At 41.9% G+C, this 121,896-nt stretch overlaps 3 protein-coding genes and 1 long non-coding RNA gene across 8 annotated transcripts; 3 read left to right on the top strand and 1 right to left on the bottom strand.

The window, feature by feature from the left end:
• Positions 1–508: 508 nt before the first annotated feature.
• Positions 509–7,080, top strand: alg1 (ALG1 chitobiosyldiphosphodolichol beta-mannosyltransferase). 2 transcript variants are annotated; one of them, XM_062453619.1, is made up of 13 exons: positions 509–829; positions 938–1,015; positions 1,113–1,216; positions 1,548–1,696; positions 1,787–1,876; positions 2,114–2,224; positions 2,895–3,016; positions 3,168–3,206; positions 3,376–3,435; positions 5,635–5,745; positions 6,004–6,118; positions 6,630–6,705; positions 6,932–7,080. In XM_062453619.1, the coding sequence occupies exons 1-13, from the start codon at positions 544–546 to the stop codon at positions 7,064–7,066; spliced, it is 1,476 nt and encodes a 491-aa protein (XP_062309603.1). In that variant the 5' UTR covers positions 509–543; the 3' UTR covers positions 7,067–7,080. The 2 variants fall into 2 exon arrangements, with proteins under 2 accessions (XP_062309603.1, XP_062309612.1); XM_062453628.1 differs by having other exon boundaries at positions 518–829; positions 938–1,006.
• A 257-nt stretch (positions 7,081–7,337) lies between these two features.
• On the bottom strand, positions 7,338–11,350 carry eef2kmt (eukaryotic elongation factor 2 lysine methyltransferase). Of its 2 annotated transcripts, XM_062453809.1 has the most exons (8): positions 11,144–11,349; positions 10,997–11,059; positions 10,826–10,906; positions 10,477–10,578; positions 10,248–10,381; positions 9,889–10,133; positions 9,455–9,604; positions 7,338–7,560 (listed from the first exon to the last, which is right to left on the bottom strand). In XM_062453809.1, the coding sequence occupies exons 1-8, from the start codon at positions 11,276–11,278 to the stop codon at positions 7,460–7,462; spliced, it is 1,011 nt and encodes a 336-aa protein (XP_062309793.1). In that variant the 5' UTR covers positions 11,279–11,349; the 3' UTR covers positions 7,338–7,459. The 2 variants fall into 2 exon arrangements, with proteins under 2 accessions (XP_062309793.1, XP_062309801.1); XM_062453817.1 differs by lacking the exon at positions 10,997–11,059 and having other exon boundaries at positions 11,144–11,350.
• Positions 11,351–11,675: 325 nt separating this feature from the next.
• Positions 11,676–67,685, top strand: pigq (phosphatidylinositol glycan anchor biosynthesis, class Q). Of its 3 annotated transcripts, XM_062453549.1 has the most exons (15): positions 11,676–11,834; positions 12,061–12,215; positions 12,740–12,978; positions 29,092–29,278; positions 31,232–31,407; positions 31,878–32,074; positions 51,724–51,855; positions 52,153–52,273; positions 53,174–53,300; positions 53,990–54,143; positions 55,665–55,776; positions 64,934–65,014; positions 65,688–65,802; positions 66,029–66,090; positions 66,416–67,685. In XM_062453549.1, exons 3-15 carry the CDS (start codon positions 12,826–12,828, stop codon positions 66,566–66,568), a joined length of 1,770 nt encoding a protein of 589 aa, XP_062309533.1. In that variant the 5' UTR covers positions 11,676–11,834; positions 12,061–12,215; positions 12,740–12,825; the 3' UTR covers positions 66,569–67,685. The 3 variants fall into 3 exon arrangements, with proteins under 3 accessions (XP_062309533.1, XP_062309542.1, XP_062309550.1); XM_062453558.1 differs by lacking the exon at positions 12,061–12,215 and having other exon boundaries at positions 11,698–11,834; XM_062453566.1 differs by lacking the exon at positions 11,676–11,834 and having other exon boundaries at positions 11,999–12,215; positions 31,232–31,275.
• A 24,463-nt stretch (positions 67,686–92,148) lies between these two features.
• Positions 92,149–93,164, top strand: LOC134037957 (uncharacterized). Its single transcript, XR_009932616.1, has 4 exons — positions 92,149–92,209; positions 92,293–92,490; positions 92,592–92,633; positions 93,035–93,164. It is a non-coding gene; the product is annotated as an uncharacterized LOC134037957 (long non-coding RNA).
• The last annotated feature ends 28,732 nt before the right edge of the window (positions 93,165–121,896 follow it).

Genomic DNA, 121,896 nt, shown 5'->3' with positions numbered 1-121,896 from the left:
GGCTATAAAAACACACTAGGAACAATGACGACATCGGCAACCATGCACCATGCATTATTAGTTTAATGTAATCTTTAAATTCAGGCTCGTCACATTAGTAACTTTGTTCTGAACAGAACTGGGTGTGCAGACACATACGAAAAGTTTCTCCTCCATCTTGAAATTGTGAAACCTAGAAATGTTTATCATGACCAAAGGTTGCTACGTTACAAGAAACAAGAAAACAATCCGATTGGCCAACGCTAGCGTTTTCACGCTCCTCATTTACATAAAGTTGAGAAAATCCAACTTGCAACGCTCCGCTCCGCTCCGCTCGCCTTCCCACAATGCCCTACGCGAGCGTCAACGCTTGGTTTCATTGAAAATGAATTGGAAGCCGACGCCACGCGCCGCCCGCTCCGCTGCAGTGTGAACGCACTGTTAGGAGCAATTTTAAGGAGAATGCGGAAAAAGTTGTGCAGAACCCTGAGCAGGTGAGTTTAACGAGCGGTCCCTTTAATTACGAAAATCCCTCCCTGTTTTGCCACGTCACGAAGAACAATAATGGCGGATTCATCCATGCCTTTACTAACAGGTTCATGGATAGTTGCAGGATTGGTGACAGGATATTATTTTATTAGATCGAGTGCAATATGGTTACTACTCTTGGTTAGTGTAACTGTGGTACTCATATTCTGGCTGATACAAACGTTACGGAAGGGCAATGGACTCTCGGAACGGCGCGTATGTGTTTTGGTATTGGGAGATATTGGACGCAGCCCTCGCATGCAATATCATGCTATTTCACTCAGTAAACACGGCTACAGTGTTACTTTTGTTGGATTCCTTGGTAAACCCATAATCTATATTTAATGCACTTGATTACAGTAAATTGTAATATAGATATTTACTAGCAGACGGTCTTGGTTTCAAAATAAGATCCATACATCCTTTTCAGGTACCAAGCCACACCAGGACATTCTTAGAGATGACAACATTCAAATTATCGCCATTGACGACGTGAAAGGTCTCAAAGGTATTTTAAATAAACATTAGGCCTACCTATAGGTACATTGGGTTGTGCTTGTCAGTTTAATGTTTATCTCTCTGGTCGTCTTTCCGTCTTTGGTCAGTCGGTCCGAGGATCCTGACATATGCTACCAAAGTGATTAGGCAGTCTCTGCAACTGCTGTTTGTTCTTATGAAGATGGATGTCCAGTCTTATGTTCTTATGCAGGTATGGATAAACACAATTCTGTGTCTGTTTGAATATGTTTGTGTGTGTGTCAGGGGCGTAGCCAGAATAATATTTTTGGGTAGGCCTAGAAAAATATTGATATACATCTTTTAAGTTTTTTTTTACTTATTTACTTTGCAATGTGCACCCGGTGCATAATGTTTCGGAGATATTTTCGTTTTTGGGTAGGCCATAGAACAAACTAGGTAGGCCTGTGCCTACCCAGGCCTACCCGTGGCTACGCCCCTGGTGTGTGTTAGAGAAAGAGAGAACATGCTGCCGACATTCAAGCATTGTTTTTCATTCCCCTAATTTCCATGTGTGGAATCAGAACCCCCCCGGCCTACCCGGCATAGCAGTGACCAGTCTAGTGTGCAGTTTGCGCAGCACAAAGTTCATCATCGACTGGCACAACTATGGCTACACCATCATGGCCATCACCCATGGCCAGGAGCACCCAATTGTCAGGGTGGCAAAGTGGTCAGTCAAATCAAATGTACCATGTCATAGCGAGACATAACTAATAGTTTCTTTGTTTGATTTGAACCTCCGCTGCTCTCTTTGCCTCAGGTATGAGCGGTTCTTTGGACGCTTCGCCTGTCACAACCTGTGTGTTACCAATGCTATGAAGAAGGACCTGGAGAAGAACTGGGGCATCAAGTAATGTCTCATTAAGTGCCTTCTATCAGTAGTAGAATCTGGAACTTTGAGTTGATAAGTAGCCCCATTGCAGTATTGTATGTCAGTGTGTAGATCTTGCTATTTTAAACAAATTCTTCACACAGTGAATTCCACCAGATTCACATTTCAGTTTCTAAGAAATTTAGAGTGAGACGGTAAAACAGAAAGAATGCTACAGCACATCACTGCATTGTCATCATCCTCTCTAATATGCAGGGCAACTACGTTGTATGACAAGCCTCCTTTAATATTCAAAGAGACGCCAGTGAAGCTCCAGCATGAGCTGTTTATGAGACTGGCCAAGATGTACCCTCAGTTCCAGTCAGGGTGAGTGGGCTCTCCCATTCAAACTGTAGAACAAAGCATTATCTCTAAGACAAAAAATGTGCCTAGTCATTTTGGCAAAAACGTGTCCTCAAGGATGGAAGAAACCTTGTGAAGAAAAATAATCTGGATTATAATTAAATTGAACATCACCATTTGTAGACTTGCTAGGTCGTTTATACTTTCTAATGAACCTGACTCAGGATTTTGTTACATGGCAATGAATAACAGTTTTGTCTATCTCTTCAGGAAAAGTGTGACTGTTCAGTTGAGTTCTGGGTTTATAAGTATTAAACAATCTGCAGATTGGAGAGTTTAACAAACACCTCGATGTAAAAATGACCAGTTTAGACACACAGCGATACTAGTCTCTCTGAGGCTTGAAACTCAGAAGACAGTGTTTATAGTGAATAGAGAAAAACAACGATAACACATTTTATTATAGGCAGGCGGATACTACATCCTACACCTGTGACTGTCATCAGGACACTATAGGTTAATGTAGGAACACATATGCATGAATGGATAAGAAAATATGAAAGGATGATAAGGCAACAGCTGATCTACTGATTGTGATGAACATATGCACATAGGAATTCTCATATATTCCACAAGGGTCAGTGATGGCACTTTTGGATGTGATGTCACTCACTGGATGTGTGTCTCCTGGAAGGGATGGGAACGTCTGGTGTGAGACGGAGAGGACGGCTTACACAGGTCACAACCCCACAGATGGCACCGTGACCCGGACCCCGGGGCGACCGGTCCTGCTACTTAGCAGTACCAGCTGGACTGGTCAGTACACCCATAGATAGGTAGAACCTACAAAGCCTGTCGAGAGACTGCAGTCTTATGACACGGACACTCAGTAGCCTTTGCTTTTCTTCTTTTTTTTTTACCACCTTTTAGTTCTGTTCAAATATCTGAAATGTGTCTGTTTTTACAGAGGATGAAGATTTCTCCATTCTTTTGAAGGCACTTGAAGGTAAGGCACAGATATTTTGCACTTTATTGTTGTACCTTTAATTTGATTATATTAAGACCATTTTACCAACTCTCCATTGAGTTTGTACTTCCTGTTGACCTAAACAGTTGAAATATGGACAATGGATCATGCTGACCTTAAACTTCTATACCTTCTCTCGGCATTATAGAATATGAAGGATTTATAAAAAGAGGAGAGTCTCTGCCAACTTTGGTCTGTGTCATTACAGGTAACTGGATCCAAAATACTCTCACCACTTAGCAAAACAGCACTGCAATTGCTAACGACCTAGCAGAAGTGTACAGACTGTTACATATATGAATAACATCTAAGTTACATCAGTTAATAAACCTCCTATTGTGAAACTCTAGTATACAACTCAACATAGAACAAATTCAGTGTTGAATGTCATAGTTCCTATAGAACAAATGTTACACAAGTCTACACTTCAAATAGACTGAATCGAGTACAGTTAGGTCCATAAATATTTGGACATTGACACAATTTTCATCATTTTGGCTCTGTATACCACCACAATGGATTTGAAATGAAACAATCAAGATGTGCTTTAAGTGCAGACTTTCAGCTTTAATTTCAGGGTATTTACATCCAAATCAGGTGAACGGTGTAGGAATTACAATACATTTTATATGTGCCCCCCCCCCTTTTTAAGGGACCAAAAGTAATTGGACAATTGGCTGCTCAGCTGTTCCATGGCCAGGTGTATGTTATTCCCTCATGGTAGTTCGTTATTTCATTGACAAGGAGCAGATAAAAGGTCTAGAGTTCATTTCAAGTATGGTATTTGTGTTTGGAATCTGTTGCTGTCAACTCTCAATATGAAGTCCAAAGAGCTGTCACCATCAGTGAAGCAAGCCATCGTTAGGCTGAAAAATCAAAACAAACCTATCAGAGAGATAGCAAAAACATTAGGTGTGGCTCAATCAACTGTTTGGTACATTCTTAAAAAGAAAGAACGCACTGGTGAGCTCAGCAACACCAAAAGACCCGGAAGACCACGGAAAACAACTGTGGTGGATGACAGAAGAATTCTTTCCCTGGTGAAGAAAAACCCCTTCACAACAGTTGGCCAGATCAAGAACACTCTCCAGGAGGTAGGCGTATCTGTGTCAAAGTCAAAAATTAAGAGAAGACTTCACCAGAGTAAATACAGAGGGTTCACCACAAGATGTAAACCATTGGTGAGTCTCAAAAACAGGAAGACCAGATTAGAGTTTGCCAAAAAACATCTAAAAGAGCCTGTACAGTTCTGGAACAACATCCTATGGACAGATGAGACCAAGATCAACTTGTACCAGAATGATGGTAAGAGAAGAGTATGGAGAAGGGAAGGAACTGCTCATGATCCAAAGCATACCACCTCATCAGTGAAGCATGGTGGAGGTAGTGTTATGGCGTGGGCATGTATGGCTGCCAATGGAACTGGTTCCCTTGTATTTATCGATGATGTGACTGCTGACAAAAGCAGTAGGATGAATTCTGAAGTGTTTCTGGCAATATTATCTGCTCAGATTCAGCCAAATGCTTCAGAACTCATAGGACGGCGCTTCACAGTGCAGATGGACAATGACCCGAAGCATACTGCGAAAGCAACCAAAGAGTTTTTTAACCCTCGTGCTGCCATGACCCAAAGGTTCATAACGAACCATCGTTGTGTTTACCCAATTTTACCCAATATAAAAACAAATACAAATAATTTTCTTTTAACCATTCCAATGTGGGGGGTCTGAGACAGCCCGACAGTTAAAAGAAAATGCTTCACTTTGTTTTTGTATGAGGTAAATTTGTCGCAATACGACGGTGGGTCACAATGACTGATGGGTCAGAATGACCCGAAGATAACACAAGGGTTAAGGCAAAGAAGTGGAATGTTCTGCAATGGCCAAGTCAATCACCTGACCTAAATCCAATTGAGCATGCATTTCACTTGCTAAAGACAAAACTGAAGGGAAAATGCCCCAAGAACAAGCAGGAACTGAAGACAGTTGCAGTAGAGGCCTGGCAGAGCATCACCAGGGACGAAACCCAGCGTCTGGTGATGTCTATGGGTTCCAGACTTCAGGCTGTCATTGACTGCAAAGGATTTGCAACCAAGTATTAAAAGTGACAATTAGATTTATGATTATGTTAGTTTGTCCAATTATTTTTGGTCCCTTAAAAAGGGGGGGGCCACATATAAAATGTGTTGTAATTCCTACACCGTTCACCTGATTTGGATGTAAATACCCTGAAATTAAAGCTGAAAGTCTGCACTTAAAGCACATCTTGATTGTTTCATTTCAAATCCATTGTGGTGGTATACAGAGCCAAAATGATAAATTGTGTCAATGTCCAAATATTTATGGACCTAACTGTATATAACCTGACACTTACAGTATTAAATATGGTTCCAATCCTCTGGTTCCAGGTAAGGGTCCCCAGAAGGACCATTACAGGAAGCTGATAGACACACTGCACTTTGAACATGTGAAGATCTGCACCCCTTGGCTTGATGCAGAGGACTACCCGGTCTTGCTGGGTACGTATGTTGACCTTTTCCCGGAAAGTTTCTGGATTGAGTGCTATGTAATTCAGTAAGTGTTGTTCATCCATTTAAGTGCAGTTGTGTGCGTCAATGCCAAGGTTCCCACCCTAATGACATCATGAAATCCCTTTCTTAAAACGATTCAAAATGACATGTATTCTAGAAAATTCCCTGACCCATGGGAACCCTGCAGTGTGTATTACCTCCTCCCCATAGTTACGTAGCGGTGATGGGGTCTACCTCTCTCCTCAGGCTCCGCTGACCTAGGTGTGTGTCTCCATAAGTCCTCCAGCGGTCTGGATTTGCCCATGAAGGTGGTGGACATGTTTGGCTGCTGCCTGCCTGTCTGTGCCATCCACTTCAGATGGTAAGTCGCTAATAGTAAGAGGAACTCGCTCAAACGTAAGCCTCGTATTCGGAGTCAGGTGGCTGAACGGTTAGGGAAGCGGGCTAGTAATCTGAAGGTTGCCAGTTCGATTCCCGGCCGTGCAAAATGACGTTGTGTCCTTGGGCAAGGCACTTCACCCTACTTGCCTCGGCGGGAATGTCCTTGTACTTACTGTAAGTCGCTCTGGATAAGAGCGTCTGCTAAATGACTAAATGTATTCCCACATCATAAAGTGTTCAATATTGTGATACCCTATTATCCAATTAGTTGGGTGTTCCCTGTGTATGCTTGCAGGCCCTTTGTGTAGTTTCCTAATAGTGAATGGAATTCACTGAATTAATGGAAATTGGCAAATTTAGCATCCCAAATACCACATAGTATTCCAAGACCCCTGTTGTTAGTGAGACTACATACACACCAGAAAATTAAATTGTAATATAATTCATGTGTGTAATAGCAGTGCCAATCTTTTATCATCTCCAACCTTTAGTTTACACGAGCTGGTAAAGCATGAAGAGAATGGCCTGATCTTCAAAAATTCCTGGGAACTGGCTCAACAGCTCAAGGTAAGATATTCAAATAAGCTACATTGAATACTGTCATAGAACTAACTGAGGGTAGAACAGTGAACAGTACTTACAGCTCACTGCTCTAAACCTCACTATAGGCACTAGAAAATGTCCTGTAAAGTTCACCAACATAAACCTGTGTCCTTGTCCTTTCCTGTAACCTCATCAATACAATGTGTGTCCTTGTTTTTTCTTGTAAACCTCATCTACATGTCCTTGTCAGTCTCTGCTGTCAGACTTCCCCGGTACCGAGAGCAGGCTGGGCTTTTTCAGGAAGAACTTGCGGGCCAGCGGAGGGACTCGTTGGGATGAAAATTGGGACAAGAATGTCCTCCCCTTGCTCAAAGCACCCTGGTAGCACTGTGGACTGTTTGATCAATGGTGGAGTGATTTTAGAAGGACCAAAAGTGGTTGAGCAAGCACATGTCTAGATGTTTCGGTTGTAGGTGTCAGATGGGTTAGTGGTTGGAAATATACAACCCTTGACTTCCCAGAGTGACCAAAACAAATGTTCAGGATTACTTAACAAGATGGAACTTTTGTAAACCTGGCATTTTTTTGGTATCAAATACATGTTATAAGATGACTTTTTGTCATGGTATCAGCTTTCAAATGAAACCACACAAGCATCTAGTTTTGGTTTTTGTATTGCTTGCTAACCACTCCAACATATCTCCTGAAAATGACTTTTTACAATGTACACTTCATGTAAATAAAACTTATCATACAGTTTTAAAAGGCAGTAGATTTGTCATGTGTACAGTTTAATCAATTCAATGGTGGAGAGTCTGTTGTATTGAAAAACAGGGGTCACAGGTCCTGTGATGACCTCATGTTGGATTCCAGCAGATTCTACATGGAGAAAAAGAAAGTTCGGCAGTTAACTGGACTAGTGCATAGTGCTTGTGATGCAGTTGGTGATGTTGGTGAGACACATTCCTGAGGACTGTTCCATGACGAGAGACAGATTTGTCAGTCTGACTCATTTCCAGTTGATTCGGTTCCATAAAGCCAGTTCCATTAGTTCAAGCTCAGTCACTGTGGCAACTTATGCTGCAAAACGAACCTGGGGTCTCATTTATAAAGCTTGCGTACGCACAAAACGGGGCTGAAAATGTGCGTACGCCACTTTCCACGCATAGGTTGTGATTTATAAAAAACAAACTTGACGGGAGAATGTGCGGTCCTCCACGCAAACTCTGACCCTACCGTAGGCCTACGCACATTTTGGAAACAGTTGGAATTGGCGACGCAGATGACCGTACTGTAGTCAGACTGCAGAAGGTAAATGTGGGAAGAACGATTACTCGTAATATTTATATATTTTGTTTTCCTCACACACTTTTCTCACTCGATTTCATCATTATCATGATGATTTAATCCAGCAGTATTATTTTAGCTTGTACTGAGCGATAATTGTTCCATAAACACCTTGTACAATCAACTCAAATTTTAAATCAAAATTCAGCGCTGTCTCACCATCATATTGTCCACTACCGGAGTGCAGGAGGGGGAAATGCCCGACTGCATGGAATGCAGATAACATCACATATCCTACCTTTAAATAACTGCAGAATACAGTGTATAACTAAAGATATTTATTTAATACTGTGCATATATCATCATATGTCAAAAACTGGAAATACAGTCGTTAAGCTCCCGTGCAATCGCTACACTCCACGTCATCAGTCCAGACTTTAATAGATTACCGTTCATAACAAAACACTTTTGTTTTCAAATTGTATCTCGACTCGCGGTATCACTGGCACAGTTGACGCCACTCGCACAGTTTTTGTAATTGGTGATCTACCGGCCACCACATTTTCGGAGTTTTCGGGCTCCACCAATAGGCTAACAGTGTCTGTGAAGTTGTCATGCGCTATGATTCACCGTAAAGAACAATCGCATGCCAGGGTCATGATGAGATACTAGATTAGCATTCATGAGGTGCTTTGCATTGACTATTTATGGTTAAAAATGGGCGTGTTCAGGGCGGGGTACAATGCTGATTCACGTACGCACACTTGTGGGTAATCTGTGATTTATAAAGGGAACATTGCGTACAGGTGTGCGTAGGCACGGTTTTATAAATCTGAATTTTTGTGTGCGTACGCCATTTTAGGCTTTTGGGCGTACGTACACTTTTTTAGTTTTATAAATGAGACCCCTGGGGTCCCAACCCCCTGGGGTTGTGGCCCTCCTCCCCAAGGGGTTCGGGAACAGTTTGATTTTCCAGATACGGCAGCTAGCTCTGTTACAGTAGTGGTGAAGGAATTGGCTAAGGCGAACGCTAGCGATTGGTTATGGCAGATCAGAGTGGCTCTGGGCAGATCCAATAGTTTTAAACTTCAACAGAGTACCCGCCTACAAGGAAGTCAACGCTTGTCAATGGAGCGAGGCCAGACTCTCTGTACAAATGAAATGTACGAGAGTCTGGTTAGGACCAGGCTAGCACCGCACGTCTTTGGGTCCTGAAACGTACACCTGCAAAATTACAACTTTGCACAGTTCTCGAGATAATCGTCAGACACTCGCTGCCCTAAAACCCCTCTATAAAACCACAGACACACAGAGATTCCTTGCATTATTGTATTGATGCACTATTGGGGACAGAACTATAATCTGTTTATTATCAATGCAATGTGTATGTTAATCTGATGTTTTTTTTTTCTAAAACTTATAAATTCAGCTAGGTCAGCATAGGGTCAGTTGAAAAAACGAAATAAATGAGAACATAACAGCTTACCAAGTTTATGCTTGAAGCACTTGTATGTGTCTGGGTTTCTGATGGTTGAGGAGATGATGACCTCTGGAGGGCTAACAGGGGACATGCACCTCAAGACCTGGGTAAGGAGCTTCACCAGGCAAGAAATTATATCAGGGTCGTAAACCACATCTGTTCCACAGTGTGTGGTAGATATAGAAAGAAACAGAATTGGGTTGTACGTTTTTGGGTTGTAAATTAAAAAAAAAAATATATATAATATGAAACTGTACAGTAGGTATGGCCTATCACAAGGCAATTTTTATAATGTACTACAGAATAATGCTATGATTGCCAGATTAGGCCACAATCTTTAATTGTATGACGTATGCCATTTTGTTTACAGGATAATACTTTGAGTAAAATCGTCACAAGTTCTCAACCCACATTAAATCCTATTAGTTTGTATTAATTACCTGTAGCAATGACAGTGTTGGCACCTATCTCCCTCAGCTGCTCCATTGTCACTGCCGCCCAGTCCAATTCTTCCACAGAAACTCTGGGAGGATTTTTCTTAGACAGTCCATTTAGCTGAACATTTTCCTGCAGTTTCTGCAGTACACTGCTGTGACAGTCACTGAACACATATTTGGAGGGCCTACAGGAGCGACACACTGCAATTCCTGTCAACCCCACTCCACTGCCAAGTTCAAGGATAGTCCTAGACAGAGGGAATTAACGGATAACAAACGCATAGGCCATGAATACACATATTTCTGCCTCCATGTGAACACAAGGAACATGTTCATTCACACAGAGGCACGCACACCATTACCTGCCCATAAAGATGTGGGGGTTGTCCAGTGCCCACTCTGCCAGGAAGAGGGCAGCCTCCCATGTGACCAGCCCAGTGGTGCCTTCTGAGATCACTGCCACACTCTCTGACAGGCTCAGAGCATCACCACATGGCTGGTAAGATAAAGATAAGTGAATCTTTCTGGCTTGTATTCCCATGATGGAGGTTAATTTCTTTGAATGACTGTAAGGTCTGAGGTTAATTGTACCAGTAAATAGCTTTTGAAGCACTCAGGTCTCTCCTCAGCACCAAGGACTTCACCCAAGGCGTCGTAGAGCTCATCCAAACGTTCTGACTCGGTAGCTTCATGCTTTAGAACAGAGGAAGGTGGTTTAGTATGGTATACATCTACAGTAGAGCAATTTAAAACACAATTATTCACTAATGGGATTCCTTTAGAAAATGCAGATCAAATCAGATCCCCAGGTCACATTTTAAAACTGATTATGTACGCCATATAACTATGTCCAATAATGTACCAATAACACTGAACATGATGGAACACGACTTGAATATACTTGACAGTTATGACAGGTTTGAACATTTTGGATACCTACCCTTTTGATGAGTTCGATAAGGAATAGTCTTCTGTATTTGACTGATGGTGGGTGTTTGGTACACAGCGAATGAAGGCATGTCTATGAGACAGATATTTATGACAGGAGTCCTGTGTAAGAAGTCGAATGCTTCAGAAATTATGAATAAATAGGCATTTAGGCGTAGGCTACCTGCTTTAAAATATCTGAAATCAACTCGGATGATTTGTCCTTCTCAAGTTCGGTTTGAAGGAGCTGTTGATGAAAAATAATAATTATTTATGAATTAGCCTACATTGGAAGTGGAATTCCGCAACAAAGTGATTTCGTGTTACTCACATTCCAAGGGAAAGTAGGAAAACGGCTCATGGCAAAAAACGATAATTTAAAGGCTTGTAATAGATCTGTCCTGTTCCGTGCAGAAACTATACAGTCATTTTCAAAGTAATCTTTTGAAGGGTGCATATCATTCATTTCAAATAAAGTAAGATAAAGAGAAATAGTAGGCCTAAAGCGTTTCACGTAAAAATGGTCAGACCTTATGCGACGGCTATTCTTTTTTACTTCCGTATTACCGATTTAGTGTGTGTATGCCGAGGCTGATGGTCAATGTAGTTCCGAAAGAAAAATCCATATCGACAATTAAAAATTCACTGTCTAAGTTATAAGCAACCACATTTATGTAATCTTATGTGTCGATCTCCCACAACTGTCAGCCAAAAGTAATTGAACAATTAACCATTCAAAACATAGGCTATGCTTTGAAATAGCCGACATTTGTTCATTTTTTATTTGATATTACGTTGTTATCGTTATTAATATTCGGATAAGTAGGCCTATCTTCGGCCTAGTCTCCAATATCAGGTGAATATAGCTATACCCTACAAATCCCGGGTAGGCCTAGGCCTATCAATTGGCCGCTCATTTCTTGCTGTGTCATTGCGTGAAGAAGATAACCCAAATGACCGTTGGTTTAAGTTCATTCAGTTGAAAAACTCCTACAGCAACAATACAGTGTTAAACGTTTTAGGTGAGTGTTTAATTATATTCCATGGCTATTATTTAAAACCTGTATTCACATTGTCTACGTTGGTAGGCTATGTAGCCTAATTTAGATTATAAACAGGTGTGTGGAAAAGTTAGCTTTTTTGACTGGGTCGAAGCACGTTTCCGCTACACTCTACACACCAGCTCGTGAAACACTGTGATTATAGTTTAATTCTCCTTTACGTGTGTATTTACCCGGATGTTTTTAGGCGACGGACTGATAAAGCTCTAACAACAAAGATGGCAGCTTTCTAAAGCTTGCACTAACTGGAAAAGTGGACCGTATTACCATATGGCCAGGATGATCCTTCACTGTTGAATTGTTTCGATGTGTAATCAATGCTGTGTGAAAGTACAAGCAACGGTAATATATTAAGGCTATTCTTTTTTTTAATCGAATGATCATTTAATTCAGCGTGTTCTGCGTATTTGCCAGACTAGTATCTGCGGTGGACCTCAGAGTAAACTATCGGCAAATTAGCTTGCTCTAGCTCTAACTGTTCGTATGTGCTTTTGATATTACATCAAAATAACAGATTAGTCTACGACAAGGCTGTTTTTAATACGTGTTAAAGTTGGTAATGTCGCTAGCGTGCACATTGTGGTAACCCCCAGTCTAATCAATGACAGTTATGCCTCAGGCTTGGTTGCCTTAGAAACTTGTACAAGGCTCAATATTTGAAGGACAAAAGAGGGCAGTGTACTGTAGTAGTCGATACAAATGTAAACGAAAAACTTTCCTGGACTAAAATGCATTTAAAATATCCACCATTTCATTTTTCTGTCCAACAACCTCTCTTATGCAAGAAATAGTGTCTGATTCACACTTGTTTTACACAAATCTGTACCATTTACCAAAAAACATCTCCATTCTCTATCCCACCGCAGAAATCTGACCTCCAAGCCATTCCCTCGAGGAGAGTCCAGTCCCTCAGGGAGTATTGGTCTTTAGCTGACTACACTGACCTGTGGCCATGGTGCTGAAAATATTCTTCCCTCAGTGCTGTAACCGGGCAGACAGTGGGCTGCTGGTGGGGCAATGGATCCCGGGCCACAATTCAGCTGTGGTCCTAGCAGTCATCCACTACCCCTTCATCCCCTGGCAGGTGAAGCAGTACATCAACGAGGTCAGTAGATCCAAGTGTAACCGAGTTACTCTGTAACTCTCTCCTCAGTATAGATACCCTCCACCCATGCCAGTGAAGCTAGCTTTTCTGTGGCATAGCTGACTAAAGTGGTGTTAATGAAAGATGATTGTTGTGTACATGAGTCTGGAGTACCCCGAGTTCAAACCCTGGTGTGGGTAGGGATGGGTATCGAGAACCGGTTCCCAGTAAATCGATTCCTTGGAATCGTCAGCCAAATTCTTTAACGATTCTGTAAACGATTCTCTGTGCCGTTGCGCATGTGCAAACTATATAGTTTTACTATTACTATTATAGTTTATTCATACTGCAGCAAACATGGCATCTAGGCAGAAGCGTTCTAAAGTTTGGTTGTATTTCACACGACAAAATGACAACAACGCCACTTGTAACGCGTGTAAAAAGTATCTTTCGTCAAAGGGAGGAAATACTACAAATATGAAGAAGCATTTGACCACACAGCATGGAATGAAGTTACTGGAACGTCATGTGTTTGATGCATGCAGCAGCGCAGCTAATGTTTGCGCTTCATCTCTAACTATCTAAGGTAGAGCTAAACTGCTCAAAAGTGATCACAACCACTTGTTACTGTGTGAAGCAATTTGCCTTTATTGTGTGTAGTCGATCAAGTTATCTTCTGTCCCGTCGTTTGAAGCATACATTTTAGCTCTGGCATTCGTCTCCCATTAGTATTGATCACTTCACGTTATCAGGGGGTGTGGAAGTGATCAGCAAACGTTCGCCTGTCCCATTATTAAACTGAGCATATCGATTCTTAATCCATTATTAAACTGAGCATTTTAATTGTTTAACCTTTTAATGGTCCTGTTAAATGTGCCTGAAAACGCCTAAACAACATACCCAAAGTACATTGAAAGCTGTTGTTGAACCATTTTGAGTACATGCATGTAAATGGTCTCTTTTGAAAGGTGACACTGAAGTTATTTCCCCTGTTGTTAGGACCCCTGTAAGTCCTACTGGTGTTGAGTAATAGAAGCTTGAACACAAGGAAACTGAAAGTTTCTATCTCCGACTAGATTTAGTTTCGAAAACAGAGGCCTGAAGAGGCCTAGAGGTGGTAGGTATTAGCTCATTTCAGAGCCAGTCAAAGACAGTTTGAGAAATTTGTTTAGTGTGTGTGTGTGTGTGTGTGTGTGTGTGGTGCAGGACGCACAGACCTAGTTGGCTGTAGAGGGGAGAATCGATAAAGAATCGAATAGATATCGAATCGATAAGCAGGAATTGATAAGGAATCAGAATTTTTTAAATCGTATCAATACTCATCCCTAGGTGTGGGTAAGTGATTAAGAAAGTGTTTTGTCCGTCTCTTCATTAACGGAGTTACTAAGTTAATTAGAGTTCTGGATTTTTATAAGTATTATCAATCTGCAGATTGGGAGAGAACCAGACCTGTGACAATAAATTACAAAACCAGGCTTAGGTTTCAATCAGGTCCTCCTTCAAAGGAAGGCTGGAGGACAATATTTTATAGGGCACAATAATGTAAACATAGGTAGTGACAGTCAGGCAGTAATGGTGTTACAAGAGTCACAGAGAAAGAGTTTCACAGCTCCCAAACCATGACCACTCTCAGGGCAGAGAGATATCATGGGTGGAGCTCTCCTCTCTGCCTGCAAGCCCCTATACTTAGTTTTCACTTGATGTCATGTTCCAAGGGGCACGCGCCCTTGGAGGGCAAAAAAGACTTCCGCTGACCACCAACCAGGAAGCAAGTCATACATTTACTTTGAGTCTGTTGCTTTTGTGTTGCCAAAATGCCAGATAGTTGTTGTGCTATCGGATGCACTAATCGAACAGGAGACGAGCCTGGGCTGTGTTACTATACACGCATGAATTATCTTACAATTAAATTTTCTGGTGTGTATGTAGTCTCACTAACAACAGGGGTCTTGGAATACTATGTGGTATTTGGGATGCTAAATTTTGACAATTTCCATTAATTCAGTGAATTCCATTCACTATTAGGAAACTACACAAAGGGCCTGCAAGCATACACAGGGAACACCCAACTAATTGGATAATAGGGTATCACAATATTCAACACTTTATGATGTGGGAATACATTTACATTTAGTCATTTAGCCGTCCGATAAAGAAAACCCAGAGAGGAGTTTGATCCAAGATGGCGCCGATGATGGCTGGCTCGGTTGCTAGGTGCGCTCTGTATTGTCTTGTTTTGTCTGTTAATTCAGTGTTCTGCCAAGATTTCCGGGGTTCTCTAACACGAGAAGTACTTCTAAACATCAGGACTACAACTCCTGTGGATTTGCTTCCCACTTTTCTGCTTCCAGCGGCAGATTTAGTGGGAATTATAGCCAGTGCCGCGCTAGGCTTTGCTCATGCAGTGAAACGCCGAAGAAGGGGAACGCGAGCGGGAGCGCTAGTTCGGCTTCGCAGACGTGGAATCAGAACAGTGCTTCCAAGTTTTTTCCTCTCCAACGTACGTTCACTGTGCAATAAAATGGACGAACTTCAGCTACTGATGGTGAAAAACAGAGACTTTCTTTCATCTTCGGTTTTGTGCTTGACGGAGACATGGCTGTGCGATTTGATCCCGGACACTGCATTACATCTGGCAGGCTTTCAACTCGTGAGAGCTGACCGGGACACGCACTCTCCGGCAAAACCAAAGGCGGTGGTATTTGTTTCTACATCAACAGTGGCTGGTGTGTAGATGTGACAGTGATTCTGCAACATTGTTCTCCGGATCTGGAATCATTTTTTTATTAACTGTAAACCTTTTTACTCGCCACGAGAATTTGCGTCACTCATTTTGGTCAGAGTTTACATGGCACCGGGTCCACAGGTTAAAGAGGCCCAACGCATGCTCGCCGACCAGATTCTGAGTGTGAAGCGAGCAAACCCGGATTCCCTTGTTATCGTACTCTGCGACTTTAACAAAGGTAATCTCAGCCACAAACCTCCCTAAATACAGACAATTCATCAAATGCCCAACCAGAGAAGAGAACACTGGATCACTGCTACACTACAGTCAGTAGAGCCTACCACGCCGTCCCTCGTGCAGCACTGGGTCACTCTGACCATACCATGGTCCACCTGATTCCTGCATACAGGCAGAAATTAAAGCTCTGTAAACCTGTTGTGAGGACATCAAAACAGTGGACCAGTGAGGCTATGGAGGATCTGCGGGCGTGCTTGGACTGTACTGACTGGGATATGTTCACGACTGCTACCAATAGTCTGGATGAACTCAGAGGCTGTGACATCATACATCAGCTTCTGTGAGGACTGCTGTATTCCAACACGCACCAGGGTGAACTTCAACAACGACAAGCCCTGGTTCTCAGCAGAGCTCAGAAGGTTGAGGTCAGAGAAGGAGGAAGCATTTCGGAGTGGGGATAGAGACAGATTCAAGGAGTCGAAGAACAGGTTTAGCAAGGCGGTGAGAGAGGCTAAACAACTGTACTCAGAGAGACTGAAGCGTCAGTTCTCTGCTAACGACTCTGCTTCTGTCTGGAGAGGGCTCAGGCAGATTACCATCTACAAGCCCAGAGCCCCCCACTCCACTAACGACTCCCGCCTGGCCAACGACCTGAATGAGTTCTACTGTAGATTTGAAAGACAATTGGACTGTCCTGAACTACCCCTTCCCACCCACGAGGCCTCCTCCCTCACCCCATCTACAGTGACAACTCTCTCCATTCAGGAGGGTGAAGTTAACAGACTTTTCAAGAGGCAGAACCCCTGCAAAGCAGCTGGGCCGGACTCTGTCTCTCCTGCCACCCTCAAGCACCTCCCTGGAGACATGCCATGTGCCAGCCTGTCTCAAGTCCTCCACCATCATCCCTGTGCCCAAAAAGCCAAGGCCAACAGGAGTGGAGTCCTTCCGCTTCCTGGGCACCATCTTCTCCCAGGACCTCAAGTGGGAACTGAACATCAGCTCCCTCACCAAAAAAGCACAACAGAGGATGTACTTCCTACGGCAGCTGAAGAAATTCAACCTGCCAAAGACAATGATGGTGCACTTCTACACAGCCATCATTGAGTCCATCCTCACCTCTTCCATCACCATCTGGTACGCTGCTGCCACTGCCAAGGACAAGAGCGGACTGCAGCGTATCATCCGCACTGCTGAGAAGGTGATCGGCTGCAATCTGCCTACCCTCGAGGACCCTGAGGCGTGCGAGGAAGATCGTGGCCGACCCCTCCCACCCTGGTCACTCCCTGTTCCAGCTACTCCCCTCTGGCAGAAGGCTGCGGTCCATCAGGACCAAAACCTCACGCCATAAGAACAGTTTCTTTCCATCTGCTACTGGCCTCTTCAACAAGGCCAAGGACTCCCATTGACATTCATTCACTTATATAACTATTACAAGTCCATCTAATGGAAATTCAGTATGCATAAGCCACTTTCTCAGTATCCGATTGCACTATGTTGACCATTCACACTGCTCATTCTATTCTTATTTTTATATATATTTTATTTAAATTGTTGTATTCTTAGATTGTTTAGTTCTTAGAAATAGTTAAACTTTTGTACTTTTACTTAATTTAAGATCTGTATATGTTTAGTGTTTTGCACCTCCCTGCCACAGTAAATTCCGTGTTTGTATAACATACATGGCGAATAAACCTGATTCTGATTCTGAGGCGATTGTGGATTTGTGCCATTAAACATAACGTTACCTCTGTCTCCGGGGAGGGCAAACAATGGCAGCCGTCCAAATATACACGTATTTGCAGCGAACACTTCATCAAAGGTAAGCTCAAGTAAAGTTAAACACAAGTATATACAGGTCTATTAATTATCATATTTTTAGCCCTAAAACACATCTTTATGTAATCGGTTTGACATAGTTTGTTGTGTATCGAGGCAACCAACTGCAGGGGTAGTTTTTATTATTATTAGGATTCCTCCGTCAGGAGGAACCCTATTGTAATTGTTGGTATTATTGGTGGCCAAGCCGTGAAGCGGCGAGGCACCTATTGTATTTGTTAGTATTATTATTAGGGGCCAAGCAGCGAAGCTGCGAACACATTTGTTCAGAGCCCCACGAAAGCGAGACAAAGTCCAACTCTCGCCCCATAGAGACCCATGCAAATCTGGTGACAAAATCGTCAGAGAAAGCAAAAAGAACAAGATTTTGAAACTGCCGGTAGAGTCGTATTTCTGACCGCACAGACATATAAAGGACATCTCGGGTTTCGGCAGAGTCTTGGGTCTCGGAAAATATCCTTATTTTTTGGATTGGACGTATATGCGTCTAGGTTAACTTGTTTGAGGTGTGAATTTTAGCTACATTTCTGTTATTCTCTGCCCTCAGCGCGTTAGCAATCATAGCTGCACCATCACCGTGGCAACGACAGACACGCACCACTCAGTCTCTCACACAGGCGATTGGTATTAGCTGATTAGTGGAGTCACATGACAGAGTTTGATAGTATTTCAACCTAATACAATTTACAAGAGGTGACTGCAGGTGCTGCTAATATCTCTTTTACCACCATTGCTAATGGAACTCTTTTATTCTACTACGCCACTGAGTGTGTTTACTTGACCATGAGAAGCCTGATTACTAGCAATTGTCGGTTTATGCCAATAATACGATTACTCCGTTTACATGTGTAATTAGTTATGCGATTACTCAATAAACGCGTCTACATGATTCTTTTTATTAATCGTATGCTCCACGGATAACTTGCACCATCATCCTTCTGCAACAAAGTGTGGCCGTGTCTTCCTGTATCGGCCCTACTGCTGTATGTTTCATTCAATCAACACATTGAATCCTACTAAGAAAGCTGAGTAAACGCACTCAATGATAGGCTACAGCTATTACTACCCCAACTATAATTTCAGATGTTAAAACGATAATATTCTTGTTATGACTAGCTAGCCTACTTCTTCTTCTGTTTAACAGTTCAGCTTTCAGCTTCTCCCGCATTGTAGGCTATTTAAGCTCTTAGCTTTGTTAGATGATGCAGTTCAGCTTCCACACTCTTTTGTGTGAATCACACATTTTTAAAATTAATTTCAGCTGTCAGCTTGCGGATATTTTCTCATTTCTGTATTTTCACTTTCAGGAGATGTGTGCTATGACTTTTTTAATTTCTCAATTTTATACTTTTTAATACATTAAGGTTTTTGTGCAAATGATTCTGCATTTTAAAAGTAATGGTAAATCCTTTCAAATCATTAAAAAAGCTTCCTCCTCTTTCAAACTTAACTATTTCAGCATACTTTCAGCTAGAGACACCATTCAACCTTTTAAATGTTCACAAGACATTCAGCAACGGACCCCCCTGTGCAACCGACGCAAGCAAGCACACCCTACAATTTCCCCAGAAATTGTACCCTCTCTAGTTAGGATTCTTCCGTAAGGAGGAAACCTATTGTTATTGTTAGTTTTATTAGGATTCCTCTGTAAGGAGGAAACCTATTGTTATTGTTAGTTTTATTAGGATTCCTCCGTAACTTTAGGATTAACTTTCCTACTTTCGGAAACGGTAGTCTACTATTTCACTGAAGCATTAGCATGACATTAGCCTCTGTTGCCCAGGCAACACATACTACAGTGGTCTATGATGCATCTGTTTTCAATCGTTAAAATAAACATTCTTCACAAATACATTTTCGTTGTAGGATTTATTATGACATTACATTACAAGTAAACGATTTGTTGGTGAAATTATCATTACCTGTGGTTTCAAACCAGTGTTGCTCACTGCAACGCTGTAGCCTACGCGAGACACACTACAAAACATCTACAGAGCTGTTTAGGAAGTCAAACGGTGACAGAACATGTTCGGCACTCCCCTTACTTAAATCAAAAGTCTTTCAATAGATGAAACTATCTGACTACTAACCTGAACTTCATTGCCACAGCCTAAACTTGGTCAATCTGTTCATGAAAATAGTTAATAGCAGAAAAAAAAATGCTTTTAAATCTATGTAATCTTTATAAATAATAAGTATGCATTTTTATATAAAATATACAGAAATATCAGTTGTAAAAATGTCATTCAAAAACAGACCCCTGTGCAACCGACGCAAGCAAGCACACCCTACAATTTCCCCAGAAATTGTACCCTCTCAAGTTATTGGGTGTGCTCAAGCCTTCGGCGAGAGCACAACCTTTGTTCTCTCACATATATATTATTATTATTATTATTATTTTTATTTCTTTTTGCCCCCCTAAAACTCAGTCAATATTTGGCCTACATAGACAACGTAGGTGTCAAAAGTTTTTTCTTGGTAGCGATTGAGTTGCTTGTATTGGAATTTACGTTCCGTTGCATGGTTTAGGCTGAAGTTAAGTTTTTGTGGCGAAAAGTGAAGCTAACGGTGGCTAATTTGCTAGCCACAGTCACTGACGTTACTAACGTCACTACGTCACTAACGTCACGAAAACACGCGTGACTACCTTTGGCAGAACATTCGTTTCGCATCTGTTAACTTGGGGGATAGCTAGGCTAACTATAGCTTTACTGCAAGGCAGCTGCAGGAACGCCACAAGCAAAGAGGCCAGGGTGATAACTATTTACTCATTTTACTTTGTGATATGACACACAATTGTGATGTGTAATGTACAATATTAGCTGATATTATTAAGGAAGTAAGCCCACATCTACTTTCGGAAACGGTAGTCTACTATTTCATTATTTCATCATATTAGCATCATGACATTAGCCTCTGTTGCCCGGGCAACACATACTACAGTGGTCTATGATGTATCTGTTTTCAATCGTTAAAAATAAACATTCCTCACATATACATTTTCGTTGTAGGATTTATTATGACATTAGATTACAAGTAAACGATTTGTGGGTGAAATTATTACCTGTGGTTTCAATCCAGTGTATCACTGCAACGCTGCAACGCTGTAGCCTACGCGAGACACACGACAAAAACATCTAACATACAGTACACAGCTGTTTAGGAAGTCAAACGGCGACAGAAAATGTTCGGCACTCCCCTTACTTAAATCAAAAGTCTATCTAACTACTAACCTGAACTTCATTGCCACAGCCTAAACTTTGTCAATCTGTTCATGAAAATAATTAATTTCAGCCTAAACCGTACAACGGAACGTTTAATCGAATTCAACCAATGCAATCGCTACCGAGACGAACACAGCAGTAGTCTAGTACTGTACCGTAGTAGTAGAATTTACCGGGGCAGCTTCTCCACACAGGGCTATATCGCAATTTGCGTTGTTACCTTACAATGATCGCTACCAGTGAGCTTTTTATGAATGAGCGATTTTCCACTAAATAAATGTCAAGCTTATTTACGTTTTGGGGGGCATATTTTCAGTTAGCAGATGGTACTGTTTGAATCGCGATTCCATCTTCTACTGCCGGGTAACGTCGTAGAATAATCTTCAAAGGGGGTTCTTTATTAATGAATGAATGCAATGAGTAGGCTAAATGCATGAAAATATCACGAGAAGGGAAAAACTTAAAAGGACGTTTAAGTCATAGAGATTAGGTCAATTTGTACACCGGTCTGCCAAATTTATTCGTTTTGATTCAACGATGAGCCTGCCTATAAATAATAATTATGCATTTTTATATAAAATACAGAAATATCAGTTGTAAAAATGTCATTAAAAAACTGACCCCTGTCCAACCGACGCAAGCAAGCACACCCTACAATTTCCCCAGAAATTGTACCCTCTCTAGTTATTATTCTAGTTCCATGGGAGTCAATGGCAGCCCCTAGAACCCTTCGATAACTTTTTGTGAAATTTGCCACACTCATTAAGGACAGTTCCTTCTATACCTACACCAAGTTTCATGTATCCCATTAGACCACTCTAGCGCCACTAATGGGTCAAAGTTGGACTTGTGTTTACACACGCGACTTTTGAACCGTATGACTGATTTTCAAAAATTAGATACCATTGGATTCCCTGGATCAAGACGAGTTCAACATGACGTCAATTTCCGGTTATATAGATTTTCTGCCATTTCCGGTTTTATCAAAAACCTTTTGAAAGCCTACTCCTCATATAATTTCATTCCAATCTTCCCCAGAATTGGCACACATCATCGTCAGAGCAACCCTCACTCAGGCATTATTTATATATTTGATTTTCAAAACCGTTTGTCCGGTACATCAAAATTGGCAACAAAGCAATCAAACAGGAATTTGGGTCAAATCTCAGCAAATCTTTGAGATATCAACACCAAAGTTGGTATATCGGTGGAAGGCACTACAACATGTTACCATGTGCAAAGGCAACTTCATACCTCCAAAAATGATTGATATAAAGCAAATCAAATTTATCGCTGACGCTAAAATAATGCTTTACACATCCGCCGGCCAAAAACTGATACTCTGATTCAATCACAAGTTCATATGAAGACTCTTGAGAATGTTGAGTACACAAATCTGAGAAAAAGTTGACTGTAACATAAAAAGTCGATTTGTGGTGAATATTTGAAACATGCATGCTTGGCTAATTGCTAACGAAATTTCCAATGAAATGTCTCCCCTGCTCCTCAGCGAACGCGCTCCACATTCTCACACACTCAGCCTTTCCCTTGACACACGCGCAAGCTTGGCGAGACGCATACACAACATTTCAGGAGAGTGTGGGCTGACCAAGCCCCCACTCATTCCTTGGCTTGAAGTGAAGGCCCTTGTGGATCTTGATGGTAATGCATTTTAGAAAAAGTTCTCAAAATCCTGAAACATTGATAGTATAGGCCAGGAGTAACTACCACACCACAAATGACGCACCATTATCCATAGGTGGCGCTACGGCCACGCCCCAATTTTCCATTTACAAAGTGATGCCATTTGCATCCCATTTGTCCCAAAATTCTGAAATTCATTAGATATGCCTTATTTCTCATGAGGAACAAAAAAGCCCCAAGAACCTATAACAGCCGCCATATTGGATTTTGTTTTGTACAATAAAGATTTAGGAAACACGTTTTTTCGCTACTTCTCCTACAATTTTTGTCCAATCTTTCCCAGAATTGGCAGGTATCATTGTCAGAGCAACCCTCACTGAATTCTTCAACAGATTTTTGAATTTCAAAACTGTTTGTCCGGTACAGCCAATCAAAATCGTCAACAAAGCAACCACACAGGAAGTTGGATCAAATCTCAGCAAATCTTTGAAATATCAACACCAAACTTGGTGTGTCATGTGGAAACACTACATGTTCCCATGTGAGAAGGCAAATTAATATCTTCAGAAATGATTGAAATAAAGGAAATCTAATTTATTTCTAATGCTAAAATAATGCTTTACACATCCATTAGTCAAAAACTGATACTCTGATTCAATCACAAGTTCATATGAAGACTCTTGAGAATGAAAATATGAATGCTTGGCTAATTGCTAGGGAAATTTCCAATGAAATGTCTCCCCTGCTCCTCAGCACGCACGCGCTCCACATTCTCACACACTCAGCCTTTCCCTGACACGCGCAAGCTTGGCGAGACACACGCACAACATTTCGGGAGAGAGTGGGCTGACCAAGCCCCCACCCATTGCTTGGTCTTTAGCAAAGGCCCATGTGGATCTTGATGGTATTGCATTTGCCGATTTTGTGTGCAATGGTAAAAAGTTCTCAAAATCCTGAAACATTGATAGTATAGGCCAAGAGTAACTACCACACCACAAATGGCCCAATATCACCCATAGGTGACGCTACAGGCCACGCCCTGATACACAAAGATACAAGGTTTTCTGGAATGGGTAGGCTCACCCAAGCCCCTTCCCTTCACTCCTTGGCTTGAAATAAAAGCCTTTGTGGATCTTGATGGTATTGCATTTCAGATTTGGTATCCCATTGGTAAGTCTACAGCATGGATATTTCTATACAGTGACAATTTATGAAGAATATACATTTTTCAATGGTTCGCAGGAGGAATGTTAGGAGGAATCCGCCATTGCTGCTTGCAGCTATATTTATTATTAGTGTGTTTGCTGCAAGCAAAAACACTATTGTTATTCTGCATACTTATTATTATAATTTATTTATTTTCCTCCCACTTTTTCCCGTCGCCTTCTCCTTTCACACCGTTTAAGCTAGAAACACCGTTCAAACTTCATTTGATAAAGTCTGAACTGCTCTAGTGTGCTATTACTTTTCTCATTGATAACTTTTAAAGTTTTTAAGGTATTAAAGTTTAAATTGCTAAAAAAAAATGAATGGGTTTCAATGGTTCAGAATGTTCAAGTCAAATTCAATTGTGACGTCATGCACTGACAGAACTGTTTCTCACCGCGTCAATTTGACACTGTTTAACACTTTGCTTTCTGAATATGCATTGTTTTTCAAATAATATACCTGAACTGTTTATACAATTTTGAAAACAAGAAGTAGGGCTTTCTAATGATATAAATATTTGATGATTATGTTAGGCAAATCATCCTTTATCAAGACGATTTCACAGGGCCATTCTGACAAAAATCTTCTCCGTCTGCATTACTTTTTTAGAAAAACTTATTCGTAACCACTTTCAATACAAGATAGAGGATAAGTTGGAGCGTACGAAATGTGCGTACCTTTGTCGTGAATTCAGAACAGCAGACAGATTTAATATAGACTATTTTGTTTAAAAGTTATGACCACTGAAGTGATGAGTGCGATAACGCTATTCTAATCTAGCGCGATGGCTCTCCATAACTAAAAACGGTTCTACTTTTTTCCACAATCGACCAAATTGGCCAAACCAGGTATGTACATTGAACTTAGTGTACATAATCTAGCTAGATTATTTTTCTTTAAGAAAGTTTCACAGAAATCTGCAAAAATCGAGGCTCAACACTGTCAAAGCCGACTGTCACGGACAGCCACACCGGGGTCACGAAAGGTTTACTGCAGCTGGCGTTACTACGAACAAAAGCGTTGTAACTGAAGTTTTTACTTTTAGTTGACGATATTGAACACATACGTTAAGAAACTTGTCTTTACTCTAAATATATTCTCCGTTTTCAATTTGAAGCAGTAAATCTAACACAGTAGGAATTCTCCCACGACATCCGCTCGCACCGCTTTGACAAAAATGTTTTCTCAGTCCACCATACATTAGACAAGCTAATTTTAGAGCACTTTCAATACAAGATACAGGCCATGTTAGAGTTGATATATATATATATACATAATTGTGTGGGCAATGTAGAACAGCTTTGAAATATGATCGTTTGTTTTAAAGTTATGGCCATTCTAGTGACGAGTGCTTACAACGCTGTCATCATAACGTTAGCTGCCATAGAACGGCGAAACAAGGTCACATAGCTAGCTACGTCTATCGTTCGTTACCTACAAACAAATGCTTCGTAACAGTATTTACTTTTTATCAGCGATATTGACAACAGAGGTTAAGGAACTTGTCTTTAATCAAAATATCGTCTCCGTTTTCAATTTGAAGCAGTAGATCTAGCTTACTGTAGGAAATCTCCCATTGAATCCTGATACTGAAACCTAGATTCTAGGTTAGAAATGTTGACAATGACCAATGGTTGCTATGTTACAAGGAACCAATCTGATTGGCCAACGCTCTTCACTGTTCCACTGTTCAAACTTTTTTCTGTTTCTACATCTTTCAATTATTAATACTTTTCAGAATGGGTTTAATTCGCCAAGAAAAATCACACAGACAAGGAATTTACTGTGGCAGGAAGGTGCACACATTAAACATATAAGAATCTTAAATAAGAAGTGTACAAGTCTAACTAATATTAAGGGGCTAAAAATGTAAAAGGGTTAGAATGAAATAAAATATAAAAAGGCTCTAACATAACGCTTTAACATTTATGAAATTAAATAAGATACCCTTTTCCATCACTCTTTTCTCCTTTTTCAACCGTGAGAAAATATTGCAATGCATAACAATGACAGATATACTTTTAACACTGTCTCACCATTTTGGTTTCAAAGCAACACTTTTTTTCACCTTCATACTGCTGACATACGTTTGTCTGCTATGATATTGATAACTGTTATGCAATATACTCTTCATCACTATATTTGCTCATTTTTCTTCAAACTTTTTTCTAACGTCACGAAAACACGCGTGACTACCTGTAGCAGAACATTCGTTTCGCATCTGTTAACTTGGGGGATAGCTAGGTTAACTATAGATTTACTGCAAGGCAGCTGCAGAAACGCCACAAGAAAGAGGCCAGGGTGATAACTATTTACTCATTTTACATTGTGATGTGAAACACGATTGTGAAATGTAATGTACAATATTAGCTGATATTATTAAGGAAGTAGGCCCACATCTACTTTCGGAAACGGTAGTCTACTATTTCACTGAAGTATTAGCATCATGACAGATTAGCCTCTGTTGCCCGTGCAATACATACTACAGTGGTCTATGATGCATCTGTTTTCAATTGTTAAAATAAACACTCCTCACAAATAGATTTTCGTTGTTGGATTTATTATGACATTACATTACAAGTAAACGATTTGTTGGTGAAATTATCATTACCTGTGGTTTCAAACCAGTGTTGCTCACTGCAACGCTCTAGGCTACGCGAGACACACTACAAAAACATCTGCTGTTTAGGAAGTCAAACGTCGACAGAACATGTTCGGCACTCCCCTTACTTAAATCAAGTCTTTCAATAGGTGAAACTATCTGACTACTAACCTGAACTTCATTGCCACAGCCTAAACTTTGTCAATCTGTTCATGAAAATAATTCATTTCAGCCTAAACCATACAACGGAACGTTAAATCCAATTCAACCAACGCAATCGCTACCAAGACGAACACAGCAGTAGTCTAGTGTACTGTAGTAGTACAATTTACCGGGGCAGCTTCTCCACACAGGCCTATATCGCATTTTGCGTTGTTACTGACAATGATCGCTACCAGTGAGCTTTTTATGAATGAGCGATTTTCCACTAAATAAATTTCAAGCTTATTTACGTTTTGGGGGACATATTTTCAGTTAGCAGATGGTATTGTTTGAATCGCGATTCCATCTTCTACTGCCGGTAACGTCGTAGAATAATCTTCAAAGAGGGTTCTTTATTAATGAATGAATGCAATATGAGTAGGCTAAATGCCTGAAAATATCACGAGAAGGGAAAAACTTAAAAGGACGTTTAAGTCATAGAGATTAGGTCAATTTTTACACCGTTCTGCCAAATGTATTTGTTTTGATTCTGCTATGAGGCTGCCTCTTGCAGGGGAAATGAGAAGACATCTATTTCATTCTACACTTCACTCGTATTTTGAGTTGTAAATGAGCAGCAAAAAAAATATGCTTTTAAATCTATGTTATCTTTATAAATAATAAGTATGCATTTTTATATAAAATATACAGAAATATCAGTTGTAAAAATGTCATTAAAAAACGGACCCCTGTGCAACCGACGCAAACAAGCACACCCTACAATTTCCCCAGAAATTGTACCCTCTCTAGTTGGGTGTGCTTTGCCTTCGGCAAGGGCACAACCTTTGTTCTCTCACATATATATTATTTATTTATTGTTTATTTTTGCCCCCCTAAGGATCAGTCAATATTTGCACTACATAGACGACGCCTGTGTCAAAATGTTTGTCTTGGTCTCGATTGTGTTGCTTGTATTTTTATTTACGTTCCGTTGCACGGTTTAGGTTACAATGTTTTTGTGGCAAAAAAGTGCCTTTAGTCGACGAAGGGTACTCAGTGCTAGCTACATCACCACGTTAGCAACGACGCATGGATTGATGTGCTGTTGCACAGCGAGTATTGTATTGTGCCGTGGTGTACTACTACCAAAGAACTTATATTGACTCTTTGCTACTACTAGCAGCATCATACATGTACATTTAAGCAAATCAAGACTTGCATGTACAGTAAGTAATGTCACATTAAAGAATGTATGTAAAGTTTAAACTCAAGCTTGTGTGGTGCGTCGCTGGCTTCAGTGCCACAGCCTAAACTTTATGTCAAAACAAACATTCTCATTTCCGGTGCTTAAAAACAATCCCCTCACTCAGTGAAGTTTGGCTAGCCACCGCAACAACTTGCTCGTAGCAAACTTCTTTTGAATTAGCCATTTCTCCCTAAATAGATGTAAAGCTTTTTTACGTTTTTGGGGGCATATTTTCAGTTAGCAGATGGTACTGTTTGAATCGTGATTCCATCTAAAATACTGCCGGTGACAACGTTGTTACAGTAGCTTGTTTCAAAGGGGGTTCGCTTGTTTCAAAGGGGGTTCTTGAGTAGGCTAAATGCTTGAAAATATCACTAGATGGGAAAAAACTTAAGGGGACGGACCCAGGGGACGGACCCACCTGCAACCGACGCAAGCGAGCACACCCTACCATTTCCACAGAAATTGTACCCTCTAGTTAGCTTATTTTATAGCGGCTGAATCTGGAATGTCCAGCAGCTACATTGAGTCAGATCGGGAAAATGTTTGTACATTTATGTTTGTCTAGTTGTCAATATCCCTTCTTACGTATGTATTTCTTTCATATTATCTCTTAAAACAGTGAGGCAAAACATCACACAAAAGGGTTTGATGAAAAACATTGTGACATTTCTAGAAAAAAAAAAGTTTCAAATTTCGATTAGTCGATTTTCAGAAGTGTTTGGTCGAGTCTTGGTGGACCAAAGAAAATCTTAGTCGGGGACAGCCCTAGTGCGCAGTAACTGGGGGAGGAGGGGGCAGCGTTTTGGGGCCAGCAGGCGGGCCCGGACCATAGTCAGGTTAATATATTCCACTCGCTTTCTTAGAGACGCAACATAAACCATAGCAGCCTATGCTGGGTTATTGATAACTGCTTATAAATAAACAAATTGAACTATCCTGCCGAATAATAAATTACAAAAACAGAATAAACTGTCTTTATACATTTTAACTTTAGATAAAAAAATCTGCAACATAAAAGGCCAAAGTCAAAATATTGTTTCACATTTTTCTCTGCATTTAGGTAGGAGATAAAGGACCATGGGCAATAAGTCCACAGCAAAACAAATAAAAATAAAAATTGGCTCTTTTGATCGGCCTTTATAGTGAGTACCGATCTGAGTATTTAAAATGGTTATCGGCCGAAAATGATCGGCGACCAAACGATCGGACCACCCTTACTTAAAACTATGAATTGTTTACCCTGGTCCACCTTCTCTCCCGGCTCCAGATACAGGGCCAGAGCCACGTGGAGCTGGCGGTGTTGGGTTCCTGGAGCATGCCAAAGGAGGGCCAGGAGGGCATGGAGAGCTTCCTCAGGGACCTGAGCACCATCTTCCCCCAGCAACACTGGCTCCAGCTCAGCCGGCAGATAGGCGAGATAGGTTTCAGGTGTCAGGTGCTCCACCGAGACCAGAGTAAGTCTGACGATCCTTTTAAAATGTGTGAACTTCAATGTGAGTGAATTGTAAAGCCCAGTTTAATCGGATACCCTCTCCAACAGCTTTATGGTGATAGTGAAGCCAAAGCCATTGTTGCAAAGTATTGTAGAGGATACTAGACAGTAATTATTTTAAAGATTAGGGGCTGTATTCATAGAACATTGTATCTTACCAATAAGAGTTCTCTTAAATAGCAGTAAAAGTTCTGAGCTAAACCTTTCCTTCTTAAACATATAAAAAAAGGCTGCTGAGACCAACTTTTGCTAAGGCTAAGAGAGAAATCTTAAGCTAAGAGAAAGGGCGGGATTGATCTTGTTGCTATGGATGATGTCAACAAGTTTTCTAACTATGCCCACAGTGAATGGCTTAAAGGGGATGGGGTTCTGTCTGTGATTTTGTCATAGAAATATTGTAGAACAAGGTATCACGTTGCCATATTCAAATACAGATTTTCAATTGTAGGTCAGTGTCCTACAACAAGTGTCACCAATTAAACAAGTATATATACTTACATAATGATACACACATCATATAACATACCGTATTTTCCGGACTATAATGGAATCGGGCTAGTAATCCGAAGGTTGCCAATTCGATTCCCGGTCATGCCAACTGACGTTGTGTCCTTGGGCAAGGCACTTCACCCTACTTGCCTAGGGGGAATGTCCTTGTACTTACTGTAAGTCGCTCTGGATAAGAGCGTCTGCTAAATGACTAAATGTATAAGTCACACCTTTTTTTCATAGTTTGGCTGGTCCTGCACCTGACTTATAGTCAGGTGCAACTTATATATCAAAATATATATAACTTAACATGTTTTTAAATGTTAATTCCTACTGACTGACACAAACCAACAAGTTCAACGGATTCAGTGATGTGGAATGAGATCGTGAGCTTGGTGAACTAGCTTACCGGTAACTTGCTTGTTGGACTCGCTAGCTTGTTATGTTAATTTAGCCTATTCAGCCTCCCAGGTATGTTCTTTATGCTATTGTGTAGCTAAATAACTTGCCTTTCCAGATTAAATGTCTGTTCTTGGTCGTGGATTTTGTGAAATACATTTCTAAATAAATGCGACATATATATATGTTTTTTTCCTCTTCGTGACGCATTTTTTGACTGATGCGACTTATAGTTGGTACATGTACATGCTACTAATTGTCAGCATCTTGTAAACAAATATATGCATAAAGGCAGCCGTGTGAATTGTTGATGTGGGGTCTGGAGAGGGCATTTGTTGTTGGATGCATTGTTCTACTGATGGATGGTTATACCTAGTTCGTCTGAACTGCATAGCTGTATTTTCCCTGTGGCTAAGTAGTGTAGAGTTTTCAAAACCTTAATCTCTGATGGTTTGGGGTTGTTTCTATAAGTGATTGCATTCCTGATAACTACTACAATCATAATACCCTTGCGATTAAGGCAATACCTTTTTAAAAGCTCATTATCAGAAATGTTGAACTAAAATGTTCCAAGGTGGATCAGCAGCAACATACATTGTAGGACTGTTTGTGATTTCGTCTTAGTGACTTAAGAGTCCTATTGACTACCCCTACATTTTCACAGATGTAGGAGCTAGTTTTTGCGCTAAAACGCATGTTGAAATACTCTAAGAGCAAAATATTGTGAGTCCTAAAACAAGGACTGCCACACCCATTATTTTAAAGAGATTCTCCTTCAGATGTTTTGTGAATACGGCCCCAGGAAGACCTGCAGAAGTTTGATTGATTTGACCAGGCGTCCCTATGATGCATATCCTAGGATGGAATTAAATCTTACTCATTGTGAATGTTGCAGAGTTCTTTAGTCTCCAAATACAATATTAAAATCATCATAGCCCCTTTATACATGCCAAATATCAGTTTCAATATATCCATTCTTGAGAAAGTGTTTCACTACAATTACCTGTGATCTATCTCCCTACAACAGATGGTGAGGAGCATATGGAACTGACAGAGGAGGGTGATGGTGAGGTAGGGGACGGAGACAAGGGCAGGGTTATCTTTGTCCACTATGAGCAGAGGAAGGTCATGCTGTCCCAGCTGCATCCTGTAGAGAATGGCCATTGTGACCCAAAGGCCAACCGCACCTCAGAACTCCGCCTGGTAACAAACTAAAGAACATCTTCAGGCCATTTGATCTGTTCCAGGCCCCCTCTACTTAAAAAATACAATACTTACTAGTTAGGGTTAGCAACCTTTTTAGTTATTTGTATAGTTTTTCATAAATCTTTATTTTATTAATTATTATTGTATTTATTTTGGTTCTGAATTACAGTATGCCATGTGATTATACACATCTAGTCTAGTAAAATATATTTAGATTCTAGCCCAACCAAATATGAGTGCTCCATATGGCTGTTTATGGCTCTGCCTCAATCTTAATGTTGAAGATTGTAAATGATTCTGACTATTTTATTGCAAATAGATGTATGTGGTGCTGTCTGGCTTTATAATAGATACATGAGAAAAATAAAGACGATAAAGAATATCAGTGCTGTGTCTCGTCATGAGGATCATGCGAGTAAGGACCTGAAGCCTGGTTCTGTCCAACCCCCGCCCCCCTCCTGTGGCAGGTGTTCCAGACGGTGGCCCAGGGGGAGCTGCTGTTCTCCCAGGACAAATACGACGACGGGCCACTAAAGCTGACCCACTGGCAGTCGGAGGGCCGCGAAGCCAGCATCATTGTGGAGCTGATGAAACAAGCGTCAGTGCCCCTCTGTGTGCTTCTCACCAAGCTGCTGGTCTTCTGGGCCTGGCTCTGCAGCCTGAGGTGAGGCACACATACACAAATACGCACACAGGCATGCAGATAGAATAGAATAGAAAAGCCTTTATTGTCCTTGTATTTGCATACAACGAAATTTGGAGTGCTTCTCCTGTTGGTGCAACGAGGGACAACATAAAACACAACAACAACATATAACAAAACAATATTACAACTATCTAAAAATGGTATGAATAGCTTAAAATATATATATATGAGTTCAACAAGTGCGGTGGTCTAGAATAAAGTACTTCCCTGAGGAACAATAAATACATCAACAGTACTTCCCTGAGGTTCTTCACAATAAATATATAAACAGTTATGTTCATACACGTGTAAGGTGACAGAGATGGTATGTGTGACTTGTAGTCAATAAAGTGATTAGTGTTTAGTGCATGTCTATATTTAGTGTTCTGATGGCCGTCGGGGAAAACAATGTTCTTAAGACGAGTGGTCCTTGCTCTAAAGGATCTGTACCGTCTGCCTGAGGGCAGGAGAGTAAACGGGTGTTGGCCTGGGTGAGAGGAGTCTTTCAAGATGTTATTGGCCCTGCTAAGGTAGCAGGAGCGGGCAATGGAATCCAGGGAGGGCAGTGAGACGGCAGTGATTTTTTGGGCTGTGTCGATGACCCTTTGGAGGGCTCTCTTGTCTGCTGCAGTGCAACCGGAGTACCATGCCGATATGCAGTAGGTTAGTATACTTTCGATAGTGGTCAGGGTTTTTCCTGGGTCAAAATGGGTCTTCGGTGCTCCAAAAAGAAAAAATTCCCAGGTGTTTTGCATTCTCCCCCCCCCCCCCCTGTAATAGTCTAATAGCTAATGTAATATTGCACATATTTTCGTCCTATTTCCCCTAAAGCAATAAAGTTAGGCTACTTAAAGACACCTTACACTCAAAGTATGCTCTAAATGGCATAAATGCTGCCAATTAATAATTGACGTAAAAACTTATTGTAAATGGTCAGTAGCCTAGCCTATCGATTAAGGTAGGCCACTCTGAAGCATGTACACTGCCTGCTTCATTTGATCTTGATAGGCTAAGCATTCTGTAGCAAATAATAACAATAAACCCACTTTTTATTAATTAAAACTACTTCAGCATAATAATGCACCTAAAATACAAACCTGAGCAAGGGCAGCTATCGAATCAACAGACAATTTAGTTAGCAGGGGAAGAATACAAACAACGAAAATCACCAGTTAACTTGATTTAAATTTGCAAGAACTATAGACTTATACAATAATAGGCTTAAATGAACTGACAACATAAGTTATACGACTTACAGTTCTCAAGGACGCACACACCTTTTTAGTAATTCAGCTTAATGTCACAGTGGAAAGAATGAGAACAGTCCAACCTTTAGTAGAAGTACATTTATTTTGTGAAAACCAAAATCTGGCATTAAGAAATAATTATTTTTAATGAAACCATGTGTGCCACAATTATTGGCACCCCTAAACATTCTTATGAACAAACTGCTGAATAATTTTTCCATTTATATTAGACTTTTTAAAGTTGATCAGAGTGTTTAGGAACTTACAAACAATAATCTATGAATTTCTGTTTCACATGTAAAAATAGATGAGGTGACAATGTGGACATTCATACATCTACAGTGAGGAAAATAAGTATTTGAACACCCTGCTATTTTGCAAGTTCTCCCACTTAGAAATCATGGAGGGGTCTGAAATTGTCATCGTAGGTGCATGTCCACTGTGAGAGACATAATCTAAAAAAAAAATCCAGAAATCACAATGTATGATTTTTTTTAACTATTTATTTGTATGATACAGCTGCAAATAAGTATTTGTATAACACCTGAGAAAGTCAATGTTAATATTTGGTACAGTAGCCTTTGTTTGCAATTACAGAGGTCAAACGTTTCCTGTAGTTTTTTACCAGGTTTGCACACACTGCAGGAGGGATTTTGGCCTACTCCTCCACACAGATCTTCTCTAGATCAGTCAGGTTTCCGGCCTGTCGCTGAGAAACACGGAGTTTGAGCTCCCTCCAAAGATTCTCTATTGGGTTTAGGTCTGGAGACTGGCTAGGCCACGCCAGAACCTTGATATGCTTCTTACGGAGCCACTCCTTGGTTATCCTGGCTGTGTGCTTCGGGTCATTGTCATGTTGGAAGACCCAGCCTCGACCCATCTTTAATGCTCTAACTGAGGGAAGGAGGTTATTCCCCAAAATCTCGCAATACATGGCCCCGGTCATCCTCTCCTTAATACAGTGCAGTTGCCCTGTCCCATGTGCAGAAAAACACCCCCAAAGCATGATGCTACCACCCCCATGCTTCACAGTAGGGATGGTGTTCTTAGGATGGTACTCATCATTCTTCTTCCTCCAAACACGTTTAGTGGAATTATGACCCCAAAGTTCTATTTTGGTCTCATCTGACCACATGACTTTCTCCCATGACTCCTCTGGATCATCCAAATGGTCATTGGCAAACTTAAGACGTGCCTGGACATGTGCTGGTTTAAGCAGGGGAACCTTCCGTGCCATGCATGATTTCAAACCATGACGTCTCAGTGTATTACCAACAGTAACCTTGGAAACTGTGGTCCCAGCTCTTTTCAGGTCATTGACCAGCTCCTCCCGTGTAGTTCTGGGCTGATTTCTCACCTTCCTTAGGATCATTGAAACCCCACGAGGTGAGATCTTGCATGGAGCCCCAGTCCGAGGGAGATTGACAGTCATGTTTAGCTTCTTCCATTTTCTACTGATTGCTCCAACAGTGGACCTTTTCTCACCAAGCTGCTTGGCAATTTCCCCGTAGCCCTTTCCAGCCTTGTGGAGGTGTACAATTTTGTCTCTAGTGTCTTTGGACAGCTCTTTGGTCTTGGCCATGTTAGTAGTTGGATTCTTACTGATTGTATGGGGTGGACAGGTGGCTTTATGCAGCTAAAGACCTCAAACAGGTGCATCTAATTTTGGATAATAAATGTAGTGGAGGTGGACATTTTAAAGGCAGACTAACAGGTCTTTGAGGGTCACAATTCTAGCTGATAGACAGGTGTTCAAATACTTATTTGCAGCTGTATCATACAAATAAATTGTGAAAAAATCATACATTGTGATTTCTGGATTTTTTGGGGGGATTATGTCTCTCACAGTGGACATGCACCTACGATGACAATTTCAGACCCCTCCATGATTTCAAAGTGGAAGAACTTGCAAAATAGCAGGGTGTTCAAATACTTATTTTCCTCACTGTACATGGGAAAGATAGTGGGGGAAATAAGTTGCGTATATTTTCTTTATATATAATATATACATTTCCAATGAGGTTATTCACATGAGATTTTCACCAGACTTTGGTATTAACTCAAATCCACACATATAAAGAAATCCAAACATTAGTTTGTCCATAAAGTCCATAAATGAAGTTATCTGTAATTCTGTATTGAACAAGCTAACTGAAATGTATTTAATACTTAGCGGAGAACCCTTTGTTTGTAATGACAGCTTCAGGACACTTCCTGTATGAAGAATTTAAATCGGCCGCAGTGTTAAGGTGTGATTTTGGCCTATTCTTCTGAATATATTGTCTTAAAATCTTAAATCTTCTGTTGGGCCCTTTTGTGAACCTTGATCTTTAGCTCATTTCCACAAATGTTCAATTGGATTCAAGTCAGGTGATTGCCTGGGCCATTCTTGCTGTATACTTTGGATTGTTGTTCTGCTGGAAGGTCCACCCACATCTCATCTTCATCATCCTGGTGGATGGAAGCAGATTCTTCTGAAGAAGCTCCCGCTAAAGGGTGCCGTTTTTTTATTTTTATTTCACCTTTATTTAGCCAGGTAAGCTAGTTCATCGTTCCTTCAACTATATATAGTCTGCCAGTACCATGCAATGAAAAACAGCCCCACACCATGACGCTTCCACCTCCAAACTTCACTGTTGGTATAGCGTCACTGTGTCCAATCCCGACCGTTTTTTAGCTAACATTCTGATTAAATGCCACTTCAAATATTATCGTATCACGTTTTCAGCTGATTTACTGACTTCACGTTAAGCTTTAACTTCTTACCTTTCGAGCTAAATATTGTTAAAAAAAATTAGTTAGCTTTACTAGAGCCGGTAAAATGACGCTGGCGCCGGTAAATTAGCCGTGCGCTACCCTTGTCCAAACCCAACCGCACTTCTAAACACTGGCTGCTGCTATTTTCCGGTGATATTAACTTGATCCAGGGTCACCAAACTGACCATCAATGCTGTCAACATATCCGGGGACATAGTTATGTCCTCCACAATAAGATATCACGCTTCTACATTTCCAAACTATGCGATAAAATCTCAATTTGACTGTATACCACCACCTGCTGGATGTTTTGTTGAACTCTTCTCAAAGTTTGCTAGCCCCCATCCCTTCCTCCCCTCGACTACAGATCATGTCACACATGATCGTGTATTTTCATTGGCTAGACAAAGTAGTGTTAAGCTAGCGTTGAAATACACTCATATGCTAACCCATAGTAGCAGTACGATGACAATACAGACACACTTGTCAGAGTAATGATCGTCGCCCGAGTGGTCTTTCGGCCAAAGTAACTTTCCTATATTATTTAGACATGTAAACGTCCATATATGTTCATGAAATTTTACACGTAGATTGTTTGATATGCCTAAAATAATACTACTTACACTTTGCTGGCGATGGCAAAAGAAAATGCTGGCAAAAAGACCGGAAACTGAGTGTCCAAACCCCGTTCGGGTTTGGACAATAGTAGTTTACAGCGGTCGGGATTGGACACAGTGACGTTAGTGTTTTTAGGGTGATGTGCAGTGCCATATCTTCTCCAAACATGGTGTGTAGTATGACTAAAAAGTGCAATTTTGCTCTCGTCTGACCAGACTACACTCCCAGTATTTCATAGGCTTGCCCAAATGAGTTGTAGCAAACTTTAAACAAGCTTCGACATGCCTCTTCTTTAGTAATGGAGTCTTGCGGGGTGAGCGTGCATAGAGACTAGGGGTGTCACGATACCAAAAATTCAGTATTCGGTGCCAATACCAGTAAAATAACACGATTCTCGATGCCGATTTCGATACCACGTTAAAGTTTTTTCTAAGATTCCATGTACTTTAACTTCTTTATTAACCCGTACAGGAGTAGCGTCGCACATATGTGATCGTTCGAATGCGGGTCTCACATATGCGATTTCAAACATTCCAACTGAATATTTTTAAACTATGCGACAAACGCTTTAGTATGGCTTCAAAATGTACTCATGAGAAGGCTAACAAGTAACACTAGCATGGTAGTAGCATTGCTACGAGTATTATGCTAGCTAATTTAGCCCGGAAGCTAACGAAAGCTAGCTAGCTACCGTTTCGGATAAATAACTTGCGCTGTGTGGACCGTCGGAAATATTTCGAACTCACACGTCTAAAATACTTGAAAAATATGATGGCACCTGCTGCCTCCAAGGTGTTTCTGGAACTCTTTCCAAGTGGTCTTTGGCTACGCTTTTGACTTATTCTGACTCCATGGTCAGAAATCTTGCGAGGAGCTCCTGTGCGTGGCCGGTTGATGACGGAGTGATGTCTCTTCCACTTGCGGATAATGGCCCCAATGGGGCTTACTGGAAAATTCAGAAGTACTGAAATATGTCTGCATCTGATTCCATCAATATGTTTCGCGACAATAAGAGCTCTTTGCTTTTACCCATCATAAGATGTTTCTTGTGTGACACCATGGTAACAAAGCCTTTTTACAGGCCATAAATTTACTAACATACTACTTATGGATTTCAGCTGGTTTCTTGCCTTACCATGCCTTGGGAGAACTGTTTTTTAGCGTGGTTAATACCAAAGTCTGGTAAAAATGTGAAAAGTCGAATTGTATTTTTTAAGCAATACTTATTTTGCCCACTGTAAGAGAACACACAAATCAAATGAGGAAAAAGTGTACGTGGACCAAACTATGAATCATTCAGACTTCACCACCTGCAAAACACAGTATATTTTCAACACATTTTTCAAATGCTAACGCGCTGTTTCCAAAACTGTTAAAAACACATTAAAAACTGAATGATGGCAAATTGAGATATGGGCCCCAATTATGGCTAAATGCAGGAGAGAGGGAGAACTAGAATCCTCACAGTACCATAAGCATGAGTGATTACACTATACATGTTGTTGTTTTTTGTAATTAACCTATTGCTTAGTCCTACCCCTCTTAGTTACTGTTGCTACGTCGGACAAGCGTTCACTGACATCATATTGAAAGTAGTGGCAGAAATACACATTTGAATAGCCACAGCAGGTAATAGACCTGTTTATTTTTTGTTATATCCACAAGCAGCAGGCAGACGGTTTTACTGTATGCCAATGAGTGGTATGTTCATGGGGTAAAATTATCCAAAAATAAAAATATAAGAATTGAGGCCAATGTCTAGCTACCGCTCGCAATGGAAAAATGAGAAACATCACAAGCTCAGCATCGATGTTGCTGATGACAATATCATCAAAGACCAGTGTTGATTGCACTGCAGGGTAAATCATTATTCTGCTACATTACAACATGAAATCCCCAAAGAGAGTGATGCGACGTGATAAGCAGCTGTCCAGATGCCAGCCTTGAACTAGCCAACAGAGTATTTAACTAGCTTGCAATAATTGACTTGGTTGAACTAGGATAGGATCACATAATATATATTGTCATATATATATAGACATCTTTGAGGAAAAAGTTCAATCCATCTACCAAGCTGGCATATGGCATATACCGTTACAATGGATGAAACTACATCCATTGATAGACAAATAAATTAATTACTGTAGCTAATAGTAGTAGGCTAACACACGTATACATGTAAAAATGCATAATTTATTTACAAATCAGGAATTAACTTATCTTTGAGGAAACATAAATGTCCTTGGTAATAGTCTGGACGTTCAGTTGGACCACAGAGCCTTGTCCATCGCTTACATTGATCTAGTTTTGTTTTTGGCTTTGGAAAAGAACAAAAACGACTCCTCCCTCCAATCTTTTAGGGTACCTGGTGCCTGTATTACAGGTACCTCATGCACAGTGTTTCTCCATCCTGTATTACAAATTGTTTTACTTTTATAAAGATTTTAATTTAGTATCTCCTGCAACTTTTACAATGCGTTTCAATGCGCCTGACGAAATTGCTTGTCCGAGGTCTCTGAATCAGAATCAGAATTTGGTTTATTCGCCATGTATGTTATACAAACACAGAATTTACTGTGGCAGGGAGGTGCAAACACTAAAAATATACGAATCTTAAATTAAGTAAAGGTACAGAAGTTTAACTATTCCTAAGAACTAAACAATCTAAGAATAAAACAATTTAAATATAAAATAAAATATATATAAAAATAAGAATAAGAATGAGCAGCATGAGTGGTCAACAGTGCAATCAGATACTTAGTTAAATAATGAATGAATGTCAATGGGAGTCCTTGGCCTTGTTTAAGAGGCCAGTAGCAGATGGAAAGAAACTGTTCTTATGGCGTGAGGTTTTGTTCCTGATGGACCGCAGCCTTCTGCCGAAGGGGAGTAGCTGGAACAGGGAGTGGCCAGGGTGGGAGGGGTCGGCCACAATCTTCCTCGCTCGCCTCAAGGTCCTCGACGTGTGAAGGTCCTCGAGGGTATGCATATTGCAGCCGATCACCTTCTCAGCAGTGCGGATGATACGCTGCAGTCTGCTCTTGTCCTTGGCAGTGGCAGCAGCATACCAGATGGCTGTGTAGAAGTGCACCAATTTTTTCAGCTGCTCTAGGAAGTACATCCTCTGTTGTGCTTTCTTGGTGAGGGAGCTGATGTTCAGTTCCCACTTGAGGTCCTGGGAGAGGATGGTGCCCAGGAAGCGGAAGGACTCCACACTGTTGACTGGGGAGTCGCACAGGGTGATGGGGGTGAATGGGGCTGTATACATCCTGAAGTCCACAACCATCTCCACTGTCTTAAGAGCATTGAGCTCCAAGTTGTTCTGGCTGCACCAGGTCACCAGGTTGTCAGCTTCCCACCTATAATCAGACTCGTCCCCGTCAGAGATGAGCCCAATGAGGGTGGTGTCGTCCGCAAATTTTGACAGACGGATGACTGGAGGTGCAACTGTTGGTGTACAGGGAGAAGAGCAGAGGGGAAAGGACGCAGCCCTGAGGAGATCCGGTGCTGATGGACCGGGAGTCAGAGACTTGTGTTCCCAGCTTAACGCACTGCTTCCTGTCAGACAGGAAGTCTGTGATCCACCTGCAGGTGGAGTCGGGCACGTTCGTTGGGAAAGCTTGTCCTGGAGCAGGACGGGGATGATGGTGTTGAAGGCAGAGCTGAAATCCACAAACAGGATCCTGGCGTAGGATGCTGGGGAGTCCAGGTGCTGTAGGGTGAAGTGGAGGGCCATGTTATCCACCGTCCAGCGTCATCCACCGACCTGTTGGCTCTGTAGGCAAACTGCAGTGGGTCCAGGAAAGGGTCGTTATGGATTTGAGGTGTGCCAGCACAAGGCGCTCAAAAGACTTCATTACCACAGAGGTCAGGGCGACGGGTCTGTAATCATTGAGTCCTGTTGGCCTTGGCTTTTTGGACACAGGGATGATGGTGGAGGACTTGAGACAGGCTGGCACATGGCATGTCTCTAGGGAGGTGTTAAAGATGTTGGTAAACACCGGAGACAGCTGGTCAGCGCAGTGCTTGAGGGTGGCAGGAGAGATAGAGTCCGGCCCAGCTGCTTTGCGGGAGTTCTGCCTCTTGAAAAGTCTGTTAACTTCACCCTCCTGAATGGAGAGAGTCGTCACTGGGGAGGGGGGAGGAATACAGCAGTCCTCACAGAAGCTGATGTATGATGTCACAGCCTCTGTGAGTTCATCCAGACTATTGGTAGCAGTCGTGAACATATCCCAGTCAGTACAGTCCAAGCACGCCCGCAGATCCTCCATAGCCTCACTGGTCTACTGTTTTGATGTCCTCACAACAGGTTTACAGAGCTTTAATTTCTGCCTGTATGCAGGAATCAGATGGACCATGGCATGGTCAGAGTGACCCAGTGCTGCACGAGGGACGGCGTGGTAGGCTCTACTGTCTGTAGTGTAGCAGTGATCCAGAGATCAGACTTGGCTCGCCCACTGGCAGTGTACTGTAGTACTGTCTTCTATGCCACCATTTGGCTAAACTTTATTATGTCAAAAGAAATGTTCTAATTTCCAGCGCTTTCAAACAATCCGTGAAGTGTGGCTAGCAACAGCAGCTAGCTTGCCTCTAGCAAACTTCTTTTGAATTAGCCATGTCCCCCTAAATTAATTTCAAACTTATTTACGTTTTGGGGGGCATATTTTCAGTTAGCAGACGGTACTGTTTGAATCGCAATTCCATCTGAAATACTGCCAGTGACAACGTTGTTACAGTAGCTTGTTTCAAAGGGTGTTCGCTTGTTTCAAAGGGTGTTCTTAATGAATTATGCAATATGAGTAGGCTAAATGCTTAAAAATATCACTAGAAGGGAAAATTGACCTACCTGCAACCGACGCAAGCAAGCACACCCTACAATTTTCCCAGAAATTGTACCCTCTCTAGTTAGTGTTGTTTTTGGCGGCTTGTTTTAATTTTAGTTTTAGTCTAGTCTTTGTGTCAAGCTGTCATTTTAGTTTTTATTCGTTTTAGTCACGTTCATACTCTTTTTAGTCTAGTCAAGTTTCAGTTGACTAAAAGTCTGAGCATTTGTCTTATTTTAGTCAGACTTATCCATGACTATTTTCATCTAGTTTTAGTCAACAAAAACTGATGACATTTAGTCTAGTTTAAGTCAATGAAAATTGTATTTTAGTCTCTTTTTAATCAAAACAGTAGTCTAAGCAGTAGTCTCGGGAGGCATGTTAATGCCAAAACCATTTGTTAAATTGTATGTCTTAGAATAAGGTATACAAAGTCATGTTATTGATGCCAAATTCAGTTCAGTGTGATTTCTATGTGAATGACAAAACTAGCTACAATATTTGGCAAACAAGGGGATGCTTAGTACACATGCAGTCAGTCAGGTAGAAACTAAGAACCCACTTTACACTCTCTCATACAAACAAAAACACACACACACAGTACACACACTAGTCACACATGTTAACCCCCTTTACACTCTGTCACAAACAAATATACACACACACGCTAGTCACACACGTTTGTCTCAGTCGTTTCCAGCTCCAGTTTAACGTTTAAAGCTAACGACATTCGTCTTATATATTTTCCCAATTATTTTTATGAGGTTCTGCCATTGGTACAATACGTGTTGGTCACAGAATACATTATGATTGTAGGTGCCTTTTTACATAGAAAACTCCCCCATTTTTGGGCCTACTCTGGCCTTGAAGACCAGCTGCTAGGTTCTGGGCATGGGGCCATAACTATGCCTGCTGATAGCTGGGCCTTGTAGTTTTTTATGAAAGAAGCATATACACTTCTCTCGCACTCAGACCTTAATTATCCAGATCTTTACATTTTGGGCTTAATATCTTCTACGTTTAAGTGGCAATAAAAAAATCAGTCAACAGCTTTGCATCTGGTTTTCAGTAATATAGCATGTGCTGAAAAGGTGATTAAAAGGTTCATTTTCAATCATATAAATCCATAATCATTACCCATCTTAATAATTACACCAGTGTGATGTTTTTTCCACAACACATACTTATTTAAATTATACAGAAATATTAGTTGTCAAATGTAAGTAACCCCCCCCCCCCAAAAAAACAAAACAAACAAACATATGTTTAGACTGCTACACATGCCATTTATTGTTGGAAAGCTGCGAGTCTTGTGAGATTCTATTTATGTAAACCATTTCAAGATCGAGTCGCAACAGCAGGCACAATCAACGTCTTTGTCCAACCACGAACGTGTCAACAATGTGAAAGTAAACCGAGACTACTCACCTAACAAGTCTCAGAGTTGTCCAGTTATGCAAAACATCCCAACAAAAATGGTCTGGTTACATTCCCAAAGGTCCAAACTATCTAACCACGTGAAGTATTTCGTCGAAAACCATGTATTACTACATCCATAAGTAGCCATGAACTCTTGTTGCATCATTCTGACTTTGCAGACTGAAGAGACCAGTCACTTACGTACAATTGGTCATAACTCCGGTTCGTTTTTGAATATCTACGATATCTTGTTGTCAAAATGGCCACTGCACTCTGACCTTTCGATTGACACCTCATTTGACCCAATAGGAGCTGCCCTGTTCATAGCCTTCTAAAGCCAACCAGGTGGCTCCCAAAATCTGTTCCAACTCTTTCTTTGGTACAAAATTGAAATTGCCTTTAGCTAGCTCACAACTAAGCTTGTTAGCCGTATAGCCCATGAAAGTCTGCAGACGCCAATAGGCAATATTAGGGGTAACTTTGGAAGCTTCAAAGTAAAAGTCCAGGTACAAAAATGGCTCACAGAAGCAGGGCTTTTTCTGAGTAAATACCATGAGTCAGATAAAGCAGTCTAATGTGTTTATGCTTCAGTTGCTGTGTTTCAGCAATACTAATGGGGGATTTATTTATGATATATGATAGTTCTAAGTACCACCTTTCATTAGAGACAACAATTATGAAAAGTAATACCTTTTTATCCTAAGTATTTGACCTTGGTTACCAAGGGTCCTTTTGGTCTCTACAAGGCCCTTTTAGAAAACGCCTGGATGTACTCTTAAAAAAACATGTCAAATATGAATATAATGTATTGTATTAGACTTTTGACCTAAATTAGGTAAGGCTTCATGCTATGGTCCAATTGTGTCTTCCAGCTAATATTTTTAATTTTTTTTACATTTCAGTCATTTAGCAGACGCTCTTACAGTAAGTACAGGGACATTTCCCCGAGGCAAGTAGGGCGAAGTGCCTTGCCCAAGGACACAACGTCATTTGGCACGGCCGGGAATCGAACTGGCAACCTTCTGATTACTAGCCCGCTTCCCTAACCGCTTAGCCACCTGACTCCCTCTCGAATATCTCCCACCTATAGGCCTCTTCAGGCATCTGTTTACAAAAAGAAATCTAGGCGGAAATGAAATCTTTCAATTTCATTGTGTTCAAGCTTCTATTACAGGGTTTTTCCTGCATAGAGAAAATGTTGGCGCGCGCCAAAACTGTTTTCCCGAGCGCCAATGACAAATCCCGAGCGCCAAAGGCAAAAAAAAAGTCTGTGTTCATCACGCGTGCAATGCATGTCAGCGAATATGTTCTCAATAGTATGTTTCAAGTAGGCCGAACCCTCGTTCTGTTTTGATCAATAGTAATCGAGTTGATAAGCGTGTCTTCTTGTCTGATCAATACGCAACTGTGAGGTGCGCGAATGAGTAGAGTTGATCAAATTTATTGAAGAACATGGAAATATAATGAACAGGACTGGATATGTTATTGGGTGAGTATTAAAGATGGATAGCAAAATGTACAATTGGAACAATGGAAAGGTGAAAAGAGCAGGAAGAGGGGGAAAGAATCAGGCTTTGCCTGGTAACTAGAAGAGTCTAGCGATAACACCAACGATAGTTAGCTTTACTTGTAGTCTAATCAAACACAACAATATGAATCACTTCATACCGATGTCACTCGTAAAAATTATAGCTAGTCGCATTTACTTTTGTTGATGTGTTGATTTGTGGGTCAAAGCTGTCTCAGTTTAAATTCTAATCCCTAGGAGTCCGTATAGTTCAATAAAAGGTCCTTTCGTAAAAGTATTTATTTTAATCTAGTGAGACAGATTTTTGTTATCTCAGTCAAGTTGCAATTAGTGGTTTGCGGTTTGGGTACTTATTTTGGAGAACTTGTTTGGTAGCGTTGCAATCACTAGCCAAATAAATTCTTAGGAGAAGCTTGTCGAGATCCTTTTGAATGCCTATTCGTTATCACTCTGGGTATCCTTGGATCCTTAAAGATCCTGTAAAGTCAATTCCATGATTTGCTTGTCAGTACATTACATACGTGTGAAATGAGTTCCTGAAAGCATGTGCAAAGCGCTAAAACTTTGTCCCACCGAAATGTGTAGTTGGACTGTACAACAGTTTCTCTTCCGTTTTCAGATCAGGTTTTAATGGGCGGGGCCAAAAAGTTACCCATCTACATTTCGACCCATCTACGTCAGATCACTGACTGCTGTACTGTTATTGTAGCCAACATCAGCTAGCTACCTAGCTAGCTTCAGGATGTCTCCCTCCACCCGCAACTGCATCTTCCCTGGATGCAAAAACTTCAGCTGCGCTGCAACACTATTTAATTTCCCTATTGATGAGGAAAGGAAAAATAGGTGGATTGATTTTGTGAAGAGCCACGCTGATGGAAAGCTTCGGATAAACTCCAACAGCCGCCTCTGCAGTGTATAAGAGAGTCTGCTAAATGACTAAATGCAGTGACCATTTCACGGCGGATAGTTTTAACATGGACCAGAGACAGACGGGGTTCGCGGACACACGGCTTCTCTTGCAGCGCGGAGTCGTACCGAGCATCGCCCTCCCGGCGTTCCTCCTCCGGTCGCACCTGGACAATCCACCGCCGCCAGCAGTTCATCACTCTGTTCTGTGTGCTTGTTATAATTATACTAGATAACTTTTCCAGAGGTATCTCTGCTTTGAGTTAGTGCAAACCGCTAAATTGATATTAGGATACTCGGTGTAGAATGATAGTATTTTGGTGAAATGGTAGCTAATGTGTTTAGAAGTAGCCTAGTTGGAGAGCTCACTGTCTGCTGTCTCTGGTGTCCATTTTTACTGTTACAGCTCAGGGGAACATTTAATTTATATGCATCTTTATGTTTCACTCATTGAACAAATAAATTCTAATTCTATACGGTTTTGTTCGGCTTGACGTCGCGTCCATTATCTGAGTCGGAGGTAGCCTACTTGAGAGAGCTGGCGCCTTCCAGCAAGGGGGCGGAGCTTCAGCTCCTTCAGGCAACACGCCCCCCCAGTCTCAAGCAGAGAAGACTGATGATTTTTTCACGATTTCAAAGCCTAATTTAACATACTTGTCGGTGTTATTTTTTCATTTAAATTTGGATGGGTAGTTCATAACACATTATTCTGTGGTGTGGCAAACTTAAAACAAGTTTTCAGGTCCACTTTACAGGATCTTTAAGTCTTGAGAAGTCTTAAATTCCATAATGTCAAAATAAGGCCTTGATTAGAATGAAAATTCCTTAAATTCAAGTTTAAAAGTTCTTAAAAATGCAACTGAGCTGATACCGTAACAAATATTATTTCATTTTCACTTGTTTCTTTTTGAAATCGTGTTACAAAAATATGTTCCTCTGTTTATAAAAAAAAAAAAAAAAAAAAAAAAAGCGGAACCAACAACAGTTAGATGATTGTGGGGGGTCGTTAGGTGCGCAAAACAAATATTAGTATGGCCAATCCCAATGTCTACCCCTCAGACGCGTTCTCGCTAAGTCTGTAAGGGCTTAGGGCGGATCCACTGTCATATCGTCAAGTGTGTGAGGGCTCTTTCGCAGACATTTATAGCCTTTTATACACCCTTTTTCCAAGTCGGCATTTTTTACTTTGCCTAAGGGAATTGCCCACAATTCACAGAGTTGTAACGTGAAATATGAGGGTTACCAGGGGAAGCCCAGAAGCGAGAGAAAAATCCTGGCAAACCTGCCTCATAAGACAAGAAAGAAGAAGAATGCTAAACAAACAAGAATGGAAGGAGCAACCAATCCTGACAAACATAGAAATAAAAGTTAACTTTAAGCACAAAGCTCATTGATGGTTAATATAGCCAGAACTGTGTGTAGTTTGTCCTTTGATGATACATTCCAAATATGCTTTCATCAGATTTGATCCAACAACATTACGATTTTGCGGATATTGCAGAAAAGTGCTGTCCTTCTCCAATTTATAGCATTTTGAGCCCTTAAAGCCTCTTGCACTCAATAATTTACGAGGTGACGTCAAGTTAAGGGCTTAGGGTTTAGGGGGGACATTGGGATTGGGCCCTACATGGAGAAACGTTTTTGAAAATTTAATGAAAACTGGTGACATAGGCCTAACCCTAGTTTTGCACCGTGGTTATATCAAGTTAGTGGCAGTGTGTACAAGTTCAGGTGTACATTTATAAGAACATTATACAACTGAACAAAAGTGATCAAAGCTTTCAGTGCAGTCACTGCCTAATGTTTAGTCAGTTGCTCAAAGACTTAAGTTGCAATATATTTTTTATATAACAATAAACAATGTTCCATAAGGAAGGTCATTGGTGGTATTGTGTGCTCTTTACAAAATTGTTCAAATGAAACTAGTCTTAAATTTCATTCGGCGTGGTACTAAAAAGGTCTTAAATCCAACTGTCCTAAACCTGCAGATACCCTGATCACTGGACTTGCGGTATCAATGGACTCAACGAGTGATTGTTCTTGTTGGTTTTTTTATAGTCCAAGAGGGAGTGTCTTTGAGTAGGTGAGAGTTTGTTGGTCAGTTCCTCGGCTTGGGTGTTGTCCAAGCTGATTCACAGAGAGGTGTGAGTGGAATGTAACTTTAGGATTGTGGCCTTAAAATGTTCATACCTGTATATACTTCATAATGTATCTACACAACATTGGTTGTGGTTTTGTTAGTAGATTACAATACATTGGATACCAATACTTATCGTAACTTGAAAGGAAGTTAAATTAAAACATCAAGTTAAATAAACACAATTTTAAAGGGAAAAGCACACATTATCACACATCAATTCCTATCATCCTTGTAGGGCCCATGAACAGTGTGGTCCTTGAGAAATGTTTGTACATCCATAAAAGTCAGTTCTTGTTAAATCCATTTGTCCTGAGTTTACTCTGGGCTAGAGGGGACAGGCTGACGTTAGTTTGCCATTTGGCTCCCCTTCTCCCCCAGAGGGTATCAACCCTTTGAAGCTCTCTAATCTGTTTGTGTCTCTAATTATTATACATTTTAAAGGGGTGTTAGGATAATTTCTTTATCAAGTAATGCACAGAGTCGTTGGATTCAAAGAAAGTACAATGATTTAATGCTTGCCAGCAAGGAGACAAAGTCTGATCGCAATACAAAGTTTGTCTGGTTCACAAGTCGTCATGTAAGACATTTAAACATATTGGTAAGAAGTCCCCTCCCCTGAATATCAGCTGTCAATGTAATCGATCCCAGAGGTAGAGTGCATGTGGAAACTTAGAGTTCCCTAATGACTAGCTGACTAGCCTTCACTAGTCATCCTAGATCAAGAATGCTAGCAACGCCACCAGTGTAATTTTACATCAATAATTTTACAGCACGAGATATAAAACTTGAACAACAAATCGAATTGGTTACCTGCAGAATGGGTCACCAAATATATAATTAATTAGCATCGGCATGAATGTGGTCCGCTTAGACAAAATACACTCCGTTCCAACGCAAATGTGCTTCAAGGTCAAACGAAAATAGCAAATCAAATAAAAGTTAACTACAATTCTAAATATCACAAGAATGCGATTTACATGATGGCTTATATACAATACAACAACCAGACATTTAATTGACATGTGTAATACAAAAATATAGTATAAAAGTATACCACGGTTGAAACGGTATAGCCAAATCTCTCCCGGTAGACACATTTGTACCGTCGCATGGTATATACCGTCATACCGCCCAGCCATAGTTACGTTACGAGAAACAAGGAACACTGCGATTGGCCATCGCTAGCGAAAATCGCTCCTCATTTGCATAAAGTTGAGAAAATCTCAACTCGATCGCGTTGCGTCGCTACCCACAATGCACCACGCAAGCGAGTCGCCTGGCTCCATTGAAAATGAATGGAAAACATGTTGTTGCTCGCATCGCGTCGCTGCAGTGTAAACGCACCGTTAGAGCTTGAGTTTGTGATGAGCATACGGTCGGAACAGCACCTCTTTTCAGCAACAGCGGCTGAGCAAATCCTTCTTTAAATTGTCCATTGTGTTTAAATCCTTCTTTTAAACCTCCAAACTTTCTTTGTAATTCCCGTGGAAGTACACAGAGCAGCGCGCAGCTAAAGCTCTAGACAAGGTAAACTCGGTTTTGCAGTCAATGACTCCTTCAAGCCTTCAAGAACGATCGGTTACACTATTGGGAATCCATTTATCATAACAGCCCCTGCCCATGCCGTCGTCTCCTTTTATTAGACCTACCTTATTATATTCTTAAATAGTTTAGCCTACCATTTGCAAAATAGTTGCAAACTATAAAAGTCATATAATATGATTTGTTTCGATCATGTGTAAATATGCTAAATGCATTTATTAGTTATGTTAATCGGCATTTTACGATTAGAATTATTGTTCCCGCTATGTCATGACATGAGAAATGCACTTACCACACACACACGCCCATATGAAGCTAATGCACTTCATAGAATACACTTCCATTTTTGTCACCAATTTGCACATAATTATAGACTTTAAATAAACTTTACATATTTTCTAGACATCTTATTTAGGCTATATAGGCTAACCTTTGTCTGTATGAGACTTGTGCAAGGGAACCCTTGTAATATCTGCTGATATTATTAAGGCCTTGAAAGGCAGGAGGAAAAATTTCCAAATGCACAATTAAACCAAAACATGAGCAAAATAGCCTTAAATTCCCCAGTGTGATTTTGAGGTATTTTGTTGGTATGTCCTTAATAGTTATTAAGGACATAAACATAGACGTTAAGGAAAGAACCTGCCATTGTTGCCTACTTTGTCAATTCTCTATTGTAAGTTTGTAAGTTTCCAACTTTTGTGACTGCCATTGTTACTAATAGAGCCCGACCGATAAAGGATTTTTAAGGCCAATAGCGATACAAATATTTGGTGATTTAAAAATCTGATATTCCGATATAAATAAAAAATTGGGGCGTCAGGTGGCTGAGCGGTGAGGGAATCGGGCTAATAATCCGAAGGTTGCCAGTTCGATTCCCGGCCGTGCCAGCTGACGTTGTGTCCTTGGGCAAGGCACTTCACCCTACTTGCCTCGGGGAGAATGTCCCTGTACTTACTGTAAGTCGCTCTGGATAAGAGCGTCTGCTAAATGACTAAATGTAAATGTAAAAAATAAATAATGAAATATAGCTGCAAGCAGCGATGCGAGTTCCTCCGCAAAATGGCAAAATATTATAAAAATGTACATTGTAGAAGGTCAAGAGTTGGACAACAAGAGCAAAACTACTTCATGTTTGGCCAACAACAATAGGCTGGATGGGGATTTGAATTTGAGCATTAGGTTACAAGTCAGTCTCTCTATCCTCTCTGCTACACACCAACTGTTGAGATTTTAAGAATAGAAAGGGCAGAGTATTAGCTTTGGTCAGCTTTGGGACAAAGGTTAAGAAACCGTTGACATTTCAATGTAAAATTGCATGAAATTGCGCATGGTACTTCAGAATGATGTCATCTTGAAGCCAATAAGGTTTGAAAAACCATAAGTCAAAATTATATTTGATTTATTGACACAAAGATATTGAGGCAATGTGTACATTTACATAAATACACCCCTTTCAGCCATTTTGTATTGCATTTCTTATTCCATGTCACCCTATATAAAGACATGTATTCTACACATATATTACAAATAACAAGTCGATTGGATCTATGGTTTATGAGGAGAAGGGTTTTGAAGGTTGTACCAATTTGGGACAGTACAGCAAAATCTATTATGACAGACCTTATGGGTCCTTGAGGCTTATTTGTTCCCCATGAGAAATAAGGCATGTACACCAATTTTCAGGCATTTTGGAATAATGGGCGCTGGGGAAATCACATAGACTTTGGGCGTGGCTTATAGCGCCACCTATGGGCGTGCGTGGGCCACTAGCCGTCTGGGAATAGTGAGTGACCTGTTGTATCATTGGGCCAAATTTTAAAAAATCGGGTCGAGGACTTTTTGAGCTATTGAGCCATTTAGCAGAGAAGAGGAAAACTAATAATAATAGGAATACTAACAAAAACAATAGGTTCCCTCCTACCGGAGGAACCCTAATAATAGGAATACTAACAAAAACAATAGGTTCCCTCCTACCGGAGGAACCCTAATAAGAATACTAACAAAAACAATAGGTTTCCTCCAACCAGAGGAACCCTAATAATAAGAATACTAACAAAAACAATAGAAACCAGAATCCAGAAACATGTAACAAAACACACATTTTTTTTTTTTTTTTGTTATTTCCGTAACACTCTGCCCGACTCAGGCTGGATCAGTTGGTTGTAGGGTTTGTGGCGTTATAAACATGTGTTGCCAACAGGGAAGTTGTAGAGTGCCCTCTGGTGGACAAACTATGCAACGCCAACACACATAACATGATTGAAGGGTCTTTCACCCGTTTTTTATATTCATTTATCGGCCATTATGATCCTTGATTTTGTACAGCGTTTGTTTGTTTGTTTGTATTGTGAAGGCATAATAAAAAATACTAATTATAATTATTAAAAAAAATATCGGCCATTATAAATGCCGATATTGATAGTTTGGAAAATGCCTAAAATCGGCCAATGATATCGTCCCGCCGATAAATCGTCCGGGCTCTACTGTATAACCAAAGTTATATAAATACACACATTGTTTTCAAAATTCACATACACAAACAACTCTCTAACGTGTCACAGGAAAAAAAGATACAAGCGATGAGTGTGCATGCTTTTTCCTACCTCATGGAAACACGTTGTCTCTAAACCAACATGTTTCTGCAGGCTCCTGAACACGCGTCCGGTGAGCTTTGTCTCCAGTAAGCTGTCCACCTGCGTCCAGCTGAGCTACAGGACCGAGCACTTGCAGATGCTCAGCTCCACAAAGAGAGCCGACACGCACGCACACTTCATGAGGTGTGTGTGTGTGTGTGTAGAGGGCCAGGGAATGGAGAATGTGTTATCATACATTGCATGTTACTGTAGCAGGTGTAAACAAACTGAACCTGGATTGCTCTTGTATGTATTCCCACTGTGTCTAACACACTCTCATACACCCTCACATTCCCTATAGGTCCCTCTCTTGTTCTGTGTCTCTCCAACTCACCTGCATGGACACACTCGCTTTCTCACACTGACAAACACACACTTACTATATTCATATTCATATCCACTCTCTCACACACACACTTCTAACTCACTCCCCTTCTCTAGGAAAGCCAACACGTTTGTGTCGTTCCTGGTGGACGTCGCCCTGGGCATGCTGCTCGTGTCCTGGCTCTACAGAGAAAACCGAATCGGCCAACTGGCCAACGCGCTGGTGCCAGCTGCAGATGTGAGTATAGTTGAGTATATCTCAAACTGTCCAATAAAGCATAAAACACCAATATTATATGTTTAAAAAAAACTGCATAAAAAACATTCTCTTTGTATTTATAACTTTCTTCAATACTCTCCAACCCTATTTTTGAGAGCTATGTACCATCCTGTAGGTTTACTCTCTAGCCCTAGTTGTAACTACCCTTTTTTCAACCACTTTTTTAATTGAGGGGTGTTCAATGTAAAGGTTGGATCAGAAAACCTACCGGACGAAGGTTATCTCTCCAGTGACATGAAGGACAGCCCTGTTGTAACGCATGACGTCTACCTCATCAAGCAAAATACGTAGTCCAGACGTTATAACACTATGTAAACATAATTTGAAGACACTGCACATGTCTGACACATCTTGTTAATGTAAAACCGCTGGATGTAACTAATTGGATGTAAGATATTATGTAAACTCTCTGACAATAAGGGATCCCTTTGAGTAAACTTAGTTGGTCTTAAAAAGAAAAATACAACAGTATTCAGGCTATACTGTATGTATCAAAGATGATAAAACAACTGCTGTTATGCTGAAATTCGAACTTGGAACCTCCCCGGTTTACCTTGAATGTTGTGTACATTTGTGATCTGTCATGTCGTGCTGTACTCACCAGTTCTAAAGTCCTGATTTGCTATGAACATAATTGTGCATCACAGAACCACACACAGGTGTTGAGCAACACCTGTGTGTTTTCTTTAAAGCGTTTCTTGTCTGTTACGTGTGTGAATGTGTGTTCTGCGCTTCTTTTGTCATTTAAATACCGTCCGATGGCCTTTTATTATAGCCTCTTGTACTAGCCATATTGGTGTTTAAAAATAGCTTTGTGAAGGACAGTGACTGACGTGATGTTCCGCCCCCACGCTCTAGCACGTAGCTGAAGAACTGGAACAGCTGCTGCAGTGGCTGATGGGAGCGCCGGCTGGCCTGAAGATGAACCGGGCTCTGGACCAGGTTTTGGGGCGTTTCTTCCTCTACCACATCCACCTGTGGATCAGTGAGTAGGATTGACACACACACTATGCACAAACACACACCCTTTTGCCATACAGTATCTACCTTGGATTAAAGGCCGAATTATACTTCTCCGAACTCCGTTACGGACAGACGGACGGACTGGTTGAATTTATAGTACTCCGAAGGCTGTGGGTGCTGAAAACAATTCACTGCCAGAAGAGTAGGTGGCGCAACGGTTTTTTGTAAGTCGTCGTCGAGTGTTTATTTACCTAGGTTATCGAGAAGTCGGAGCAAATGTACAAATTAGCCGTTTCATCAATAAAATACGCACATTTTCAGCAACTACACTGCCCATTTCTCGTCACATTTTAATTCAGATGCTGATTTACATCTACTGTTTAGCTGAAATATGAATTGTAAAAACTTACAGCAATGGCGCCCCCGCCCCTGACGCAAGCGGTTCTTAATACGGACCAATCACAGCCAAGGGGTATCCGTAAAATGACGGACGGATAGTCAGGAAAATCAGGAGGTGCACGTAGAGCATGGCGTTCCCTGTGTCCGTCTCCGTAAAAACGGAGAAGTATAAATCGGCCTTAATGAGGAGGACACACTTGTGTACGCACACACAGACAGACACGCACACAGATTACAGACTTCTTCTAGTGGCAAATGCACACACACATGATGTTTCCTTTTTGTACTTTTTATACTACACACACACCCTAGGCTACATCCACCTGATGTCTCCGTTCATTGAGATGATTCTGTGGTACGTGGGCCTGTTTGCCTGCCTGGGCCTGACCTTCGCCATCTCCCTGCTGTCTGACATGGTGGCGCTGCTCACCTTCCATATCTACTGCTTTTACGTCTACGGGGCAAGGTGAGAGGGGGGGGGGGTTGTGTCCTCAATGTGCTACCAAGTTTAATCCACTTTCTTCCTGTCTTCCTCTCACTTTATTTAGTTTCCCTGTCTCTTTATCCCACTCCCAATTCCCGTTGTGCCTGTTGCTAAAGGCAATTTGGTGTCCTACCTGTAGATGACAGTAAATAATGGAAAATACAGCAGTGTTTTTTATGAACCTATTTTCAAACAAATTTGTGTACTGTACAGATAATAGACTCCTCAGTCTCGTACTCAGACAGTTTGGGATCCAATTCGCCACACAGCATCCAATGTAATTTGGATGCAATTTTTGGATGAACATTTGTGGATGCATCATAAAAAATATTGATGGTCCATTATAATGTTATTGTAAAGGGCCTACTTGCTATATTCTAAAAGTACAAAAAGAAGAGTTTTTTTTTTTTCTTCCCCTTCACTGAATGGATGAGATATCCTAAGTTCCCCATACTGTGATAACCCATTGGCCTTATTATCATAGTGTATTGGGGGGAAAAAACTTTGTCTTCAACCAATTTGCCAAGTTAAGAACAGCACTGGAACTCAGCAAAGTTTGATGCAAAATGTGTATTGAGCTTCAAGGTGACACAAGCTCCAACAAACGCGTGTGCAAGTTCCCGGGATCAGACAAATTATTCTCCGGACATTTCACTTATATATTTTCTCCCTTATTTCATGATAGTCTGCCATTGGTACAATACTTGTTGGTCACAGATGCATTATGCATTCTTACTCAGCTGGTCCCTCGTCATAGGGGACTCAGATTACAGGAGCTTTTTTTGCATAGAAAACTAACCATTTTTAGGCCTGCTCTGACCTTGAAGGCCAGCTGCACTAGGTTTCTGGGCATAGGGCCATTCATATGCCTCATGAGATATAGCTGGGCTTTCTTGTTTTCTCTATGAAAGAAGCATATACACATAGTCATCTCTCGCACTCAGCCCCTAATAATCCAGATCTTCACATTTTGGGCTCAATATCTTCTACGTTTTAGTGGCAATAATAATCAGTCAACAGCTTTGCATCTGGTTTCAGTAATATAGCAGATGCTAAAAAAGGTGATTAAGAGTTTCATTTAAAATCATTTAAATCCATAATCATTACCAATCTTCATAATTACAACAGTGTGATGTTTTTCCCACAACAGTAGCAGCCATATGACTGTTATTGCGAGCCCCCGCACCCCCCTCCTCCTCCGCACATACACACACCACCATACTTATTCTTCGGAAATACGACTTCACTCGGTTAGTGATTAATACACAAATGCTCCAGAAAGAGCCTGCCCTGTTTCAGTCAGGGTTCAGGTAATTATGAATGTATTGGTCAAAAGATAGCTATCCTCCCTCACACTTTCAGCAGAACTAATAACCCTATATGAAGGTGTTTGTGTACCTGTGAGAGACTACTCTATGAAGGTGAGTATCTCTGTGTCAAGTCGTACTGGATGATGGTGTGTATCTGTGAGGTTGTAATGAATGATGTGTATCTCTGTGTCAGGTTGTACTGTATGAAGGTCTACGGCTTGTCTTCTCTCTGGAGACTGTTCAGAGGCAAGAAGTGGAACGTGCTCCGACAGAGAGTCGACTCCTGCTGCTACGACCTGGACCAGGTACGATACATAGCTCTCACAAACACTCACGCATACTTATGTGCCTATGGGGCGGTATCCGTGCCAGCGCAACTGCACATAGTGCATTCACCGCGTACCTGCTACGGGTGAAGTATGTGTACTTTGGTGAGTTTTAGCAAAAGCCATATGAACACTACACCTTAAGGCCGATTTATACTTCTCTGTTTTTTCGGAGACGGACACAGGGAACGTCCTCTCCGACGAGGAACTCCCTCCCCGTGCCCTCTCCGACCCCCTCGGAGAGCTCTACGTGCGCCTCCTGATTTTCCTGACTGTCCGTCCGTCCGTCATTTTACTGATGCCCCTTGGCTGTGATTGGTCCATATTAAGAACCGCTTGCGTCAGGGGCGGGGTTGCCGTGACCAACAAGACAAACAGAATCCTTTGACCGCCATTGCTGTAAGTTTACAACTCATATTTCAGATAAACAGTACATGTAAATCAGCATCTGAATTAAAATGTGACGAGAAATGGGAAGTGTAGTTGCTGAAAATGTGCTTATTTTATTGATGAAACGGCTAATTTGTAAATTTGCTCTGACTTTTCGATAACCTAGCTAGCATCGCAGTGCAGCGCCACCTACTCTTCTGGCAGTGAATTGTTTTCAGCACCCACAGCCTTCGGAGTACTATAAATTCAACCAATCCGTCCGAGTCCGTCTGTCCGTAACGGAGTCGGAGAAGTATAATTCGGCCTTTACAGTTTGATAGATAACTAGGCGTGCATATAGGCAGCCGTAATTAGTGCTGTGCATAGCGACATGCCAGCGCAGCACAGCAACCCCACCAAACACCTGCACGCCTAGACGCATTACCTCTTTAAGCTACATCAAGGGATCGCTGGTCCGAAATTTATTTCATGCCATGTTCCCAATCGCTACAATGAACAGCCTTAAAGGGATCATTTACTGATTTTATAGGCTATTTTACACTCTTCCTTAAGGTCTCCGAATAGGGTATGTAACATTGGTTGGGCTGAAAATGGCCCGGGTGCTGTTCTATGTGCCCTAATGCACCCTGTGAAATAGGGTTCCTATAAATAAGGTTTCCTCCCTTTTATGGTATGCTCATGAATATATAGATGAGCTGCGCGCTGATTGGTTGTTTACAACGAGTGAAGCTGCGGAGCAAAGACGCAACACTGCCAACAGCACTCACTGAAACATCGAAGGTGGAGACTTGAAATAAAAACATACAAATAAATCTATTGTCTACACAACACTGTTTTCAACAGATTGACTAGATATCATTTGAAATGATGACGTTAGTTGTTTCCACTTCTGTTGTTGAAGTGTGGTGGCTAGCTTTTTAGCCGAACAGGTGCGAAAGGATGAACGCAGGGAGTCTGTCCAAGTTTTCAGATGCAATGGCAAGTTTATTGATCAAGTCAGAAAGGCAACATACGTTAGGTCTCTCCGAGCACAAGATAGAGAGCCCACTTAACAATTGAATACAGACAGCATTTATAGTGCACAGAACGCCCCTGATCTACATGGCAGTTTAGCCTGCCATGGTGTGATTATCTTCTAAACCCCTAAAATGTCAGTTTGCCCTGCCCTCTGTTCTTCGTACAAGGTCTGCTCTCGTGGGTGCCTCTCGTTATCTCTTGTGAGCGTTTTAGTAAATATGTGATGTTCTCTCATTTTCACTGAGGCAAAATGTCAAGACAACCCTATATCATGGTGTTTTCCACTCAGCTTAACCTGAGGTGTCTTATATCCAGTTTTCGGCCTACGACATAACCCCCCTTTGAGAAGGTCTTCTCCCTCTCACTCTAAACAAGAGAACTGGATGTATAGTCGAGAGAAATTCCCCGAGCACCACCCAAAACGTTTAAACATTAAAAGAAACAAACAGAAAAATAATAAACAGGAATTTCAACAGTCTCGACTTATAGTAAGACACATCATTCGTTATGTAATTCAATGCTAACTTGGTTAGCTACAACTTATAGTATGCTAGTGTATTCAACTGAGCCTAGTGGTCCAAATTTGTGTAATGTGACAAGATATCCATTTGCTGGTACCTCGGTTCAGTGCTACTTGCCCTTGTGGTTAAGGTTATGTGGTTTCAAGCTATAATAAAATGATACCCGTATAACTGCTTCTTTAATCCTTATTTCTCCCACAGACCAATACACAGTCTAATATTCCTTAATGCCATTATGAGGCTAGTACATGAAATCCAGTATCTTAAACTTCTTCGCTAAAACCAGTTCCAAAAAGTGACCGACCCTCCATTACCCTCACAAGGTCCAAATAACCTTGTGTATGAGCACAGAGGATTCCGTCCATTGTTCACAACCTTCCAACAGTTGTAGTCCAAGATTCTGGATTAAAACTCCCCCAGGCCCCAGGCCCTTTTTGGAGGAGAAACCATGAATCAAAACATATAATTAATGCTTTGAAAGGGCAATCCTTCCAAATTTTACAACAATCTGTTTGTCCCAAAAAACAAATCTCTTAAAAATTTTAACAAAATAAATCAAAAATGCTGCCTCGCACGTGGGGATATTCTGTTTTATCATGTTCTCAGGTACGGTCAGCCACCGGTTGGTTTTCTCCTCGCACTCTTCCCAACCTAGGTGTGTAGAAGTGACATACAACTCCTCGGTCCTGGCCTTGGAGCATACATAAGTCTGACAACCCGTTAGCCTGTGCTGTGAACTCAGTCCACAGATACCTTTGAAGTGGGCTGGAGCAACTTTTATTTTTGACTGCAGGCCTTGCCTGAGCCAGTACTTGGGCTACACATTTTACATTATAGTCATTGCTGTACATGCCTTCTCCTAAAAAAACATCTCTAGAGTTTAGCCCTACCTTACCCCCCCCCCCCCCCCCCTTCACTGAGCAACTTGCTCAGTGAAAGGTTTTGCGGTGCTAGTGTGGGATCTGCGCCTTGTCCTCGCTCGGCCTCCTGAAGTTTGGAGGCTGCTCGCGTAGTGACGCTGTCAGGTTGTTTGGCGGGTTTGGACCTGGTTCGGGAACCTCGGTTTCCAGCCTCCCTTGGGATCCTGACCCTGGCACGTCCCTTGGATCTGGTTCACTTTCTCCCTCCTGGAATTGGATATACGCCAGGAACAGGATAGCTTTGGTGACCAGGAACACGCCAATTCGTTAGATGATCTTGGTGCATTAGTTTGCAGTCTGTCATCATAGTGGAGGTGAGTTTATAGAAACCGGGACAGGGAGATAGGTACGCAGCAATAGTAACTTAGCCCTCCAATTTGGAGTTTTCAGTTTAGTGATAGCTTTTGTGAAACTTCATCAGGAACAATGTGGTGGGTGTTGCATATACATCACCCATCCCTGCTTTGTTCTGCCAACCGCCAGTCGGTTCTCCATGCCATGACAGTAGTAGCTGGGAGTTTGTTAGCTCAGAGCCAACAGAACATTGTTATTGTCATAAACAAACCCCTGGTTCTATCACCTTAACCACGAGGCATATTTGTTAACAATTACTTTGGTTTCACATTTCGAATGTCAAAATTGCTGTGCATCCTTCTCTCCCCCGTGTCTCCCTGCGTTTCACTCACCCCCCTTCTTCCCAGTTGGAACGCAACCAGGGAAGGGATTGTTTGTTGTCCCGGCGGTTGAGTTTCATTTTCTGATCCCTTTCTTGGGAGCAGGTTTGAGTGACTTTTCGCCGTTGTCCAGGGTGGCTTGGTAAGACTTTCAAGCCCTGGATATGGTCCTTGGTCTTAAGCAACGACCACGCCCAGTCCTAGGACTGAGATTTAAACAACGTTATTTGTGTGCTTTGCTTTAGTACAGCACAGTCCTGTACTTTCACAGGGAGATCAGAGTCAATAGGCGTTATCAAGTCTGATCCGGGATTTTTAACAGTGATTCCAGATGAAACCACATGGTTGACCCTTGACAATGTACTGTTAGTCACAGTCGCTTGTGGCCCTGTGCACAGTTTCTAGGCGGAGTGTTCCACTTTCTCCGGTAGATTTTAAGAAGGACCCGGTCACCAGGCTGGATAGTGACTGGCTTGGGAGGTTTCTCCTCTCTCTCCTTCTCCTTCTCCCTCTCCCTTGGGATACGCCCTGGATAGATCCTGGACACCATGAACTCCTACACAACATCTTCAACAAGAGCTTCGGCATTGTTTAAAGATTAGACTTCCAATTTTATGAATCTTATTACTTTATCATTCATAATGTTTCTTTAGTGTGGCTGTTTATTTATCTACCAAATACTGTTTAAAGTTATCGATTTCAAGTTGCCTCCTACTCCTGGAGACCATAGTTCGAATTTTTGTTTGTCTTCCGTTACTCATTAACTCCCCCCTTCACATAGTAATGTGATCTATGCGATTCCTGCAAAGACAGAAGATAACATGTTTAATAGTGGCAAAACTCAATCCTTTATATTTTCTTCACATTTATCTAATATTTTCACCTCTTTCTCTTTTTGGGTCTGCTTTTAAGCAGAGTTGGGGACATTAATTAAACCTTGTTAAATGTTTTTTATCTTCTTGGCTCCCGTTCCACCACAGAAAATCCTTCAAACCTCTGGATTCCTGAAACAAGATCTGTCTACTGACAGTTAGTTCAGCATTCCAATGGCTACGTTTCTAATTGGTTCTCAATCTTAACCTGCTCAAATATCTTGAGCTTCACAATCATGGGGATAACCCCATGCGGCAGAAAAAATTGCGTTAGCTGGATTTTTACAGTGGTGGATACAGGTGTTTCCCTTTAGAGCATAACTAATCAAAATGTTAGTTGTTATGCAAATTTTTCCATCTTTCAACAAAACCGGCCTCTGGTTGTGTATGTGTTCCTACCTGGGGCCTCCATTCGGAGGGCAGTCACGTTATGTCTAAGGTGCATCGTAACTACACCTTGATAGCAGGATAGCAACATTAACTCTGCCCGTGGCTGGGCCCACAAATAGTGTGCTGCTGTCCACAGCCTCTTTTCACTGGGGCTCCCTCTGGGCCTCCATTTGTCGGTGGGCAGTCATGTTTGTAGTGTCCTGGTTTCCCACATCTCCAGCAAACCCTTTCCTTCTCGACTTTTTGCTGGGTTGGGTTTCCTTGGTATCCCCTGGCTCCCTTCACCAAAGTCCTTCTGGGTAGGGCAGAGCTGGAACTCATTTGGCCACCATTGGGTGCTGTGGCTGGGAGAGTCTGGTCAGTGTGTCTGGTTGGGCTCGCTCTGCCTCCTTTCCTCGTTGCCATGGGAGGCAGCTTTGGAACAGTGGGCTCGGATGATCTAGACTTGATACAAGTATATGATTAACCATCCGAGCAAAAAAAACCCTTTCTCCGTTTCTCAGCTATAATGAGATATGAATCGGGTTAAAACCTCAAGACTATACCCCTAGTTAAATAATGTGTTAGTTTATTGCTATATGTGTGTGGCAGAGGTCTTGTTGGACGGGAAAACCTTTTTGCAAATGCAATTTTTGACACACATATTTTATTTGTTTAATAAACCTCCTCAATGAACAACTCGGGTGTCTAGTTTGTTTGAACACTTCCTCGTGCTTGTGCCAGGCTCCCTTGCCCCTCCGTCTGTAATTTCAGAGAGAACAGATGTAAGACAACTTACATTTAATCATTCCTTAAAAAATTCTACATTTACATATTCCGTTTTATGGGACAATTAATAAACAGTTTATTCTATAAGTTCTGAACATCGTTAATTTTATTATATTTGATTCCATTCCTTCAATCCCTGCACGTACCTTCATAACGACTTTCCTTGACCTTTCAACATCACTCCTTTTCTTCAATCTAAAGTTTACAGCCTCTTTTTCCCTTTCTACAAACTTGTTCCCATACACGTACCTTCATTTAAAACTTGCTTTCATCCTTTCTTCAATCATCCGTTATTTTTATCAATTTTAACAGTTCATAAATATTGTTTATTTTTATCTGACTCCATTCCCCAAACATTGTGATGCTGTTAGTTTTAGCAAATATTAACATAACTGGTTATGTATTTATTTTTAGGTTCTTTCAGCTCCTGCAAGAATACATCATAGACTATTAAAAAGTATTATTTCTTTAGCCTTTTCCTGTCTGGTGCTGTCGGATACCGTTTCACAAATTCTATTTCACAATGTTTAATACAATTTAATTTTAATCATTCTAATTAGATTTAACCCCGTGATTATTTATTGAAGCTCTTTTCTGTGTTTGCTCGACGCGTCTTAAAAGATACCGGTTAATGACTTCCTGTATTTTAACTTTTTAGACTAAGAATGTAGATTATAGGCCTAATTTCTCTGCTTTTACCTTGTTTGTTTTAAGTACACAAAACTTCCAGAAATGAACTAGTTCGATTATCCTCATACATGATTACTTCTTAAATTACAATTCTTCTAGACTTGTAGGGTTGTTTGTTTATTTTCCGCAAAAATTGTAAATGCTATTGTTATGGTTTTTCCCTAATCCTATTCCGTCGAATTCAAACAACAAGTCTATAATTTAGCTGTATTTTAGATTTGGCAAAATTAGCCTAAATACGCACGCATTTTTTATGAATAACATTCCAATTCTATGCGGTTTTCTGTTACCTCGTTTTTTATTCTTGCTCTACTCGGTAACAAAGTTTATTTGAAATAATCCTCCCTACGTCTATTTCAACTAAGATTTGCGTCTTAGGGACAAAATGTGCGTCCATCATAATCCCCCACGTCACAACGCTGCTTTGACAAGATACACGTCTCCGCGATAGTAGAAAGCTTAGCACATATACATTTATTCATCATTCATTCGGGATATTGACGTACATGGGGTTTTGACAAGACAAATTCTGCTTGATGCAACATGGCTTACGTCTTTGCATCTGAAAACATGTAACACTGCGCCTTCTGTTCATTTAGCCATATCTACATTTTATAAGTAATTCTCTTACCTTATCAAAGATGTAGGTTTTTGGATCACGTTTGGGGGTCGCCAATTTGTGGTGGCTAGCTTTTTAGCCGAACAGGTGCGAAAGGACGAACGCAGGGAGTCTGTCCAAGTTTTCAGATGCAATGGCAAGTTTATTGATCAAGTCAGAAAGGCAACATACGTTAGGTCTCTCCGAGCACAAGATAGAGCCCACTTAACAATTGAATACAGACAGCATTTATAGTGCACAGAACGCCCCTGATCTACATGGCAGTTTAGCCTGCCATGGTGTGATTATCTTCTAAACCCCTAAAATGTCAGTTTGCCCTGCCCTCTGTTCTTCGTACAAGGTCTGAGCTCTTGTGGGTGCCTCTCGTTATCTCTTGTGAGCGTTTTAGTAAATATGTGATGTTCTCTCAGTTTCACTGAGAGGCAAAATGTCAAGACAACCCTATATCGTGGTGTTTTCCACTCAGCTTAACCTGAGGTGTCTTATATCCAGTTTTCGGCCTACGACAGAAGCAAATGGGATCGACTTAGGTGGGTAACGTTAGCACTACAGCTTAGCAAACAAACTATCGTGATTCAACTCAGCTTCAGTTAGCTCTAGCTATCTTGCTGAAAAATATATCTGGACAAACATGCATCTTGAATTGTAGATTTACATGACAACACAGGTTATTTATTTGAATGAAACAGTCAGGAACATGAAATAACGTTAGCCCCATTGCCAATAAACTAAATCATCACACATTCTACCGATGCTAGATACAGGCAGGATACGTTAGCATTGCTAATATTCGCTCTGGATAAGAGCGTCTGCTAAATGACTAAATGTAATAACTGTTAGCGACACTATGCTTTACATTGTCCCATGTTATCACAAATGTCCTCGGTGAAATGGTTCGAGCAAATGTGTAATTCAGTGTCAAACTGCACAGGGATCTTCTCATAGACAAACATCACAGCCCGTCGAGTGTTTGGTTCCTTAGGAAGACTCTGAAAAGTGTCAGCATTCCCTGTAAAGCCTGGAACACTGCATTTACCACCGTAGTCCATTTTCAATATCTTTGAAAAACGTTCTTCTTTGTAATTCTGTGGAGGTGCGCACAGCAAATTTTTGGGCGTGACAAAGGTACAGATCAGAGCCAAAAAAGGTTGTGCTACATTTGTGACGTCACAAATGTAGCTTTTTTGAAACCGATCTTTTTACAGTTGCAGTTTCAAATTGTTAGATTTAGATAGGAAAGAGGTGTCAATGGACTTTGACACCTGTTCTACTTTTTTATAAAGTAATCAAATTAATATTGAGCAGAATTAAGTTCAGCCTATTGGTTCAGCACGCCACAACGGCCCCAATTTCTCATGTGGCTCTTCGGGAAAATTAACTGCCCACCCCTGGTCTATAGGGACTGTGAGTTCGAGTCTCAGCTGAGGTGGCTTTTGCTAAACTGCATTTCGTTGTCTCAGTACTTGAATGACAATAACGTTTAATCTAATATGATTCTTAGTAGTGCCCAATTATAATTATATTGTTGATAGCAGATTCACTGGCATAGCTATGTTGCCGAACATAATAGCAGTAGACCCGAATTAAAGATGTTAATACCCATGTAAAGAAAGAATGCATTAGTTATCTTTCTTGGGATCAGTGATCCCTTGATGCAGCCTAAAGAGCTAACAGTCTAGGCGTGCTGGCGTTTGAAGGCGTTGATGTGCTGCGCTGACACATTCGCTACAAACTGTGCACAGCTCTAACAACGCCTGTACGCACGCCTAGTTATCTATTAAACTGTAAGGTGTAGTGTTCATGTGACATAGGTGGCGCGTATTTGTACGTATGTCTGGGGTAGTGTTCATTAGATGCACGTGCTGTGCACACGTCTTCGCAATACGCGTGCACATAGCCAGCGTGACGTGTGCATCACGCCTGTGTGTCCATTGGGAGTCTATTTAAATTCCTGGCGTGCGTTCAGATCACGTTCAGAGTTATGATCGTGAGATCGTAAGTAGGCGCTAGTAAGGCGCTTTCAATATAATTCAGTGGCAGTGTCACAGACGCCCCTCACACACACAACCACATATTAAGCACTCACACTGACCTGAATGAATAATAACACACACCTTCACACACACTCACATACACCACAAAATAATGCACATGCAATGCAAACCTCATACACACACTCCTGGGCCAGGTACCGGACCCTCATCATACACACATCCTGTGCTTACACTTGCTACCTGTTTTCAATCTCTCGTCCGTACGTCATCCTGTGTTTCAGCTGTTCATTGGGACACTACTCTTCACCATCCTGCTGTTCCTCCTACCCACCACCGCTCTCTACTACCTGGTCTTCACTCTGGTGAGTCTCAGCCCACATCCCAACCCGTAACTAGTAACCCCCCCCCCCCCCGGTTACTCATCCATTAAGTACATTTACCATCTAGACTTCCCACAGCCATGCATACAATATATCATGCTAATCTCTCTAATGCGATGGCTGGAACAGCTTCTCTTTTACTTTGGAGAGGCATCTGATGTCAGATGGTAGATTTGATGAGGCTACTCACAGCTGGCTTTCCTTGAGTCCCCACAAATAAGGCACACTGGCTTGTTACTTCAACAAAAATTATAAATTTGAAATGTTGAAATTTGTCCATTTCCCTTGGAAAGCACAAAATCCACCATCTGCATTTCTTTTTTAACAGTCGCCATAATGCTACGTGTTTGTTGCGATCACACTGACCGTGACCTAAACACCTGATTCTCCTGTTTTATATTAATTCCTTTTATCGTAGCAAAAACTGTATTGCTGTCCAGATTAATTAATTAATTGCCTCGCGGGCCAGATCAAGCTGTCTTGGGGGCCCACATACAGCCCGGAGGCCGGACATACCCCACCCCTGGTCTAGCCTAAGGCCTTACCGCACCACAGGGACCCTGGTTTGATTCCTGCATGCTCTTCCCTCTCTCAATTCCTCTCTCGATTCCTGCTCTCCCCGCTAACATGAACTCTACCCAACGCTGTCTCTCAGCTCCGCCTGGTGGTGGTGCTGTTCCAGGGCATTCTCCACCTCAGTGTGGAGTTCATCAACTCATTCCCTCTCTTCGCCATTGGCCTGAAGGTAGCCAGGCCCTACCATTTAGCAGGTGAGGGAGCGAGGATGGGTGGATGGATGAGAGTGATGGGACGGGTGGATGCATGGGAGTAGACCAATAGATGAAGAAATAAGAAAGATTTTATGGAACAGCAGAATTAAATGAGGAAGGAACACCTAGCAATATGTTTGGATGAAAATATAATGTTGGTGAAAGATACACACTTATCTGTGTGTGTGCGCGCAAGTGTGACCGACTCTGACACTATATCTTGCAGCGGGGGTAAAGTTCCGGGTGCTCTGTGAGGAACCAGGCACACCACTTCATCTGATGATGGAGGTACGACTTCTCTCTTTTTATTCCTCTAATCCCCCCTCTTTTCCTCTGTCTCTTTCTCACACACACACACAAAGACACACTGTGAACCACAGTATCCACAGTTTTTCTTTGGATGTCCCTACTCTTACATACTTGACATGCTCTCTCCGTTTTTCTCTCGTTTCTCTATCTCTTATCTTTTTCTGTTGCTTTTTTTTTCTTCCTTTATCTTACTCTCTCTGTGTCTCTCTCACTCCTTGTCCTGCTCTCCTTATTTCCCTTTTTCTTTATCTGTCACTTTCTAATCCCCGCCCATTCCATCTCTCTCTCCAACCTCCCCATTTAGATAAACCCTATCAGCTGCAGCACTGTGGTGCAGACCTACCGGATGCCCACCTACAGCTGTTACCCCAAAGACTCCTGGGGAGCACTGGTTAAGAAACTCTTTCTAGGGGAGCTCGTCTACCCGTGGAGACACAAGGGAACCAAGATTGACTGAAGAACACTAGTGAGGAGATGAATACGATGCAGAGGGGAGAGGGTGAGGAAGTAGATGTGGGAGATAAATGGACTAGACAAGTAATACTCAGGTTAGTTGAAGACTCATGAGCAGGAGAGAGGGAGTGTAGGAGCGCCATATAGAGCAGAGGGAGGTGTGTGGGTGGGGGGGGGGAGTGCGTGGACAGGGTTTCGTTTTACAAATGAACAAACGTGTGTCGATGTTACAGAAAAGGGGGACGATGATCCCTGACTAACAATCAGGTATTTGAAGCATTCACTGCACAGATGAAGTAGTCTTATTTAACCCTAGATTTCTTTTTCTTACATTTCATAATTAGACAAAACCAGTTTAATGTTATTCCATTCCGAATGTGTAGAGAAAGGGTTTAATGTTAGACTTTGTCAACAAAAGTTTATTGAATAAATATGTGTGTTCATTTTTTTGCGTTTTCCTATGCATTTGACAGTTGTCATGACTTCCTGTTGTGTTCATCAGTAGGAATCAACCTTCCAATTGTTCCATGTGAAATGCATAGAAAGATGACTATAAAATGCATAGAAGATGATCCTCGTTCCATCTCTCCTAACTTTCTAGGGGTAAGCCCTCCTGGACCATTCCCTAGGTGTTCTATATATAATACTTTCACCAACACTCCAATTGGCAGCTAGCGCTATCCCTAGGAGAACTTTATGGTTGTGATTCACCTCTGTGTTATAAACCCATAGATCATGGTACTTGGCATGGGCAGGGCAGATTGTACAGGTTTGTCCAATCAGGTGGCTGCTCACTTTGTCCTGGCCTCAGTGTGTGTCAAGTTGCCCTGGAATCCAATCATAATAATAGCTAACCTTAAGTGATAGTACACTTGTATGCTATGTATTTCCATTTTTACATCTAATTTGTCCTTTCCATTAACATTTAGTTTTCTCCTGTGCCAAAGTGTGTTTACTTATCTTATTTTTAAAACAGATTTTCAATCATTTCGACTTGAAACAGAGACATTATTAATTTTTTGTTGGCATTGTTGTTTGATTTCACTTGATATTGTATTGTTGAATATCAGTCTTATCAGTGTTTGTGTTCCACTACCATTTGAATAAACTATGGATTATTTACAAAACTACGTTGTTTTTCCTTATGTCTTTATATAATCTGACAACATGGATCATAAAGGCTACTGTGCCGTTAGTGTTCCATCCATCCATCCATCATCTTCCGCTTGTCCGGGGGTCGGGTCGCGGGAGCAGCAACCTAAGCAGGGAGGCCCAGACTTTCCGCTTGTCCGGCCACTTCCACCAGCTCTTCCTGGGGGACCCCGAGGCGTTCCCAGGCCAGCCGAGAGACATAGTCCCTCCAGCGTGTCCTGGGTCTTCCCCGGGGCCTCTTCCCAGTGGGACGTGCCCAGAACACCTCACCAGGGAGGCGTCCAGGAGGCATCCTTATCAGATGCCCGAGCCACCTCAACTGGCCCCTCTCGACGCGGAGGAGCAGCGGTTCTACTCTGAGCCCCTCCCGGATCACCGAGCTTCTCACCCTATCTCTAAGGGAGAGCCCGGACACCCTGCGGAGAAAACTCATTTCGGCCGCTTGTATTCGCGATCTCGTTCTTTCGGTCACTACCCACAGTTCGTGACCATAGGTGAGGGTAGGAACGTAGATCGACTGGTAAATAGAGAGCTTCGCCTTTCGACTCAGCTCCTTCTTCACCACAACGGACCGATGCAGAGCCCGCATCACTGCGGACGCCGCACCGATCCGCCTGTCGATCTCGCGCTCCATCCTTCCCTCACTCGTGAACAAGACCCCGAGATACTTGAACTTCTCCGCTTGGGACAAGATCTCCTCCCCGACCCGGAGATTGCACTCCACCTTTTTCCGGTCGATAACCATGGCCTCAGATTTGGAGGTGCTGATTCCCATCCCAGCCGCTTCGCATTCGGTTGCGAACCGCTCCAGTGAGAGCTGGAGGTCACGGCCCAATGAAGCCAACAGGACCACATCATCCGCAAAAAGCAGCGACCCGATCCTGAGGTCCCCAAACCGGACCCCCTCAACGCCCTGGCTGCGCCTAGAAATTCTGTCCATATAAGTTATGAACAGAATCGGTGACAAAGGGCAGCCCTGGCGGAGTCCAACCCTCACCGGGAACAAGTTCGACTTACTACCGACAATGCGGACCAAACTCTGGCACCGGTCGTACAGGGACCGAACAGCCCCGATCAGGGAGTCCGGTACCCCGTACTCCCGGAGCACCCCCCACATGAGCCCCCGAGGGACACGGTCGAACGCCTTTTCCAAATCCACAAAACATGTGTAGATTGGTTGGGCGAACTCCCATGCACCCTCCAGAACCCTGCCGAGGGTATAGAGCTGGTCCACAGTTCCACGGCCAGGACGAAAACCACATTGCTCCTCCTGAATCCAAGGTTCGACAATCCGACGGACCCTCCTCTCCAGCACCCCTGAATAGACTTTCCCAGGGAGGCTGAGGAGTGTGATCCCCCTAAAGTTGGAGCACACCCTCCGGTCCCCCTTTTTAAAGAGGGGAACCACCACCCCGGTCTGCCAGTCCAGAGGCACTGTCCCTGATGTCCACGCGATGTTGCAGAGTCGTGCCAACCAAGACAGCCCTACAACATCCAGAGCCTTAAGGAACTCCGGGCGGACCTCATCCACCCCAGGGGCCTTGCCACCGCGGAGCTTTTCAACCACCTCGGCGACCTCAGCCCCAGAGATAGAAGGGCCCCCCCCAATGTCCCCAGACTCTGCCTCCACGTCGGAACGCGTGTTGGTGGGATTAAGGAGGTCTTCAAAGTATTCCTTCCACCGATCCAGGACGTCCCCCATCGAGGTCAGCAGCGCACCATCCCCACCATATACAGCGTTGACAGTGCACTGCTTCCCCCTCCTGAGTCGCCGGATGGTGGTCCAGAACCTTTTCGAAGACGTTCGGAAGTCATTCTCCATGGCCTCGCCGAACTCCTCCCACGCCCGGGTTTTTGCCTCCGCGACCGCCAAAGCCGCATTCCGCTTGGCCTGCCGGTACACATCAGCTGCCTCTGGAGTCCTACCAGCCAACAAAGTCCGATAGGCCTCCTTCTTCAGCTTGACGGCTTCCCTCACCTCCGGCGTCCACCACCGAGTCCGAGGGTTACCGCCGCGACATGCACCGACCGCCTTGCGTCCGCAGCTCCGGTCAGCCGCCTGAACAATGGAGGCCCGGAACATGGCCCATTCGGACTCAATGTCCCCGGCCTCCCCCGAGACATGGTCGAAGCTCTCCCGGAGGTGGGAGTTGAAGCTCCTTCTGACAGGGGATTCTGCCAGCCGTTCCCAGCAGACCCTCACATTACGTTTGGGCCTGCCAGGCCTGACCGGCGTCTTCCCCCACCATCGTAGCCAACTCACCACCAGGTGGTGATCAGTTGACAGCTCCGCCCCTCTCCTCACCCGAGTGTCCAAGACATTCGGCCTCAGATCCGACGACACGACTACAAAGTCTATCATCGAACTGAGACCTCGGGTGTCCTGGTGCCAAGTGCACATATGGACACCCTTATGCTTGAACATGGTGTTCGTTATGGACAAGCCGTGTCTAGCACAGAAGTCCAACAACAAAACACCGCTCGGGTTCAGATTGGGGGGGCCGTTCCTCCCAATCACGCCCCTCCAGGTCTCACTGTCATTGCCCACATGAGCATTGAAGTCCCCCAGGAGGACGAGGGAATCTCCGGGAGGAGCGCTTTCCAGCACCCCTCCCAGAGACTCCAAAAAGGGTGGGTACTCTGCACTGCCATTTGGTGCATAAGCACAAACAACAGTGAGGACCCGTCCCCCCACCCGAAGGCGGAGGGAGGCTACCCTCTCGTCCACCGGGGTGAACCCCAACGTACAGGCGCCGAACCGAGGGGAAACAAGTATTCCCACCCCAGCTCGACGCCTCTCACCGAGGGCAACTCCAGAGTGGAAGAGAGTCCAGCCCCTCTCAAGGAGACTGGTTCCGGAGCCGATGCTGTGCGTCGAGGCGAGGCCGACTATATCTAGCCGGAACTTCTCTACCTCGCGCACCAGCTCCGGCTCCTTTCCCGCCAGCGAGGTGACGTTCCACGTCCCTAGAGCTAGCTTCTGCAGCCGAGGATCGGACCGCCAAGGCCCCCGCCTTCGGCCGCCGCCCGTCTCGCACTGCACCCGACCCCCATGACCCCTCCTGCGGATGGTGAGCCCACTGGAAGGGGGTCCCACGTTGTCTCTTCGGGCTGTGCCCGACCGGGCCCCATGGGAAAAGGCCCGGCCACCAGGCGCTCGCCATCGAGCCCCACCCCCGGGCCTGGCTCCAGGGGGGGGCCCCGGTGACCCGCTTCCTGGCAGGGGCAACTGAGAACCATTGTTATTTTTCTTCATGGTAGTTTTTGAGCCACGCTTTGTCTGATCCTTCGCCTGGAACCTGTTTGCCTTGGGTGACCCTACCAGGGGCATAAAGCCCCCGACAACATAGCTTCCAGGATCATTAGGACACGCAAACCCCTCCACCGCGGTAAGGTGGTGACTCAGGGAGGGTTTAGTGTTGGTATATGATATTATTATCAGTTTGCTTTTGCATTGTAAGTATCATTAACTATTGGTATACTAATATCAGTCTTTCACTATCTCATGCTCTCATGTATGTATATATTTCAGTACTCAAACCCAAAAAATACAGGGCTATGTCAAAGTACTTACAGTAGTCTAGAGTTTTCAGTAGTAGTAGAATTGTGAAGCTGAGGTATGGTTATGGTAAGAGCTGGTGAGCAAAACTGGATGATTGATGATATGGAGCAACACACTAAGACACTCATGCCCAGGTATCAATGAATAAGCCAGCAGGGATTTAGCAGTATGGCTCTAAAATAGCTTATAGACTGCCTTTATTATATATTACAAACCATCGGTTTGGGGTGGTGCAAGGACTGGGGTCTATTTCCACCTGATCCTGTTTGCTCAGCTTTTTGAAGAAGTCTGCTATCTTACCCTTTCTTTTAATGTTTGAAGTGAACCCTAAGCAAAAAATAACATGTAGGCCTACACATCCAATTACCCACATTTGAGTCCAATCTCAATCTTAACCCTTGTGTTATCTTCGGGTCATTCCGACCCATCAGTCATTGTGACCCACCGTCGTATTGCGACAAATTTACCTCATACAAAAACAAAGTGAAGCATTTTCTTTTAACTGATGGGCTGTCTCAGACCCCCCACATTGCAAAGGTTAAAAGAAAATTATTTTTATTTGTTTTTGTATTGGGTAAAATTGGGTAAACACAACGATGGTTCGTTATGAACCTTTGGGTCATGTGACCCGAAGGCAGCACAAGGGTTAAGCATATCCCCATTATTATCTTCAATCAACTACCAGCCTTTAAGTTACTAGATCATGGCTTGCCTGACTCTGAAATACGTATTTCAAACAGGCATTATACACAGGGGCGGTGCGTCCCATTGGCCAAGTCGGGCAGTTCGGCCACCACAACATGCTCTGGGTCACTTTCAGTTACCCGGCTACGCGAAGCGTAACAATCGCAATCACGATAAATGGTATCACGACGGCGGTTATCAACTCTCTAACTCAACCCAGATCTTTCCAATCTAGAGACGTGCGCGTTCACATAAAGGGGCGGTGTTTGCACCGTATGTCCAATCGCAAACATGGACAAAACGAGCCGCATATTTCACGCAGGAGGAGCCGACAATAATCTTCCAAACTTTGTCTACTCCTCCTGCGTGAAATATTGTAATACTAACATATCAGGAATACAGACATATAATACAGACAAAAATCAACAAAGTCGCTGCTGCCAAGCTGGCATAAAATAGCAGACGCTGTAAATGCGTAAGCTACATGATTTATTGATATCTTGTGCTCCAGGCACAAGATGTGACCATAATTACACGTGTGCATTCCATAACGTTAAACTTGTGTTGCTGTATTATTTTAGTTGCAACCCTGGCAGTGGCAAACGATCGTGGGAGCAAATAAAAAATAAATATAAAACCATAATTCAAAACGGTAAGTAGCAGTAGGCAATACTTGCACATATTTTAAGGCCAACAAGTACAAGGCTGAATTGCCTGAGTCAGTCCCTTTTGTAGGATATTGGTATAGCTACAAAGGGCCTATAGAACAATGAAATTGCTTGCAGCCAACAGGAAGAAAAATAAGGCAAAGAAAACTGGGGGGGGGGGCTTCTCCACAGGACTTCACTCCTGCTGAGGAGCTGGCCCTCTCCAGCTATCAGGGTCGCACCATGATGGAAGCAGTGGAAGGGGGCATTTCTTCAGACCCTGGTGGCAGCAGCTCGGAAACCCAAGCATATGTATGTTTCAAGTATGTGACTATCTATGTGGTCTATGTGACCATGTTCATTCAACAATTATTTATGAATATTGTAGGAGTGAAATGTATTACTGTTCTCTGCAGTGACAGGAAATACAGTGGTGAAACTAATAGTCATACGCCAGTATGTATGCCATATGTGGTTGCTGAATATTGATCAAATATGCCATTTACTTTCTCAAGTGGAGGTCCTAGATGATCAGGAAACTGTGTCTGCCTGCTCAGAGAGCATTTTGGGGGTACACTTTTGAGTTTTATTTACCACTTGCAACACAGAGAGTGTGTGAACGTGTGGCTGTGATTGAAGTGTCTGTAATGACTTGCTAATGGTGGTGGTCTGAACATGAGACACAAGTCCTTACAATGCTCATTTCAAATATGACTCAATTGATTAAATTGCGGTGTTAAAGGAACGTCTTCCTCCCCCTGAGCCTATAGGCCTCCACTTCAAGGCCAAGACAGACACAAATTATAAGCAATGAACCTTGAAACACAGTAGTCAAATGGACACCTTCAACTTTCTCCAAGTGTGCCTTGCAAAGGGACAATGTTTTTTGTTTCAGGTTGGAGCAGACAATGTGAGGGCCCTGTATAAAAGAACCCTGGAGCTCGATATAGAGCAGGGGTTCTTAACCTTTTTGACCTTGAGGCCCAATTTTTATAGTACAAAGTGGCCCGGGGCCCATTAAATATTAACTATGTATAGGTTTAATTGACTTCACTCTTGGTTTGATTTGTATTCAATAATAAACCAAATCCACTTACTGTTTAACAAGCAAAAACCTTGTCAAATAAAATTACATGATAAAATGGGATCATCACAAAGACTTTTATTAAACGTTTATGTAAACCTGCTGTATCCATACTGTATCAAGACACCGAACAGGCTGATAATTCATGGACCAAATCAAGCTGTGACAAGAAAAACATTTCAAGGATCAAGTCAGGCTTTTTAATAATAATAAAAAGACCAATAGTAGGATTTTACTTTAAATTAATAAAAAATAAATTATATATAAATCGTTCAATCAATAAAAACGGGGTGATAAAATAAATGCATTGTGACATCCGTGGACTCGTCTAATTGCAAAGAAAAAAAAGGGCTACTTTTTATTCTTTCTGTAAGTTGATGCTGTATGTCTGAGGCCATGTCCGCGATACGGTGACTCACAGTGTCGTTTGAGAGTTGGACCGAGGTGAAGTTAGTTTCATATTCAACATTCGACATTCGTCTCACATTCAGAAGACGCTACTTTGCAGCGTCGAGTTAGGGACCGGGTGAAAATTACCCATACAATTTTGAAAAATGATGACTTTTATAATGATTTTATGACTATAAAACCTCAAACAAACAGCAGAGTATTCCAACAATGTCTGGTATACTTCCACAGCCTTTACTTTTTCAATAAAACTTTTTAAAAAAATGATAGAAAATCGCTAATCTCTGAAAATAGCATGAAATCCTTGCTAATCTCAATATCTTTTTCAAACTTGTGTCAAAAAATCTCAAATATACACCAGATTATACTAATAATGTCTGGCCTACTTCCACACCCTTTGCTTTTTCAATAAAACGTTTTTTTAAATGATAGAAAATCGCTAATTTCTGAAAATAGCATGAAATCCTTGCTAATCTCAATATCTTTTTCAAACTTGTGTCAAAAAATCTCAAATATACACCAGAGTATTCTAATAATGTCTGGCCTACTTCCACACCCTTTACTTTTTCAATAATGTTTTTAAAAGAATGATAGAAAATCGCTAATCTCTGAAAATAGCATGAAATCCACGCTAATCTCAATATCTTTTTCAAATTTGTGTCAAAAAATCACAAATATACACCAGAGTATTCTAATAATGTCTGGCCTACTTCCACACCCTTTACTTTTTCAATAATGTTTTTAAAAGAATGATAGAAAATCGCTAATCTCTGAAAATAGCATGAAATCTTCACTAATCTCAATATCTTTTTCAAATTTGTTTAAAAAAATCTCAAATATACACCAGATTATTCTAATAATGTCTGGCCTACTTCCACACCCTTTACTTTGTCAATAAAAACTTTTTTTTAAATGATAGAAAATCGCTAATTTCAGAAAATAGCATGAAATCCTTGCTAATCTCAATATCTTTTTCAAACTTGTGTCAAAAAATCTCAAATATACACCAGATTATTCTAATAATGTCTGGACTACTTCCACACCCTTTACTTTTTCAATAAAACATTAAAAAAAATGATAGAAAATCGCTAATCTCTGAAAATAGCATGAAATCCACGCTAAACATCATAACTCTAATATTTATTACTGTGGTATTAGTCATTTATTAAAACAAAGACATTATTTTTAGTGCAGGACATTTTCAGGCACTCCGTCTGTTTCAGGCCAGGCATTTCCAGTCTGTTTCTGTTCTGGCGGCGTTGAACTCTCTGTGGGTCATGTCCAAGCACTCTGCATGATACCACCTCATGCATTCAGAGCATGCAATCTATTAATGTCAAGTAGAAGAGTATTAATGAGAGTAGCAATTGTTGTTCATTCAGATGTCAAAGGATTATTCCAAACACTATTCACTGAATAAAAACTGTGTTTAAGATATAGCAAAACTGTTCATTACTATGGGATTAACATCATCCAATTTCAAAAGACTAGTTATACTTTCTCATTACAAGCTATGCAATTTGTAATACTGTAGTCTGACCTTCATGCCAGAGGGAGATATGTTGCCATTATCACTGTATGTTTAGCCTGGTCTTTATTGTTTTTAAAGTATGTAGAGACTCTCCAATCATCTGGTTGCTTTGTAGTTACACATTTCTAGACTAAACTGATAGTCATGCAGTTCCAGTGGAGACATACATTTAGTCATTTCGCAGACGCTCTTATCCAGAGTGACTTACAGTAAGTACAGGGACATTCTCCCCAAGGCCAGTAGGGTGAAGTGCCTTGCCCAAGGACACAACGTCATTTCGCACGGCCAGAATCGAACCAGCAACATTCTGATTACTCTATTACTCTGATTCCCTAACCGCTCAGCCACTTGACTCCCTTGACAATTTCTTCCACACTCTTCTTTCATTGGCTCCCTTGCATAGACCTGGTGCGCGCGTGTGTGTGTTTGCGTCATCAACCCTAGTTAAATCTCTGGTTCTGGTGTCGTAAAAACTCAACCATATAGGTGTCAAGCAAATGGTCACCAGAGTTTGCGTCTCCATCTAGCCCTTGTCAAACAGTATCTCTTTAAAACAAACAAACCCCCCCATAGTCCTCAGCCCCAAGATAAGGGTCTTGTGTGTGTACCCAGAGTTCAGATTTGGGGGTAGGCCTCTCTTTGCACACAAGGAATGCTGAACACAGTATCATTTTATACAGAATAAAAAAGTTACATCTTCAATTTTTCTGACAGGCAGACACTCCATGTGATGGGGTGTGTCGAGGGGTTACATCAGAGTAATCTTACACATACCTCTCTCTCTCTCTCTCTCTCTCTCTCTCTCTCAGTATTGACTGGATTCAAAATATTACTTACATATAAAGTGTTTTACCTAAGACTTGACAGCTGAGACTGTCAATGGAACCGTTGTGGTGGATGTGATCCTGTCTTCTTGTATGAAATGATTAATCGTCTTCTATTAGCGAGGATTTCATGCTATTTTCATAGATTAGCGATTTTCTATCATTTAAAAAAAAGTTTTATTGAAAAAGTAAAGGGTGTGGAAGTAGTCCAGACATTATTAGAATAATCTGGTGTATATTTGAGATTGTTTTAACCTCTTAAGCATCCTGTTAAATGTGCCTAAAAACGCCTAAACAGCATACCCAAAGTAAATTGGAAGCTGTTCTTGAACCATTTGGAGTACATGCATGTAAATGATCTCTTTTGAAAGCTGACACTCTGAAGTTATGTCCCCTGTTGTCAGGACCCCTGTCAGTCCTTCTAGTGTTGAGTAATAGAAGCTTGAACACAAGGAAAGTGAAAATTTCTATTTCCGCCTAGATTTTGTTTTGAAAACAGAGGCCTGAAGAGGCCTAGAGGTGGTAGGTATTATCTGGAAGACTAAATTGGACCACAGGTTGAAGCCTTACCCAATTCAAATCAAAAGTCAAACATAATACCACAATATATTCATATTTGACACATGTTTTTATAAGAGTACATCCAGGAATTTTCTAAAAGGGTCTTTTGGAGACTCCAAACTGACCCTTTGTAACCAAGGTCAAGGCGGGGGGGGGCAGGACGCACAGACCTAGTTGGCTTTAGAGGGCTGTCAACGGGGCATGGAAGCTCCTATTGGGTCGAACAAGGTGTCAATCAAAAGGGGAGGGTTCAACGGACATTTTGATACCTTCATTTAGTAAATACTCCGTTGCTAACCGGAGAAAATAACACTTTTATGTGAACAAGTTGTTTCTTCCGTCGGCTAACTTGCATAATGAAACAAAGGATAATGGCTATTCATGAACGTAAAACATTGTATTTGGATGAATTACTTTACATGGTTAGATACTTTGAACCCTTGGGACTTACGCAGATCAAGTTTTGATGGCATGATTTGCACACCTGGACCTATTTGAACAACTTAGGGTGAGTACAACTTTTTTCTTTTGCATTGTTGAAGGAATGTTCACCGGAAAAAGACGTTGACTTTGCTTGCTATTGCGACTTGATCTTGAATTGGTTGAATTTCAATGGAAGCACAAGAATCGTAGCTTTCCAACGATGTATAACATGTGTAGCGTCTAAAAAATATATTTGTTAGAATTTAGTGCGTCGTAACTGAGGGAGGGGGAGGCAGCATTTTTGTCTCACGGGCGAAACAGGAGCGTAAAAAATATATTGAGATTAGCAAGGATTTCATGCTATTTTCAGAGATTAGGGATTTTCTATCATTCTTTTAAAAACATTATTGAAAAAGTAAAGGGTGTGGAAGTAGGCCAGACATTATTAGAATAATCTGGTGTGTATTTGAGATTTTTTGACACAAGTTTGAAAAAGATATTGAGATTAGCAAGGATTTCATGCTATTTTCAGAGATTAGCGATTTTCTAGCATTTAAAAAAAAGTTTTATTGAAAAAGTAAAGGGTGTGGAAGTAGGCCAGACATTATTAGAATAATCTGGTGTATATTTGAGATTTTTTGACAAAAATTTGAAAAAGATATTGAGATTAGTGAAGATTTCATGCTATTTTCATAGATTAGCGATTAATTTGAATTTTATTCAAAACTTTATTGGAAAAGTAAAGGGTGTGGAAGTAGACCAGACATTATTAGAATAATCTGGTGTATATTTGAGATTTTTTTAAACAAATTTGAAAAAGATATTGAGATTAGTGAAGATTTCATGCTATTTTCATAGATTAGCGATTAATTTGAATTTTATTCAAAACTTTATTGGAAAAGTAAAGGGTGTAGAAGTAGGCCAGACATTATTAGAATAATCTGGTGTGTATTTGAGATTTTTTGACACAAATTTGAAAAAGATATTGAGATTAGCAAGGATTTCATGCTATTTTCAGAGATTAGCGATTTTCTATCATTTCTTTAAATGTTTTATTGAAAAAGTAAAGGGTGTGGAAGTAGGCCAGACATTATTAGAATAATCTGGTGTATATTTGAGATTTTTTGACAAAAATTTGAAAAAGATATTGAGATTAGTGAAGATTTCATGCTATTTTCATAGATTAGCGATTAATTTGAATTTTATTCAAAACTTTATTGGAAAAGTAAAGGATGTGGAAGTAGGCCAGACATTATTAGAATAATCTTGTGTGTATTTTAGATTTTTTGACACAAATTTGAAAAATATATTGAGATTAGCGATTTTCTATCATTTTTAAAAATGTTTTATTGAAAAAGTAAAGGGTGTGGAAGTAGGCCAGACGTTATTAGAATAATCTGGTGTATATTTGAGATTTTTTGACACAAATTTGAAAAATATATTGAGATTAGCGTGGATTTCATGCTATTTTCAGAGATTAGCGATTTTCTATCATTCTTTTAAAAAATGTATTGAAAAAGCAAAGGGTGTGGAAGTAGGCCAGACATTATTAGAATAATCTGGTGTATATTTGAGATTTTTTGACACAAATTTGAAAAAGATATTGAGATTAGCAAGGATTTCATGCTGTTTTCAGAGATTAGCGATTTTCTATCATTTAAAAAAAGTTTTATTGAAAAAGTAAAGGGTGTGGAAGTAGGCCAGACATTATTAGAATAATCTGGTGTATATTTGAGATTTTTTTAACAAATTTGAAAAAGATATTGAGATTAGCAAGGATTTCATGCTATTTTCAGAGATTAGCGATTTTCGATCATTTTTTAAAAAGTTTTATTGAAAAAGTAAAGGGTGTGGAAGTAGGCCAGACATTAGAATAATCTGGTGTATATTTGAGATTTTTTGACAAAAGTTTGAAAAAGATATTGAGATTAGCAAGTATTTCATGCTATTTTCAGAGATTAGCGATTTTCTATCATTCTTTTAAAAACATTATTGAAAAAGTAAAGGGTGTGGAAGTAGGCCAGACATTATTAGAATAATCTGGTGTGTATTTGAGATTTTTTGACACAAGTTTGAAAAAGATATTGAGATTAGCAAGGATTTTATGCTATTTTCAGAGATTAGCGATTTTCTAGCATTTAAAAAAAAGTTTTATTGAAAAAGTACAGGGTGTGGAAGTAGGCCAGACATTATTAGAATAATCTGGTGTATATTTGAGATTTTTTTACACAAATTTGAAAAAGATATTGAGATTAGCAAGGATTTCATGCTATTTTCAGAGATTAGCGATTTTCTATCATTTAAAAAAAGTTTTATTGAAAAAGTAAAGGGTGTGGAAGTAGGCCAGACATTATTAGAATAATCTGGTGTATATTTGAGATTTTTTTTAACACATTTGAAAAAGATATCGAGATTAGCAAGGATTTCATGCTATTTTCAGAGATTAGCGATTTTCTATCATTTTTTTTAAAGTTTTATTGAAAAAGTAAAGGGTGTGGAAGTAGGCCAGACATTAGAATAATCTGGTGTATATTTGAGATTTTTTGACAAAAGTTTGAAAAAGATATTGAGATTAGCAAGGATTTCATGCTATTTTCAGAGATTAGCGATTTTCTATCATTCTTTTAAAAACATTATTGAAAAATTAAAGGCTGTGGAAGTATACCAGACATTGTTGGAATACTCTGCTGTTTGTTTGAGGTTTTATAGTCATAAAATCATTATAAAAGTCATCATTTTTCAAAATTGTATGGGTAATTTTCACCCGGTCCCTAACTCGACGCTGCAAAGTAACGTTTTCCGAATGTGAGACGAATGTCGAATATGAAACTAACTTCACCTCGCTGAGAGTTGGATGGTCAGCAGCTTTTTTGCAGCGGCCTCTCCAATTAGCTCACGGCACATATCAACAGCGGCAGGCAGAACCAACTCCTCCGCTATTGTGAATGCTTTCTTACTCTGTGCTACACGTCTGGCTACGAGGTAGCTGGCTTTCAATGCACATTTAGAGTTGCTTGTCAGTGACACGACAGACCTTTTCTGCATCTGCAGCCCACTTTCCTTCCTCTTAAAATATTCCACCGGCTTTCCCACGAGCATCGGGTGCTTGGTCTCTAGATGCCGCTGTAGTTTTGAGGGCCACACTCCACACACTGGGCTTTTGGCACTGCCTCTGTTCCTCCATTTACGAAACCGTATTTAATGAAGTCGAGATTGTATTTTCCGCAAAAACTTTGTCTTTTGGGTGGGGGTGTCGGCAGGACGTTCGTCTTCATTTTTTCTTTTTAAAAACTTCTCTATTTCTTCTCTGTGTATTGGCGCTTTTTAAACAACTGAATGGCATTACTGCCCCCACATGGTCGAAAGCTGCACGCAGTCTCGCGGCCCTTGCGGCCCACAGGTGCAAAACTGAACGTTTTTTTCGGCCCTCTAGGGGGCGCTGGCGGCCCAAGTGATCTCCAACTTAACCAGGGGCCTGTACTACGAATCAAGATTTGCCGTTAGCGAGGTAACTTCAGGTTCAACCAGGGTTTTCTGTACTACGACGGTGGATCACTTGTTACCGGGGTAGGTTGCCATGGTAACACATGCTGAACGGCTAACCTGGTCGGGAGCAGGTTAAGTTGGAGATCAGAGATCAACCGGTATAAAAGTCCCGCCCACTAACCCATTCTTGAGGATAATGCCGTCACCGTTCATAGAAGATCCTGTGGAGCTTGGTGCGCGGATAGTGAGAGGTGCGCTCAGAAGAGCAAGAACATTTAGAGACCGACAAAACCCTTTCGCATTCCCTCATGAGTATCTTTATGAAAGATATAGATTCTCAGCAGAGGGAATTACGTATCTTTGCCAGCTTCTTGAGCCGTATGTTGCCAATGCGACACATCGAAGCCGTGCGCTCACAGTCCCACTATATATAGTGTTTCGTTATTTCCCTACCTACTTTTATAGTGTGGGTGATGCGGAGAACCTGAGCAAGAACACGTTCTGCCGCGCAATTTGCAAAGGATTTTCTTCAATGGCTGTTGCCACCATATTCTGATTAATGGAGTGATGAAAAATAGATATCCAAAGTGCCCTTTATAAAAACTTTGGACTCTAATATCTTGACAAAATGAAACAAGGATTTTCATTCTGTCTTCATGCAATGTTCTGATTTCCGTTCTGGAAATGTATGCAAATTATATCATATTTTACAACTTAATGCATCATTTGCTCATTTAAACATACATTTACAGGAAACTAGTAATGAAAACAATATTTGACCTAATATTAGTTATCAACTGGGGAGGTTTCATGTTGATATGTTATCCCTGGGGTGTCTCCCCTTAACCCATTCTGTTGTCCTTGGGTTGCTTTGAGCCTCTTTCTAATAATTTCCATATCAGAAATGTGTGTTTCTTTCAACCAAAACATTTAAAACCAAAAATAACAATGTGTATGGTACCATACAATGCTCTTCACAAGTTAAATACATGATAATTTCACTACTTTCATTGAATTTGGATGTTTCATTCACTTTTATAGCATTTTTCAAAAAGAATAAATAGGACATTGAAAGAAAGAAATGGTGAAAACCCCCACAAAAGACTCAAAATGCACAACAAAAAAAGCCACAAAAAGGGATAAAAAGACCAAAACGTACAACAAAGTTTAACAAATACATCCTTATGTGTTCTCCCTTCCCTAGGAACACAGAAACGCCAGCCTTGTTTTTTTTAATTAAAAGCCTCTTATACTCTATATCGAGCTCCAGGGTTCTTTTATACAGGGCCCTCACATTGTCTGCTCCAACCTGAAACAAAAAACATTGTCCCTTTGCAAGGCACACTTGGAGAAAGTTGAAGGTGTCCATTTGACTACTGTGTTTCAAGGTTCATTGCTTATAATTTGTGTCTTTGTCTTGGCCTTGAAGTGGAGGCCTATAGGCTCAGGGGGAGGAAGACGTTCCTTTAACACCGCAATTTAATCAATTGAGTCATATTTGAAATGAGCACTGTAAGGACTTGTGTCTCATGTTCAGACCACCACCATTAGCAAGTCATTACAGACACTTCAATCACAGCCACACATTCACACACTCTCTGTGTTGCAAGTGGTAAATAAAACTCAAAAGTGTACCCCCAAAATGCTCTCTGAGCAGGCAGACACAGTTTCCTGATCATCTAGGACATCCACTTGAGAAAGTAAATGGCATATTTGATCAATATTCAGCAACCACATATGGCATACATACTGGCGTATGACTATTAGTTTCACTGTTACCTCTGTATGGCACAGTGGGACAACAGTGGGTGGTGGCAGCAACACCACTGTATATCCTGTCACTGCAGAGAACAGTAATACATTTCACTCCTACGATATTCATAAATAATTGTTGAATGAACATGGTCACATAGACCACATAGATAGTCACATACTTGAAACATACATATGCTTGGGTTTCCGAGCTGCTGCCACCAGGGTCTGAAGAAATGCCCCCTTCCACTCCTTCCATCATGGGGCGACCCTGATAGCTGGAGAGGGCCAGCTCCTCAGCAGGAGTGAAGTCCTGTGGAGGAGGGCCCCCCCAGTTTTCATGCCTTATTTTTCTTCCTGTTGGCTGCAAGCAATTTCATTGTTCTATAGGCCCTTTGTAGCTATACCAATATCCTACAAAAGGGACTGACTCAGGCAATTCAGCCTTGTACTTGTTAGCCTTAAAATATGTGCAAGTATTGCCTACTGCTACTTACCGTTTTGAATTATGGTTTTATATTAATTTTTTATTTGCTCCCACGATCGTTTGCCACTGCCAGGGTTGCAACTAAAATAATACAGCAACAAAAGTTTAACGTTATGGAATGCACACGTGTAATTATGGTCACATCTTGTGCCTGGGGCACAAGATATCAATAAGTCATGTAGCTTACGCATTTACAGCGTCTGCTATTTTCTGCCAGCTTGGCAGCAGCGACTTTGTTGATTTGTCTGTATTATATGTCTGTATTCCTAATATGTTTGTATTACAATATTTCACGCAGGAGGAGTAGACAAAGTTTGGAAGATTATTGTCGGCTCCTCCTGCGTGAAATGTGCGGCTCTTGTTTTGTCCATGTTTGCGATTGGACATACGGTGCAAACACCGCCCCTTTATGTGAACGCGCACGTCTCTAGATTGGAAAGATCTGGGTTGAGTTAGAGAGTTGATAACCGCCGTCGTGATACCACTTATCGTGATTGCGATTGTTACGCTTCGCGTAGCCGGGTAACTGAAAGTGATCCAGAGCATGTTGATCTTGATTCGTAGTACAGGCCCCAGGTTAGCCGTTCAGCATGTGTTACCATGGCGACCTACCCCGGTAACAAGTGATCCACCGTCGTAGTACAGAAAACCCTGGGTTGAACCTGAAGTTACCTCGCTAACGGCAAATCTTGATTCGTAGTACAGGCCCCAGGACCGGAGATCCTGTTGTTGTGTTTCAATCAGGGTTGATGTCGTAAACACGCACGCATGTAAACACGCACGCATACACGCGCGCCAGGTCTATGCAAGGGAGCCAATGAAGAAGAGCCATGGGACATTTGCATGCCTTTGTCTTAACCAATGACTGTAAAGAGTGGGGCTGCTTAAATAGGTAGCTAGCGCAACATGCTAGCAGACAAACTTTGTAGCACAATGGCGTGTGATGTTTTTGTCTCCTTGTGGGCCGGCCGCAAGCAATAAAGCTTTCTTAAACTTGTTCACTGACTGACTGTGCAATGCGTGATGGATTAATATTCCTGACAACTTTCATACATTTTTAAGCGTTAAAAGTATTAATGAATGAAAGACTGAGAAACAGAAAAAAAGTTTGAAGTTAGAAAAATGAGCAAATATAGTGATGAAGAGTATATTGCATAACAGTTATCAATATCATAGCAGACAAAAGTATGTCAGCAGTATGAAGGTGAAAAAAAGTGTTGCTTTGAAACCAAAATGGTGAGACGGTTTTAAAAGTATATCTGTCATTGTTATGCATTGCAATATGTTCTCACGGTTGAAAAAGGAGAAAAAATAGTGATGAAAAGGGTATCTTATTTAATTTCATAAATGTTAAAGTGTTATGTTAGAGCTCAATCCTCTTAAGACAGTCACCCCCATCACCCTGTGTGACTCCCCAGTCAACACTGGAGTCCTTCCGCTTCCTGGGCACTATCCTCTCCCAGGACCTCAAGTGGGAACTGAACATCAGCTCCCTCACCAAGAAAGCACAACAGAGGATGTACTTCCTACGGCAGCTGAAGAAATTAAACCTGCCAAAGACAATGATGGTGCACTTCTACACAGCCATCATTGAGTCCATCCTCACCTCTATCACCATCTGGTACAATTTTGCCACTGCCAAGGACAAGAGCAGACTGCAGCGTATCATCCGCGCTGCTGAGAAGGTGATCGGCTGCAATCTGCCTACCCTCGAGGGCCTGCACACCTCGAGGACCCTGAGGCGAGCAAGGAAGATTGTGGCCGACTCCTCCCAGCCTGGACACACTGTTTCAGCCACTCCCCTCCGGCAGAAGGCTGCGGTCCATCAGGACCAAAACCTCACGCCACACAAACAGTTTTTTCCCATCCGCTGCTGGCCTCTTCAACAAGGCCAAGGACCCACACTGACTTATTTCACTTATTCACATTTAGTCATTTAGCAGACGCTCTTATCCAGAGCGACTTACAGTGAGTACAAGGACATTCTCCCCGAGGCAAGTAGGGTGAAGTGCCTTACCCAAGGACACAACGTAATTTGGCACGGAGGGGAATCGAGCGAACAACCTACTGATTAATAGCCCGACTCCCTAACCGCTCAGCCATCTGACCCCCCCTTATCACTATATCTGCACAAGACACCTTGCCATATTGCAGTATTTACATTTAGTCATTTAGCAGATGCTCTTATCCAGAGCGACTTACAGTAAGTACAGGGACATTCCCCCAAGGCAAGTAGGGTGAAGTGCCTTTCCCAAGGACACAACGTCATTTTGCATAGCCGGGAATCAAACCGGCAACCTTCTGATTACTCGCCTGAATCCCTAACCGCTCAGCCACCTGACTTCCCATATATGTTTGTTATGTATGTTATGTATGTTGCCCTATTTGTACTATAGCCATTTTATATATTTTTTTCATTCTAAATCTTTTTACATTTTTAGCCCCTTAGTATTAGTTAGACTTGTACACTTCTTATTTAAGATTCTTATGTTTAATGTGTGCACCTTCCTGCCACAGTAAATTCCTTGTCTGTGTGATGTTTCTTGGCGAATTAAACCCATTCTGAAAAGTATTAATAATTGAAAGATGTAGAAACAGAAAAAAGTTTGAACAGTGGAACAGTGAAGAGCGTTGGCCAATCGGATTGGTTCCTTGTAACGTAGCAACCGTTGGTCATTGTCATTGTCAACATTTCTAACCTAGAATCTAGGTTTTAGGTTCAAGATGGAGGAGAAACTAATCATGTGTGCCTGCACACTCAGTCCTGTTCAGACACTTAATTTAAAGATGACATCAAAAATATAATCCATAGTGCAGGGTTGCCGATGTTGTCTTTGTCCCTGGTGAGTTTTTGTATACTTTTAAATTCAATCTCGTCACATTACGTGACGTTGTTGTGCAACTGCAAAAGCTACTCTAACGCCTGGGACACACTGGCTGCGAAGCGCCCGGACGCGCCGCGCAGCGCCACGATCGGCTACGATCGGCTACGACTGAGCAAAAGCTGTTCACACCAGACGCGCATTTCTCCGCGCCGGTCACCAAGCCTTTCAGCTACTCTGAGCTTTCCTTTACGCTGACATGGTACATAAACATGGCATTGGCTATATCCCAGCATTGATCCTTATCTACGTTGTCCTTGTAAAATTGTTGCTGACATACAACAACTCCAGGGCCGGGTTGGGTAATCGGGAGAATCGGGAGAGTTCCCGGTGGGCCGCTTCACTTTTGAGCCGGTGGGCCTCTTCACTTTTGGGCCGGTCGAGGATTTTTTTGTTGTTGACATTTGTCACGTTAGTCTATCTTCTCTTAAAGTAGGCTACACACGTTCCGCATTCTGACACCTCAGCCTCTGCATGGGTTGTACCATGTGAGGAAGTTCTCCCCTCCCAAATAGAGTTGGTTGGGTCCATAGCCCGTCTTTTCCGGCTACCGATAGCTGGGACGGGCGGCCCTACCGTAACTACGTGTCAGGGAGGATGGATGGGAGCAGGGCCGGAGTGATGGCATCACTAGACAAGGTTTTACCAATTGAAAAACGTCTGTTTATTTTACATCAAGCTCAGAAAAAACTTTTTTGCGGTCAAATAATGGCCAAAACACTACACTTACACCAAAACACTACACGCACGCTCGCATTAAGTGTAGAAGTCCCTATCTTGCATCACATCAAACCCATACGTCCTAGGTTGGGGCAAAGCTCCTAATGTTTACAACGTCTGGATCCGTGCCTGATTAACACTCGGATCGTTGAGCAACTCTCAAAAATGGTATCAATATAAAAAATAATACGATCCCTTTCTGTATCATGATACCCCCAGAAACGTTCACTGCACCCCCCAGTCAAAGCAGGCTGCATCCGACCCTGTTTGGTATACAAAAAAAGGGCCGGTCTTGGGCCTGAAACTCCCGGGCTGAAAAGTGGCCCCACTCCGGCCCTGAACAACTCCCTGTGCTTTTCAACTTCGACAATTCATTTGATGCTGATTTTAGAAATCGACTTGGGGGTTCTCTCTCGGTAGGCTATGTCTGCGTGTGTGTTGTGTGCAACGCGTGACAACTCGTTTCTCTCAAACAAACAAAACGACTACGGGCATGCTAGCTCAACGGATCAATCCGTTTATTTTCATTCGTTTTCATCAGGGTAAACACATGTAAAGGACGTTCGTTACCAACATTGTGTAAGAGTAAAATCTTAATAACATGTTTTTTTATTCAAATATATCAACTAATATGGTGTATTTCATATCCTGCAGCCGATTTCGCAAGCGTGTCGCGCAAAAATTCGACCAGCTGCCGAAACGATCGTAGGCGATCGCAGGCTTCGCAGCCAATGTGGTCGGTCCCATTTGATAACATGGGCGCCGAAAGAAAAAAGGAGGCGCTTCCAGGCGCGTCGCAGCAGATCGCAGCCGATCGCAGGCAGTGCGTCCCAGGCGTAACAGTGCGTGTCCACTGCAGCGATGCGAATCGCTTGCCATCGCTCGCCTTGCCACAGTTCACCACGCTCAGGGGCGTTTCAAACAGCTTCATGTCAAATGTAGTTCTCTAAAGTCACTGTTGTAGTTGTCATGGCCAAGTGTGCAGACTTGGGTTTACGTACTCGCAACATCGATCAAAATACAACTTGTATACAAAATACAAAACTGTTTTATAGACATAAACGTTGACATGTGTAAAAAATGTTTTATTATATTACTCAAAGTCTTCTAATCTGTCGATACGATAGGGAGTTCCAGCTGGGCTAGCTAGCTAGTTACCACAGAACGAAGTTACGTAATGTGACTAGACTGAATTTTTGACCGTTTTTTATTAACATCTCTGTACGAATACAGCTATGTATCGTACAGGACTGGGTAAGCAGCCACACAAACAATTAGTTTCTCCTCCACCTAGAAAGCTAGAAATGTTCACCATGGTTGCTACGTTACGAGAAACAAGAAAACACTCCGATTGGCCATCGCTAGCGAAAATCGCTCCTCATTTGCATAAAGTTGAGAAAATCTCAACTCGGTCACGTCGCGTCGCTACCCACAATACACCACGCAAGCGATTCGCCTGGCTCCATTGAAAATGAATGGAAAACATGTTGTCGCTCGCATCGCGTCGCTGCAGTGGAAATGCTGCTGCAAAAAAAGCTGAACTATTGTGGGTAGTAAATAAAATCATGCTACATCTACCAGCGGATCATTTCTTGCAAGTGTGTCCACGTGGTATTTTTACAGACTGTATTAATACGGTAGACGTGAATAATGCATGCATGTCCATCTTTAGCCGAAGCGAAGCTGGAGAGAGGATGCACTGGGAGATTTCCTACAGTAAACTAGATACTGCTTTAAATTGAAAACGGAGACGATCTTTTGATTAAAGACAAGTTCCTTAACCTCTGTTGTCAATGTCACCAATAAAACGTAAATACCCTTCAGTTACGAAGCATTTGTTTGTAGATAACGAACGATAGTTATTGCAGGAAGAATGTAGCTAGCAATGTGACCTGGGGGGTGTTCCATCCATAGATATATATAAAGACTAGATGTCTTACGGCGGAGTCTAGAACGTCCGCACATGGCGGCCATCTTGCTACAGTTTATCAACGTCAGAGATGTCGTTATGCCACTGCATACTTCCATCCTATTTAAATATTATTCATAAGTATGCAGTGGCATAACGACATCTCTGACGTTGATAACAAACCAAACCGTTAAAAAATCGGTAGAAAATTGAGCAAGTTATGGTCATTTAAAAAGTACATGTAGCATCAACACAATGTTATGGGTGAGTGAGAAAATGTAACACCCAGCAGTGTGTATTTGTTTTGCTTCCCCTTTCGAATTCAAAATTCAAATTGCTAGGAAAAAAAAATATTGTGAGAAAAGTGGATTTTGAGGGGTATTGACCTTATTCCGCCAGATGTGTTATGTTCGTGTGCTACAACAAGTCAGCAATACACCCTTTCACTGGATGGCTTGAAAACGACTTTTAAGTGTTTATATAATTCGTTTGCCGGTCAGATCGCTGCCCTGCGCTCTGCTGTGCTGCGATAAGTTACATTAGCCACAAACATAAGATGTTCTAACGATTTCACTGCAGGGCATATGCATTTGCTATACTTCGTTTGAAAGCTTAGGTCCTCTAGAATTCAGTCGTTTGATGAATTTTACAGTCAGTACATGTATTTGAGATTCCCCCGCAAAACCGACCAGCTAACATTGTTAGCAGTAGAACGTTAGCTTCTTGTTTATCTACTTGAGGCTCTAGTTTTTACATCAGGTCTCTGCTATTAGCCATGAACTGCAAATGTATGAGTGACAAATGACACAAATTATGCTGTAATAATAAATAGTAACAACTTTTTCATCGAGGGTCTTTGGTACAAGCTTTATGCAATGTGTTAAAACTTACATGATATAGGGTGTGCACTTAGGGTTGCCACCTCCAATGTGGTCAAATAATGGACACCTTGGCAGTGGCCAATGTCGGGGGGAAATATTTAAGTGGGGGTTGTCCCCCAGGAGATTTTGGGTGTGGTTTTTATGCATCAACTTAAATTCCTCTGCCACTCTAAACATAAAATTAATGCAGAGCTGCATCTATTATATTTAAGATGCCCTAAATGGAAAATGTTTTTCTTACATTTATGTGCCTTAAAATGTTTGATCTTGACTACATTTACATTTAGTAGACGCTCTTATCCAGAGCGACTTACAGTAAGTACAGGGACATTCCCCCCGAGTAAGTAGGGTGAAGTGCTTTGCCTAAGGACACAAGTACAATTTGCACGGCCTGGAATCGAACCAACGACCTTCTGATTAATAGCCCAACGCCCTAACCGCTCAGCCATCTGACCCCCAGTTTAGTTATGACTAAACATAACTAAACTGGCATCTGTGCAGTTTGAAGAGTTTTCTTTCACAATCCTATACTGAATCCTATACTGGAAGTCTACTGTTGAACAAAATATGAATCACAGTAAAGTATTTTTTAGATTTTTTGTGGGGGCTTTAAGGATTAAAACATCAGATCCTGGACATGTGCAGTATGCTTGGTCTGTCAAGCCGATCAGAACAACTGTTAAAAGAGCAGGGCTCCTTTAAGAGATCGAGGCAGGAACTTGATTATTAGAATGCTAAGTCATTACAATCATCATCGACAGTGCTACACGTGGGACTTCTTATTTTGGTTTACCGTATTCAAATGTGTCCGTTTAGTTAAATGTTTGCATGCATCCAATCAGTAAGTTAAATGTTATGTATTAAGTGTTCTTAGTAGCTATATGCCACATTGAGTTTTAAAAATACTGTGTTGCACACTGTTGGAATTAATGGTTAGCTAGTTATCTAATTCATCATACTGGGTTTGTAACTGCACTGGATGTTTACGGTCGCGTTAAATATGGCTTGATATAATAATGCCAAGTTGTAATCGTGCAAGTATGTTTCGTTTTTTGTACAGAAACACAACAATTTTGTACATTACATATCAGTATGTAAGTATTGTAGCGTGCGGGGGAAACAGACAGAACTCAGGACAAAAGAGGCAGGGATCACATTGTCAGTTTGATAGCTCAAGATCCCAGATATATTTCCTTGTGCGGACACGACAGCTACCCCGGGGTTGAGATGTCCGCCAAAACAAATAACCAGGTTGGTGAGACCCGCTCAGAACCAAACCCAACTGTCTGCCTACTCGTCAGGTTCAAAAGCCTGCATAGTTTAACCCTCCCCTCCCTTTCTTATCCCTTGGTCCCGCCCCTTTCAATCTTTCCACCTATTCCCAAACCAGGCTAGACATCTCCCCCAATTAACCAATAACACTCGAACTTCAATGAAAATCATTCCCGTTCTACCCCCAGCATTACTGTATCATTATGTTGGTGTAAATACTAGTTCTAACCATAACCTACCCTATCCCCCACCCTCTCTACCTTTTCTTCCACGTGTACTTGTTGTTGCTCCTTGCTGCCTGAAGCAATGCCTTGTCCTTTAAAACCACTGTGTGGAATTCGTTGCAGGACAGGTCGAAGTTCACTGAGACGAGTAGCTCACACTTCATGAGATCCACCGAGCACCGGTTCCGTGCGTCACTCCACTTGCTGTTCATCTTGGAGAATATTCTTTACACAAACCCTGTGGAGGCTGGTATGCTCAGAACATATGAGACTATGTTGAGCATATTTGGGAGATCAGCTGCCTGAAATCCAGCCATCCACTTGCCTACCAAACATTTATTGTTCCATTGATCCCCCTCAAGGAACTTCTCCACAACGATGTTCAGTGTGGTGCACTCATCGTAGAGGTCGTCCATGTTCACTCTGGCCATGAGGTGAAGCTTCTCACAGATCTTCTCCAGGTCATTGAAGGTGAGCTTGCCATGGAGAGAGAGGGGTAGAAGACAGTGAAGCCAATTGCTGTCAGAGAAGTCGAACCATTTCTCGATGTAGCTGAGGGCAGTGTTGATGAATGCAGTGAACTCCTCCCTTGCCTTGCCTGCATCAACTGGAGAGAGACGTTGCAGCTTTATTTTTGTGAGGTAACCGTAGAACTGGTCATCCCGCCTCTGCCTTAATTTGGCATTGAATGAATGCATGATTGGATACAGCTTTACACATGTAGTAGCACTGGTCTCAAGCTTTATGACAACCTCTTCAAAGAGAGAGAGAATGTTGTTGCAGAAGAGGAGATATACCTCCACAACATCGCCAACATTCTCCTGTCTGGACTCAGTGGTGAGCTTCAACAAAGTCCTGATTTTTTTGGGGCACTCATCTCCAAGGCTTATGAAGAAGGACTTCAATGCCGACCAGCTTTGCAGGAGTCGTGAGATGGCAGGGTTGAGGGACAGCCATCTGGTAGTGACATGCCGCAGGACTTCTCTGAACTCAAGGTCACAGAACTCACAAAACTCCTTTAAAGCCTCTCTTTTTTTTTTTGCAGATATGGAGAAGCTGTAAACTTTAATAACCACATTTTCTACATCTACACTTAGGTTGTCAAGAGTATGCTTGAGCGTATTGTGGACAATGTGTGCATGGCAGTTACCCTGAAGTGGTTATTTTGTTGTTTCAACATTGTATAGACAGAGTTGTGGACCCCAAAGTTCACATTTGCGTTGTCTGCGTTGAAAGCAGAAACTTGCTCTATTTTCAAGCCAACAGCTTCCAACGAGTCCAGCAGACACCCCATGATCCCCACTGCTGATTCATCTGGATTTTCGACAAAGTCGATCATCTTATTCACCACACCACATTCTGGTGTGAAGAATTGGACTGCCACTGGGAACATCTTTCTGTTGCCTTTGTTGGAGGCATCTGTCTGGATGGAGAAAGGTAGAGGTGTTTCATCCTTCTTCAACATCCTGACTACGTCTCCCACTGCCTTTGGTGCCAGCACATCCTTTACTAATGACTCTGCCTTGGTTCTCCCACAGGAGATTTTTTTGGCAACCTTTGAGTCTGGCAAAATCTTTGAGGTGAGATTCTGTGCACAATCACTACTATTGTAGCTCAGGTTGTGCTTTACAGTGTGGTAAACCTGAGTCAGCTCTGCAGCTGTTACCTGGGAGGAAGGAAGTATGAAAGAAACAATTAAATATAAAATATATATTTTTAAATAATTGTTGGTACTTATATATGATCATATTTAGGCACAGACTGGAAACCTTAAAATCCTCAAAGTTGACAGTATTAAAAAGTGAATGTACAAAAAAATGTATGCTCATAATATTCAGAGATGTATGGCTATTGTTGTAACAATATAGGCTTTATTCTAAGACTTAAGTATACAGCCAGTTTTAATAAATAGCTAATAATAACTGTTTGTGACTCCTCTCTCTGTCTGCTATCCTCTGCTTTCCTTGTTCTCTTGTTGCAGAATTGTGGGTAGAGGTGAGGAGGGTGTTACTGTGATCTGGCTCTGTGTGTCCCATACACTTTAAGAGAGTGCTGGTCACAGACATCTGGGAGACCCTTCTCCACACAACATGTTTTTAGTTGTTATGTTGCTGTACTTCAGTTGTGATTTAATAAATTATTTTTGTCAAGTGTTGCCTCACCATCCTTCAAATATGAACAACTTTAGGTCCAGCCAGGTGCCCTCTGCTAGCTAGGCCAGTATACTAAAGTAATCTTGTCATTTGTATGCTAGCTTTACAAATTAAATAGAATTTAACTAATGTTATTACATGATGACTAACTAATGTATCTAATAACAGTACACACATTTGCCCACAACTTACCGTATCTATCTCTGGGGAAGTCTGAGGTATCATAAATTGAGCGATTCCACTCTGCATCCTCTGTCCTTGCGCTGCCCTGATGTGATAGTCCCCTTCTGAGTGCTGTTTCAGGTCTGACAGGCCACCATGGGCGACAGAAAATATCCTGTGGCAAACTTGCCTTGAATTAGTTTCCCATGACGGGACTCACCCACTCGTTCTCCGTCTGCCATTCACTTCTATATTTTGAAAGCCTCTTTCGTTTGACAGGCGGACATGGGCCGAAGGTAGGGTTATTAGCCGACATTTTTAAAAGCCCTGCGTCCGAGTCTACGTAACCATGGTAACAATGACATTGCTTGACTGACTGCCTGTCATTGTGATATTCAAGAGTTTCACGAGACAGACGTATCAGAATGACAGGCAGTCACTGTCACTCAATGTCATTGTTACCATGTCTCGTGAAACTCTTGGTTTTATTATATTATTTCTCATGTAGGAGTATGTGAAAACGTAACGTAAGCATTAGAGTAGGTTTGGCACGAAAATACGGGACATATTGCGTCCCGTATTGACGGTATATTTTATTGTTCAATACGGGACGGGTGACAACCCTATGTGCACTAGTAATCTTCCCTCCTATAGTACCGTTATAAAGTGGAAAGTATCTAAACCGGAAATGAGAATACGCGGATGGCCGCGCCCATTGTGACTTCCGGAATAAGGTGAATAGCTCCATAGACCATCATTCATTCTGCACTCGACCGTTAGCGCCCTCATATGGAACTAGAGTGGAACTGCAACCAGTTCAGAACCCGGAAGTTTCCCGAGAGTGGCAGTTCTCTCTATATTAGACATTATCTGCTATTAATATATAAGTCTATGGCTAAAAGTCAAGTTAAACTAAAATGTGTTGCAAATAATTTCAAACAGGCGGAAACAGAATCTCAAAAGACAGTTCCGTCGAGTAAATTCCTGCGCGCAAAGCACTTTAGTCCGTGTTCGGAAACGTAAATTCAGACTTTTTGAAGTGCAGACATGAATGACTAGGTGTGTTCGACATGGACTGCAACTGCATGAAACGACCGGCGAGAGTAGCCGCTTGCAGTCGGGGAAGAGTTGAAAACGGCTCTGTAAAGTCGGACATTCCAGCTTCTCGTGGTTTGCTGCGTTGACGTCAGTCATGGCCAATCAAGCGCTGTTTGCTTACTTTACTTTATTTATAATTAAACTTAGTCTTTCCGTTAGTGAAGAGGCGGACTAAAACCCTTTCTTCAACAAATTTTTTATTCAATTAAACTGTTTGGTTCGGATTTGAGCGTTGGCGAGACTGAAGGTGTCAGAATAATTACAAAACACGCGTCAAAGTTGTCGTGTGTGAGTCTGGCCAATCATGAAATAGATGTGTCATAATTAGAACCCTTGCAGTTGCTCTTGAGAAAATGCGCTCGGCTACACAGCCGGCAGTTCTCGAATCGATCTCACGGTACTTTGATGGCTACGTCACAGTGACCTTGCCTCGGTGCCGTCCCAAGTCGGACAAAAAGTCTAACCAGAATTCACTGTTTCAAGTCATCCGCCTGCAGCCGGCTGCAGCGCTGCATGAAGTCAGTCCATGTCGAACGCACCTATTTACATGTTTACTTCATCTCCCAAAAATATATTAATTTAAATAAACAGTTAAGAAATAATTACATTTAGCAGACGCTCTTATCCAGAGCGACTTACAGTAAATGCAGGGACATTCCCCCGAGGCAAGCAGGGTGAAGTGCCTTGCCCAAGGACACAACGTCAGTTGGCATGACCGGGAATCGAACTGGCAACCTTCGGAATACTAGCCCGATTCCCTCACCGCTCAGCCACCTGACTCCCTGTAATGTCACTTTAACTGTTTTCAAAAGCCATTGGTTAATTGACATAAAATAAGGCCTTAGAAACTAAGCAGAGCGTCTACATAAGTTACAATCAACTAGAGAGGGTACAATTTCTGGGGAAATTGTAGGGTGTGCTTGCTTGCGTCGGTTGCACAGGGGTACGTTTTTTAAGGAATATACTTTGAAAATCGTTCACTTTTGATATACTTTTAAGTATGCTTTGAAAATAGTTCACTTTTGTAAGAAGTATACTAAGAAAATGGTATACATTTCTTCTGGAGTAGGATGTACGTTTTCTATTATTACACAGCAAAAACAGTCAAAATAATTTAAAAGTACAATACAGGTTACATTTTTTAGATCCATCTCATTCTAATTATTCATGTCTAGGAAAGTCTATTATGCATTGCACATTGAATCTTTTTTGTTACTGAAGCTGCAACCTTAATTACTGCCAAAACATTCTGAAACCCTATACTCTTATACTAATAATTATCAATTGGAGTATTAATGGAAAAAACGAAAAAGCTACTTGAGAAAGAAGCAGACAGAAGGGTTGCATTTGAAGGTTATACTGTCAAACTGACTGAAGAATGAAATGACGTGAAAAAATGAAGATAGCGTGGCTCATTGGCTGGTCAATTCCCATGATGCAAGGTGGTAAATAGTGTTAAAATTTGCTGATAAGTTTGCCGTTTGTTCGAAATACAAATGTGACTTCATGAATTTCGTTTATTAAATGTGTCTGCTTAGAATGAAGTGTTTTGTTGAGTGGAAATTGTCATTGTTGTGCTGGTTTGCCATTGTAGCCTTGAGTTAAAGGGCAGGGAGTCAGGTGGCTGAGCGGTGAGGGAGTCGGGCTAGTAATCTGAAGGTTGCAGGTTTGATTCCCGGCTGCGCAAAATGACGTTGTGTCCTTGGGCAAGGCACTTCACCCTACTTGCTTCGGGGGGGAATGTCCCTGTACTTACTGTAAGTCGCTCTGGATAAGAGCGTCTGCTAAATGACTAAATGTAAATGACTGTTACGTTTCATAAGAAGAGCTGGATTATTACACCATTAGTGTTTACGCAGTAATTAGCTTCTTTCAGCTAAGAATCTGCCGTGTCACTTTGCGAGGACCCGCCAAGTGACGCAAGCTCAGCGGCGTTTGAGGGGTCCCTGAATATTTATATATAACTAGATCATAGTAAATGGACGTTTATTAAGTTTATTCTTGAAGTACTTTCAATCATTCAAAGTGCACTTGAAAGTATTGCAAAGTATACTTCTGAGGCACTAAAGGAAGTATAGTTCATGAACTGAAAGTGCACTACACAGGTTACTTTAGAGTATTCCAAAGTTTACCTCAAATACACTATATGTGTACTTTAAAGTGTACTAAATGACCTAAAAAGTGGGCCAATTCAGTTTACTTAGTACAAAAATAGTATATAAATAAGTACACTGCTAGTATACTTTAAGTTACATGATAATAGTATACTTTTTTATACTAAGTATACTTACAAAATAAACTTGAAGTATACTTCTTTTTTGTAAGGGACAGTCCACCATGTACGGTGAACATTTTGAAAATGTACAAATATCTTCGTATGAACCATGACTCCAATTGACAAAAAATGTGGTTTGATGTGTAGGCCAAATGTAGTTATGCTTGTTTGAGACCACAATAGCTATGGGAATAAGAGTGAGTGCAATAGGGAGGATGTGAAACTCAATGCTCTGAGTTGGTGCATGTCAGTCTAGGCAGAAGTAGCCTTTTAAACCCCAATTTGCCTATTTTCAAAGTGATGCCAGTTGCATCCCATTTGTCCCAAAATTCTGAAATTCATTAGATATGCCTTATTTCTCATGAGGAACAAAAAAGCCTCAAGAACCTATAATGGCCGCCATATTGGATTTTTCTGTATAATAAAGATGAAAAAAAAACACGTTTTTTGCTACTCCTCATTTTTGATTTTCACAACCGTTTGTCTGGCACAGCCAATCAAATTTGGCAACAAAGCAACCAAACAGGAAGTTGGGTCAAACCTCAGCAAATCTTTGAGATATCAACACGTAACTTGGTATGTCACAAGGAAGACACTACAACATGTTACCATGTGCAAAGGCTATTTCATATCTCCAAAAACGGTTGATATAAAGCAAATCGAATTTATCGCTGACGCTAAAATAATGCTTTACACATCCGCCGGTCAAAAACTGATACTTTGATTCAATCACAAGTTCATATGAAGACTCTTGAGAATGTTTAGTACACAAATCTGAGGAAAAGTTGACTGTAACATGAAAAGTCGATTTGTGGTGAATATTTGAAACATGCATGCTTGGCTAATTGTTAAGGAAATTTCCAATGAAATGTCTCCCCTGCTCATCAGCGCGCGCGCTCCACATTCTCACACACTCAGCCTTTCCCTTGACACACGCGCAAGCTTGGCGAGACGCATACACAACATTTGAGGCAATTGTGGGCTGACCAAGCCCCCACTCATTGCTTGGTCTTTAGCAAAGGCCCATGTGGATCTTGCTGGTATTGCATTTCCGATTTTGTATGCAATGGTAAAAAGTTCTCCAAATCCTGAAACATTGATAGTATAGGCCAAGAGTAACTACCACACCACAAATGGCCCAATATCACCCATAAGTGACGCTACAGGCCACGCCCTGATACACAAAGATACAAGGCTTTCTGGAATGGCTAGGCTCACCAAGCCCCCTCCCTTCACTCCTTGGCTTGAAATAAAAGCCCTTGTGGATCTTGATGGTATTGCATTTCAGATTTGGTATCCCATTGGTAAGTCTACAGCATGGATGTTTCTATACAGTGACAATTTGTGAAGAATATACATTTTTCAATGGTTCGCAATGTTAGGAGGAATCCGCCATTGCTGCTTGCAGCTATATTTATTATTAGGATTCCTCCGTAAGGAGAAATCTTCTTCAAAATTACCAGATATGCCTTAAAGGCCAGATATGGCCTTAAAATATCACGAGAAGGGAAAAACTTAAAAGGACGTTTAAGTCATAGAGATAAGGTCAATTTTTACACCGGTTTGCCAAATGTATTCGTTTTGATTCAACAATGAGGCTGCCTCTTGCAGGGGAAATGAGAAGACATCTATTTCATTCTACACTTCACTCGTATTTTCAGTTGTAAATGAGCAGTAAAAAAAAAGCTTTTAAATCTATGTAATCTTTATAAATAATAAGTATGCATTTTTATATAAAATATACAGAAATATCAGTTGTAAAAATGTCATTCAAAAACGGACCCCTGTGCAACCGACGCAAGCAAGCACACCCTACAATTTCCCCAGAAATTGTACCCTCTCTAGTTATTAGGGGCCAAGCAGCGAAGGATATATGAAAATAATTGACTAAAACTGTTAACAGAGTAAGACTTCGACAGCTATATCCTGTCTATCGCACTGACTTCTTCTGTGAGCCCGCTGCCCCAGATGGGGCAGCACTCGAGGTGCTCTCTTCTCTTGCTCTTGTCTCTGAAGTCTCGTGTTCTCTGTCACACATAGACATACAAATCATTTTATATGCTTCAAAACTGATGACAAATGTAACTTTTGACTGTGCTATGAAGCACGTATCCAGGTATCGTGCATGTTTCCAAGTAACCTGCACTCTCTAAAAGGTAAAGTGTGGCTTCCTCTATGAAAGTTCTCTAACCACATCCTATGCAGGCAGTTTCTAAGAAGTCATACGCAAACAGTGTCTAGCTGTCATACAGAGGCCTCCTATCTGAAACTTTCCGCAAGACGGTTTAACACATCTTATCTTAGATGCACATCAGCAAGCAGTTGCTAATTCATAACAAAATGGAAAAGAGTTCTAAAACATTTGCAAGCTTTTGCTAATCCATCCCGTCTCAATACACATATGGAAGCAAGTTCTAACACATCCTATGCAAATACACCAATTATCTAGTAAGCATTTCTATTCATTATTTCTCCAAGGTGCATTCAAACAAAGGAGCCTTGAGGATCCTTTGACACTGGTCTGGCTTTGTATTTGTCAGTCAAAAATGTCATCCACACATTTACACTTTCTGATGTTGTGTTCTCCAGGTAAGACATGGGGCGACTAATTTTCAGTGCGTTGTCATCTGTTGGTACGAATATGACACCACGTGAACACTTCTTCATGTTTATTCCACATGCACGAGTCACACACTCCTGAGCACTGACCACTCTCTTTTTAGAGTAAGCCTGCATGATTTCCCTCATTTCATCACATACATTGACGTGGTCTCTGGTGGAGTTCTCAATGACTGTTTTGAGGTACTCAGAAAGTCCAGCTTCCTTTTTGGTTATGTAGCTGGTGAGATACATGATGCATGAGTATGCATTGAGAAAAAAACTAACATCAATATTGGCATCCCAGGCTTCAAGAAGATGTGCATTGTATCCATTTACCCAGCAGTCTTTTGGCTCACGTTTCAGGATCACCGCACTGGATTTGTTGATAACATTGAGGCATCCTTCATACTCTTGGAGTGTTAAGTTGCATTGAGCTAGGAGCTGCTGCAAACTGAGTGAGGCGGTTTCAGGTTCATTCAGCAACAAGTTCAGTGGTTGGAGTTTTGACTTTGCTATTTGCACTTGCAGTGGATCAACGCCCTCACCAGGTCTTGATATGATTGTCTTTGTGGAAGGTCCATCCATCCATCATCTTCCGCTTGTCCGGGGGTTGGGTCGCGGGGGCAGCAACCTAAGTGAAAGGTGGTTTAGGAAATCCAAATCTGCAACCAGAGCTGGGACTTCTGAAACATGTCCTTGAGTGTTTTTTGCTGTGTATTTGCACTTCTGTGACCTTGTGTAGTTCAGGTTGTGTGCGTGGGTCAGGCAGCTGAGCTGTGATGTATTTGGACACAAAATCTGACACAGTCTGATCATCATCCTCCTCAAACACAGGTGCACCTTCTACCCATATGAGACAGTGAATGTGTGGGCTTCCTCTGTGCTGAAACTCAACTCGGTAAAAGTAGTCAACAACTTTGCCAAGAGGCTGTGCAGGAGATAAGAGCAGATCTCTGAATAAGGCCTCAACACGCTTATCAAACATGCGCATTGTTGTCACAGGATTGCTTCTCAGAATGTCACACTTTGCTGACCAGTCAAGCCCTTCAAAATGTACCTCTTCATCTTGCTGTCTTTATTGCTTCAATCACTTCAGGCCAACGCATCTCAGCTGCAGAAAACGTACGAAAGAATGTGGGAGTTCCCAACTGTCTGATCATGGCAAAAAGATCTTGTGTGGTTTTCTCCCAGTAGGCTGGTGTTCCTCTCAGCGGCTGCATGAATCTGACTGCATCTTTGTTCCTCACCAGTTTCTCTACCTCTCGTTTATTTTGCAGCATACCAGAAGTTATTTTTTGTCCATCTCGAGTCATTGGCTTTCCTTTCCTCAACTGTATTGTCATGCTGGATGTGGCCAAGTGTATTTCAGTCACAAACTGTGCAAAGAACAAAAAGTTTGTGTCTCTGGCAAAACGATCATCAATGCAGAAAAAGCCTTGCTTTGAAATAACTGCTGGGTGTTACTTTCATACGTCTCCCTTCATCCAGTGTGTTTTGGCCTGTAGGGAACTGCACAGGGAAAGCCATCGCCTCAAGTTTAAGAGTTTTGAAGAAACCAACTGGACTGTAACTTTCTGCAGGGGCAACAGAGTAGATTCCTTCACTGAAACATAAAATCTCCTCTGAAACATCACATGGCTGAAGACATGATTCTAGAGCAAAACCACCGTTAGGCATGTCACCTTCCTGTTCTTCATCATCTCTTTGCTCCTCTGGTTGTTCACCATCACAAGACATCATGTCAACATCCTGCTTTCCATCAAGCTCAATTTCTGACTCACACAGTGCACTTTTCTCACACATATCAATTTCCTTTAACCCTTGTGTTATCTTCGGGTCATTCTGACCCATCAGTCATTGTGACCCACCGTCGTATTGCGACAGATTTACCGCATACAAAGACAAAGTGAAGCATTTTCTTTTAACCGTTGGGCTGTCTCAGACCCCCCACATTGCAAAGGTTAAAAGAAAATTATTTTAATTTGTTTTTGTATTGGGTAAAATTGGGTAAACACAACGATGGTTCGTTATGAACCTTTGGGTCATGTGACCCGAAGGCAGCACGAGGGTTAAATCAGCATCATCATAGTCGTTCTCATCCATAGTGGCATCCTCATAATCGTCATCTTCATCAGGAAGTGTTGGGTCACATAGCTCAGCCTCATCTCTGATAGTGATGTCCTGATATTGTGGATGAATGCGTTTGAGTTTATGCAGCACCTGCACTAGTTTAGACCAGGTGACAGTCTGGAACAGCTGATGACCTCTGTAACACAATCGTCTCTTCAGTTTTACTCTCATCACTTGAGACTCACTTCTCAGTCTGGGTAACGCTTCCACTGTTTCCTGCACCTCAGACGGGACACAAACCACGTTGCCATGTATCGCTCTCTGTCGTCCTTTGGGAAGAGGAATGATCTTTGCAAACGCTATGCACTTGGCTATGAGATGTCTCTCCAATATGTTGAGGTCACACAGTTCAGGTGGAATGTCAGCGAGCTCCAAGTTGTTGGCTACAGCGAGTGTTGGCATGACTCCATCTTTAAGATGATTATGGCAGGTGTGACAGATCCACTCTTCCTTTCTCTCATCAGGCACATTGCACTGCTGTTCATCTCTGCACTCATCATCACACACATGGACGTACTTTCCTGTCAGGCATGCTGCAACCATGTCTGGGTTTTGTACATAGTTTAACCTTTTACAGGGTCTCACTTGGTTTGGAAATGATGCTTTGTGACAGACGGTGCACACATAAGTGGGACCAGACTTTATTTGTGACCTGAAAACAAACATAGCCTCTTTGATCAAACTGTTGTCACTTTCTTCTGTTGGTTTATCTGTCTGTATTTCCTTTTTATTTTCATGGCACATCTCATGTTCTGCATACTCCGATATGTAGGATTGTTTTTATATTTGTCTTTCATTCGTTGTTTCATTAGTTGTTTGTGTCTCAGTCTGAATGCCTGGTCATGGCGGTAACGCTGAACAATATGAGATCTCTTCTTTTGTCTAAAATCAATGCTGTCTCTATAAAAAGCAGTGAAGTACAGTTTTTTTTCTTTTCTAAACTCAGCATTCTCTCGGTAGCGGTCCGTAAAGTGCTGTTTTTGTTTCTTTCTAAATTCTGGATTATTTCTGTAACAAGAGACCAAGATTTGTTTTTGTTTCTCTCTAAAATCAGGATTATTTCTGTAACGTGAGACCAAGATCTGTTTTTGTTTCTCTCTAAAATCAGGATTATCTCTGTAACGAGAGACCAAGATTTTTCTTTTGTTTTCTCTAAATTCAGGATTATTTCTGTAATGGGAGACAAAGATGTGTTTGTTTTTTTTCTGTCTAAAATCAGCATTTTCTCTGTACTGGGAGGAAATTTACTCTTTCCGTTTTCGCTTGAAGTCAACGTTGTCTCTTGTATTATTTATTTTCTTTTGCCTTTTTGCATTAGATATTGTGTCTGCTTTAAATGCTTTATTTGAAGCATACTTTTCCCTTTCTTTCCTTTTCTGAATCTCTTTACTTTGTTGAGTTTTCTCTGACATCATCAGTCTTCTCTTCATTTTTCTCCTTTTGTTTTTACTACACTTTGTCAGTTTACATGAGATTCCCTGTAATAGAACATCAGATAGATCACTGGCATCAGTATTTTGTACTGAAGAAGAAATATTTGGTTCATTGATAGAAGCATCATGTGATTGAAGGAAAGTGGATTGACTTGACAGTTCTGGTTCATTGGGGGTATCAGGGAATATGCCCTCTTGTTGTCTCACCGATGGTGTAAAGATGATGTCACTGGACTCTGCTGTCAATATGTTGTCAGAGGGATCACTGAGAAAAGGGTTTATCACTTGAGCAGTTGATTCTGATTCATTGTGAAGAGCATCATGTGATGATGTTGTGATGAAGACCTCTGGTTGTTTTACAGCTGGAATGTGAGGAGTCATTTCAGGTGAACTGGTCTGATCAGTGGTTGTGTTTCTCTTTAGAGTAGGTGAGTTTGATTCATCCACAGGGACAGCTGTAGGTCTGCAGTCTGTGTTTGGGAGACCATCGTTCCGGTTGACTGTGTTCACATTGTAGAATTCCACAGGCTTCAACTCATAGGTACAGGAGGACTCTGTGTCCATCATTCTGTGGGACTTTTTGAGCCTGTCAATCATGTCACTGAGACATTAGAATGTCACCATGACAGCAGTACCTGGTGTGTGTGAACCGGCTGGTAGGGGCAAACCTCTGGCTGTTCTGGAATGTGGGTCAAAGAAACCATATCTGCCTGACTTGGTTCTGAACACTGCGATGCACAAGAGTCTAATCAACAGCAGAGCATACTTCACATCAGATAACAAGCAGCTGAGTCCTGACTCTAGGTCCAGAAAGCTATCCACAGCTCCAGGTAAAGGTTCTCCTAATGTGCCGTACCTTGAAAGCTGAGTCATGTTGGCATAGTGTGTAGCAATGCGTGCAGGAACTTCATCAGTGAGCTCATCGGTGGTCAGATAGATGTGATTAGTGACTTGTTTCCTGGTCTCTTTATACATTGTGTTACCTTTATCCAAAACATGGTCCAGGTCTGCTCTTGTGATGTTTTCATTCTCATGAAGGAATGCAAGAAAAGTCAGTGAGTTACAGGTGCCGATTTCTGGATCTGCCGTATCTGATAGAAGCCTGGCTGTGGGATGCGCGGACATGTTGTTCAGAAGGCTGATCTCCAGTATCTACACAGTCTGCATTAGAAGGTCCTGCTGTACATGGTTCTTTAATGGGTTGTCCTCTCTTTATAGTATTTTCATTAGATACCTCTGGTTCACATGACTCTTCACTTTGACGTCTAAGGTTTACCTGCTTGACATTAGAAGGTCCTGCTGTACATAAATCATCACTGTGACGTCCTCTCTACGTCTGCATATGATACCTGTGGTACACGTGACTCATCACTTTGACCTCCCTGTGTCACACTTCCACCCTGAGTCTCTGCAGACATCTTTTCTTCTCCACTGCTCTGAGGACCAACACATTCTGCTCCTTCAGTCCTTGTTGCACAGGGATTCTCATTGGACAGCTGCCAGTGCAGGCTCTGAGCTTTTGATCTCTTACTCTTCCTTGGCATTGTTGTTGTGTTTCAAAACCACAAATTGTATTGTTTTACTTGTATTCGACACAACCAAGATATTAAAATCAACATTAATGGTAAAATGAACTATTAACAAAGCAGGATGTGAAAATAGATGAAACCAGTGTCTGGTTTTATTGACCAAGAATGATAGATTAACTCACAGAAAAGTTCAGGGTTTAATGCTTTGAAACTATATCGAAAGAGACAGTATGCAAGCAAGTGTTGCTCTAGAAGGCTTGGTCTGTGGATATAAATGTGAAGTGTGTGCTCTATGGTATTTATATATTTTAGTTCTTGTTAATCAAATGTTTGGAATGTCAAATTCAGTGACAGTATATATTCCTTAGACGTATTATATTAAGGCTTATATACACCAAAATCAAAGAACCCTTATTACAGTATATGACAATTTTAACAAAGCACTTCTATAAATACTGTGATCGGGTCTATTCTGGGCAGTGTACGTGAATAAGGGGTTCAATAAAGGAACAGATTATATTGAATATGTAAAAGATATTTCTCAAAGAAACCTAGACAATTTTTTTATGTACTCAATGTAAAAACAAAAGTTTGACACTGACACACAACTGAACAAATGTTGCTTCCAATTGTTTATAACAGCGAGCCACTTATATCACAATCTGTTTTGTATAAATTAAATACACTAAAAAGATATTTTCCATCAATCCACAACCAGTTATCTAATATCAGCAGTGATCTGATCCTCAACTGTTTGCACTTACCAGCAGAGAGTAACTTATAATACTAGTGTTTTATATTGTAAATCAGGAAGAGTTGTCGTGGCAAAGTAATGATGGATGAAAGCTTCTGAAGAACGTCGGGTCTGCAGACAGAAGGCAGCAACTCCCAATAAATCCACTTCCTCCTTATAGATGGCTTTGTTTTATTTCAGTATGAACAAAGTAAATCAACTAAACACACATATACAGTGAATGATTGAAATAATGTACGTTAGTTCTAGAGTGAAGATATCTGCTACCAAACCAAACTTTAGGTACGGACAGCAGATCTCCAAAGAAACAACGATCAGGAAATTAACTTATTTTATAATATAGACTTTTACTACAATTGCTTTTTATGTAAAGTAACAAGAGAGCTTGAATTATGTTAATTTAATGATGAACTTTCATAAGAAATTATATATTTGGAAATTTAGCGTGTCAATTATCAATTACAACAAAATGTGTATGTTATGTGTTGTCTTTTACAGTTTCTGAATTAAGTTTTCAGTTTTGTTCAAACCAATTGTGTTGGAAAAAGTCTCAGAAATAGCATAAATGCTTAATCTAAGTTGTAAATACAGCAAGTGTTTTATATAGATAAGTGTATGAGTTGTAGACAGGAGAGGTAAGAGGTGAGGGTGAGAGAAGAGAGCCTCTCAGATTATTCAAATCAGATAGATCGGGTACCGGTAACCCAAGTCAAGCCAACAGACAGGTCCTTGTGACCAAGGTTTAGTCCAAAATTCAGGTCCGAAAAAGGGCTCCAGAGTTTGTTCCATTCATTTGCCAAAGATTACCAACATCAGAGTGGGATAGAGGGGAATACAAAGTGTGAGTTGCCAAATGCAAAAGACAGAGCGGTAGATGTGACAGGAGAGACAGAGAGCCAACATGTAGACAGAGTGGATACAAGGTACAGGAGAGATAGAGAGCCAATGTGATAGAGGAGAGATGCTGGACAGAAGGACACCTGGAAGACACAATACAAAACACACTTTAGACAGCAGTTTGAAGATCAATTTAAGGAACGTTTAAAGCTAAAATGCAGAATTTGCTCAAATAACTAGGATATAAAACAGTCTACCACAAGTAATACTTCACTTATTTATATTAAAAACAATGCTGGTTCTAAATGTATCATTAAGTAGACTGGTTCAGATGTCTCACAGAGTTGCTGCTGCCAGCTCTCCTATTACAGGGTTTGCCTTTTATGATTACCACACTTCATTTAATTATGAACCAACTATATAATACTTTTAAAGTGTATTTTAAATAGATTAAAAGTTTAAGAAGCGTGTTTATTCATAAGATGTTAACAATCCACAATTAAAAGCTGATTCTCTGAATTCACGGAGCCGTGAAAGTCATTGCATTTTCCTTCAATGTTCTGCAAATATTTCAGAATAGAAAGCGTTTGTTAAGAAATAAGGGGATTCGTGGACAGGAATCTCGAAAAGAGCCACAGACTCACACAGGCAGCGCAGCTGGGAGTGTTTCACAACAACTTCACAATGTGTTTTAACAAACTGCATTCAGTTTTAACTCATGTGTGAACTTACTGTGAAGTCACCTAGGAGTGACTACAGACCAGTGATGGTCTGTAGTTAAAAACAGAGAGGAAACAGGAAAAGTGAGGAGAGAAATACATTATATTTCCATTCTTCTCCAAAAAACAGTGTATCACATCCCATTTCACTCTAGAACTTAAGGTTGGGTGATTATTGTTAAGTAGGTAAGGGACATAATTTGTGTCAAGACGGATTATTATGATGGGAAGACATTCTAAACTGTAAACCAATGTAATATCAGTTTAGTTCTAGCATAAACCATAACAATGTATGTGAACTTACTCTTCAGAGTCAGCCTGCAGGACGAAGGAGGGTGAGGGATGAAGAGGGAGAAAGAGACATTTTCAGTTCACTTCAGAAAACCAACCTCATAGCTCACTTTAAGTACTCTCGGGTTCTTTATTTATTATCAACATCACATGTAAAATGTACATTTAAGTGTTACTTCGAGGTAATCCTGTGTTGTCAACAGCATTCAATTGTATACCTTCAATATGTGTTACTGCATGTCAAGGACTTAAACAGAATGCAACTGTCTCAGCATGGGACACAACATTAACCCTTGTGTTATCTTCGGGTCATTCTGACCCATAAGTCATTGTGACCCACCGTCGTATTGCGACAACTTTACCGCATACAAAAACAAAGTGAAGCATTTTCTTTTAACCGTGGGCTGTCTCAGACCCCCCACATTGCAAAGGTTAAAAGAAAATTATTTTTATTTGTTTTTGTATTGGGTGAAATTGGGTAAACACAACGATGGTTCGTTATGAACCTTTGGGTCATGTGACCCGAAGGCAGCACAAGGGTTAAAGCTGCCACGATCAATTATTAGTTAGCTCCACCAACACTCTAAAATAAGTCATACGGCGTCATTATAATTTACACAATTATGGTTCGTACACAGGTCTCAGAGCTCTATGTGAACACCGAAGCTACCATATAGTAAGGACAGGATGAGCCTATAAACGCGTTATGTTGTATGTTACGTTTTCACAATAGCTCAACAAATTCGCGCCACGTTGGTTATGAACATGATAGCATGACGTTACGCTCAGCTAACACTAGCATAGCGGCTAGCACTGACTTTAGCCACGCTAACCGGTTAGCTAGCTACAGTAGCTGGCTAAAGTGACAATAGCTGCTATGCTAGTGTTAAGCAAGCGTTAGCGTATGCAATACAGGGAAAATATTTCACTTCCATTCATGTATAAACTCTGTACGAGTTACAAACTAACTTCAACGCCTTTTTAAAACGTTATATTGTATTTATTAGGGATGGGACGTATGGCACTGACGCATCGATGCTTGTGTCGCAAAACCAATACGCACAGTTTCGAAAAAGTCTTTTGGAGCTTGTATCAAATTACAAAACCACGTGATAGATGACGTTCAATGCTTCAAACGTCACAAACTGGTTCGAAGTTTTGCCGCTCTTCTGAACCAGAGCCATAGAAGGAACGAAGCCACCGCTTCTTGTTAAAGACAAATCTCACATTGCCAGAGAAGCAGCACCAGGCATCGCTCGAGTTTCTTCCATCAGTCATTATTATTTAGCCAAATCCGTATTGTAATAATTATAAATCCGTGCACTTGAGTGTTGTATTATTTTATTGAAATGTAACATGATAGGACTAGGTAGGTCTATACAGTGCCCAGAAAACAAATGTTGATGATTCGTCAACATTTTCAACAGTAATAATAATTAGTAAAAATAAAGTCCCTCCAGTTCACAATAGGCCTACATATCACAAATGTTAAGAATAAGAAAAAATCTGTGTAATCTAGTTTAATTGATATAAAAACCGTATCGTATAAAGTCCGTCCACCCGCATCAACAGGTAACGTTTTTTTCGGTGGTGTAGCTGGTTAAAGCGCTGTACGACAACTATTGATAATGCGAGGCTGCTTACCCGAGTTCGCGCCCCAGTGCAGGGAATCTCGGAAGATATTCTTTAACTTTTACTGTGAGAAAATGATATAATTCTAACGGCCTTCAGATGTATCACAACATTTTAATGTGTGAGCACTAATATCAGATAAAAATGAACACATGTAGCCTTAATTAAAATATTAAATAACGTAGGGTAGTCTACCGTCGGAGACAACCACTACGCCTCATTCAGACAGTTTAAACGGCTTCTATATGACGCTGTTCATTTTCAATGCGCCGATAGTTCGGCTCTTTGGGCCGGCACAATCCGGAAGAAACCACCAAAGCTTCACAAGGCATCGTTCGCCCATCCCTAGTATTTATATCATTTAAATCATTATCGGTTAGCGGCTCACAGTTACTCACCAGAGAAGACGTCAGGACGGAATGATGCGCAGACGAGTTGACTGAATAGCTCCGTCTTGTGACTCCACTAATCAGCTAATACCAATCACCTGTGTAAGAGACTGAGTGGCGCGTGATTGTGTGGTTGCCACGGTGATGGTGCAGCTATGATGGCTAACGCGCTGAGGGCAGAGAATAACAGAAATGTAGCTAGAATCCACACCTCAAACAAGTTAACCTAGACGCAAAACTATACGTCCAATCCAAAAAATAAAGATATTTTCCGAGACCCAAGACTCTGCCGAAACCAGAGATGTCCTTTATATTTCTATGCGGTCAGAAATACGACTCTACCGGCAGTTTCAAAATCTTGTTCTTTTTGCGTTCTCTGACGATTTTGTCACCAGACTTGCATTGGTCTCTATGGGGCGAGAGTTGGACTTTGCCTCGCTTTCGTGGGGCTCTGAACAAATGTGTACGTCTGTTGGATTCAACAGACAACTGTCTACGACCAGCACAAAATTAGCTATCTATTGATCCAAAAATGAAGCATGAAGAGCGAAAATTGTGGCAATGCTGGCAAACTAGAAATATTTTTTCAACGACATCCGAAGCTCCCCTCCACTCTAAAGGCCGATACAAGGCCGATTTATACTTCTCCGTTTTTACGGAGACGGACACAGGGAACGCCCTCTCCGACTATCAACTGACTATCAAGGCCGAAATATGCTTCTGCGTCTCCGTTTACGGATGGGCGGGCGCATGGATACGGACGGATAGACTTCGTTTATGGTTCTCCGTAGGCTGTGGGTGCTGAAAACAATTCACCGCCAGAAGAGTAGGTGACGCAACGGTTTTTTGTAAGTCGTCGTGGAGTGTTTATTTACCTAGGTTATCGAGAAGTCGGAGCAAATTTACAAATTAGCCGTTTCATCAATAAAACACGCACATTTTCAGCAACTACACTGCCTATTTCTCGTCACATTTGAATTCAGATGCTGATTTACATGTACTGTTTAGCTGAAATATGATATTGTTAAAACTTACAGCAATGGCGGTCAAAGGATTCTGTTCGTCCTGTTTATCACGGCAACCCCGCCCCTGACGCAAGCGGTTCTTAATACTGATCAATCACAGCCAAGGGGGTCTCCGTAGCTCTCCGAAATTACGACGGATAGTTAGAAAATTCAGGAGGTGCACGTCGAGCTCTCCGGGGCTCTCCGAGGGCTGACGGAGAGCTCGTAGAGGGCGTTCCAAGGAGACGAGGGCGTTCCCATGTGTCAGTTTTTCAAAGTATACTTTGGAATACTCTAAAGTAGCCTGTGTAGTTCACTTTCAGTTCATTAAGTATACTTCCTAAAGTACTTCAAAGTATACTTTGGAATACTCTAAAGTAGCCTGTGTAGTGCACTTTCAGTTAATAAAGTATACTTCCTTAAGTACTTAAAAGTATACCTTGGAATACTCTAAAGCAGGGGTGGCTAACCAGTCCAGCATAAAGAGCCCCAAAAAAAACGCACCATAGCAAAGAGCCACACATGCACGCCCGCACACAACAGCGGCTTACAGATCTAATGACAGTCATAAAGCATAACAGTTTTTATACAACCGCACAGTGCATTGCGCCACTGGGGGCCTCGCGCCTGCCTGGTTTGCAATCACAAAAATCTACTTTCAATATTTTTTTATTCCTGTTCTTGACTCAATGTGCTCTAAAATGAAATTCCCATTTGTCAAAAAATCTCATATTTTTTCGTTCATGATTTACGTTACACCACAGGGCTACTTATTACTCGACATTACTACTTACATCTAGGCTACTTATTCTGAAACAGTTGAGAGCATTATTTTCGCTAGAAAGATCTCATTCGATGATTAATTTCCATTAAGCCTACTGCCAGCAGGCACATTTAAAAAAATGTGATCTGATTGATTGGGGTAATGAGGCACTTAAGATGAGCCTATACATTTTCCCAAAATGTACGCATTTATCTTATCGACAATTTTTTGCCAAGCTGCTTGTCTTGCTCTGGCAGCGGTGGCGGTGTTTGACTTAGCCATGATAATATGCTTATTGTCTTCATAGAGACTCATTATAATAGTTTGCTCGGATGGCGAGAATATCACCGCTCTCTTTTTCGTCTTTCCCGCAATCACGTTTTTTGTGATCGACCTTTCCTGCCTTTTGAAGTAGGACGTGCACGAGCAATTTCCCTGATAAGTTTAGCCTGATTGAAATTAACCACATGATTTGGATGCGGATCAGCCGTTGACAAACCGATATTTGCTGTTCTCAATCAGCTCGCTAATGTTAACGGGCTAAAGGGACAATTGATTAACTTAGCTTCAACCCTTACGACGAACAGGACCTGGTCACGAGTGATAATTATTTTATTTTTTTGTCATAGTCACGAACTGAATGAGGTTACCGGAGCACACTCTGGGGGCCAGTCAAAAGCTGCTCGGGGGCCGGATTTGGCCCACGGGCCGCCTATTGAAGAGCCCTGCACTAGACTGTCTGCGTTTGAGGAATTATAATACTTCCTATTTTGTGTCGTTTGAGTTTGTTTTGCTGAAAGAAGTTCAAGCATTTAAGATTTGTGTTTATTCCATGCATTTTGTGTCAAAGCAACAAGAAATGTGTTAATTGTATAGCCAACACAGACGGATGTTGTGCTAACTGTGTCAAGAGTTTAGGAAACTTGTTAAAAGTATTGAAAACATTGTCATAGCGATTGTAAAATACTGTATTTATATAGGCCTAGCACAATTCATACACAATGGAAATTCCAAGTGCTTTACAAATGAGCAGAAGTGTAAGTGTAGTGTGTATTTATAAAAAATTATTAAAAGTTCAGGGGTGTAATTTGTTGGATATGAAGCCCCCACCCTCCACTCCAGAGACAGTTGGTGACAGAGAGGTGCAGACATTAAATTAAACATAGTCATGCGTTAAGAGTAGAGTAAAAAATACAGATCCCCCCTTTCTGAATAAAGTTCGACTGATCTGATTTGTTGATTTCTGTTGCTATGAAAACCAGTTTAGCCAAGCTAACTAACATTGTTTTTAGCTAGCTTGCATTACCATTCAATAGCTAACAAAACATTAGTAAAAATAGCTTGCTAATCGAGCAGAACTTGTTAATGCAGGAGACTCAGAGACCTTATCGCGTCACTAGCATCTCGTCATATCACGCAGTCGGAGCACAGCTAGATAATCAGCTATCAGTGCTCTTGAGTACCCAGCATGCAGTGCGGCATGTCAAGAAACGAAAAGACTTGTGGAAAATAGTTCGGTTACAACGGCCATGCGAGGGATTTCAGTTGTTGTGTTCGTTCAGTTACATGTTTGTAATGTTATTGTTCGTTAGTTAATATAATCTTGTTGGTCACCTTGAGTGTGCATGTCGTGTAGTTTAATGCGAACAGAGAGTCGGCGACGGTACTATTAGAGCCTATACTCGCAAGGAGCTGGACGTGGGTTGTACCCTAGCCAGTTGCCTATGAGACTAATCTTGAGATCTACTCAAGAAGAAAGTCAATATCTGCAGTTTTCAAGCCATCTTTGAGAAAGTTTGAAAACAATGTTGTGGTTGATATGTATTGATTGTGGGAGGAAATTTTGGACTACATCTAAACCTCATGTGGCTGCTGCAGCATTTCTGCTTTGGCATGACCTGTGCTGGGAGAGAGGTAAACAGCATGGATGGGGATAGTGTGTGGGCAGATGTGTCTTTATATAGGGTGAAATGGAATGAGAAATGCAATAAAAAATGTCTGAAAGGGGTGTATTTATGTAAGTGTCCACATTGCCTCAATATCTTTGTGTCAATAAATCAAATATAATTTTGACTGATGGTTTTTCAAACCTTATTGGTTTCAAGGTGACATCATTCCGATGTACCATGAGCAATTTTATGCAATTTTACCTTGAAATGTCAACCGTTTCTTAACCTTGTCCCAAAGCTGACCGAAGCTAATACTCTGCCCTTTCTACTCATGCAATCTCAACAGTTGGTGTGTAGCAGAGAGGATAGAGAGACCGATTTGTGACCTTATGCTCATGAGTTCAAATCCCCATTCAGCCTATTGTTGTTGGCCAAACATTAAGTAGTTTTTCTCTCTTGTTGTCCAACTCTCCATCTTCAACAGTGTACATGTTTATAATATTTTGCCATTTTGCGGAGGAACTCGCGTCGCTGCTTGCAGATATATTTTTTATTATTATTTTCCCACCCCTAAGGATCAGTCAATATTTGGACTACATAGACAACGGCGGTATCAAAATGTTCGTCTTGGTCACGATTGCGTTGCTTCTATTGGGATTTACGTTCCGTTGCACGGTTTAGGTTTGAGATAAGTTTTTGTGGCGAAGTCAAGCTAACGGTGGCTAACTTGCTAGCCACAGTCACTAACGTCACGAAAACACGCGTGACTACCTGTAGCGGAACATTAGTTTAGCAGCTCGTTAACTTCTGGGAGATATAGCTAGGCTTTACCTAAAACGACAGACAGCTGCAGAAACACCACAAGAAAAAAAGCTAGGCTGATAACTATTTACTATTTTAATTTGTGATGTGAAATGTAATGTACAATATGAGCTGATATAATTAAGAAGTACATCTACTTTCGGAAACAGTAGTGATAAGGAAAAATTCTAACGGCACTGTGTAGATTTGAATAGTCAAGAGATGGCGGTTACAATAAATGTATTTTGCTTGTACAAATCAAGATTTAACAAAGTACTTTGTGATCAGTCATAACGAAGGAGGTGCTAGCCACAGGTCGTTCGCCAGAGTGATGAAGAACAATCACAAACGCTACCTTATATAAACGTTAGATCAAATGGCATTCTATAAGGTCAATCCATCAATGTAATCAAGTCTATGATTGGCTTACTCAATTCAGTGACAGTTTGAAACAATACATCTCTGTACCATTTGTCCCACAATCCTTTGTGCGGGCCACTTCAAACAAGTATTTGATTAACCCCACCCAATGCAACAGGAAGGGTCAGAGCAGCAGATCACAATAACAATACAGTTGAATCCACATTGTCTCTAGACCAGCTGTCTCTTCCTCCCCAGGTGACAAGAACCCTCTCAGGTCACCCAGACTTCGCGTCTCTTAGACTTCACGTCTCCTAGTTATAAAACTGCAAATGGCATCTCTACCAAATGGGTTGAATCGACTGTCACTGTATTAAGCTTCTTCAGACTTCCCTTAAAACACATTCCTCATATAAAACACACATATTATAACTGTATTCCAAAATTTCCATGACAGTAGTCTACTATTTTACTGATGCGTTAGCTAGCATCATGACATTAGCCTCTGTTGCCCGGGCGAGACATACAACTGATGCATCCGTTTTCAATCGTTAAAATAAACATTCCTCACAAATACATTTTCGTTGTAGGATTTATTATGACATTAGATTACAAGTAAACGATTTTTGGGTGAAATTATCATTACCTGTGGTTTCAAACCAATGTAGCTCACTGCAACGCTGTATGCCAGACAGTCAAGTAAAAAAAACATCTCGGAAGCCAAACGGCGACAGAACATGTTCGGAACTCCCCTTAGTTTCCACTAATGAAAAACTTGATTTAATTATCTGACTACCAACCTGAACTTCATTGCCACAGCCTAAACTTCGTCAATCTGTTCATAAAAAAACGTAATTTCTGCCTAAACCGTACAACGGAACGTTAAATCGAAGCAACGCAATCTCTACCAAGACGAACACAACAGTAGTCGTTAGTAGTAGCCAAGTACAATTTACCTGTGTCAGCTTCTCTACACAGGGCTATATCGCATTTTGCGTTGTTACTGACAATGATCGCTACCAGTGAGCTTTTTATGAATGAGCGATTTTCCCCTAAATAAATGTCAAGCTTATTTATGTTTTTGGGGGCATATTTTCAGTTAGCAGATGGTACATTTAACGCCTGCAATTGCACGTGTAAATATACAGGCGTTTATTTAACGCCTGCAATTGCACGTGTAAATATACAAGCGTTTATTTATCGCCTGCAATTGCACATACAGGCGTTTATTTAAGGCCTGCAAGCGTTACCTAACGCGTACATTCATGTGTAACTTTCGCCTGCACATTTACGGCTGCAGCCGCTTATGAAACAGCTGCAGGCGCTTCCTAAACGGGTGTCCAATCAAAAATACGCGTTTAAATTACGAGTAAATTTGACCCTGTCGGCGTTCCATACTTCCTAAACGGGTGTCCAATCAAAAATACGCGTTTAAATTACGAGTACATTTGACCCTGTCGGCGTTCCATACTGTCACGTACCAGTGGAGGCACTGGCATGTACCACTAGCTACAGTACAGTACAGTTTCGGTTCTAACTGCCTCTCTCGAAATCTTCCGCTTCTACAGTGGGGAGGAGCTGGTACTTGAAAATGCAGGGAAGAATCCAATCACACTAGCCCAGCTAACTGCAGGAGGAGCTAGGGAAATTGTGGGCAGTGATTTGCATGTGGCTTTTTACTATACTTACCATTTAGAATAAAATAGGTCCTTTAATTTAACAAAAATACACGTTGTTTAATATAAGCATGTCACCCGGTGGTAAACCTCAATACACACAAGTTACTATCTGCCTACCACAGTCACTTGAAATTAAAGAGAAATAAAAGTCTGTCGATTGTTGCCGAATGTTGCTAAGGTGCGTTGGGCCACGCCTTGCGATCTCCCTCAGTCGATGGCAACTCGGTCGATGGGAAACTCGTGGCGCACCAGCCACCTCGTGGCTTGAAGAGTAAAAGTTCTGTGAGTAGCTCAGTGTCCAGAAGAACAAGAAAGGCTCCTTGAATTGGACTGTCCGTCGAATTCGGTTCCTTTCCCGTCCCAAGTCCAGTATGCACGTGCAACCTGCTGCTGAGTTATCTGTCCGACAGCCCGCACATTACAGGTTACAGTCATTCAAGAGTCCCCTAATTGGCAACTCAATACTGAAACTCTGGACCCGCTCTCCAGCATCTTCTCCCCTCTTCTTCCGTTCCTTCCCATACATATACCTCGACGACGACATGTCAAAGGTCAAATAAAATTTAGGAGCCAATAATCTCACAGACATTCGAATGTAAATATGAACAATCTGTTTAAACATTTTAAATCAATTAACTTTTAACCTTAATGCTATTTATTATATAATTAACTTATTTATTCTAACTTATATTTATATAGCAATGAATGAAATTCAACAGGGTTACAAGAAGGTGATGAAACAAAAGTTCTGTACATCTTCAGTCATCTTCTCAAAATTTAACAACAGCACTGGAACTCAGCAGGGTTGATGCAAAGTGTTTTATTAGTTCTCAGGTAACAAAAATTCCCAATAGAACGTGAGCGTGATCCCGGGATCAGACTGAAGTTTTCTCATCGTCAAATCGTCAAAATTAAAAACAAGACATCGGAAATGTTGATCTTTTTCATAAATGTCATCATGTGCGAAGCTCAACATAGGTGGCCTGGTGGACTATCCTTCATTCCAATGCTCGCTTAAGATATCAGCTTATTGCAATCACATAGCAGGGGAGTACAATTGTAAGGGTATGGGGAACTAAAAACTAGAAACTCCCCGTAGCCAATGACACGCATAACGCGAGCCATCTGGGTTAACTATGCTCATAATGCGACATGAGTATCCGTTCTAGCCTTTACCTAAGTATATGTGACAAACTGAGTCATTGCTAGTCGTCATACTGTACTTTCTTCCCTTCCACCATCCACACTGAGATGCTTAGCACTAAGGTCCTATTGCATATTTCAAAATTGGTCCGTTCCACTTGCATAGATCAAAAATAATGTGCAAAGATTACTCCATGTGTTGTATATATGATTACATATTGATTATACTCATCACCCCAGCCAGTGGTCATGACGTTCTTGGTTAGTAAATTTGTTGTCTCTCCCTTGACAGCGAGCGTCCTACACACAGGGACTGCTGGACATATGATGAGCCAGTGAGCAGTGGGGTTTTACCCCACCACTACACTTCTGCAGATATAACTTGCAGGGGCCATCAACACCTCTACTCGTCCCACATAACTCTGCAGCCATGTGATTGAAGACCTACACCGTAAGGGCATGTCCAGGGCAACATCGTCAGATACAAGGCGAAACAAACAATGACATTAATACAAATATATTGTGGTGTCTTCCAACAAAGAGTATATGGTATCACAATATGGGAGGATACAAAATGATTAACATAGCCATTTTCAGGCACCGAAAAAGGACAATGTATGCTAGATAGCTTTTGTTTAGGTCTTTAGATAGGGCTCCCAGAAGTGGCCTTGTCATTCCTTCTATTTTCCTCGTACAAAGTTGCATGGCATTATACACTTTGGAAATATTGTGACCTCTGACATAGTCTCACCTTTCAAAGACCCAACTTATGGCTATGCAGGCATAATAAAACAGAATAATATCAATTCATCAATGATACAAGAAACATAATTAATAGATCAGACCAAGGGTTATGTGCTCATGAGCTTAATTTTGCTAGGTATAGAGCAAACACTGTTTCTTAAATTTAGAACATTCTAGACCATATGGAAATAATAGGGTAATCATTTTCTTTAATTGTTGTTAACTGATCAGTGGTTTAGGGACAGACCTCTTTACACTCCATAATACAGCTGCGTAACTGGGAAACCATGCGACTACTACTGAGTGGTGAAGGTGAGCAAGTATATTTACTCGTAGTCATCATAATCCCGTGTATCCGGGGGGTACGTGCGTTCGTAGGTGTCCCAACGTCGCTGCATGCTCTCCACCGTCATCTTCAGTGCCTCATTGCGGCGCGTCAGCACCCGGTTCCCGTCGTGAAGTGCCGCCATCTTATCCTTCTGACACTCTTTTTCCCTTTGGCGCTGCCTCCACCGAATTTGTGCTCGTCCTCTCCTTCTTGCCATCTTCAGGCGTTTTGATATCATCATGGCCGTTACATCCTGAAAGCTGTTAAACTGGGCCGTTGACATCTCTCCCACCCGCTGATCCGTCTCTGCTGTTCCTGGTCCGAAGATCAGCTCGGCAGCCTCCTTGTAGATCTCGATCACCTCTTCTCGGACAGCATCCAGGTCCTCCTCTGCTCTCCCTCTCTCGTCTCCCGAGGATTCCCTTTCCATGGTCTGGTCTCCTGAAGATGGTGGTGGTAGGCTGCGGAAGGGTGGCCTGGTACTCCCTGGGTCACTGCGCTGCTGGATCCGATGTGATGGTCCTGGTGAACTGAAAGGTGGTGGCCACACCGGGGCTTGGACCAGTAGGGCTGGTGGAGATGGGTCTCTGCCGGCGGTCTGGGTTGTTGGTCATTCAGCCAGTTGGGATCGTCTTCCATGTTCATCTTCACGTAGACCCAATCTCCAGGTGCAACCATCTGCAGGTTCTCTGGAATCTCTGCTTCCCTTTCCTTGGTGACACCTTTCACCTGTTGAAAACACTACCTTACGTATCTGTGTTAAGAGCAGTAGGTAGCTATGCAGCTCCCTTTCAAATTTTTCGTGGGGAGGACCCTCGATGGGTCTTTCTAAATTAGGTGCTGGAAGGGGCCTTCCAGCAGCCATCTCATGCGGTGTTAGAAATGTTAGGCGGTTAGTGCTCGAGCGCATTGCCATTAGTGCCAGCGGTAACGCCTGTACCCAGTTTAACTTGCCATCAGCCATGATTTTTGCTAGCTTGATTTTCAAGATACCGTTGGCTCTCTCGACCGTTCCTTGTGACTGGGGATGATAAACACAGCCAATCCGTTGTCTGATTCCTAACATTTTTATTGCCAATTTAAATGTTTCGGCCACAAAATGCGGTCCATTATCTGAGCTTATGCTATCCGGGATCCCAAATCTTGGAAAGACTTCTCTACACAGGAATTTGGCTACTGATCGGGAATCTGGACCTGCAGTTGGCACAGCCTCTACCCATTTACTGAACTGACAGATCACTACCAAGATGTATCTTAGTCTTCCTGACTAACGTTGACGTTGCGTCATGTCGACATAATCCGTCAACAAATGTCGAAAAGGTCCGTCAGGCGTCGGGATGTGTGAGATGGGAGCAGAAAATGTCTTTCTAACATTGTAATGTGCACATATTTCGCATTCGTGTAACACTCTGTCAACTGTGGCTGCTAAATAAGGAGACCACCACACAGCTTGAAGGCGACGTATAATCTCCCCCCTGGCGCAATGATCAGTACCATGCGCAATCCTTATAGCAGAATGTAACAATGTACTAGGTAAGACGAAATGTCCATGACTGCTCCTCCATAGACCTTTGTTGGGACCGTCTTGAGTGTTTTGTATGGCCCCTCGTTTCAACCACATGTATTTTTCCTGAGGGCTGACACGGTCTTGTGCCAACAAAAGAGAAGATAAGGTTGTTAATGGGGCGGGGTCGTCAGCCACCTGTATGGGTCCCATTACTGTCCCTGTTGCTGCCTGTCTGGCTGCCTCATCGGCCATGTTGTTACCTCGGGCAATGAGAGTGTTTGTTTTTTGGTGGGCCGGGCATTTAACAATGGCCAGGGCTGTTGGAACATGCATGGCGTCTAACAGTTGTGAAATAGACTGTCCGTGGCTGATCACTGTACCATCGGCTCTGTGGAAGCCTCTCTGCTTCCATATGTTACCATACACATGACATACACCGTACGCATATGCAGAGCCAGTATAGACATTAAGACTCTTACCTTTTGCCAGCTGACATGCCGCTGCAAGAGCCTTGATCTCAGCCAGTTGGGCTGAACACGGTTGGTCAATTTTTACAGTTTGGATTATCTCAAAAGTGTCGTCATCTTTGAGCTGCACAACGCCGTAGCCAGCATGGTTACCTACTGCATCTCTATAGCAAGATCCATCCACAAACAATGTGAAGTCTGCTGCGATAGGCTCATTGTGGAGGTCCTCACGTGCACGTATAAAAACATCCGTGACATGAACACAATCGTGTGGTGTTCCCTCCACAGGTAACACCATCTTAGTTGCTGGGTTCACTGTGTCGCATCTCTGTATGGTGAGTTCTGGGGCCGACAGTATCACCTCGTAGCCAGTCCTTCTGGCCTGTGTCAACACAAAGCGTGGTCTCTTGAGTAAGGCATATAGTTGCTGGGACGTATATAAAGTTACTGGGTGTCCCATCGTTAATGTTGAAGCTTTCTTGAAAGCAAAAACAGCGGCTGCCAGTCCCTGATAGCAGGGTGGCAGTCCTGCCTCTACATTGTCTAGTTTTGTACTGTAATAAGCTAGTGGTATATTAATTACAAGACTTCTCTAATCTTGTAATTAATCCCCCTCCTTGAGTCACCACCTTACCGTGGTGGAGGGGTTTGCGTGTCCTAATGATCCTGGAAGCTATGTTGTCGGGGGCTTTATGCCCCTGGTAGGGTCACCCAAGGCAAACAGGTTCCAGACGAAGGATCAGACAAAGCGTGGCTCAAAAAACTACCATGAAGAAAACGAACAATGGTTCTCAGTTGCCCCTGCCCGGAAGCGGGTCACCGGGGCCCCCCCCTGGAGCCAGGCCTGGGGGTGGGGCTCGATGGCGAGCGCCTGGTGGCCGGGCCTTTTCCCATGGGGCCCGGTCGGGCACAGCCCGAAGAGACAACGTGGGACCCCCTTCCAGTGGGCTCACCATCCGCAGGAGGGGTCATGGGGGTCGGGTGCAGTGCGAGACGGGCGGCGGCCAAAAGCGGGGGCCTTGGCGGTCTGATCCTCGGCTGCATAAGCTAGCTCTAGGGACGTGGAACGTCACCTCGCTGGCGGGAAAGGAGCCGGAGCTGGTGCGCGAGGTAGAGAAGTTCCGGCTAGATATAGTCGGCCTCGCCTCGACGCACAGCATCGGCTCCGGAACCAGTCTCCTTGAGAGGGGCTGGACTCTCTTCCACTCTGGAGTTGCCCTCGGTGAGAGGCGTCGAGCTGGGGTGGGAATACTTGTTTCCCCTCGGTTCGGCGCCTGTATGTTGGGGTTCACCCCGGTGGACGAGAGGGTAGCCTCCCTCCGCCTTCGGGTGGGGGGACGGGTCCTCACTGTTGTTTGTGCTTATGCACCAAATGGCAGTGCAGAGTACCCACCCTTTTTGGAGTCTCTGGGAGGGGTGCTGGAAAGCGCTCCTCCCGGAGATTCCCTCGTCCTCCTGGGGGACTTCAATGCTCATGTGGGCAATGACAGTGAGACCTGGAGGGGCATGATTGGGAGGAACGGCCCCCCCAATCCGAACCCGAGCGGTGTTTTGTTGTTGGACTTCTACACGGCTTGTCCATAACAAACACCATGTTCAAGCATAAGGGTGTCCATATGTGCACTTGGCACCAGGACACCCGAGGTCTCAGTTCGATGATAGACTTTGTAGTCGTGTCGTCGGATCTGAGGCCGAATGTCTTGGACACTCGGGTGAGGAGAGGGGCGGAGCTGTCAACTGATCACCACCTGGTGGTGAGTTGGCTACGATGGTGGGGGAAGACGCCGGTCAGGCCTGGCAGGCCCAAACGTAATGTGAGGGTCTGCTGGGAACGGCTGGCAGAATCCCCTGTCAGAAGGAGCTTCAACTCCCACCTCCGGGAGAGCTTCGACCATGTCTCGGGGGAGGCCGGGGACATTGAGTCCGAATGGGCCATGTTCCGGGCCTCCATTGTTGAGGCGTCTGACCGGAGCTGCGGACGCAAGGCGCATGTTGCGGCGGCAACCCTCGGACCCGGTGGTGGACGCCGGAGGTGAGGGAAGCCGTCAAGCTGAAGAAGGAGGCCTATCAGACTTTGTTGGCTGGTAGGACTCCAGAGGCAGCTGATGTGTACCGGCAGACCAAGCGGAATGCGGCTTTGGCGGTTGCGGAGGCA

This window comes from Osmerus eperlanus, chromosome 2, assembly GCF_963692335.1.
Source record: "Osmerus eperlanus chromosome 2, fOsmEpe2.1, whole genome shotgun sequence".
Taxonomy (NCBI): domain Eukaryota; kingdom Metazoa; phylum Chordata; class Actinopteri; order Osmeriformes; family Osmeridae; genus Osmerus; species Osmerus eperlanus.
Note: the sequence above shows the minus strand (reverse complement) of the source record. Positions and strands in the feature narration are given on the sequence as shown.

Coding starts and splice junctions, on each gene's coding strand:
- alg1 (XM_062453619.1), top strand. CDS start 544: ATGGCGGATTCATCCATGCCTTTACTAACAGGTTCATGGATAGTTGCA. Junction 1,697..1,786: donor ATTGTCAGGGTGGCAAAGTG/GTCAGTCAAATC, acceptor TCTTTGCCTCAG/GTATGAGCGGTTCTTTGGAC. Junction 1,877..2,113: donor GAGAAGAACTGGGGCATCAA/GTAATGTCTCAT, acceptor TCTAATATGCAG/GGCAACTACGTTGTATGACA.
- eef2kmt (XM_062453809.1), bottom strand. CDS start 11,278: ATGAATGATATGCACCCTTCAAAAGATTACTTTGAAAATGACTGTATA. Junction 11,060..11,143: donor TTCCTACTTTCCCTTGGAAT/GTGAGTAACACG, acceptor TTTCATCAACAG/CTCCTTCAAACCGAACTTGA. Junction 10,579..10,825: donor TTATCGAACTCATCAAAAGG/GTAGGTATCCAA, acceptor TCTGTTCTAAAG/CATGAAGCTACCGAGTCAGA.
- pigq (XM_062453549.1), top strand. CDS start 12,826: ATGGTGCTGAAAATATTCTTCCCTCAGTGCTGTAACCGGGCAGACAGT. Junction 12,979..29,091: donor TGAAGCAGTACATCAACGAG/GTCAGTAGATCC, acceptor TCCCGGCTCCAG/ATACAGGGCCAGAGCCACGT. Junction 54,144..55,664: donor TTTTACGTCTACGGGGCAAG/GTGAGAGGGGGG, acceptor TCTCTGTGTCAG/GTTGTACTGTATGAAGGTCT.